Consider the following 144,179-nt stretch of genomic DNA (forward strand, 5'->3'; position numbering starts at 1 on the left):
ATGCAAATATACATATAAAACAAGTTAGCAGTAATAAACCTAAAAGTGTAGGAATAATAATGATCAATAATAAACAAGCTCTATCGATGTCTAAGGGTAAATGAATTGTCATAGAAAAATATAAAGTTCAGTTCATAAATGCTGAAGTAGTTGTGGTTGTTGTGTTGAAATCGTTGGGGAGAGAGAATGAGCGAGATGTGACAGCTACAGCAGCCAAACCTTCCGTTGCTTTCTTAATCTGTTGTATCGTTGTGGCCATTCAGTTATGACCCCTCATTTGGTCTTCAGCTAGACCATTCTTCTGTGGTGGACTCGTCACTCTGGCATGAGTGGACACACACACACAAGTCCCCACTGGCCCTGCTGTAACACTGAGCTTTACTGACCGATCTCCTGGTTCAGTCTTCGAAGCCCCCACCTTTCTGTGGGTTCCCAACACTCAATCAGTGTCCACTGGTGTGTCTGAAGGGTGTCTCTCCAGACCTGTCTTTTTATCCCCACTCATGGGGTCTCGGCTATCCATCAACTCTGAATGACCGTGTCCATCAAATCAGGCCACTCCTGCTATCTCCTGAGGAATGTTAATGAGCCAAGTACAGTCCTTGTCGTAGAAAGTAAATAATCCAGGAAGAGTCATAATACAGTTAATCAACAATCTCTCTCCCCCTCTTCTCTGTAGCAAATGTTCTTGCCTGGGCTTTATCTCTCTTTCATGAGCAGCTTAACAACAGCAATAGTTTGTAGTTCTCGGGAGGGGGGTTGGGAATGGTTAACTCTGCACCCCATTGTCCATCAGGTCTGTTCATCACTCATAACAAGTACTAGGGGAAGACGGAAACAACTAAATGATAGACAAGATGTGGTGACTGTGGTGTGTGCGAGGGACCTGATGTCCAAGGTGATTCTGGGGTTCCAGGGGAGTCTTGGAGTTCAGGCAAGGCAGGATCCCGGAGTTCAGGCAAGGTCTAGGAATTCACTGGGTGGGCCGCATAACTCCTAGGCAGGGCCCGGACCTGCCAGGCAGGAACACGGGGGCCTGAGCAGGTTGCGGGGCACCTGGGTAGGTTGCGGGGCACAACCTGTTGGCAGCAAAGGATAGGTAGGGGCAGAGACCTCTGGGTGGGCCGCATAACTCCTAGGCAGGGCCCGGACCTCCCAGGCAGGAACATGGGGGCCTGAGCCGGTCACGGGGCAACTGGGTAGGTTGTGGGGCACAACCCATCAGCAGTGAGGGATGGAAAGGGACAGAGTTCCCCGCTGGACAACGGCAGTCTGGCCAGGCTTGCCTGATGGAGACAAGGGATAGGAAGGAAACTAATCCAGGGTGACTGCCAGACTTGCTCAAAGAACTTGTCTTTACCAAGGGGAACTCCAAGCCAGGGCAACCAGAGGAACAGGATAGGCAGGACGACCAGGGTGACCAGGATAGGCAGGATGACCCCCCCCCCCCCAACTCCATTCAGTTCCAGAGCCCCCTATATACACTGCCAGCCGATGGGCATCAGGTGCACCTCCTTGAGCCCCAACAAGCCACGATGATCCACAGGTGTGACTAATTGGGCTCGAGGGCAAAAGGAGGGATGGCTACAAGACCTGGATCAGAGTGGACAGCTATGTGTGGAGCCAAAAGAGATGGGGGAGATTATGAACAATTTCTTTCCTTCAGTATTCACTAAGGAGAAGGATATTGAATTGTGTAAGGTAAGGGAAACAAGTAGGGTAGTTATGGAAACTATAATGTTTAAAGAAGAGGAAGTACTGGATCTTTTAAAGAATATAAAAGTAGATAAGTCTCTGGGTCCTGACAGGATATTCACTAGGACCTTGAGGGAAGTTAGTGTAGAAATAGCTGGGGCTCTGTCAGAAATATTTAAAATGTCATTAGAAATGGGGATGGCGCCGGAGGATTGCCATATTGCTCATGTGGTTCCATTGTTTAAAAAGGGTTCTAACAGTAAACCTAGCAATTATCGGCCTGCAAGTTTGACGTCAGTTGTGGGTAAATTAATGGAAAGTATTCTTAGAGATGGTGTATGTATGTATATATAATTAATTATCTGGGTAGACAGGGTCTGATTAGGAATAGTCAGCATGGTTTTGTGCATGGAAGGTCATGTTTGACAAATCTTATCAAACTTTTTGAAGAGGTTCCTAGGAAAGTTGACGCGGGTAAAGCAGTGGATGTTGTCTATATGGACTTCAGTAAGGCCTTTGACAAGGTTCCACATGGAAGGTCAGTTAGGAAGGTTCAATTGTTGGGTATTAATATTGAAGTAGTAAAATGGATTCAACAGTGGCTGGATGGGAGATGCCAGAGAGTAGTGGTGGATAACTGTTTGTCAGGTTGGAGGCCGGTGACTAGTGGTGTGCCTCAGGGATTTGTACTGGGTCCAATGCTGTTTGTCATATGCATTAATGATCTGGATGATGGGGTGGTAAATTGGATTAGTAAGTATACAGATGATACTAAGATAGTTGGCGTTGTGGATAATGAAGAAGGCTTTTAAAGCTTGCAGAGAGATTTAGGCCAGTTAGAAGTGTGGGCTGAGCGATGGCAGATGGAGTTTAATGCTGATAAGTGTGAGGTGCTACATTTTGGTAGGACTAATCAAAATAGGACATACAAGGTAAATGGTAGGGCATTGAGGAATGCAGTAGAACAGAGTGATCTGGGAATAATGGTGCATAGTTCCTGAAGGTGGAATATCATGTGGATAGGGTGGTGAAGAAAGCTTTTGGTACGTTGGCCTTTATAAATCAGAGCATTGAGTATAGGAGTTGGGATGTAATGTTAAAATTGTACAAGGCATTGGTAAGGCCAAATTTGGAGTATTGTGTACAGTCCTGGTCACCGAATTATAGGAAAGATGTCAACAAAATAGAGAGAGTACAGAGGAGATTTACTAGAATGTTACCTGGGTTTCAGCACCTAAGTTACAGAGAAGGTTGAACAAGTTAGGTCTTTATTCTTTGGAGCATAGAAGATTGAGGGGGGACTTGATAGAGGTATTTAAAATTATGAGGGGGATAGATAGAGTTGACGTGGATAGTCTTTTTTCCATTGAGAGTAGGGGAGATTCAAACAAGAGGACATGAGTTGAGAGTAAAGGGGCAAAAGTTTAGGGGTAACACGAGGGGGAACTTCTTTACTCAGAGAGTGGTAGCTGTGTGGAACGAGCTTCCAGTAGAAGTGGTAGAGGCAGGTTCGATTTTGTGTTTTTTTTAAAAAAAAAAATTGGATAGTTATATAGACAGGAAAGGAATGGAGGGTTATGGGCCGAGTGCAGGTCGATGGGACGAGGTGAAAGTAAGCGTTTGGCACAGACTAGAAGGGTCGAGATGGCCTGTTTCCGTGGTGTAATTGTTATATGGTTATAAGGACATTGCTACTCTGCTACTCTGAGTGGAGGCCTGTGGCTAGTGGTGTGCCACAGGGATCAGTGCTGGGTCCATTGTTATTTGTCATCTATATCAATGATCTGGATGATAATGTGGCAAATTTGCTGATGATACAAAGATTGGAGGTGTAGTGGACAGTGAGGAAGGTTTTCAAAGCTTCCAGAGGGATTTGGACCAGTTGGAGGAATGGGCTGAAAAATGGCAGATGGAGTTTAATGCGGACAAGTGTGAGGTATTGCACTTCAGAAGGTCAAACCAAGGTAGAACATACAAGGTAAATGGTAGGACACTGAGGAGTGCAGTAGAACAGAGGGTTCTGGGAGTACAGATACATAATTCCTTAAAAGTGGCATCACAAGTAGATAGGGTCATAAAGAGAGCTTTTGGTACATTGGCCTTTATAAATCAAAGCATTGAGTATGAGTTGGAATGTAATGGTGAGGTTGTACAAGACACTGGTGAGACTGAATTTGGAGTATTGTGCGCAGTTTTGGTCACCTAATTACAGGAAGGATATTAATAAGGTTGAAAGAGTGCAGAGAAGGTTTACAAGGATGTTGCCGGGACTTGAGAAACTGAGTTACAGAGAAAGGTTGAATAGGTTAGCACTTTATTCCCTGGAGCACAGAAGAATGAGGGGAGATTTGATAGAGGTGTATAAAATTATGATGGGTATAGATAGAGTGAATGCAAGCAGGTTTTTTCCACTGAGGCTCAGGGAGAAAAAAAAGAGGTAATGGGTTAAGGGTGAAGGGAGAAAAGTTTAAAGGGAACATGGGGGGGGGGGGGCTTCTTCACGCAGAGAGTGGTGGAAGTGTGGAATGAGCTGCCAGATGAAGTGGTGAATGCCGGCACACTTTTGACATTTAAAAAATACTTGGACAGGTATATGGATGAGAGGGGTATGGAGGGATATTGCCCAGGTGCAGGTCAGTGGGACTAGGCAGAAAAATGGTTCGGCACAGCCAAGAAGGGCCAAAAGGCCTGTTTCTGTGCTGTAATGTTCTATGGTTCTATGGATTCAACACCTTCCAATCCTATGTCACACCTTTCTACTGATTGATGCCATTCTCTACCAGCAGAGCCACGCCAGCCCTCTGCCTACCTTCCTATCCCTCCAATACAAATTGCAATCTTGGATATTCAGCTCCCAACTACAACCATCCTTCAGCTACAATTCAGTGATGGCCACAACATCATACCTGACAGTCCATAATAGTGCAACAAGATCAACCACCTTCTTTCTTATATTCTATGCGCTGACAGATAACACTTTGAGTATGTACTGTATTTGCTCCCTTTTTGATTCTGCATCCCTAATGCACTGAAACTCATCGTACTGGCTGCAATTACATCCCATCACCTGCCTTCCCTTCCTGATTGTCTGACTACACATTATCTTTACTTTTTTATCATCCGTCCGGTCCAGAGGTCCTTCACTCTGGTTCCCATCCCCCCCCTGCCAAATTAGTTTAAATCCTCCCCAGCAGCTCTAACCAACCTGCCCATGAGAATATTTGTCCCCTTCAGGTTCAGGTGCAACCTGTCCCTTTTGTACAGGTCAGAACCTGAAGCCCTGCCCCCTACACCAGCTTCTCAGCCACGCATTTATCTGCCAAATCATTTTGTTTCTATCTTCACTGGCACATGACACAGGCAGCAATCCAGAAATTACTACCCCAGAGGTCCTGCTTCTCAGCTTTCTGCCAAGCTCTCTAACTTCTCTTTTCAGGACCACTTTGCTTTTCCTTCCTGTGTCATTGGTACCAATATGTACCAAGACATCTTTCTGCTCTCCCTTACCCTCCAAAATGCTGTGGATGCAATCTGAGACATCCTTGACCCTGGCACCTGGAAGGCAGCATACCATTCAGGTGTCTTGTTCACATCCACAGAATCTCCTGTCTGAATTCTTATGAAACATCCACTTCTGACTCTTTGATATCTGGTGCTTTTTCCAGTTTCTAAGTTGAATGTTCTCATAGGCGAGAATAATGGACCATGGAAGAAAGGGAAGAAATGGGTAGGGGGTGGGGTCCCAGAGGGAGGTGATGGCAGATGAGGACAAGAGAAAGGGTGAGAGGGGAACAAGAATGGGATATGGAAAAAGAGAACAAGGGAAGAGAGAAAATAGCTGGTTAGAGAAATCGATGTTCATGCCATCAGACTGGAGGCTGTCCAGATGGAATATGAGATGTTGCTTTTTCAACCTGAGTTTGGCCTCATCATGGCCATAGAGGAGGCCAGAGACAGACATGTAAGAATGAAAATGTTAGTCAAATTGTAAAAGGTCACCACCAGGATATTCTGCCTTTTCCATTGGATGTCCTAAGCTGGATGTGCAGGAACCAACATGTCCTAGAGCCACAAAGTGTTAATTAAGAAGTAGGCCCCTCTGTCTATAACTTTGCCTGAGGACATTGCACAGTCTATCCAGTGAATTAAGAAACCCTCAGGTTGGATGGCATAGTCAAGGGAAGCAGGTGTAAGCCACATGTCAGTGAGGCAAAGCACACAGCAGTCCCTCAGTTCCCTCTGGTAGGTCAGTGTTGCTCTTGGTTCATCAGCTTTGTTTTCAATGGCCTGAATGTCAGTTAATAGTATGCTGAGCAAGGGTTCTTGCATCCAAACTAATTCAGCCCCTACCTGCAGTTAGTCCAACCATCCTGCCACACCGAGGTAAGAGGCTGTGTCTCAAAACTCAAGAGATTCTGCAGATGCTAGAAAATCTTGAGCAACAAACAAATGCTGGAGGAACTCAGCAGGACAGGCAGCATCTGAGTCAGATAGGACTCATGATGAAAGGTTTCAGCCAGAAACATCAACTGTTCATTTCCCTCCACAGACCTGCTTGACATGCTGAGCTCCTTCAGCATTTTGCATGTGTTTCTCAAGTGGTTGCACCTGGAGGATAGGTGACTGCTTAGGGACAAACCTGGAGAAACAGCTCTCCTGCCCCCAAGTGCACTCAGCTGGGGACTCAATACAGTTTAATCTCCCTCAACACCTTATGATCACTTTCCATATCCTTAATGTCTTTGGCATCTAGAAATTATAACTCCTTCTTAAATATATTTACCAATTTAGCACTGGCAGCTTTCTGTAATAACAGTTACTGTTGTTCACCCATCAGAGTGAAGGAATTTCTCTTAACTTCAGTCCAGTATCTCTTGCCCTGTTATCTGATCCATCATTTCTGACACATCATCCTTCCTATTTGTCAGTATAACCTTCTCAGAAATTTGTAAGTTTCAATGAGATCACATCTTGTTCTTCTAAACTTGAATGAATACTAACCAAGTCAATGTAATTGTCTGAAAGTGTCCAGTCCAACATTTCTAGCTGATATCACCTAATAAGTAATGACAATCACAAGAAAGAAAGCAATCAGCTTTGAAAGAATATTTCTTTTATTAGTTGTTTTCTCAAGAACTAAGTAGTACTAAATATGTGCTATTGGCTTCATTTAAATCTTCTCTAAAGTAGGAACACACACAAATAGCTGGAGGAACTCAATAGGCCAGGCAAAAAGTACAGTGGATGTTTTGGGTCTACTGTAGGAAGACTGGTTGTTGTTCCACTCGATGTCAGAAACAGTTTTAATGCTGCCGACTAACTACTGAACAATGTAAAAAGAGAAAATAAAACTCCATGAAGCATATAGCTAGAAGAGTTAGTTGTAGTGACTATTCCCCGTTCATATTTGAAGTAAGGCTGGTTGTGCAGCCAAAAAACGGGCACATCCAGACTCTCGTTCTGATGGAAACATTTTCCATTCATCAGCTGGTAGTGGTAGCTTCCCACAAGGTAAAAATCCCAATGTTATTTTTATTTGGTAATCAGTAACTATCCTCTTGATGTTATATAATACAGCAAACCCAAACATGATAATTGGTAAGGACTGTGCTTAACATAAAGAAACCTTCAGTTGGCAAATAGGATTATCCTTCTCTGCCTTTTATCTCGTTTCATTTCCTGTTCCTTCCAGAATATTCACATAATGATAATAAACCAATTACAAATTAGCCTGAAAAGATCTGTTTATTTGAAATCTGTCTTTTATGCAGTAACAATTGTTAATCCATGATCAGACTACCTCACTAGTTCCATGAGGTTTTACCTTGTACACAGACCTTTCATGACACCTCATCAAATACCTTCTGAAGATCTACATCAGCATATTCCCCTTTGTTGAAACTGATTGTTGCTGTAGCAAATATGTCAAATATAATTAACCATTCATAAACCATGTTGACTTGCTTTAAGATTTCCAAATGACAGCTGTTTCACCCTTGATTCGAGATCAAAACATCTTAGACCATAAGACTTAAGCTGTTAGGAACAGGATTAGGCCATTTGACTCCCCGAGCCTGCTCGCCCATTCCATCGTGGCTGATTAATTATCCCTCTCAAAACCATTCTCCTGATTTCTCCCAGTACCCTTTGACACCCACACTGGCAACCAGTGAGTGAGTGGGCCAGTGAAGGAGTGGAGCTTTGAGGCTTTGGCTCGACAGGTTTTGTCAGTTTTGGCAGTTGGCTTGTGCAATCAAGTCAATCAAGATTTGAATAGCTCAGACTCAGCAGAAAGCAGTTGATTGGGCAATTGAAAATTGAAAAGCTCAAACAAATAAAAGGAGGGGTAGCTCAAGCTGAGCAGCCAGTGAGTGAGTGGGCCAGTGAAGGAGTGGAGCTTTGAGGCTTTGGGTCAAGAGGCTTTGGCAAGAAGAGGCAGAGGATGAGCTTGCTCCCAGTGAGGTAAGGCCGGGTAAGTTTCTTTAATTAATTTAATTAACTTAGGAGATGGTAATGGAGGCAGTAGATAGGGCAGTCCAGTGCTCTGATTATAGGATGTGTGAAGTCAGGGACAGCACAATTGTCTCTGATGACTACACCTGCAAAAGGTGCATCCAGCTGCAGCTCCTGTCAAACCGAGTTAGGGAACTGGAGCTGGATGAACTTCGGATCATTCAAGAGGCAAAGGCAGTACTAGATCAGAGATTCAGGGAGACAGTCACACCTAAAAGTCAGGAGCCAGGTAACCGGGTGACAATTAGGAGAGGGAAGGAGAATAGACAGAAAGAGCAGAGCACCCCTGTGGCCATTCCCATCAACAATAAGTATACTGTTTTGGATACTGCTGGTGGGGATGACCTACCAGGGACAAGTTGTAGTGGTCACATCTCTGGCACCGAGACTGGACCCTCAGCTCAGAAAGGAAGGAGAGAAAAGAGGAAAGCAGTAGTGATAGGGGATTCGATAGTTAGGGGGACAGATAAAAGGTTCTGTGAGAGAGATCGAGAATCCTGGATGGTCTGTTGCCTCCCTGGTGCCAGGGTCTGCGGTATCTCGGATCGAGTTTTCGGTATTGTCAGGAGAGAGGGTGAGCAGGCAGATGTTGTGGTCCACGTGGAGACCAATGACATAGATAGGAGCAGGGATGAAGTCCTGAAGAAGGAATATAGGGAGTTAGGAAAGAAGTTCAAAAGCAGGACCTCAAGGGTGGTAATCTTGGGATTGCTGCCTGTGCCACGAGACAGAGAGGGTAGGAATAGGAAATCATGGCAGATGAATGCATGGCTGAAGAGTTGGTGCAGGGGGCAGGGGTTCAGATTTCTGGATTATTGGGATCTCTTCTGGGGAAGGATGAGAGGGGACTTGATAGAGGTCTACAAGATTATGAGAGGCATAGATAGGGTGGATAGCCAGTACCTGTTTCCCAGAGCATGAATAGCAAACACCAGAGGACATATGTACAAAGTTAAGGGAGGGAAGTTTAGGGGAGACATCAGGGGTAAGTTTTTTACACAGAGGGTTGTAAGTGCATGGAATGACTTGGCAGGGATGGTGGTGGAGGCTAAAACATTAGGGGTATTTAACAGCCTCTTGGACAGGCACATGGATGAAAGAAAAATAGAGGGTTACAGAGTAGTGTGGTTTTAGTACTTTTTGTAAGGAATATATGGGTTGGCACAACATTGAGGGCTGAAGGACCTGTACTGTGCTGTAGTGTTCTAGTGTTAATCAAGAACCTATCAATCTCTGCTTTAAATATACCCAATGACTTGGCCTCTACAGCTATCTGTTGCAATATATTCCACAGATTCACCACCCTTTGGCTAAAGAAATTCTTCCTCATCTCTGTTCTAAATGGATGTCCTTCTGAAGCTGTGCTTTCTGGTCCTGGACTCACCCACGATAAGAAACATCCCCCAACAGAAAATAGTCTTTGTTAGTGACTCAGATCACAAGAATAATTATTAATGAAAATAAGCTTAGCTTGATGTTGCATAATTGGGCAATTGTACAAGTCAAAACATTGGTAATAAGCATAATTATGATATGCAAGTTCTCCATTTCTTGATGAATTTTCCCAGAGTATCGTTTAAAAGTATAATCATTGAAATTCCAACATTATCATCATGTTATAATGTTCAGTGTGATTTTATGCATTTTTAACCATCATTGAGTTTTATTTTTCTGTACCTTCATAAGTTTCCAGGTTCTGCAGCAGTACAAACAACATTTTGTGAGGAGGAATATGAAAGCTGCTAAACAGGTAGCAAGCAATGCTACCACATCCAGGCAATGATATTGATACCATGACAGAGAATGTGCTGCAGGCCGCAAATGTTTCGCTCCTCCATGTCGCATTACAAACTCAATCCAGTACACAGATCTTTCCAATGGAGTTAATTGTTGGTCATGATGAATTCTAGATAACTTCATTGCATTTTCTTTGTATCTAAGGGAATAAAAGTAATTAATTTTTCTGTTTTCTCTTTATTTTGAAGCTTAATTTGGATTTTAGTGCGCAGTTGAATTTTTTACACTAAAGACATCAAGAAGATTGAAAGAGTGCAGAAGAAATTTTGTTTGTAAAGGAGTAAAAGTCCTTTGGATAGTTTAATTGAATATATGTGTATAAGTTAACAAATTACTCTGACCACACTCAATGCAAACTACATCTCAGATACAAACAAGTTCAATATTTTAACTCAAATTTCAGAAGAGCTCCCTGCTGCAATATCAAGTTCTTTCTTTCTTTCTAATATCTTTTCAAAAAGCTAAATCATGCCTCATTACAGCCCAAAAGTGTGATGCAATTGCCTGTATTTCTCCAGTCAACTTAATGCAATACTAGTCAGTTATTAAATGAAGTTGGTGATGTCGCAGTAAAGGACGATCTTTGCCAAATCTTCATCATGATTATACCTTAACTGCATAAATGAAAGGTTAACTTTCATTTGAGTTCAAAAGTCAGGAAATTATGTTGTGGCTTTATGAAACTCTAATTAGGCAGCATCTGGCATTAGATAATTCTTCCAAAAATGGTTGTCACAGTATACGAAGGATGTCAAGATTTGGAGAGGGTGCAGAAGAGGTTTACCAGGATGCTGCCTGGATTAGTGGGCATGTGCTATAATGAGAGATTGGACAAACTTGGTATTTTCTTTTGGACTGGCAGACTCGGGGAAATTTGATAGAGGTTTATAAATTATGAGAGACGTAGACTGTATCTTCTACCCCAGGGTCAAAATGTTTAATACCAGAGGACAACATTTAAGGTGAGTGGTGGTAGTTTCAAATGAGATGCAAGGGGCACTATTTTTTTTTTACACATAGAATGGTGAGTACCTGTAATCAACTGCCTGGGGTGGGAGTTGAGACAGATAGATTAGAGCATTTAGGAGACATTTAGATAGGCACATGAATGTGAGGAAAATGAGAGGATACCTGCGTGTATATATATTGGAGGCACAGAAGCATGAAGGCACACACTCAACAATTCAGGAACAGCTTCTTCCCTTCTGCCACCTGATTCCTAAATAGATCATGAACCCATGAACACTACTTCACCTTTTTTAATATTATTTCTGTTTTTACACTACTTGTAATTTAACTATTTAATATACATATATACACTTACTGCAATTGATTTTCTTATATTTTTCTGTTCTACATGCTTATGAAGTGCAATGTATTACTGCCGATAAGTTAACAAATTTCACAACATATGCCAGTGATATTAAACCTGATACTGAATTACAATCAGGTTTAATATTACTGGCATATGTCATGAAATATGTTGTTATCTGGCAGCAGTACATTGCAATAAATAATGATAAAACTTATAAATTTCAACAAGGTGATCTAAATTAATGACAAACATAAAACACAAAATAATTGATTGCATAACATAGAAAATAGGTGCAGGAGTAGGCCATTTGGCACTTTGAGCCTGCACCGCCATTCAGTATGATCATGGCTGATCATCCAACTCAGAACCCTGTACCTGCTTTCTCTCCATACCCCCGATCCCTTTAGCCACAAGGGCCATATCTAACTTCTTCTTAAATATAGCCAATGAACTGGCCTCAACTGTTTCCTGTGGCAGAGAATTCCACAGATTCACCACTCTCTGTGTGAAGAAGTTTTTCCTCATCTCTATCCTAAAAGGCTTCCCCTTTATCCTTAAACTGTGACCCCTCGTTCTGGACTTCCCCAACATTGGAAACAATCTTCCTGCATCTAGCCTGTCCAATCCCTTTAGAATTTTATACATTTCAATAAGATCCCCCCTCAATCTTCTAAATTCCAGTGAGTATAAGCCTAGTCGATCAGTCTTTCTTCATATGAAAGTCCTGCCATCCCAGGAATCAATCTGGTGAACCTTCTCAGTACTCCCTCTATAGCAAGAATGTCTTTCCTCAGATTAGGGGACCAAAACAGCACACAATACTCTAGGTGCAGTCTCACCAAGGCCTTGTATAACTGCAGTAGAACCTCCCTGCTCCTGTACTCAAATCCTTTTGCTATGAATGCCAACATACCATTTGCCTTTTTCACCACCTGCTGTACCTGCATGCCCACCTTCAATGACTGGTGTACAATGACACCCAGGTCTCGTTGCACCTCCCCTTTTCCTAATCGGCCACCATTCAGATAATAATCAGTTTTCCTGTTCTTGCACCCAAAGTGGATAACCTCACATTTATCCACATTAAATTGCATCTGCCATGAATCTGCCCACTCACCTAACCTATCCAAGTCACCCTGCATCCTCTTAGCATCCTCCTCACAGCTAACACCGCCACCCAGCTTCATGTCATCCACAAACTTGGAGATGCTGCATTTAATTCCCTCGTCTAAATCATTAATATATATTGTAAACAACTGGGCTCCCAGCACTGAGCGTTGCAGTACCTCACTAGTCACAGAATTCACCCTCTTTAATATGATGCACCAAATCTTCACTGGTGCTGCCAATTGGTTTTAGAAATCACATAATTAGTTAAATGGAGAACACCTGTGTACAGTCACGGTGTTTCAATTGATTGTAGTAAAAATACATCAGTGTCTGGAAGGTTCAATTGCTTCAACTGTGGATATAGACTTCCACTTGGCAAAACAGAAGCCAAGGGGTTGGTGGGGATAAGAATTAGGAGATTATGGGCTTAAGAGGAGACCATAGGACCACAAGACATAGGAGCAGAATGAGGCCATCTGGTCCATCAAGTCTGCTCCACCATTCAATCATGGCTGATCCTTTCTTTAAATCTCCTCCTCAACCCCATTTCCTGGCCTTCTCCTTGTAATCTTTGATGCCATGTCCTTTCAATCTCTGCCTTAAATACACCCAATGACCTGGCCTCCACAACTGCATGTGGCAACAAATTTCACAAATTCACCACTCTTTGGCTAAAGAAATTTCTCTGCATCTCTGTTTTGAAAGGTTGCCCCTGAATTCTGAGGCTGTGCCCTCTTTCCTAGACTGTCCCACCATGGGAGACATCCTTTCCACATCTACTCTATCTAAGTCTTTCAACATTTGAAAGTTTTCAATGAGATCTCCCCCTCATCCTTCTGAATTCCAGCCAGTAGAGACCTAGAACCATCAAATGTTCCTCGTATGATAAATCTTTCATTCCTGGTATCATCCTTGTGAACCTTATCTGGACCCTCTCCAAATCCAGCAAATCTTTTCTAAGATGAGGGGCCCAAAACTATTCACACTACTCAAGGTGAGGTGTCACCAGTGCCTTATAGAGCCTCAGCATCACATCCTTGCTCTTGTATTCTAGACCTCTTGAAATGAATGCTAACATTGCATTTGCGTTCCTCACCACCAACTCAACCTGCAAGCTAACCTTCAGGATGTTCTACACAAGGGCTCCCAAGTCCCTCTGCATCTCGGATTCCGAGATTTTCTCCCCGTTTAGAAAATAGTCCGCACATTTATCTCTATTAACAAAGCGCATGACCATGCATTTTCCAACATTGTATTTCATTTGCCACTTTCTGGCCCATTCTCCTAATCTGTCTAAATCCTTCTGCATCCTACCTGTTTACTCAAAACTATCTGCCCTTCCACTAATCCTGGTATCCTCTGAAAACTTAGCAACAAAGCCATCTATTCCATCATCTAAATCATTTATACAGAGCATAAAAGGAAGTGGTTCCAGTACCGACCCCATGGGAACACCACTAGTCACTGGCAGCTAACCAGAAAAGCATCTTTCTATTCCCACTCGCTGCCTCCTACCAATCAGCTAATGCTCAAACCATGTTTGCCTCCCAGGTGCCGGGATCCGGGATGTTTCTGATTGCGTCCATGATATCCTGAAGTTTTGAAGCTGAACAGCCAGAGGTGATGGTACATATTGGTACCAAAGGCATAGGTGGGAAATGGGAGGAGGTCCTGAAAACGGACTGCAGGGAGTTAGGAAAGAAACTGAGAAGCAGGAATACAAGGGTAGTAATATCATATCGGGATTACTGCCTGTGCCAATGCGACAGTGCGTATAGGAATAGAGTGAGGTGGAGGATAAATATGTGGCTGAGGGATTGGATCGGGAACAGGGGTTCAGATTTCTGGATCATTGGGACCCCTTTTGGGGCAGGGGTGACCTGTACGAAAAGGACGTGTTGCACTTGAATCCGAAGGGGACCAATATTCTGGCAGAGAAGTTTGCTGAGACTTTTGGGGAGAATTTAAACTAGAATTGCTGGGGGATGGGAACCGAACTGAAGAGACGGTGGAAGAGGTGGTTAGCTCACAAATAAAGAAAGCTTGTAGACAGTGTGAGAGGGAGGACAGGTAATAGAGAAGGGATTCTCTCAGACTGATGGTTTGAGATGTGTCTATTTTAATGCAAGGAGTGTTGTGAACAAAGTGGATGAGCTTAGAGCATGGATCAGTACTTGGAGCTATGGTGTTGTGGTCATTACGGAGACTTGGATGGCTCAGGGGCAGGAACGATGACTTTGAGTGCCAGGCTTTAGATGTTTCAGAAAGGACGGGGAAGGGGAGCAAAAGAGGTGGGGGTGTGGCACTGCTGATCAGAGATAGTGTCATTGATACAGAAAAGGAGGAAGTCATGGAGGGATTGTCTACGGCATATTTGTCAAACTCAAGGCCTGCGGGCCGGATTGGAATTATCTTTGGCCCGCGAGATAATATCTAATTACTATTAAAGCTGGCCCCAGTAATCGAAGCGCCTATGGCGTATGATATGGCTAATGCTGAGTTTATTCAGGTACCAGGTTTTCAGGGTTTTTAGTGTTTATTCGGCAGTCTTGCTCGGCAGTCTTCTTCATAAGAAACGGAATTTGTAAAGTGAAACACTTTGTAGTTATAGCAGAGACTGAGACACATGAGAGCAGGCTGAAAAAACGGAGGCAACGAAAGCTGCGTTTGCACGCGTCCGACTGATCTGGCCCGCATGAAGCTGCATTTTGCTCAATCCGGCCCGTGACCTAAAATGAGTTTGACACCCCTGGTCTACGGAGTCTCTGTGGGTGTTAGAAACAGGAAGTGGTCAATAACTCTACTGGGTGATTTTTATAGACTACTCTTTAGTAACAGGGACATCAAGGAGCAGATAGGGAGACAGATTCTGGAACAATCCAATAATAACAGGGTTGTCATGATGGGAGATTAGAATTTCCACAATATAAATTGGCATCTCCTGAGTGCAAGGGGTTTTAGATGGGGTGGAATGTGTTAGGTGTGTTCAGGAAGATTTTCTGACACAATATGTAGATAAGCCTACAAGAGGAGAGACTGTACATGATCTGGTATTGTGAAATAAACCTGGTTAGGTGTCAGGTCTCTCAGTGGGAAAGTATTTTGGACATTTCTATGTCCTTTACCATAGCATTGAAGAGGGATAGGAACAGACAAGTTAGGGAAATATTCAATTGGAGGAAGGGGAAATATGAAGCTATCAGGCAGGAACTTGGAAATGTAAATTGGGACAGATGTTCTCAGGGAAATGTACGGCAGAAATGTGGCAAATATTCAGAGGATATTTGCGTGGAGTTCTGCATAGGTATGTTCCAATGAGACAGGACAGGATGGTAGGGTACAGGAACCATAGTGTACAAAGGCTGTTGAAAATCTAGTCAATAAGAAAAGAAAAACTTAGGAAAGGTTCAAAAAACTAGGTAATGATAGAGATCTAGAAAATTATAAATCCCTTCTCTTCATGATTTTTATAAATGACCTGGATGAAGGAGTGGAGGGATGGGTTAGTAAATTTGCTGGTGACGTAGAAGTTGGAGCTGTTGTGGATAGTGTGGAGGGCTGTCAGAGGTTACAGTGGGACATTGATAGGATGCAAAACTGAGCTGAGAAGTGGCAGATGGAATTCAACCCAGGTAAGTGCGATGTGGTTCATTTTGGTAGGTCAAATATGATGGCAAAATATTGTATTAGTGGTAAGACTCTTGGCAGTGTGGAGGATCAGAGGGATCTTGGGGTCCGAGTCCAGAGGACACTCAAAGCTGCTTCGTTAAGAAGGTGTATGGTGCCCTTCATCAATCATGGGATTCAGTTCAAGAGCTGAGAGGTAATGTTGCAGCTCTATAGGACCCTGGTCAGACCCCACTTGGAGTACTGTGCTCAGTCTGGTTACCTCACTACAGGAAGGATGTGGAAACTATAGAAAGGGTGTAGAGGAGATTTACAAGAATGTTGCCTGGATCGGGGAGCATGCCTTATGAGAATAGGTTGAGTGAACTCGGCCTTTTCTCCTTGGAGTGAAGGAAGATGAGAGGTGACCTGATAGAGGTGTACAAGATGATGAGAGGTATTGATTGTGTGGACAATCAGATCCCCAATGCCATTAGGCTTTACAATTCAACCGCCAGGACTTAAGAACTTTTTAAAAGCTATTATTAATGCTTTTTGAGATAGTGATTTAGATGCATATCATATTTTTTTACTGAGTTAAGTATTGTATGTAATTAGTTTTGCTACAACAAGTATATGGGACATTGGAAAAAAAAGTTGAATTTCCCCATGGGGATGAATAAAGTATCTATCTATCTATCTATCTATCTATCTATCTTTTTCCCAGGGCTGAAATGGTTGCCACAAGAGGACACAGGTTTAAGGTGCTGGGGAGTAGGTACAGAGGAGATGTCAGGGGTAAGTTTTTTTTATGCAGAGAGTGGTGAGTGCATGGAATGGGCTGCTGGCGACAGTGGTGGAGGTGGATACAATTGGGTCTTTTAAGAGACTCTTGGATAGGTACACGGAGTTAGAAAAATAGAGGGCTAAGGGTAACTTTCTCGGTAATTTCTAAAGGAAGCACATGTTCGTCACAGCATTGTGGGCTGACGGGCCTGTATTGTGCTGTAGGTTTTCTATGCTTTTATATTAGTAACTTCCCTGTAATACCATGGGTTCTTAACCTGGTAAGCAGCTTTATGTGTGGCACCGTATCAAAGATCTTCTGTAAGTCCAAATATACAGTACAACGTCCACTGCATCACCTTTTTCTATCCTACTTATAATTTCCTCAAAGAATTCCAACAGGTTCATCAGGCAGGATTTTCCCTGAAGGAAACCATGTTGACTTTGTGCTGTCTTGTCCTGTGTCACCAAGTACTCCATCACCTTGCAGTTAACAATTGACTCTGACATCTTCCTAACCAGTGAGGTCAGGCTAACTGGTCTATAATTTCCTTCCTGCTGCCTTCTTCTTTTCTAAAAGAGTGGAGTAACATTTGCAATTTTCCAGTCCTCTGGCATCATGCCAGAGTCCAATGATTTTTGAAAGATCATTTTTAATGCCACCACAATCTCTATCATTACCTCTTTCAGAACCCTAGGGTGCAGTTCCTGTGGTTCGGGTGACTTATGTACCTTTAGGTCTTTCAGCTTTTTGAGCACCTTCTCTCTTGTAACAGTAACTGTAACCACTTCTCTTCCTTTACATACTACAACATCAGGCATACTGCTTGTGTCTTCCACTGTGGAAGACATGAAAATACTTATCTAGTTCATCGGCCATCTCCTTGTCCCCCGTTATTATTTCTCCTGCCTCATTTTCTAGCAGTCCTATATCCACTCTCATTTCTCTTTTGTTTTTAACACACTGGGAAAAACTTTTACTATCCACTTTGATATTATTTGCTAGTTTGCTTTCATATTTCATCTTTTCCCTTCTAATGATTTTTTAGTTGCTTTCTGTAGTATTTCTTCATTTTTATAATACACATGTCCTTCACCTTCCTCATTTTTCCAAGAAACGCATGCCATCCCTGCCAACAGCTCCTTCCAATTTACTTTGGCCAACTTGTCTCTCATACCAGTGTAATTTGCCTTACTCCAATGAAATACTGGTAAATCAGACTTTACTTTCTCCCTAACAAATTTCAATTTGATCAGTGGTTCCTAAGGGTTCTTTTACCTTAAGCTCCTGAATCACCTCCGGTTCATTGCATAATACCCAATCCAGTATAGCTGATCCCCAAGTAGGCTCAATGACAAACTGCTCTAAAAAACTCTTAGGCATTCAACAAACTCACTCTCTTGAAATCCATTACCAACCTGATTTTCCCAATCGACCTGCTTATTAAAATCTCCCTTGTCTACCATAACATTGCCCTTTTGACTCGTTATTTCCTGTTATAACCTGTGGTCAACCTCCCACCTACCATTGAGAGGCCTGCATATGACTGCCATCAATGTCCTTTTACACTTATAGTTCCTTAACTCAACCCACAAGAATTCAACATCTTCCGATCCTATGTCACATCTTTCTATGATTTAGATAGATAGATAGATAGATAGATACTTTATTCATCCCCATGGGGAAATTCAACTTTTTTTTCCAATGTCCCATACACTTGTTGTAGCAAAACTAATTACATACAATACTTAACTCAGTAAAAAAAAAATATGATATGCATCTAAATCACTATCTCAAAAAGCATTAATAATAGCTTTTAAAAAGTTCTTAAGTCCTGGCGGTAGAATTGTAAAGCCTAATGGCATTGGGGAGTATTGACCTCTTCATCCTGTCTGAGGAGCATCGCATCGATAGTAACCTGTCGCTGAAACTGCTTCTCTGTCTCTGGATGGTGCTATGTAGAGGATGTTCAGAGTTATCCATAATTGACCGTAGCCTACTCAGCGCCCTTCGCTCAGCTACCGATGTTAAACCATCCAGTACTTTGCCCACGACAGAGCCCGCCTTCCTTACCAGCTTATTAAGACGTGAGGCGTCCCTCTTCTTAATGCTTCCTCCCCAACACGCCACCACAAAGAAGAGGGCGCTCTCCACAACTGACCTATAGAACATCTTCAGCATCTCACTACAGACATTGAATGACGCCAACCTTCTTAGGAAGTACAGTCGACTCTGTGCCTTCCTGCACAAGGCATCTGTGTTGGCAGTCCAGTCTAGCTTCTCGTCTAACTGTACTCCCAGATACTTGTAGGTCTTAACCTGCTCCACACATTCTCCATTAATGATCACTGGCTCCATATGAGGTCTAGATCTCCTAAAGTCCACCACCATCTCCTTGGTCTTGGTGATATTGAGACGCAGGTAGTTTGAGTTGCACCATATCACAAAGTCCTGTATCAGTTTCCTATACTCCTCCTCCTGTCCATTCCTGACACACCCCACTATAGCCGTGTCATCAGCGAACTTCTGCACATGGCAGGACTCCGAGTTATATTGGAAGTCTGATGTGTACAGGGTGAACAGGACCGGAGAGAGTACGGTTCCCTGCGGCACCCCTGTGCTGCTGACCACCGTGTCAGACCTACAGTCTCCCAACCGCACATACTGAGGTCTATCTGTCAAGTAGTCCACTATCCAATCCAATTTGATGCAATTCGTTAGCAGTAGAGCCACACCACCCCCTCTGCCTACCTTCCTATCCTTCTGAGATAACGTGAAACCTTGGACATTCAGTTCCCAACCACCACTATTCTTCAGCTACGATACAGTGACAGCCACAACATCATACCCGGCAATCTGTAATATTGCAACAAGATCATCCACCTTATTTCTTATACTATGTGCATTTAGATGCAACACTTTGAGTACTGTATTTGCTATCCTTTCTGATTCTGCATCCCTAATGATTTGATACTCAGCCTTTTGACTGCAACTGAGTCCCATCACCTGCCCATCCTTTCTGATAGTCTGACTGCACCCTATCTTTACTTTTTTACCATCTGTCCTGTCCTGAGTCCCTTCACTCCGGTTCCCACTTCCTTGCCAAGTTAGTTTAAACCTTCCTCAAAAGCTCTAACAAACCTGCCCACAAGAATATTGGTCCGTCTCAGGTCCAGGTGCAATATGTCACTTTTGACCAGGTCACACCTCCCCCAGAAGAGATCCCAATTATCCAAGAACCTGAAGCCCTGCCGCTTGCACCAGCTTCTCAGCCTTGCATTAATCTGCCAAATCATCCTGTTTCTACCCTCACTGGTGAGTGGCACAGGCAGCAGTCCAGAAATTACTACCCTAGAGAGCTTTCTACCTAGCTTTCTAAATTCTCTTTTTGGGACCTCATTGCTTTTCCTTCCTGTGTCATTGGTACCAATATGTACCAAGATATCTGACTGCTCCCCTACCCTCTCAAAATGTTGTGTACACAGTCTGAGACATCCCTGACCCTGGCACCTGGGAGGCAACATACAATCCTGGTGTCCCGTTCACGTCCACAGAATCTCTTGTCTGTTCCCTTCACTATCGAGTCCCCAATCACTACTGCTCCCTTCTCTCTCTTTCCCTTCTGCACCACGGACCCATGGTTAGTGCCAGTAACCCGGTTGCCATGGTATTCTCTCGGGAGTTCATTCCTCACAAAAGTATCCAAAGCACTATACTTGTTTTTGAGAGGAATGGCCACAGGGGTGCTCTGCTCTAACTGCCTATTTCCATTTCTCCTGACAGTCACCCAGCTACTCGCCTCCTGCAACTTGGGGGTGACTACTTCCCTGTAACTGTGATTGATTATATCCTCGCTCTCTCATACAAGCTGAAGGTCATCCAGTTGCTGCTCCAGATCCCTAATGTGATCTTCGAGGAGCTGCAGCCAGACGCACTTCACAAGATGTAGTTCCCCAGGAGACTCTGGGTCTCCCAGTTCTCCAACATCTGGCACAAAGAGCATACCACAGCCATTTAAATGGCACAGTAAGCGAGGGGAAAAACACAAACGCTTTACACAGAACCGACACCTCTTCTGAGCTGAAGCCTCCTTTGAGCCAAAGCCTGGCGTTTCTACTCTCACCACTTGCCTCCTCCCAACAATGGCTGCTCAGCTTATCCCTTTTGTACTTTTATTTAGTTCGTAGAACTCTGTTGATGCTGCTGATAGGCCATGTTCAATGGACAAACACCCTCGAATGTCCCTTTTTAAACAACTGCCGCCAACCTGTGAGAAATACCTCTTGGTAGAGCTCTGTTGATGCTGCTGATAGGCCATGTTCAATGGACAAACACCCTCGAATGTCCCTTTTTAAACAACTGCCGCCAACCTGTGAGAAATACCTCTTGGTAGAGCTCTGTTGACACTGCTGATAGGTCATGTACACCTTTATAGAATACATAAAACTGTAGGATTGATGACAGAAAGGGGTAAAACAAGATGGGAAGGAATTATATTGACTTGACTTAGAACTGGGCATACTATGCTTAATTATAGACCACAAGACATAGGAGCAGAATTAGGTCATTTGGCCCATCAAGTCTGCTCTACCATTCAGTCATAGTTGTTCTTTTTTCCTCTCCTCAACCCTGTTCCCTAGCTTTCTCCCCATAACCTTTTATGCTGTGTCCAATCAAGAACCAATCAAGCTCTGCCTTAAATACACTCAATAACCTGGCCTCCACAGCTGCCTGTGGTAACAAATTCCACAAATCCACCAGCCTCTGACTAAAGAAATTCCTCTACATCTTTTTTAAATGGATGCCCCTCTATCTTGAGACTGTGTCCTCTTGTCCGAGACTCCCTCACCACAGGAAACATCCTTTCCACATCTACGCAGTCTAGGCCTTTCAACGTTCAAAAGATTTCAATGAGATACCCCCTTATCCTTCTAAATTCAAGCAAGTACAGACCCTGATGTTCCTCATATGATAACCCTTTCATTCCTGGAATCCCAACTGGACCACCTCCAATGCCAGCACAACTTTTCTTAACTGAGGAGTCCAAAACTGTTCACAATACTAAAGGTGAGACCTCACCAGTGCCAGATAAAACTTCAGCATCACATCCTTGCTCTTGTATTCAATCAGTTTTGAAATGAATGCTAATATTGCATTTGCCATCCTCAACCAGCTAGTTAACCTTCAGGGTGTTCTACATATGGACTCCCAAGTCCCATTGCATCTCAGATTTTTGGATTTTCTCCCCATTTAGAAAATAGTCTGCACATTAATTTCTATTACCAAAGTGCATGACCATGCATTTTCCAACATTGTATTTCATTTGCCACTTTCTTGCCCATTCTCCTAATCCGTTTTAAGTCCTTCTGCATCCTACCTGTTTCCTTAACACTACTTGCCCCTCCACCAATCTTCATATCATCTGCAAATATGGCAACAAAGCCACCTATTCCATCATCATTGATATACAGTATAAAAAGAAGTGGTTCCAACACTAACCCCTGTGGAACACCACTAGTCACTGGCAGCCAATCAGAAAAGCATCTTTTTATTCCCACTTGCTGCCTCCTAAAAATCGGCCAATGTTCTATCTTAGTAACTTTTCTGTAGTACCAAGGGTTCTTAAACTTAATCATTCCATGTTTCTTGGTGCAAAACATCATTCTGGGGTGAGTCAGTTTTGTCATCGTTATAAAAGAGTTGAACGCATTCTTCTACAATGTGAAGCATACAGGTTGAAAGAAAGCAAATGCTAGCTTTGGGATTGATAGTTTTCACTTAAAAACTTTACGAATTAAAATTTAATTTAATTCACAATATTGTCTTTCATTATTGACAATCTATAAGGCTTTTGGGGGTAATTTAGTTTTCATTTGATAAAGAACCAGTGAGGGTTTTATTTCCCAGCTCTCTACACCACACTCCAGTCCAGTTGGTGGAGAGAAGAAGGGGGGAGAGGAAGGCGGGGGGGGGGAATAGAGGAAGGGGGAGGAATAAAGGAAAGGGGTAGAGGAAAGGGTGTAGTGGAAGGAGAGGTGGAGAGGTGAGAGTGGGGAGCAGGGTGTTGGGGAGTTGGGGAGTGGGGCGTGGGGAGAGTGGATGGGGAGTGGGGGAGAGGAAGGATTCAACTACTGGTGAGTCAGTATCCTGGCAAAAACTACACCACGAAGACAAAAGAACACTCCAAGCAACTCTGCGAAAAGGTTATTGAAAAACACAAGTGAGGAGATCAATACAAGAAAATTTCCAAGTCACTGAATATCCCTTGGAGTACAGTTAAGTCAATCATCAAGAAATGGAAAGAATACAGCACAGCTGTAAATCTGCCTAGAGCAGGCCATCTTCAAAAACTGAGTGACCGTGCAAGAAGGGAACTAGTGAGGGAGGCCACCAAGAGACCTATGACAACTCTGGAGGAGTTACAAGCTTCTGTGGCTGAGATGGAAGAGACTGTGCATACAACAACTGTTGCCCGGGTGCTTCACCAGTCACAGCTTTATTGGAGAGTGGCAAAGAGAAAGCCACTGTTGAAAAAACTTGCATGAAATCTTGGCTAGAGTTTTCCAGATGGCATGTGGGAGACTCTGAAGTCAGCTGGAAGAACATTCTATGGCCTGATGTAACCAAAATTGAGCCTTTTAGCCGTCAGACTAAATGTTATGTTTGTCGTAAGCCAAACACATCATCAAAATCATACTATCCCTACCATGAAGCATGGTGGTGGCTGCATCATGCTGCAGGGATGCTTCACTGCAGCAGGCCATGGAAGGCTTGTGAAGGTTGAGGGCAAAATGAATGCAGCAAAACACAGGGAAATCCTGGAGGAAAACCTGATGCAGTCTGCAGGAGAACTGCAATTTGGGAGAAGATTTGTTTTCCAGCAAGACAATGACCCCAAAGATAAAGCCAAAGCTACACAGGAATGTCTTAAAAACAACAAAGTCAATGTCCTGGAGCGGCCAAGTCAGAGCCCAGACTTCAATCCAATTGAGAATTTGTGTCTAGACTAGAAATTGCAGAATCCAGATGTGCAAAAGTGATAGAGACCTATCCACACAGACTCAAGGCTGTAATTGCTACCACAGGTGCATCTAATGAATACTGACTTGAAAGGGGTGAGTAATTATGCAATTAATTATTTTGTTTTTAATAATTGTAATAAATTTAGAGCAATTTGTAGAAATTTGTTTTCTCTTTGACACGAGTCTGTTCTATTGATCAGTGTAAAAAAAAACAAATTAAATCCACTGTGATTCAATGTTGTAGAACAATAAAACATGAAAAATAAGTAGTGCAGAAAGAGGGAGAAAATTACCAAGGTAGTGTTCATGGGTTCACTGTCTGTTCATCAGTCTGATGGTAGAGGGGAAGAAGCACTTTCAGAAGTGTTGAGTGTGTGTCTCAGGCCCTTGCACAGTTTTCTGTCAGGTATGCCAATGCACCATATTCTACAGTAATGTTTAATGTGCTTCCTCGCAGTGTTTTATTCTTACCTTGTTCCATTGATCACAGTGTTAAGAGCATCAACCAAATCCTGTGCACGTAATGTGGCAAAATTAAGGACCACAGCAACCCCCTTTACTTTCATGTGAGCCAAGTTATCAGGCTGATCGGCAAACAGAGGAATACCAACCAGGGGTACGCCATGATAGATAGCTTCATATATCCCGTTGGTACCACCATGAGTGATGAAAGCTCTGGTCTTGGGATGCCCTGGAAAAGCATAGAAAATAAAGACCACAAATTGAACCCCATAACTTCCGATCTGATGGGCTACTGATTGGATGGTGTTCATTATTATAAAAAAGCCCTTGTAGTATTTATTTGTTCATGTGTGTAGACGTTACCAGCATTGCCAGGAGTTACTGTCCATCTCTAATCAATCCTGAACTTCAATGAGAGTTAACGTTTGTGATGTTGAATCTGATGTAACATACAGACCTGTCTGAGGAAGAAGGCAAATCCCCCTCCCTACATGGACCTGATGAAACTTTACAACAATTATAGTGCTGGGAATAATTATAACTTAGACTGTATATTTTCAAATTCTGGATTTTAAAAATTTAATCACTCAGAGTAAATTTGAATTCCCCAGCTATCGTGGTGTGATCAATCTGTTCATTCTGGATCAATGGTTCTGAGCTATACTTGGTGGTCCAGTAACAAAACTACAAGACCACATACTCATTATGGTATTGTCATGTACCCTGTGACCGGGTTACCAAACCAGCAGAAATGGAATGATACGTTGGAGTCTGGTGGTACTGTAACTAAAGGTGTTTATTAGTAAACTAAGTAATACAGTATCAAAAATGCAAATATACATATAAAACAGGTTAGCAATGATAAATACAGAAGGGTAGAACTAAGAATCAAAACCAAGCTCTATCAAAGTCTAGGGGTAAATGAATAGTCTTAAGATAATGCAGAGTTTAGTTCAGTTCAGTTTAAGTCGAGGTAGTTGCTGTTGTGACGTTAGAGAGAGAGAGAGAGAGAGAGAGAGAGAGAGAGAGAGAGAGAGAGAGAGAGAGCGAGATGTGAGCAGCTGCAGCAGGCAAACCTTCCGTTGTCTTCTTGTTCCGTTGTACTGATGTGGTCATTCGGTTATGACCCCTCCGTTCTCGGCTAGACCGTTCTTCCGTTTGTGACCGTTCATCACTCTGGCGTGATTGGACACACATACAAGCCCCCACCTGTCCTGCCATCACACTGTGAGCTTTGTGACCGATCTCCTGACTCGGTCCTCCAAGCCCCCACCTTCCTGTGGGTGCACAACACTCTTGCAGTGTCTCGTGGCATGTCTGCTGCTGTCTCAGCAGACCCGTCTTTTATCTCCCCAGCCGGGGTACCAGCCATCCATCAACTCCATGTCCATCAAACTGGCCACTCCCTCCTGTCTCAGCAGGCACCTGGTATCACTCTGCTGTGTCAGCAGAGATCCACACAGACAGGCCAAATGTCCTTGGCGTTAAAGTCAACAATTAGTGAAGAAGCCATAATACTAAATCATCCATTTTAATCCTTGTCTCTCTCTCTCCCATCTGCAACAGGATGCCTCCCCCCTTTTCATCTCTCTCTCTCGTTAGCAGCATAGTTCACAGGGGGGTCAACTCTGGACCCCATCTCCAGCTGGTTTTCTCATCACACATAACAGTATGTCATTGTATACCTTGCAAGGTTTTGAGTTCATTCGCTAATGAGACATTTATTACACTATAGTAAAAGGGACTGTTTGAGTCATTGAATCATGAAGCCCACTACATCCAGCCTGACCCTTGGAGACCCATCTGTTCATAGCCCACCACATCCGATCTGACCCATGGACACCCATCTGTATTAATCCCATTTTCCAGCACTTGGCAAATAACTCATCCAGACATGTCTTAAGCACTGAGAATAACTCTGCTTCTAATACCCACCCCTGACAGAGCGTTCCAGATATCCTGTCTCTACTGCTGGCCCACATAAATAAATAAATATATATGTACACAATACCCCGGCCTATATATATATATATATACACACACACACAATACTCAGGCTCTTACCAAGTAAGTCATTCTGAGGAAGCCAATCATACAACTTTGTATTAGATGCCAGTGCCCTTGGTTTTTTTCCAGCGTATCTCCAGATAACCTAAAAGAATGGATAGACATATCATGAAGCTTGAAGGATAGACATAACCCTAATGTGAGGCCATGGATAGACATATCAGAATGGAAATGGGACGCAGAATTAAAATGTGTGGCCACTGGGAGATCCTCCTTTCTCTGGCAGACAGAGTGTAGGTGTTCAGCGAAACGGTCTCCCAGTCTGCGTCGGGTCTCACCAATATATAAAAGGCCACACCGGGAGCACCGGACGCAGTATACCACACCAGCCGACTCACAGGTGAAGTGTCGCCTCACCTGGAAGGACTGTCTGGGGCCCTGAATGGTGGTGAGGGAGGAAGTGTAAGTGCAGGTGTAGCACTTGTTCCGTTTGCAAGGATAAGTGCCAGGAGGGAGATCGGTGGAAATGGATGAGGGGGAAATGAATGGACAAGGGGGTCTGCGGAATGCAGAAAGGGGGGGAGGGAAAGTTGTGCTTGGTAATGGGATTCCATTGCAGGTGGCGGAAGTTACGTAGAATTATACGTTGGATCCGGAGGCTGGTGGGTTGATAGGTGAGGATAAGGGGGATCCTATCCCGAGTGGGGTGGTGGGCGGATGGGGTGAGGGCAGATGTGCGGGAAATGGGAGAGATGCATTTGAGAGCAGAGTTGATGCTGGAAGAAGGGAAGCCCCTTTGTTTAAAAAAAGAGGACATCTCCTTCATCCTGGAATGAAAAGCCTCATCCTGAGAGCAGATGCCCATCACTCTGCCTGTTCTCCATCTCCCTCTGGTGCTCCCCTCCCACTTTCTTTCTCCCTAGGCCTCCCGTCCCATGATCCTTTCCCTTCTCTAGCTCTGTATCCGTTTTGCCAATCACCTTTCTGGCTCTCAGCTTCACCCCATCCCCCCGGTCTTCTCCTATCATTTTGCATTTCCCCTCCCGCTCCTACTTTCAAATCTCTTACTATCTTTCCTTTCAGTTAGTCCTGACGAAGGGTCTCGGCCCGAAACGTCGACATTGCTTCTCCCTATAGATGCTGCCTGGCCTGCTGCATTCCACCAGCATTTTGAGTGCTTTGCTTGAATTTCCAGCATCTACAGATTTCCTCGTGATTACTAATTGTATTGGGTCCTATTCCTGTTCTGGACTGTTCTATGTTCTACATTCTATTCATCAACCTAAATCTCTACTTTCACGATTAAATGTATAAATATTACACTTAATGAGATTTGGACATGTTTTCTTTGAAAATGGAGATATACTCCTCAAATGATGTGAAAGATCTGGGTACGTTTGCAATTCAATGTTAATTTGAAATTACGCTGAGGCCTGAGAAGCAGAATTTTAGAAAAGGTTGCAGTGTACAGAAATTATTACTACAGAATATTTATTGTTTAATATTGTGCTGAGGTTCCTTGGGAAACAAACAGAAAACCTCTTTCCCAGACATTGCTTCACTTTGCTTCCTCAGATAATGGAGCAGAGGCTATTGTTTCCTCATTCTCCCTAGTCACCTTGTTTGACCCATGAACATGAATCAAGGTAGCCACATCTAAGTTCAGTATGTTGTACTTCTCAAGTGGGTTGTGTGATGCCAATGCTATTAAAGCTCCTGTGTACAATGCTGCTTCGGTCAACATCTTCTGGATAGATCATGAAACCATATATTTCACTTCTTTTATGTTTTTAATGTTTGTTTTTCTTCTTGAATGTGATCCTGGGACTGTGATTTGCAGTTTGGAGATCATTTGGGTGTTTTAGTGAGAATCTAAGAGGATTCCAGGAGGCAGAATGATTAAAGCTTCCATTGTTCACTGATTAAAGCAACAAGGTGAATACAGAAACTGAGTGCCAGCTGCCTGCCTTTTGATCACTGGTGAGATTGCTCTGCTACCAGAGAGGGGAGACTGCCTTTTGATTGCTGGTGGATCACTCTGCTGCAGCAGAGGGAAAGTCCTGCTACTGTGCCCAGAGAATATTACCAAGGTTTTCTGCATTTTGGATATGGACTTGGACTATAGACACTTTTTTTAGTCTGACAGTTTTTATATTCTGTGTTTCCCCCACCCCCCGATCTTACTTTTTTTTGTGTACAGGAGAGGGGGGTTTGCAGATTGGTGTGCCTGTTCCATTTTTGTTTGTTTTTTTGTGCAGGGAGGAGGGATTTGAGGTTGATGATTGTGCTACCACATTTTTCTTTCTTGGCTTCACGGCTATCTGGAGAAGAAGAATTTCAGAGTTGTATACTTAGATAATAAATGAACTTTGAAGCTGTGAACCAGCTTCCTGCAGAAGAGGCTGCTTCAGCTTCTGACTCTGCCCAACAATTCAATGCTTTGCTGTGCACTGCCTCTCAGTTCATGAGACTCCATCCAGTCAAAGCCCATGATCAGGTCCACAGCTCTATCCTATTATTGGTAATTGGACACTTCTGTCTTTAATCACAATCTAACAATCTGCCTCCTGTAACATGGGAAGCCTTCCGTCAGACCAGCTTACCCTCACTCACACTCACAGGGCAGCAGTGTCAATGTGAGTTGACAAGCAGACTGCTAATATATTAGTGATAACACCTTCTACAAATTCCATTAACATACTCAGCTCTAGCCCTAAGATCCCGATTTCCTGTCAAGTGATTAGTTGACCTTTACCTCTTTGCAAGCAAGGTGAACAAAGACATTTGTCCTTTCTGACTATTGCTTCCTTCAGGGACCAACATACTGATGCAATATTCATCTCTGGGATGTCAGTTAAAACATCAGGCTACCTTGAGTGGGCATTCTGATACCAGACAATTTCTAGGGCAGCCACTCAAAGCTCCTGGTCCATACGCCCATGCACCTTCCTACCATGGTATTCATACAGCCTGTAATTTTCCCTCTGAATGGACTTGCAACATCTGAAGAACAGCCTGCCAATGCCATGCATGAAACCATTTTGTATATTATTGTTATTAATGATCCCTCCATGCTGCTGGCCTTTCTATGTGCTCTCTTGAGCATGTCAAACACATAAATCCATCTCACAACACCGAATTTAAAAGGTTGCAAATTTTACTTAGTGCTTTCAACTTGGTAACATCTTCAACCAATCTTCCTTTCTGTCCCTAGCTGCACATCATACTACAGTTCATTAAAATCTGAATTAAATAACCCCACTGAAATTCTTGCAATACCCAGTCATTCTCTCTTCTTCCTCTTCCATTGGACAGAAGGTACAAATGCCTGAAAGATTTGCCAGGGGAAGTGGTTGAGGCCGGTACAGGGGCAGCATTTCAGAAACACGTGGATGGGTAATTGGAGGTGGGGCTTAGAGGACCAAACACAAGAATCTGGGGTTATCTCAGTGGGCATCATGGTCAGCATGGACTGGAAGGGCCAAAGGGATAATAATTGGAATCGGTTTATTATTGTCACGATTACTGAAATTCTACAGGTGTACCGTGGAGAGCACTCTAACTGGTTGCATCCCCTCTGGCATGGAGGGGTCATTGCACAGGGTTGGAAGAAGCTGCACAAAGTTGAAAACTCAGCCAGCTCTATCATGGGCACTAGCCTGCCTAGCATCCAGAACATCCACATAAGGCGTTGCTCTCTTTTTGCAATAATTATTTAGTTTCACTTTTAGAAATGTATTTCTTACTGTAATTCATAGATGTTTTAAAAAAATATGCATTGCAACTTAGCACGGTGGGTTGGACAAACATCTCTACCAAAGGAGGTGTAAGGCGCTCCTTTCCTCTGCTATCCTGCAGGTCACCCTTGGACAAGGTGTAGCACCTGCTTAGCAGCCACCCCCCCCCCCCCCCCCAATCAGAGTCACCTGAAACCACGGGAGCAGGTGGTGGATGGTCGTATGAGCTGATGCCTATCAGAAGTCCTGGTTATGCAACCACTAACACCAGGCAGACAGTCTCTGAAGAGTACTGATAATGGCTGGGGTCACCTGACTGTAAAGACACTGACCAGAAGGAGGAAATGGCAAACCACTTCTGTAGAAAAATTTACCAAGAACGATCATTGTCAAAGACCACGATCACCCACATCATACGGCACGGCACATGATGATGATGATGATGATGATACAAAAGAGAGACCCCCTGAAGAAAGAGGGGAAATACAGCTGAAAATTGAACAAAGCTAGTTCAGTAAGGGTGGGCACAGAACCCATCTAATTCTCTATAATGATGATGATGCAATGTTCTGCTGCAAAACCACAAATTTCTTGAATTTGCCAGTGATACTAAACCTGATTCTAATTCTGAGGTAGAGTGAAAAGCCTTTCTTGCATACCATTCATACAAATCAGATCTGTATTGGGAAGAACAAGGTAAAACAAGAACAATGCATAATGAAATGTAACAGCCACAGTACAGGTAAACAATAAGGTGCAAGATCATAACAAGGTAGGTCGTGAGGTCAAAATCATACTGGGAAACTATTACTACACTTCTAACAGTGGTGTAGAAGGTGTCCATGAGACCTTCAAGCTTTTGTGTCTCCTTCTGGATGGAAGAGTGGATATCTGGGATGGATGGGTGAGTGGATATCTGGGATGGATGGGAGAGTGGATATCTGGGATGGATGGGTGAGTAGATATCTGGGATGGATGGAGTCTTTGATGATGCTGGCTGCTTTACTGAAGCAATAAGTAACGCAGAGAGTCCATGGAGGAGAGGTTGATTTCTGTGTTGAGTTGTGTCTACAACTCTCTGCGGTCTCTTGAGGTCACATGCAGAGCAGTTGCTACACCAAACCATTATGAATCCAGACAGAATGCTCTGCAAGTTTTGATAGCCTTCCTCACTGTCCACTACACTCACAATCTTGGTGTCATCTGCAAACTTGCTGATCCAGTTAACCACACTATCATCCAGATCAAACAACAAACAACAATGGACCCAGCACTGATCCCTGCAGCACTCCACTAGTCACATCCCTGCAGTCAGAGACAACCATCTACTATCACTCTCTGGCTTCTCCTGCAAAGCCAATGTCAAATCCAATTTACTACCTTATCTGGAATGCCAAGTGACCTGACTCTCCTTGACCAACTTCCCATGCAGGCTTTGTCAAAGGCCATGCTGAAGTCCATGTAGACAAATTCCATAGCCTTGCTTTGATCAACTTTCCTAGTAACTTCCTCGAAAAACACTTTACTTTTGGTTAGACATGACCTACCACACATGAAGCCTTGTTGGTTATAGTTAGTTAGGCCATGTCTATCGAAATATTTCTATAATAGGTCAGTGAGCCTGACTTTGATTGTTGGAAGGTATTCTGAGGGCTATATCCTGTCCCTTCGAATACCTTCCAATAACCAAAGTCAGGCTCATTGGCCTATAATTTCCTTCCTTAGAGTCTTTCTTAAATCATATAACAATATTAGCTATCCTTCTGTCCTCAACCCCTCTCCTGTGGTTAAGGACATTTTAAATATCTCTGCTAGGGTCTTGTAATGTCTGTATTAACCTCCCACAGGGCCCTGGGATTTATCCACTTTAATTTTCCTCAAGCCAGTAAACATCATCTCCACTGATATCTGGATAGTGATGACCTCACAACCACTTTGTCTCACAGCTATATATTCTGTGCCACAAAATACTCTGCAGGTGCTAGGGGTCAAAGCAAAATGCACAACACACTGGAGGAACTCAGTTTGGGCAGCATCCGTGGAAACGAACAGTCAGCTTTTAGGGCCAAGACCCCCAAAACGTTCGTTTCTACGGATGCCGCCTGACCTGCTGAGTTCCTCCAGCGTGTTGTGAGTGTATTCTGTGCCATCTCCTCAGTAAATGCAGTTTCAAAAATTCAATTTAAGATCTCCCCCACCTCTTTTAGCTCCATGCATAGATGACCACTCTGATTTTACAGAAAACTAATTTTGTCCCTTGCTGTTCCAATGCTCTGAACATATCTGTAGAAGCCTTTAGGATTCTCCTTAACCTTGTCCGTTAGAACAAACTCATGTCTTCTTTTAGCCCACCCAATTTCATTCTTAAGCGTTCTCTTGCATTTCTTATAATCCATAAGTACCACATTTGTTCCCTCCTGCCTATACCTGCTATATACCTCCTTTTTCTTAACCAGGGCCTTGGTATCTCTTGACCAACTCAAGTCTACACATCAAGAGCACATAACCCTATAAATGTGATAGAATGAGCATCCCATAAAATGACCCTCTTGTTCGACATCAACTTCCTCCAGCTTAATACCTTCCAGAGAAGAAAGCAGCAACCAAGGAGAAATTCAGAGAGGTGAATATTCACACATTGGCCGCATCAGTCTCTCCACAACCCAATGAACCAGGTTTGAAGTAAATCTTCCTCAATCTCAAGGGACTGCCCCAAAAGAAGTAAAAATAACATTTTAATTCAGGTTTCCAGCATCCATAATATTTAACTTTTATATTCTTAGTCAGAAAGGAAACTCACAAAAATTGATTTTTTTTTACAAATTGAGATTTAGACTATAGATAAATCAAGGTACCAGAGTTAGTGACACCAGCATCAAACAACTCTAGGTTTTAACCTCATTTTCCCAGTTTTAATCTCACTTTGACAAAAACTGGATGCAGAATTTAAAAGTAAACAAACCTTTTGTGGAATTTGCCCAAGTGCTTCAGCAAGTAAATTGGCCTTTTCATCAGTAAGGTTCTTTACAAAGGAGCCCAGGGAAAATATCACAATCCCATGCTCCCCTGAGCTCTGAACAAATTCTTCCATCTCCTGTAAAACAATGAATTATCAAGTCACACAGAGGTATCACACACCGAGGACTTTCAAATGACATGGGACCCTTTCACAAATGGGCTTTTGGCCCAAAACCTTCCAGAGAAGAAAGCAGCAGCCAAGGAGAATTTCAGAGAAGTAAACATTCAGCTGACTATGGTCTTTGCAAATCAGCATCTCACCACTGACATCATGGTACTAATTCCATCATTAAACTAATTCCCCCCACTCTTTAGATTACTGTACTTAATGATTTGAGGTTTTGCTACTATTCTTTCCTGAGGGTGGTTCACCAGAATCAAAATGAGCTGTAAAGAATGTGGAAACTAAAGTTCAAAAGTACATTTATTATCGAAGTATGTAGACTATATACAACCTGAGATTCACCTCCTTACAGGCAGCAACAAAACAAGGATACCCAATAGATCCCATTAAAAAACAAGACTGTTAAACACCTAATGTTTTGTATTTGAATTTATTTAAATCTTACATGCATCCCACAATGAGGAAGTAAAATCTCTGTGTTATGACTCCATCACAACGTACAGACATGTGAACTTACAAGTCTAATGGCTTGTAGAAAGAAGCTGTCCTGAAGCTTGTTGGTTCTGGCTTTAATGCTGCGGTACCATTTGCCAGATGGAAGCACCTTAAGAAGTTTATAGTTGGGGTGATTGGTGTCCGCGATGATCTTCTAGGCCTTCTTTCTGCAACTGCTGCTGTAAATGTCCTCACTGGAAGGAAGTTCCCATCCATAGAAGCACTGGGCTGTCCGTACCACTCTCTGCAGTGCCCAATGATCAAGGTTGGTGCAGATCCCGTACCAGACGGTGATACAGTCAGTCAGGATGGTCTCAATGGTGCCCCTATAGAAGGTCTTGTGGATCTGGGGATTCATGCCAAACCACTTCAGTCGTCTGGGGTGGAAGAGACGCCGTTGTGCTTTTTTTTGCCATAAAGCCAGTGTGTACAGTCCAGGTGAGATCTTCGGTGATGTGTATACCGAGGAACTTGAAACTACTCACCCTCTCAACTGCAGACACATTGATGTTGATCGGGGCAAGCCTGTCTACATTCCTTCTGTAATCCCCAATCAGCTCTTTTGTTTTTTGGACACTGAGAGAGAGTTTTTTATCCTGGCACTACTGAATGAGGGTGTAAACCTCTCTTCTGTAAGCTGTCTCATCACCACTAGAAGTAAGGCTGATCAAAGTCACGTCGTCTGTGAAATTAATCAGCAGATTGGAGCTGCGTGTGGCAGCACAGTCATGAATGTAAAGGGAGTAGCGGAGGGGCCTCAGGACACAACCGTGGGGGGCAGAGTCAGAGGGGCAGAGGTGCCTCTGAGAGCCCATCATTACCACCTGTCGGTGATCCGATAGGAAGTCCAGGATCCAGCTGCACAAGGTGGAGTGCAGGCCGAGGTTTCTGAGCTTCCTGTTAAATCTGGAGGGAATTATGGTGTTGAATGCTGAACTGTAGTCCAGGAACAGCATTCTAACATAGGCATCCCTCTTCTGCAGCTGAGTGAGGGCGGTGTGTATTGCTGTGGCTATTGCGTCACTGGTAGATCGGTTCCATTGGTAGGCAAATTGTAGGGGGTCCAGTGTGGGTGGTAGCATGCTGCAGATGTAGTCTTTAACCAGCCTCTCAAAGCATTTGCTTATAATTGAGGTGAGTGTGACAGGGCGCCAGTCGTTCAGACGTGTTACCTTGGTCTTTTTAGGTACAGGGACAATGCTGGACGATTTGAAACAGGAGGGCACTCCACACTGGGAGAGGGAGAGATTAAAAATATCTGTAAGTACATCGGCCAGCTGTTCTGCATATACTTTGAGGATGCACCCTTGGATGCCGTCCTGCCCTGCTACCTTGTGGCTGTTGACACATTGGAATAATCGATGTACTTCAGCCTAATTAATAATCAAGGTGCAGGGCTCATCAGCAGCTCTCCTTGGGAGCCTATGTTCTATGGACTTCAGTCCTACCAATCTTGAATCGAGCGTAAAAAACATTTAGCTTGTCCAGGAATGAGGCAGCAATGTTGGCTATACCACTGCGTTTTCTCTTGAAGTCTGCAACAATGAAGACTCGTTTAGCTCTCCCCATGCTCACTGAGTATGACAAACGTCTGGACAACAGGCTGAGTCAGTGGTGAGAAAGGCAAATGCAGTGTGAGCATTCATTTCAATAAGTCTGGAATACAAGAGCAGGGATGGGATGGTGAGGCTTTATAAGGCACTGGTGAGGTCTCACGTTGAGTATAGTTTTGGGCTCCTCATCTAATAAAAGATGTGCTGGCATTGGAGAAGGTTCAGAGGAGTTCACAAGGATGATTCTAGGATTAAAAAGGTTATCATACAAGGAACGTTTGATAGCTCTAAGTTGGTACACATTGAATTTAGAAGGACGGGGGGATATCATTGAAACCTAGACAGAGGTTTGATGACCAATGGTGTGCCTCAGGGATCTGTTCTGGGACCCCTTCTCTTTGTGATTTTTATAAAAGACCTGGATGAGGAAGTGGAGGGATGAGTTAGTAAATTTGCTGATGACACAAAGTTTGGGGGTATTGTGGATAGTGTGGAGGGCTGTCAGAGGTTACAGCGGAACATCGATAGCATACAAAACTGGGCTGAGAAGTGGCAGATGAAGTTCAACCCAGGTATGTGTCAGGTAGTTAATTTTGGTAGGTCAAATATAATGGTAGAATATATTATTGGCAGTGTGGAGATTCAGAGGGATCTTGGGGTCTAAGTCTATAGGACACTCAAAGCTGCTGCACAAGTTGACTGTGTGGTTAAGAAGGCATACAGTGCATTGCCTTCATCAACCATGGACTGAGTTCAAGAGCCGAGATGTAATGTTACAGCTGTATGGAATCCTGGTCAGACCCCACATGGAGTACTGTGCTCATTTCTGGTTCCCTCACTACAGGAAGGATGTGGAAACTGTAGAAAGGGTGCAGAGGAGATTTACAAGAACGTTGCCTGGATTGGGGAGCATGCCTTATGAGAATAGGTTGAGTGAACTCAGCCTTTTCTCCTTGGAGCGACAGAGTATGAGAAATGACCTGATAGAGGTGTATAAGGTGATGAGAGGCATTGATCGTGTGGATAGTCAGAGGCTTTTTCCCAGGGCTGAAATGGCTAACATGAGAGGACAAAGTTTTAAGGTGTTTGGAAGTAGGTACAGAGGAGATGTCTGGGATAAGTTTTTTACGCAGAGAGTGGTGAGTAAATAGAATGGGCTGCCGGCAAAGGTGGTGGAGGCAGATACGATAGGGTCTTTTAAGAGACTCCTAGATGGGTACATGGAGCTTAGAGAAATAGTGGGCTATGGGTAACCATAGTAATTTCTCAGTTAAGGACATGTTTGGCACAGCATTGCGGGCTGAAGGGCCTGTATTGCGCTGTAGATTTCCATGTTTCTATCTATATAATGGCCAACCTGGCAGTGAAGGCTAATTGCTTAACAATGCAATGATGTGTAATCAATGACTGCTATGTACCTACAATTAAGCAACGAGATCTCGTAATTAGAAATAAAATAACAATCCAAGTCACTCCGCCTGGTATCTGTAAAAGATGCCACCAACTGAACCCAGGTCTTTCCCAAAAAAATACATGAAATCTATTAGTGTCAACGGTCCTGAGCAATGGAGCAGCGTTGTCAAATATTAAAGAATAATAAGGCCATCAACTGGATTTGCAATGCAGAAGTAAATTCTGTCTTTCACAAGGGATCACTAACCCAATCTTTGAAATACGCAACACACACAAAATGCTGGGGGAACCCAGAAGGCCAGGCAGCATCTATGGAAAAGTGTGCACACAGTTGATGTTTTGGGCTGAGACCCTTCGGCAGGACTGGAGAAAAAAAGCTGAGGGGTAGATTTAAACGGTGGGGGTGGAGAGAGAGAAACACAAGGTGATAGGTGAAACTTGAAGGGGGAGGGATGAAGTAAAGAGCTGAGATGTTCATTGGTGAAAGAGATACAGGGCTGGAGAAGCAGAAGTCCAATAGGAGAGAACAGAAGCCCATGGAAGAAAGAAAAAGGGGGAGGAGCACTAGAGGGAGGCAATGGGTAGACAAGGAGATAAGGCAAGAGAGGGAAAAGGGGATGGGGAATGGTGAAGTTGAGGGGTGGGGCATTACTACAAGTTCGATTGATGTTCATGCCATCTGGTTGGAGGCTACACAGATGCAATATAAGATGCTGTTCCTCCAACCTAAGTGTGACCTTATCACAACAGTGGAGGAGGCCATGGATTGACATATCGGAATAAGAACGGGAATTGGAATTAAAATGACTTTGAAATAAGCCAACTATATCATATCAAATATACAACAGAGCTCAAAACAAGTTTAGAATCTGTACAAACAAAATATTGTCTTAGCTTTTATAGATCTGTAACCAGAGTTCATATTTCAATAATTTTCCAATAGTTCAGTTTTCCATTTATACTGTTCGTTTTCTTCCTAAGTACTTTCAGGATGTTGCTTGAGCAGGACAGCTGCTCCTTGCTTGCTCATGGTTGCTTGGGAGGCATTGTTGAGGATGAGGGAAATGTAGTGATGTCATTCAGCTGTTTGAGCTGTCTTGATGGAATCCATTATCCACCACCCTCAGGTAAGTAAGGTCATCCATTGAAGTAGTTGTTTTGTACTCATCCTTTGTATGGACAAAGACAGATTCACCCACGCTTGCTGTATTGCTTGTCAAACTTCTGTTGCTAGTCAAGGTGGGAGAGATGGGAGGCTGATGGGACTGACTGAGGTCTTCTTGACATGGATACTGCTAAGGCAAAAAGTCTTGAGGCTGGTGTGCCCTTTTTCTAGAATGCTAGTTCTGAAAACATTCAAAAGTGAGGGATTACGTGCACTCCCCAGGCAGAAGTCTCCTACTAGAACCCACCCAAGTGCTAACTGCTCTACAAAGGAAGTATCTGGAGCCCCATTACATTGCTTGAATACTTTGTGTACCTGTATGATGTCCCTTCCCAGTAGGAGTAGGATCTCAGCCTGTGAGTGATGGGCTTGAGGTGAGGTTGATGAGCCACTGCTTCTGGAGTGGAGATTTCCATAAGACATAGGAGCAGAATTAGCCCATTTGGCCCATCGAGTCTGCTCCGTCATTCAATCATGGTTGATCCTTTTTTCCCCTCTTCAGCTCCACTCCCTGGCCTTCTCCCCATAACCTTTGATGCCGTGTCCATCAAGAACCTATCCAGCTCTGTATTAAAGACACCCAATGACCTGGCCTCCACAGCTGCCTGCGGTAAATATGCCACAAATTCACCACCCTTTGATGTAAGAAATTTTTCTGAATCTCTGTTTTAAATGGATGTCCCTTGATCCTGAGGCTGTGCCCTCTTGTGCGAGACTCTCCCATCATGGGAAACATCCTGTCCCTTGATGCCAGGGACCATTATTGGACAGATATTCCTAAATGCCATTAGGCTTTACAATTCTACCTCCAGGACTTAAGAACTTTTTAAAAGCTATTAATGCTTTTTGAGACGGTGATTTAGATGCATATCATATTTTTTTTTTACTGAGTTAAGTATTGTATGTAATTAGTTTTGCTACAGCAAGTGTATGGGACATTGGAAAAAAAAAAGTTGAATTTCCCCATGGGGATGAATAAAGTATCTATCTATCTATCTATCTATCTATCTAAATGTTTTGTGCATATGTGGCCTTTTCTCTCTTGATGACTACAATGAGGTTTCTCCTGACTTCTCTGAGAGCTGTTCTGTCCTAAAAGCATTGTCCTGGGCTCTTAGTCAGTAGCACACCTCTGCATTCAGTCAGAACTTCTGGTTGGGCTGTGAGATGACTGTTCTTGAATACCAACATTATCTGCTGTAGCTGGTGACAGATGAGGCATTTTCCTCAAGGTCTGTATCTTCTCCGTATTGTGGTGGCCTCCTTGAACATCTGCCATTTAGTTAGTTCAAAATAGTCCTGAGCATAGAAGGTGCTTCATTAAACTGTACAGTGATGGTCTTCCTGACTGATTATTCCATTTTCAACATTTTCAGCTGGAATTAACATGATGGAGATGAGGGCATGGGATGGCTCTGTAAATACTGTGTCTGCTTGTATAAACATAGTCTGTTTGTTTCCCTCATGGCCCTGGTGATGTGTTGATGGAATTTGGGGAAAATGTTCTGCAGGTGAACATGATTGAAACTCCTGCATTTGTGAAGAGACTGTCTGGATGCTTGTTTTGTAGAGAGCTGATGGTACTGTAAAGTTCTCCCAGTGCATCCTTGGTGTTTGCACTTGGGGGAATGTAGGCAGTGGTGATGAACACAACAGTGAACTCCCTGAGCAGGTAATGTAGCTGACATATAATTGTAAGATGTTCAATTGCCCAGAACAGTAACTGCTAAATACAGATGAGTTTGTGCACCAACCTATGTTTATACACAGATTCCACCTGGCTGTGCGGTGAAAGGCCTTGATAGAGAGGATGTTTCCTATGGTGGGAGAGTCTAAGACCAGAGGACACAACCTCAGAATAAAAGGGTGTCCTTTTAGAATGGAGGCAAATAAGAATTTTTTAGCCAGAGGTGGCAAATCTATGGAATTATTTGCCTCAGGCAGCTATGGGGGCCATCTTTACGTATATTTTAGGCAGAGGTCGATAGATTCTTGATTGGTCAGGGCATGAAAAGGTAGAGGAGAAGGCAGAAGATTGAGTTTGAGAGGAAAATTCGATCAGCTATGATAAAATGGAGGAGCAGACTCGATGAGCCGAATAGCCTAATTCTACTCCTATACCTATGGTCTTATGGTTTGGACTTCCCTGACAGGGAGTTCCTGTCTGCATGAACAGAGTCATCCATTCGAGTTGAAACATCAAAGTCAAGCATATTGTTGTTCAATCACATTTCAGTGCAACCAGAATGCAGCAGTTTTCCACATATTTCTGTGCATTCATTTTAAGACTAAATGAGTCCATTTTATTTTATAGTGAGTAAACGTTGGCCAACTAAAATGATGGTAGCACCAGTATGGTCAGCTCAGCTCTCAGCCTAGCTAGTGCCCCCGCTCTCTTACTGAGTTTATGCTTCCTCTCACACAGCCTGCATCTGGCACTTCCTCAGATGAGTTGCCTAGGCCAGGCTGCTGTCTCTGAGTCTGGTGTCTGTAGAGTCCCAGTCTGCTGAGCACCGCTGTTCACTCTGCTGGCAGTGGCTTTAAAGTAATTTTGTCTAAGAGTTCAGCAGTGCTGTATTTGCAAAGCTTTGGTTGACTGAAATCTCTGAAAAGAATTTTGAAATCCACTCTAAGAATTTAAAACTAGCACCATTCCTGGGAGGCAGATAAACTGCTGTGTCTCTAAGTGCCATCATTTCAATAAGAAATCTTCACCCATAGCATCGTGATCCAGAGGAGTTAGGTTTAGGATAGGGTTAAGATGTATCTGTAAATAATCACATAAGCAGAAGTGACCACAACACAATTCTGTTTTACACTGAACTCCATGTTGTATAGCACATTTAGGGGACACAGTGATCATGTAATCTAGTGAACAGTCCAGAGTTCGAACTCCATCTTGACAACTTTGAGAATTTGATTCAATTAACAAACTGGAATTTAAGAAGAAACAAATGTTCTTCATTAAAATCATTTAAGAAGAAACAAATGATCTTCATTAAAATCGTTTTGGAAATCTTTATTTTCTACAATCTCTAAAGCTTTGAAAATTAATTTACAACCTGATAGATTGACTGTTCTATTTGGAATAGTTCCGCATCTTATTCAGGGTATCTCATCTTCAGATCAACATGTAATTGCATTTGTTACACTACTGGCAAGAAGGGCTATTTTATTAAAATGGAAAGATATTTCTTCCCCTACATTAATTGAATGGTTTTCTCAAGTGATGTTATGTCTTAGTTTGGAAAAAATTAGAAGTAGAACTTTTGGCTAGGATCTTTATGTCCTTGTTGTCCACGGGAATGGTACCGGATGATTGGAGGGAGGCAAATGTTGTCCCCTTGTTCAAAAAAGGTAGTAGGGATAGTCCAGGTAATTATAGACCAGTGAGCCTTACGTCTGTGGTGGGAAAGCTATTGGAAAATATTCTTACAGATAGGATCTATGGGCATTTAGAGAATCATGGTCAGATCAGGGACAGTCAACATGGCTTTGTGAAGGGCAGATCATGCCTAACAAGCCTGATAGAGTTCTTTGAGGAGGTGACCAGGCATATAGATGAGGGTAGTGCAGTGGATGTGATCTACATGGATTTTAGTAAGGCATTTGACAAGATTCCTCATGGTAGGCTTATTCAGAAAGTCAGAAGGCATGGGATCCAGGGAAGTTTGGCCAGGTGGATTCAGAATTGGCTTGCCTGCAGAAGGCAGAGGGTCATGGTGGAGGGAGTACATTCAGATTGGAGGGTTGTGACTAGTGGTGTCCCACAAGGATCTGTTCTGGGACCTCTACTTTTTGTGATTTTTATTAATGACCTGGATGTAGGGGTAGAAGGGTGGGTTGGCAAGTTTGCAGATGACAGAAAGGTTGGTGGTGTTGTAGATAGTGTAGAGGATTGTCGAAAATTGCAGCGAGACATTGATAGGATGCAGAAGTGGGCTGAGAAGTGGCAGATGGAGTTCAACCCGGAGAAGTGTGAGATGGTACACTTTGGAAGGACAAACTCCAAGGCAGAGTACAAAGTAAATGGCAGGATACGTGGTACTGTGGAAGAGCAGAGGGATCTGGGGGTACATGTCCACAGATCCCTGAAAGTTGCTTCACAGGTAGATAGGGTAGTTAAGAAAGCTTATGGGGTGTTAGCTTTCATAAGTCGAGGGATAGAGTTTAACAGACGCAATGTAATGATGCAGCTCTATAAAGCTCTAGTTAGGCCACACTTGGAGTACTGTGTCCAGTTCTGGTCGCCTCACTATAGGAAGGATGTGGAAACATTGGAAAGGGTACAGAGGAGATTTACCAGGATGCTGCCTGGTTTAGAGAGTATGGATTATGATCAGAGATTAAGAGAGCTAGGGCTTTACTCTTTGGAGAGAAGGAGAATGAGAGGAGACTTGATAGAGGTGTACAAGATATTAAGAGGAATAGACAGAGTGGACAGCTAGTGCCTCTTCCCCAGGGCACCACTGCTCAGTACAAGAGGACATGGCTTTAAGGTAAGGGGAGGGAAGTTCAAGGGGGATATTAGAGGAAGGTTTTTCACTCAGAGAGTGGTTGGTGCGTGGAATTCACTGCCTGAGTCAGTGGTGCAGGCAGATACACTAGTGAAGTTTAAGAGACTACTAGACAGGTATATGGAGGAATTTAAGGTGGGGGGTTATATGGGAGGCAGGGTTTGAGGGTCGGCACAACATTGTGGGCCGAAGGGCCTGTAATGTGTTGTACTATTCTATGTTCTATGTTAAACATCGACCACATGTCCATAGTACATTTCCCTGCAAAAACATCATCCCAATTCACACCCACAAATTCTAGCCTTATAGCCTCATAATTTGCCCTTCCCCAATTAAAAATTTTCCTGTCCTCTCTGATTCTGTCCTTTTCCATGATAATGCTAAAGGTCAGGGAGCAGAGATCACTGTCCCCCAGATGCTCACCCACTGACAGATCTGTGACCTGACCCCGTTCGTTACCTAATATTAGATCTAGTATGGCATTCCCCCAGTCAGCCTGTCAACATACTGTGACAGGAATCCATCCTGGACACACTTAACAAACTCTGCCCCATCTAAACCCTTGGAACTAATCAAGTACCAATCAATATTAGGGAAGTTAAAGTCACCCATGATAACAACCCTGTTATTTTTGCACCTTTCCAAAATCTGCCTCCCAATCTGCTCCTCGGTATCTCTGCTGCTACCAGGGGGCCTATAGAATACCCCCAGTAGAGTAACTGCTTCCTTCCTGTTCCTGACTTCCACCCATACTGACTGAAAAGAGGATCCTGCTACATTACCCACCCTTTCTGTAGCCATAATAGTATCCCTGACCAGTAATGCCACCCCTCCTCCCCTTTTTCCCCTTCTCTATCCCTCTTAAAACACTGAGATCCAGGAATATTGAGAATCCATTCCTGCCCTGGTGCCAGCCAAGTCTCCGTAATGGCCACTACATCATAATTCCATGTATGTATCCAAGCTCTCAGTTCATCACCTTTGTTCCTGATGCTTCTTGCATTGAAGTACACACACTTTAGCCCTTCTACCTTACTACCTTTATACCCTTTATTCTGCTGCTCTTTCCTCAAAGCCTCTCTATATGTTAGATCTGGCTTTACTCCATGCACTTCTTCCACTGCTCTATCGCTCCGGGTCCCACCCCCCTTGCAAATTAGTTTAAACCCACCAGAACCATGCTAGCAAACCTACCAGCAAGGATATTGCTCCCCCTCGAGTTCAGGTGCAACCCTTCCAATCTGTACAGGTCCCACCTTCCACAGAAGAGATCCTAATGGTCCAAAAATCTAAAACCCTGCCCCCTGCACCAACTCCTCAGCCACGCATTCAACTGCCATCTCCTCCAATTCTTACCATCAAGCCAAAGCTGATCACAAAGTTTAGAAGAGCATGTGGGGAGGGTAATCAAACGTACTTAGAAATGAGGCATGAAGCTGAGACACAGAACTAACAAAATCTTAGGCAATGGGTACATCTCAGCAATCTTCCTGCCAATGGATTCAATAAAAGTGTTTTACAACTGGCAACTCTTTTCCAGTTGTGTAGATTGATGAACAATTTCACTGGAAGGGACAACTGATAAATGTCAACACAAAGTACACTGCAGATGCTGTGGTCAAATAAACACATACAAACAAGCTGGATGAATTCAGCAGGTTGGGCAGCATCCGTTGAGAGGAGCAGTCAAAGTTTTGGGCCGAGACCCTTCGTCAGGACTAAAGAAGGAGGGGGCAGGGGCCCTATGAAGAAGGTGGGGGGAGGGTGGAATGTGCCAGGTGAAAAAACAATCAGAGGAAAGATCAAGGGGTGGGGGAGGTGATACTGCCTATCCCCTCCCTGCTTCCCTTCCCCCACCCCTTGATCTTTCCTCTGATTGGTTTTTCACCTGGCACATTCCACTCTCCCCCCACCTTCTTCATAGGGCCCCTGCCCACTCCTTCTTTAGTCTTGATGAAGGGTCTCGGCCCGAAACTTTGACTGCTCCTCTCAACGGATGCTGCCCGACCTGCTGAATTCATCCAATTTGTTTGTACGTGTTTAACTGATAAATGTCACCAGCCTCAAAAATAAAAGCACAACTTGGAAATACTCAATTGTACAGCCAGCTGATCTCTGGAGAAGGAAAGAAAGCTAACAGCATCCATGCTCGGTTGGGAAATAGTCCTCCCATCAGTGCTGCCCCCCAGTGTTCAATCTACGCAATGGTAAGCTGGATTGCGTGCATGTGTATGTTCATATGAGGACTGCTGAAAACGGCTTGTTCTTACCAGCAACACCCATGCACCATCAACTTACAGGGCATGTCACTCAAGGACTTAGGCTTTATCTATATTGTGTGAAAGTATGTTTACTGCTATCCTATATGTGCTATATGCTGTGATGGCTGTTGGTACTGTGTTTTGCACCTTGGCTCCAGAGGAACACTGTTTCATTTGGTTGTATTCATAGCTGTTCATGTATGGTTGAACGTTAATTAAAAACTTGAACTTGAAATTGAACTAATGTTTCAAGTTGATAGGTTTTCATGTGAATCTGATTCATTAAAAGGTATTCAACTTGGAACTTCCCTGCTTTCCTCCAAGATGTAACTGAAATGTTTGCAGTATTTCTATGTTAATTTCACAATCTGTGGAAGATTTTGGTCCCACATCATTTAATAAAATCTTTCCCCAAATGCTTTATCAATGAAAGCAGAATCCCTGTGAGAGAGAGATATAAATGAATAGTGTCAAATGCCTGCCTGGGTGAGACAGAGGGATTGGCTATGAAATCTGTCGCAGAGGCTCTGTACTACCTTTTGATAGATAGATAGATACTTTATTCATCCCCATGGGGAAATTCAACATTTTTTCCAATGTCCCATACACTTATTGTAGCAAAACTAATTACATACAATACTTAACTCAGTATAAATATGATATGCATCTAAAATCACCCTCTCAAAAAGCATTAATAAATAGCTTTTAAAAAGTTCTTAAATAGTTTACTAAAATACATTGAATGGTAACTTAAGCTCAGTCCTAACCCCGGCACTTTAACATATCTTACCCCTGGCGGTTGAATTGTAAAGCCGAATGGCATTGGGGAGTAATGATCTCTTCATCCTGTCTGAGGAGCATTGCATCGATAGCAACCTGTCGCTGAAACTGCTTCTCTGTCTCTGGATGGTGCTATGTAGAGGATGTTCAGGGTTTTCCATGATTGACCGTAGCCTACTCAGCGCCCTTCGCTCTGCTACCGATGTCATACTCTCCAGTTCTGTGCCCACGACAGAGCCCGCCTTCCTTACCAGCTTATTATTTGTTACATTTGTTTCATATGGCAAAGATTTTACTGCTTTTTTTCTGGCATACCTGAGGCAGGGGATTTGCTGGCCGACAGTGAAGCCCTCCTACAAACACAAAATTGGGCAGCAGTGGACGAGGAAATTCAAAATCCCAATATGTTCGAATCAGCCAAATCTCTGCCTTGCCCATTATCTCACACAAAGTTGTTGATTCACCTAATGTAAACAGCAAAAGAACAAACAGGAGATTTTTAGAATTAATTCCATACACTGTGAATCATTTCTGAGAATCTCTGTATTGGTAGCATTATCTACAATAAAAAAAACAGAAATCAGTTTCTCACTCGGGATAGGATTCCCCTTGTCCTCACCTACCACCCCACCAGCCTTCAGGTCCAACGTATAATTCTCCGTAACTTCTGCCACCTCCAATGGGATCCCACTACCAAGCACATCTTTCCCTCCCCCCTTTCTGCTTTCCACAAGGATTGCTCCCTACGCAACTCCCTTGTCCACTTGTCCCCCCCATCCCTTCCCACCAATCTCCCTCTGGGCACTTATCCTTGTAAACGGAACAAGTGCTACACCTGCCCTTACACTTCCTCCCTCACCACCATTCAGGGCGGTGCTTTGGCAGGATAGATTAGAGTGGTTGTCTAGGGAGACTATGTGGGTGGAATTGAGGAATGGGAAAGGTGTAGTATCACTTATAGGGGTGTATTATAGACCACCTAATGGGGAGCGAGAATCGGAGGAGGGAATTTGTAAGGAGATAGCAGATACTTGTAGTAAGCACGAGGTTGTGATTGTGGGAGATTTTAATTTTCCACACATAGACTGGGAAGCCCATTCTTTAAAAGGGCTGGATGGTTTGGAGTTTGTAAAATGTGTCCAGGATAGTTTTTTGCAGCAATACATTGAGGTACCAACTAGAGAAGAGGCAGTGTTGGATCTCCTGTTAGGGAATGAGATAGGTCAGTTGACAGAGGTATGTGTTGGGGAGCACTTTGGGTCCAGTGATCACAATGCAATTAGTTTCAATATAATTATGGAGAAGGATAGGCTTGGACTAGGGGTTCAGATTTTTGATTGGAGAAAGGCTAACTTTGAGGAGACGTGAAAGGATTTAGAAGGAGTGTATTGGGACAATTTGTTTTATGGGAAGGATGTAACAGAGAAATGGAGGTCATTTAAAGGTGAAATTCTGAGGGTACAGAATCTTTATGTTCCTGTTAGGTTGAAAGGAAAGGTTAAAAGTTTGAGAGAGCCATGGTTTTCAAGGGATATTGGAAACTTGGTTCGGAAAAAGAGACAGATCTACAAAAAATATAGGCAGCATGGAGTAAATGAGGTGCTCGAGGAATATAAAGAATGTAAAAAGAATCTTAAGAAAGAAATTAGAAAAGCTAAAAGAAGATAGGAGGTTGCTTTGGCAAGTAAGGTGAAAATAAATCCAAAGGGTTTCTACGGTTATATTTATAGCAAAAGGATAGTGAGGGATAAAAATTGGTCCCTTAGAGAATCAGATTGGACAGCTATGTGTGGAGCTAAAAGAGACGGGGGAGATTTTGAACAATTTCTTTTCTTCGGTATTCACTAAGGAGAAGGATATTGAATTGTGTAAGGCAATGGAAACAAGTAGGGTAGTTATGAAAACTATGATGATTAAAGAAGAGGAAGTACTGGCACTTTTAAAGAATATGAAAGTGGGTAAGTCTCTGGGTCCTGACAGGATGTTCCCTAGGACCTTGAGGGAAGTTAGTGTAGAAATAGCATGGGCTCTGACAGAAATATTTCAAATGTCATTAGAAACGGGGATGGTGCCAGAGGATTGGCGTATTGCTCATGTGGTTCCATTGTTTAAAAAGGGTTCTAAGCGTAAACCTAGCAATTATCGGTCTGTAAGTTTGACGTCAGTGGTGGGAAAATTAATGGAAAGTATTCTTAGAGATAGTACATATAATTATCTGGATAGACAGGGTCTGATTAGGAACAGTCAACATGGATTTGTGCATGGAAGGTCATGTTTGACAAATCTTGTTGAATTTTTTGAAGAGGTTCCTAGGAAAGTTAACGAGGGTAAAGCAATGGATATTGTTTATATGGACTTCAGTAAGGCCTTTGACAAGGTTCCACATGGAAGTTTAGTTAGGAAGGTTCAATCGTTAGGTATTAATATTGAAGCAGTAAAATGGATTCAACAGTGGCTGGATGGGAGATGCCAGAGAGTAGTGGTGGATAACTGTTTGTCAGGTTGGAAGCCGGTGACTAGTGGTGTGCCTCAGGGATCTGTACTGGGTCCAATGTTGTTTGTCATATACATTAATGTCTGGATGATGGGGTGGTAAATTGGATTAGTAAGTATGCTGATGATACTAAGATAGGTGGCGTTGTGGATAATGAAGTAGGTTTTCAGAGCTTGCAGAGAGCTTTAGGCCAGTTAGAAGAGTGGGCTGAAAGATGGCAGATAGAGTTTAATGCTGATAAGTGTGAGGTTTTTGGTAGGACTAATCAAAATAGGACATACATGATAAATGGTAGGGCATTTAGGAATGCAGTAGAACAGAGTGATCTAGGAATAATGGTGCATAGTTCTCTGAAGGTGGAATCTCATGTGGATAGGGTGGTGAAGAAAGCTTTTGGTATGTTGGCCTTTATAAATCAGAGCATTGAGTATAGCAGTTGGGATGTAATGTTAAAATTATACAAGGCATTGGTGAGGCCAGATTTGGAGTATTGTTTACGGTTCTGGTCAGCGAATTATAGGAAAGATGTCAACAAAATAGAGAGAGTACAGAGGAGATTTACTAGAATGTTACCTGGGTTTCAGCACCTAAATTACAGAGAATGGTTGAACAAGTTAGGTCATTATTCTTTGGAGTGTAGAAGGATGAGGGGGGACTTCATAGAGGTATTTAAAATTCTGAGGGGGATAGATAGAGTTGACGGGGATTTGCTGGCCGACAGTGAAGTCCTCCTACAATCACAACATTGGGCAGCAGTGGACGAGGAAATTCAAGTTCCCTATATGTTCAAATCAGCCAAATCTCTGCCTTGCCCATTATCTCACACAAAGTTGTTGATTCACCTAATGTAAACAGCAAAAGAACAAACAGGAGATTTTTAGAATTAATTCCATACACTGTGGATCATTTCTGAGAATCTCTGTATTGGTAGCATTATTTACAATAAAAAAAAACAGAAATCAGTTCACTTTGTTTGCTTAGGGATACATTCTCCTGTTGAATACCATTCTAGGAACACTCATCTACAGCCACCAATCAATTCATGGCCTCTTGCCTGTTCCTAAGATGAGTGCTGGCAACCAGCTCTCCACTGTTTCTACATTCCAACTTAATGTTTACTATTGCATTGCTACAAATAACTAAATATTCCTGGATTTTGTTGCTTCAGGTGTGATAGAATCGGAGGGACAAGAGGGGCAGAAAATATTACAGCGGTGCTTTGGCAGGATAGATTAGAGGGCTCGTCTAGGGAGACTATGTGGGTGGAATTGAGGAATGAGAAAGGTGTAGTAACACTTATAGGGGTGTATTATAGACCACCTAATGGGGAGCGAGAATCGGAGGAGGAAATTTGTAATGAGATAGCAGATACTTGTAATAAGCACAAGGTTGTGATTGTGGGAGATTTTAATTTTCCACACATAGACTGGGAAGCCCATTCTGTAAAAAGGCTGGATGGTTTGGAGTTCGTAAAATGTGTCCAGGATAGTTTTTTGCAGCAATACATAGAGGTACCAACTAGAGAAGGGGCAGTGTTGGATCTCCTGTTAGGGAATGAGATAGGTCAGGTGACAGAGGTATGTGTTGGGGAGCACTTCGGGTCCAGTGATCACAATGCCATTAGTTTCAATATAATTATGGAGAAGGATAGGTCTGGACCCGGGGTTGAGATTTTTGATAGATAGATAGATAGATAGATAGATAGATACTTTATTCATCCCCATGGGGAAATTCAACTTTTTTCCAATGTCCCATACACTTGTTGTAGCAAAACTAATTACATACAATACTTAACTCAGTAAAAAAAAAATATGATATGCATCTAAATCACTATCTCAAAAAGCATTAATAATAGCTTTTAAAAAGTTCTTAAGTCCTGGCGGTAGAATTGTAAAGCCTAATGGCATTGGGGAGTATTGACCTCTTCATCCTGTCTGAGGAGCATTGCATCGATAGTAACCTGTCGCTGAAACTGCTTCTCTGTCTCTGGATGGTGCTATGTAGAGGATGTTCAGAGTTATCCATAATTGACCGTAGCCTACTCAGCGCCCTTCGCTCAGCTACCGATGTTAAACTCTCCAGTACTTTGCCCACGACAGAGCCCGCCTTCCTTACCAGCTTATTAAGACGTGAGGCGTCCCTCTTCTTAATGCTTCCTCCCCAACACGCCACCACAAAGAAGAGGGCGCTCTCCACAACTGACCTATAGAACATCTTCAGCATCTCACTACAGACATTGAATGACGCCAACCTTCTTAGGAAGTACAGTCGACTCTGTGCCTTCCTGCACAAGGCATCTGTGTTGGCAGTCCAGTCTAGCTTCTCGTCTAACTGTGCTCCCAGATACTTGTAGGTCTTAACCTGCTCCACACATTCTCCATTAATGATCACTGGCTCCATATGAGGCCTAGATCTCCTAAAGTCCACCACCATCTCCTTGGTCTTGGTGATATTGAGACGCAGGTAGTTTGAGTTGCACCATATCACAAAGTCCTGTATCAGTTTCCTATACTCCTCCTCCTGTCCATTTCTGACACACCCCACTATGGCCGTATCATCAGCGAACTTCTGCACATGGCAGGACTCCGAGTTATATTGGAAGTTATATTGGAGAAAGGCTAACTTTGAGGAGACGCGAAAGGATTTAGAAGGAGTGTATTGGGACAATTTGTTTTATGGGAAGGATGTAATAGAGAAATGGAGGTCATTTAAAGGTGAAATTTTGAGGGTACGGAATCTTTATGTTCCTGTTAGGTTGAAAAGAAAGGTTAAAAGTTTCAGAGAGCCATGGTTTTCAAAGGATATTGGAAACTTGGTTTGGAAAAAGAGAGAGATCTACAATAAATATAGGCAGCAGGGAGTAAATGAGGTGCTCAAGGAATATAAAGAATGTAAAAAGAATCTTAAGAAAGAAATTAGAAAAACTAAAAGAAGATATGACGTTGCTTGGACAAGTAAGGTGAAAATAAATCCAGTTGGTTTCTACAGTTATATTAATAGCAAAAGGATAGTGAGGGATAAAATTGGTCCCTGAGAGAATCACAGCGGACAGCTATGTGTGGAGCCAAAAGAGATGGGGGAGATTTTGATCAATTTATTTTCTTTGGTATCCACTAAGGAGAAGGATATTGAATTGTGTAAGGCAAGGGAAAGTGTGAGGTGCTACATTTTGGTAGGACTGATCAAAATAGGACATACATGGTAAACGGTAGGGCACTGAGGAATGCAGTAGAACAGAGTGATCTAGGAATAATGGTGCATAGTTCCCTCTAGGTAGAATCTCATGTGGATAGGGTGGTGAAGAAAACTTTTAGTATGCTGGCCTTTATAAATCAGAGCATTGAGTATAGCAGTTGGAATGTAATGTTAAAATTATACAAGGCATTGGTAAGGCCGAATTTGGAGTATTGTGTACAGTTCTGGTCACCGGATTATAGGAAAGATGTCAACAAAATAGAGAGAGTACAGAGGAGATTTACTAGAATGTATCATGGGTTTCAGCACCTAAGTTGCAGAGGAAGGTTGAACAAGTTAGGTCTTTATTCTTTGGAGTGTAGAAGGTTGAGAGGGGAACTTGATAGAGGTATTTAAAATTATGAGGGGGATAGAGTTTTTTTTTTAAACATCTCTTTATTGTTTTTATGGAATAAAAAGAAAAAATATATATCTATCATTCATAAATTGAAAATATGACAAAGTTGAAGAAAAAATACAAAAGAAAAAAATATATATATATCAAAAAAAAAAGACAAAACCATCCCACAGTGAAAAAAAAAGTCAATTCAGTTCATTACTTTCAACATCTTGAACATTATTCTCCAGGAACTTGTAAAAAATGTTCCATATTTCTTGAAATTTGTCAAGTTTGTTTTTTGTAATGTAGCTTATCTTTCCCAGAGCAAGATAAGAAGTCATTCCTTTCAACCACTGTGAGAATCCATTGGTTGATGATTTCTTCCATGAATAGGCTATGCAGCATTTAGCTTCCAAAAAAACAAATGTTAAGCAGAGACCTTACATTTTTGGAGGTTACAAAGTCATTTGGATAAATATTCAGAATACATAATTTAGAATTGAGGGGCACCTTTTTCCCAATAATCTGACTAATCAAATCCAGCACCTTCTTCCAGAAACAAATAATCCGGGGGCACTCCCACATACAATGAAACAGAGATCCCTTTTGATGGTTACATTTAATGCAAGTGTCTGGAATCTTGGAGTTAAAATGATGCAATCTGACTGGAGTAATGTACTGTCTGGTTATCCATTTATATTGTAATAATTTAGAGTGAGTGTTCACTGATTGGGTTTGAGCTAAGGAACGAGCTTCTGACCATTCTTTTTGAGATAGATTCTCATTCAAATCAATTCTCCATGTTCGAAGTATGTTGTTTGATGACTCTTTGCATCTGCTTGCAAATAAATTGTATAGTACAGAAACATGTCCCCTAGCTTCAGATAAGTTTAGAGTGATGTCTTCTATGGTAGAAAAAGGAGGGAGTTTCAAACTGTTGCTTTGCCTGGACATAATAAAACTTCGCAACTGAAGGTATTTAAAAGTGTTTTGTTGGAATTCCATATGTGGCCTTGAGTTCTTCAAATGACATAAATGTATCGCCCCTATAAAGATCAGACACCTTTACTATGCCTCGGGTCGCCCAATTTTTAAAACCAGGGTCTGCTCTGCTGGGCCTAAAGCCATCATTACCAAAGATGGGGGTAAACTGGGATAACTGTGATGTCTCTCCCAAATATAGATAGATAGATAGATACTTTATTCATCCCCATGGGGAAATTCAACATTTTTTTCCAATGTCCCATACACTTGTTGTAGCAAAAACTCATTACATACAATACTTAACTCAGTAATAATATGATATGCATCTAAATCACTAACTCAAAAAGCATTAATAATAGCTTTAAAAAAAAAAGTTCTTAAGTCCTGGCAGTTGAATTGTAAAGCCTAATGGCATTGGGGAGTATTGACCTCTTCATCCTGTCTGAGGAGCATTGCATCGACAGTAACCTGTCGCTGAAACTGCTTCTCTGTCTCTGGATGGTGCTATGTAGAGGATGTTCAGGGTTTTCCATAATTGACCGTAGCCTACTCAGCGCCCTTCGCTCAGCTACCGATGTTAAACTCTCCAGTACTTTGCCCACGACAGAGCCCGCCTTCCTTACCAGCTTATTAAGACGTGAGGCGTCCTTCTTCTTAATGCTTCCTCCCCAACACGCCACCACAAAGAAGAGGGCGCTCTCAACAACTGACCTATAGAACATCTTCAGCATCTCACTGCAGACATTGAATGACGCCAACCTTCTAAGGAAGTACAGTCGACTCTGTGCCTTCCTGCACAAGGCATCTGTGTTGGCAGTCCAGTCTAGCTTCTCGTCTAACTGTACTCCCAGATACTTGTAGGTCTTAACCTGCTCCACACATTCTCCATTAATGATCACTGGCTCCATATGAGGCCTAGATCTCCTAAAGTCCACCACCATCTCCTTGGTCTTGGTGATATTGAGACGCAGGTAGTTTGAGTTGCACCATATCACAAAGTCCTGTATCAGTTTCCTATACTCCTCCTCCTGTCCATTCCTGACACACCCCACTATGGCCGTGTCATCAGTGAACTTCTGCACATGGCAGGACTCCGAGTTATATTGGAAGTCTGATGTGTACAGGGTGAACAGGACCGGAGAGAGTACGGTTCCCTGTGGCGCTCCTGTGCTGCTGACCACCGTGTCAGACCTACAGTCTCCCAACCGCACATACTGAGGTCTATCTGTCAAGTAGTCCACTATCCAATCCACCATGTGAGAGTCTACTCCCATCTCCGTTAGTTTGTGCTTTAAGATCTTGGGCTGGATGGTGTTAAAGGCACTAGAGAAGTCAAGGAATGTAATCCTCACAGCACAACTGACCCCATCTAGGTGAGAGAGTGATTTGTGCAGCAAATACGTGATAGCATCCTCCACTCCCACCTTCTCCTTATACGCAAACTGAAGCGGATCCCGGGCGTGCCTGGTTTGTGGCCTCAGATTCTGTATTATCAGCCGCTCCATGGTCTTCATCACGTGCGACGTCAAGGCAACAGGTCTGAAGTCATTCAACTCCTTTGGTTGTGGTTTCTTCGATACCGGGACAATACAGGATGTTTTCCACTGTCTGGGTACTCTTCTCTGATCTAGACTCATGTTGAAGATGCGCTGTAGTGGTTCTCCCAGTTCAGTCGCACAGGCCCTCAGTAATCGTGGGGAAACTCCATCCGGTCCAGCCGCCTTGCTGGTACAGATCTTCCTCAGTTGACCTTCCACCTGTGCAGCCGTAAACCTGGGCGTGGGCCAGGTCTCCTGTGAGTGGCTATTTTCCTGTGAGGGAAGTAAGCCTGGTGTGGAGTTCTGCGGTGAGGGTGAGATTGTGCTGTCGAACCTATTGAAGAAGTTGTTCAGCTGGTTCGCTTTCTCCACATCTCCACTTATGTTTGCCCCCCGCTTTGCACCACATCCGGTGATGATCTTCATCCCATCCCACACCTCCTTCATGCTTTTTTTCTGCATCTTTTGTTCTAACTTTCTCCTATACTGCTCCTTTGCCCCCCTTATCTGTACTCTGAGTTCCTTCTGAACTCTTTTAAGCTCCAACCGATCACCATCTTTAAAGGCCCTCTTCTTCTGGTTTAGGAGGCCTTTGATGTGACTAGTGATCCAGGGCTTATTATTGGGATAGCAGCGAACAGTTCTAACAGGAACAACGGCATCCACACAAAAATTAATATAGTCCGTTGTGCATTCAGTGACCTCCTCAACGCCCCCACAGAGCCCCCCTTGCAGTACATCCCAGTTAGTAGTACCGAAGCAGTCTCTCAGGGCCTGTTCAGCTTCAGGAGTCCACTTTCTAAAAGAGCGTGTGGTAGTGGGATGCCTCATCACAATTGATTTATATCTGGGCTGTAACAAAACCAGGTTGTGATCAGCTTTCCCCAGTGGAGGCAGCGGGGATGCACTATATGCATCCTGTACGTTTGCATACAGCAGGTCAATAGTCCTGTTACCCCTGGTGTAACAATCCACGTACTGGGAGAAAGCAGGTAGTGTCTTGTCCAAAGTCACATGGTTGAAGTCCCCTGTAATTAACACCAGTGCCGTTGCGTCGGCACGCGGCGGGACGTACACAATCACCACAATGACGCTGGCGAATTCTCGAGGCAGGTAATATGGCCTCATACTCACGGCGATCAGCTCAATATCCTTTTCACAAACGGAGATCTTTGTACTCACATGCCCGGGGTTACACCATCTTACGTTAATGTAGAGAGCGAGTCCCCCTCCTTTCTTCTTCCCACACTTTTTGGCATCTCTGTCAAATCTTACCGTAGTAAAACCAGGTAATTCTACATTTACATCCGGGATGTTAGCCGTCAGCCATGTTTCGGAAAAGCACATTAAACTGCATTCCTTGTATTCTTTAACATTCCTTACTAGTGAGGCTAGCTCATCCACTTTATTTGGCAGCGAGTTCACGTTCCCCATAATGACCGAAGGAACAGCGGGTTTATAACGCTTCTTCCTCTCCGTCCACTTATACCTGCGCAGTTTTCCAGCCCTGGAGCCACGGAACCTCCGTTTAATTTCGTTCGGGATCTGGATCTGTTGCGCAACACTGACTTGCGCATTTCTCAGCGCAAGTAGCTGGTCTCTCGAGTACACCTTTCTCTCCATCTCAATATTAAATAAATACTAAACATAACACTATGACTAAAAAGAAAACAACCTAAAAAAGAATGATCAATTTTATCGAATCTCGGGAGCAGCTGGAAAAGGCTGCCGCTCAGGTCGGCGCCGGAAGTGGAATGACAACTCATTCAACAGCATCATGCCAAATCATTATTGTATTTTTTAAAAAACGTATTTTTAGTTTGTTTCATCAGTTTTTTTCTTATCTGCTGAATACAAATAAAGATCTAGAGGGATATTGATTGACTGGGATTCCATCGAGACCCAAGTAGGAGAGTGATCCTTAACAAAGTAGAACATTCCTGCTCTAACTTGGGCCGCCCAAAAGTACCATATAAGATTTGTAGCTGTAGGCCGCCTCTATCATACGGCAAATATAATAGGGAAAGCCTGAGTCTTGGACGCCTATTATTCCAGATAAAGTTAGAAAAAACTTTCTTTAATAAATAAAAGAAAGATGATGGAGGAGAAAGTGGGATAGATTGAAAAAGGTACAGGAACCTCGGTAAAATTGACATGTTTAGAATGTTTATGTGTCCAATCAGAGATATAGGCGATTTCGACCATGTGTTTATAAGTTGAATAACTGAGTCTGTGAGAGGATTATAATTAGTTGGGATAATTTCATCAATAGTAGGAGTGATTTTAACACCCAAATAAGTAAAACTCTGTACTGACACCTTGAATGGAGTTTGAAATGAGGGATTGAGTCTCTCATCTTCATTTTTAGAATAATATTACAGATTTATAGTTGTTTATTTTATAGCCTGCAAAAGTACCAAAAGTACTTATCAGGTCAGTTAAGGCAGGTAATGTTTGTTTCAAGTTAGAACAAAACAAAATTATGTCATCCGCGTACAGGGCAATGCGAAGTTCTATATCGTCTATAGTTATTCCTGCTATGGTAGCCTCTTTTTGAATTGCCATAGCAAGCGGCTCAATGGCCAGGATAAACAGGAGGGGAGATAGGGGACAGCCCTGTCTTGTTCCCCTTTGGAGTTTGAAAGGTGCCAAAAAAAGCCCATTAGTTAAAATTTCAGCCTGTGGGTTAGAATAAAGAAGCTGTATCCATCGTAAAAATTTCCCCCCATACCGAATCTTTCTAAAACTTTAAACAAATACTGTCATTCCACTCTGTCAAAAGCTTTCTCGGCATCCAGTGACAGAATAGCACTATCAGAGCTTCCAGACTTCTCGCAGAGTATATTAAGCACTCTTCAGATGGTGTGGAAGCCCTGTCTTCCCTTAACAAAACCATTTTGGCCAGGGTGGACCATCTTTGGCAAGAGTAGCTTTAGCCTCCTAGCTAATACCTTACAAAGAATTTTGAGATCATTATTCAGAAGTGAAATTGGTCTATAAGATCCACATAGGGACGCTAATTTTCCAGGTTTTAGTAGTAGTGTAATTACTGCCATATTAAGAGAGGGGGGAAGGGATCCAGTATCAAATGACTCCTGATACATATCAAGCAGAGGTGGTATTAATTTAGTTTTAAAGATTTTATATATTTCAATCGGAATGCCATCAGGCTCAGGACTTTTCCCTCCCTTCATATTAGTTATGGCTTCAGACAATTCTTTATCCTCTAAGTTATACTCCAGCGAGGTCAAGGACGTTTCATCCAGGGGTGTAAATTCTAGCAAATCCAGAAATTCCTTTTGTATTTGTGGAGTTGAATTCAAATATTCTGATGTATACAAATTTTGGTAAAATCGCAAAAAGATATTATTTATTTCTTTTGGGTCTGCAATTATCACCCCCTCATCTGATTGTAGGGAGTTTATTGTCCTTTCTGTTTGTATCTGTTTGATACGCCAGGCCAAGAGTTTACTAGCCTTTTCACCCTGTTCATAATAGGATTGCTTCAATCTCATCAAACTTTTTGTTGCCTTATCAATGGACAATACATTATATCTAGCTCTCAGTTGTTAAGTTCTGCAAATAGCTGCTGAGAGGGATTTTGAAAAATTTCAGATTCAGTCTCTTTTATTCTTTTCTCGAGCTGTTCTATTTCAAATCTAAAACATTTCTGCTTAAAGCTGGTGAAGCTAATCATCTGACCTCTTAGAAAAGCTTTAAAAGCTTCCCATCTTATAGCCGCAGAAGTCTGGTCCGTATTAATTCCAAAATAGTAGTCTATCTGTCCTCCAATAAACTTTATAAATTCTGGATCCCTAAGCCAAATATTTTGAAGCCGCCACCTTGGGGAGTAATGTAAAGCGTTAGGCTGGTTCTGACTAAATGAAACTGGAGCATGATCAGAAATTAACATGCTGTTATACCAGCAGCTTGAAATTGTAGATATTAAGGTAGCTGAAAATAAGTATTAATCAATTCTAGAAAAGGGCTGGCAAGTGCTAGAATAGCAAGAAAAAGCTAGTTTATCTGGGTACCTTCTTCTCCACACATCAACTAAATTAAAGTCTTTAACACATTGCAATAACTCTTTTCTTGTTTGATTGTGAGAGGTTATCTTTCCCCTTAGATCTGTCTAGTTCAGGTTGAAGTGCACAATTAAAATCACCACCTATAATAAGGTAGCCCAGCAGAGCAGCTAATGATAAAAACAGATGTCTGAAAAAAGCTGGATTGTCATCATTTGTCCCAAACACATTGACCAAATTGAACCTGGTTGAGAAAATTTCACATTGAATAATAAGGTACCTGCCAGATTGATCTACAGATCGATCAGTAACATTAACAAGGTGAACAGGCACCAACTTATGTATCAGGGTAATTACCACCCTTAATTGTGAGTTAAAAGACGCTGAAAAAACCTGTCCCGGCCATCTCTTCCTTACTCTAACTACATCTTCAGGGGTTAAGTTAGGTCTTAGTTCTTTGGAGCGTAGAAGGTTGAGGAGGGACTTGATAGAGGTATTTAAAATTATGAGGGGGATAGATAGAGTTGACGTGGATAGGCTTTTTCCATTGAAAGCAGGGGAGATTCAAACAAGAGGACATGAATTGAGAGTTGGGGGCAAAAGTTTAGGGGTAACATGAAGGAGAATTTCTTTACTCAGAGAGTGGTTGCTGTGTGGAACAAGCTTCCAGTAGAAGTGGGAGAGGCAGGTTTGATTTTGTCATTTAAAAAACAATTGGATAGGTATATGGACAGGAAAGGAATGGAGGGTTATGGTCTGAGTGCTGGTAGGTGGGACTAGGTGAGAGTGAGTGTTCGGCATGGACTAGAAGGGCCGAGATGGCCTGTTTCTGTGCTGTAATTGTTATATGGTTATATGGTAACCCTTACATTCCTTGAATCATTCTTGTGAACCTTCTCTGAACCCTGAACCCTCTCCAATATCAGTATATCCTTTCTCAAATAAGGAGCCCAAAACCACACAAAATACTCCAAGTCTAGTCACTTCTCATTCTTCTGAATTCTGGTGAATACTGGCCAGAGCCATCAGACACTCATCATATAACAAGTCAATCAATCCTGGAATTATTTTCATGAGCTTCCTTTGAACCTCTCAAGTTTCAGCACATCTTTTAAGATAAGGCACCCAAACCTACTCACAATACTCCAACTGAGAATTCCCCAGTGCTTTAAAAAGCAACATTACATGTTTGTTTTTATATTATAGTTGGCTTGAAATGAATGCTAATATTGCATTTGCCCTCCTCACCTCAGATTCTACCTGTAAATTGCCCAAGAGCAGATCATTTTACCCATCACCAGGCCTTCCCCCAATACCCTGGTATAATCAACCCTCCCGGTTGTCCCAGAAGGCCCAGAGGAATTCTGATGTCAGCTGGTCCAGGGGACTTGCCTCTCTACAGCTGTTTAACAGCCGTGTTCAGCTTCTCCAAGGATAGCCATCTATCCACTCAGCACCTTCAGAGTTAACCTTCCTAAGTCATGCGTGCACCTTCAATACCTGAGTCTGGCGAGAATTAAGCCTTATTAAAGGAATGGACCTCTTCAATAACTCTAGTTGGACCTGTATCAGAGGAGTCATCCTCTGCTGGCAGCTCCGCAAGCTGCCTACAGGCACCCCTCCCCTTCGAGAGAATAAAAGGGTGAGGAGTAGTCCAGTTCCTGTAGCATCCTTGTAAAAGCCCCTTGGGACTTCTTGAGCTGTAGCTACCTCAGTGGTTCCTTCTTCCTCTGGTGCTCATCCAAGTGGAACAATCCCTATTGGTCACCCTCTGTGACAACCACAGATTCAGCAACGCAGCAGATACGGCAACTGCACTCGTGTCAACTAATTATTATTTCATTGTGATAGTATTTAACTCCATTCATTCCACCGTAGTGCTCGTTGAGACTTAAACCCAGTGCAGCAGATACAACAATTGCACTCGTAAATATGCATGTGTCAGCTAATTATTATTTCATTGTGATAATTCTGAAGACTAGCTGTATTTGTTTTATATTTAATTATTTCTTTCAGGCGCAGTGTCAGCTTCGTTTTCCATTTGAGAGTTTTAGTTAATAGCCCTATTTGGCCTAGCGTTTATTATTTTCTTTCCCTCTAACTCTGCTCACATTGAAGTCTGTGCACTATCAGTGTCTCTTGCTCCACACTTGGGCCATATCCGAACTCGGTGACAGCAAGTCTCGAACCACACAAAGATGGACCCAGCAGAGACAGAGCAGATGACCATGGCCCTGATATTCAGTGGTTAGGTAGGAGACAAGCTACAGGCAACGGAATCTGTTCTGAGCGAAGTTATGGGGGCAATGAGGCAGATAATCTCATGCCAACAAGCCCAGTCTCATCTGGAGGAACAGGTATCATCCTTAGCCGCAATGGTTGAACAGCTCACCGCAGACAATCGGACTCGGGTGTCTGCAATTTCCGCTCTCATGGCCACCTTCCACGAACTCACTGAGGACAGACAGCATCAGCTGACAGTCACTGGCGTTCTTGCCGATGAAATTCCTCAGCCTCTGGCTGCCTTACACCCACTCCCAGCATTTTGTAGTTCCTTCTTTTCTGCTGACCCAACAACCTCTGCCACGACTGCTCCCACTCTCGCGCCAGGTCCAGGACGGACTCACTTTCAGATCATCACAGACTCCCGCATCCATACAAGAACCAACTATTCCACCATCCGGCAGATATTCTGGTGATCCCGATGACTGCAGAAGTTTTATTATCTATTGTGAGCTGACATTCGAAGCCCAGTCTGGTTGTTTTGGTGATGATGTGCAAAAAATGGCTTCATGGTCAATTTCCTAGATGGACCTCCAGTCAGCCTGTTCAATGCTTTGCGGGAGCAAGGATACCCCATATTCCACCAGCCAGATCCATCTTTCCACCCAACCCCTCCAACTGGTGCTCAAAGGTAACCATCGTGAAGAAATATCTTTCTACCTGTTTGTTTCACCTGAACTGTCATTGGTACTTCGTCTCCCCCGGTTATCCCGACATAACCCACAGATCGATTGGTTTCTGAAAGTACTCCAACTGTGGGGACCAGCATGTCTGTCTAGGTCCAGCTCAAGCTCCATTCCATGAATCCCTTCCTGTGTCTGGGGTTCCGGCTGAATATGCAGATCTCCTTGAGGTTTTCAGTGAAACCCTAATGCCTGCCCACATACTGGTCATATGAATGTCCATAGACTTCCTGTCCGGCACTGTTTGTCCTGGGGCTGCAATGGAGGAATACATCAAGGAGGCATTGGCCATGGGGTTTATTCATCCATCAACCTCGCTGGCAGGAGCGGGCTTCTTTTTTGTGAGCAAGGAAGGTGGCAAGCTCCATTCCTGCATCGATTATCGGCCCCAGAACAACATCAATAAAGAGTCGCTACGCACTTCCCCCTGCTGGCGTCTGCGTTTGAGCATCTCCAGGGAGCAACCATATTTTCCAAAACTGATCTGTGCAATGCTTACAATCTGTTTCGCATAAGAAAAGGGGATGAGTGGAAAATGGCTTTCAACACCTCTAATGACTACTAAGAATATTTGGTGACACCTTTTGGTCTGGCCAGAGCCCCCGTTGTATTCCTGGCCTTGGTTAACAATATGCTCAAGGATATGTTGAACTAGTTTGTGTATTTGTGTTGTGATGGGCAAACTGAGTTTGAGATGGGGTCCAGAATTGACCCTATGAACTGTGCTGCTATTGGTGGGGGTGGGGGGGGGGGGAGGCATCCAGTGCAAATGAAAGAGAGAGAGAGATAAGATTTAATGTTATGGTTCCTTTGCTGATTGTTTACCTTTTCTCCAAGGACACTTTTGCCTGCTTGTTAAGATTCCTGCAGAGACAGCAGGAAGGAGCCAGTTGATGGACAGCTGGTATCCAGCATGTGGAGATAAAAACAGGTCTGCTAAGACACAGGCAGACACAGTATGGGACACTGAACGAGCTTTGTGCACCCACGTGAAGGTGGGGGTTTTGGAGGTCTGATTCGGGGAATCGATCAGTGGCTCACAGTGTGAAAAGGTGCGACCGGTGGGGAACTATTTGTGTGTCCTCCCTTGCCTGGGTGATAGTTTCGCCACTGAAGAATGGTTGTACGTGGTATGGTCATAGTCGGTGACCACAACAGGAAGACAACGGGAAGATCGACAGCAATGGCATCAACTCTCATCATCTCTCTCTCTCCAACGATACTCAAACAACTACCTCGAACTGAACTGAACTCTGCATCATATCATAAGACTGTATCCATCTACCCCTAGCTCTGAAAAAGCCTGGTTTTGGTTCCTGTTTCCACACTTCTGCATATATCATTGCTAACCTGGTTTATATATTTGCATTTTATAGTACTGTATTGCTTAGTTTACTAATAAACACTATTAGTTTACGGTAATACCAAACTCCAAGGTGTTTTCCATTTCTACTGGTTCTTAACCCGGTCACGGGGTACGTGACAGTGTATTGTGTATTTGTGTACCCTTTTCTATTCCTGCTCTCATCAGGAACACAACCTGCCTGTCCAGAGTGTTCTCAAACAGCTTCTTGAAAATGACCTGTGCACCAAACCAGAATAATGTGAATTCCATAAAGACCAGGTGTCGTTTTGGGCTATATATACAGTGCCGGATTAACCTAGCAGCAAAAGTAGCATATGCTATGGGCAAACACGAGGAAATCTGCAGATGCTGGAAATTCAAACAACACACACAAAATGCTGGTAGAACACAGCAGGCCAGGCAGCATCTATAGGGAGAAGCACTGTCGATGTTTCGGGCCGAGACCCTTGGTCAGGACTAACCGAAAGGAAAGATAGTAAGAGATTTGAAAGTAGTGGGGGGAGGGGGAAATGCGAAATGATAGGAGAAGACCGGAGGGGGTGGGATGAAGCTAAGAGCTGGAAAGGTGATTGGAGAAAGTGATACAGAGCTGGAGAAGGGAAAGGATCATGGGACGGGAGGCCTCAGGAGAAAGAAAGGGGGGGTGGGGGAGCACCAGAGAGAGATGAAGAACAGGCAAACAACTAAATATGTCAGGGATGGGGTAAGAAGGGGAGGAGGGGCATTAACGGAAGTTAGAGAAGTCAATGTTCAAGCCATCAGGTTGGAGGCTACTCAGCCGGTATATAAGGTGTTGTTCCTCCAACCTGAGTTTGGATTCATTTTGGCAATAGAGGAGGCCATGGATAGACATATCAGAATGGGAATGGGACGTGGAATTAAAATGTGTGGCCACTGGGAGATCCTGCTTTTTCTGGCGGACCGAGCGTAGGTGTTCAGCGAAACGGTCTCCCAGTCTGCGTCGGGTCTCACCAATATATAAAAGGCCACACCGGGAGCACCGGACACAGTATACCACACCAACCGACTCACAGGTGAAGTGTCGCCTCACCTGGAAGGACTGTCTGGGGCCCTGAATGGTGGTGAGGGAGGAAGTGTAAGGGCAGGTGTAGCACTTGTTCCATTTACAAGGATAAGTGCCAGGAGGGAGATCAGTGGGAAGGGATGTGGGGGACGAGTGGACAAGGGAGTCGCGTAGGGAGCGATCCCTGCGAAAACCAGAAAGAGGGGGGGAGGGAAAAATGTGTTTGGTAATAAAATCCCATTGGAGGTGGCGGAAGTTACGGAGAATTATATGTTGGACCTGGAGGCTAGTGGGGTGGTAGGTAAGGACAAGGGGAACCCTATCCCAAGTGGGGTGGTGGGTGGATGGGGTGAGGGCAGATGTGCGGGAAATGGGAGAGATGCGTTTGAGAGCAGAGTTGATGGTGGACGAAGGGAAGCCCCTTTGTTTAAAAAAGGAAGACATCTCCTTCATCCTGGAATGAAAAGCCTCATCCTGTGAGCAGATGCAACGGAGACAGAGGAATTGTGAGAAGGGGATAGCCTTTTTGCAAGAGACAGGGTGGGAAGGGGAATAGTCCAGGTAGCTGTGAGAGTCTGTAGGCTTATAGTAGATATCAGTAGATAAGCCATCTCCAGAGATGGAGACAGAAAGATCAAGAAAGGGGAGGGAGGTGTCGGAAATAGACCAGGTAAATTTGAGGGCAGGGTGAAAGTTGGAGGCAAAGTTAATGAAGTCGACGAGCTCAGCAAGCGTGCAAGAGGCAGCGCCAATGCAGTCGTCGATGTAGTGAAGGAAAAGAGGGGGATGGATACCGGTATAGCCTTGGAACATGGACTGTTCCACAAAGCCAACAAAAAGGCAGGCATAACTGGGACCCATACGGGTGCCCATGGCTACACCCTTGGTTTGGAGGAAGTGGGAGGAGCCAAAGGAGAAATTATTGAGAGTAAGAACTAAGTCCGCTAGATGGAGGAGAGTGGTGGTAGAGGGGATTTGGTTAGGTCTGGAATCCAAAAAAAACCGAAGAGCTTCGAGACCATCTCGGTGGGGGATGGAGGTATATAGTGACTGGATTTCCATGGTGAAAATAAGACGGTGGGGGCCAGGGAACTTAAAATCGTTGAAAAAATTCTAAGCATGAGAAGTGTCTTGCATATGCTAAGGGCCTTGCATTTTCGAGGGCCCAGCACTACATGCTTGCAAGCTGCAGTCTGGTGAAATCGGCAGCTCACCGTATTCTCACGACGATCTGGCAGCGCTGTTGTTTTCATGTCAGGGGAGCTGCATGGTATGTGTGTGCAGGTGTGTTAGCTCCTTGCTGTGTTGTGGTGACCCCTGTGCTATCTCTCACACTCCCAAGCCGCTGCTGCGTGCGCTGTTATGCCGCTGGAGGGTGTGCCACAGTGGTGAGCCTGCAACTAGGATGTGCGACTCAACAGTTTTATGTGACCCAGTTCATGATAACTGACAATTCTTTGGACTCATGTTTTCCAAATGTAGAAAATGCCTTGCGCATCTATTTGTCACTCATGGTACCAACTGCAGTGGAGAACACTCATTTTCAAAACTGATAAGGATTGAAAAAGAACTAAGAAGCACCATGGGTCAAACAAATTGAACAATCTCACTCTAATGAGCATGGAACATGAACTTCTGTGTGAAATAGACATTTCCAGTATCATCAACAAATTTGCTCATGCTAAATCTAGAAAATGTAACTTTTAAATTGTAGTTTTGTTACTTTTGACATTTGAAATTGATACCTACATGTAAGTAATACTATTATTGAAGTGTCAGACATTTGTCATATTTTCTGGCTGTATAGCAATTGAAAAAATTGAATTACTTTACAAGTAAATAATTTATGTTTTAATACATGTGCATTTTTAAAAATTTAGGGCCCCTTTATAACATATGCTACAGGCCCCACACTAGCTTAATCCAGCCCTGTATATACTTACCCCATCCAGTTTTCAAATGGACCCTACTAAAGTTCAGGCAGTTGCAGAGTGGCCCAAACCGTCTACAGTCAAACAGGTACAGCGCTTCATGGGGTTTGCGAACTTTTATAGCCACTTCACCCGGAATTTCGGCTCTATCGCAGCTCCTACACTCCGAATTCGGAGCAGACAGCCCACTAACCCTCCTGGAGTTTGGACGGAGTCCAGGCCATGCCCAGCTCCACACCCTTGTCACCCTCCCCAGAAGTAGCACTAGGGAGAGTCCCCTCCCTCCTCACCTGTTGGGCCTCCCTCCCCCGGAATAACCATGCGGGGTGGTGCTCCAGTTCCCCTCGTGCACCGGAGCCAGGCGCTCCTCAACATGGCACTTGGTCTTGACTGAGGCAACAGCTGGTGACCCTCCACTCACAGTCGACGCCCCCCCCCCCGGATCTTTCCCCCTTTCCTGGGAATAGACGCCCTGGGTTCACAGCCTCCCAGAAGGCAAGTCTGCCTCTTCACATGACTGCTCTCCTATAGCACCGCTCACCAGTCCTGAGGACCCATGCTCAGGAGATGCCATCCCAGGGTCCCTGTATGGTGGGGCTATCTTCTAGCTCTGGGGAATCATACTCCGATCATGGGGTCTTAACCAGAGGTAAATCCTCCTCCTCGTGTGGCCCCGGTCTTCAGACTCAGAGTACACATCTCTCCTTTTTACACCACAGATATGCTGAGGGTAGCTGCCCTCCACTTCAGAGGCGAAATCTGTGCCCAGTCCCTCTCTCCACTTCCCCGAGTTCTTACAAGTATCTTGGATGCCACGGGGCTCTTCGCGTCAGGTTTAGCAGTAACTACCGATTCTTCTCCGGGGGAGAGGCCGCAAAATGTTTCTTTTTTTTTGCCTTCCTATCTGTTACCTGAATCCACCCCTCACCGTCATCCGCCCATCCCAACCACGCTGACACTGGCACGGTGGGGGAAGGGGTGGCGAAAGGAGATGGAACACCGGGGAGGGGGGTTGGTCAACAAGGCCTAGCGGTATCACCCTGTGCCTCCGAGGCAGAGTTAGCGCACTGGCGGTTCGGGCAATTCTTCCGAATATACCCAAAATCTTTGCGGGCGGCCCAGAGCCCACAGGATGATGTAATGATGCCTGTTATGATATACTTGATCATGCAGACGATTAAAGTTGGTACGCATGTGCCATTGTTTTTAATCTGAAATATCTGTCTCAAAACAATGCCCCTCAAAATGTAACTGAAATCGTCCCTCGGTATCTTCACCCCGCTCCAGATGCATAAGCGGGTGACACTGAAAGGGGAAAAGGTGTTTACAATCCCACTGGTGTGCCCTGTACCGCATTGGGGTTATTTTTGACCATAGCTCACCCAGAGAGCACAGGTGGGCAGGAGGGCCGCATCCGGCACATGGGAGTGGACGCTAGAAAGTCCAATCACCCAGCACAAAACAACACCGGCTCCACTTGCTCAGGGCCAGAAACATCTCTCTCGCAGACCGCAGATAGAAAATGGTATTCCCTTTAAATGTCGCAGACTCAGTAATATACTCATAGCCCCAACAATCGTGGCTTTTAAAGCGCCATTCCTACCGACTCAAGTTGGTATGGTACATTGCACAGCGTTTTTCAAAGTTATCGGTGATGTACCGCAAGAGTCGGTGTTGTTCACAGGGGTCGGTGCTGATAGCTTTGATATCTACAATATTACATTTTGCTTTTTCTTCTAATACATCCTCACAAAATCATTTTTGATAATTCATAACCATTTATGCATCTGCAACCGCATTAAAAATTATAAAGGCATAACTGCGGCTAAATTTCATTAGGAGTTTGAGGAGAATTAGTATGTCACCAAAGGCACTCTCAAATTTCTACAGATGTACCGTGGAGAGCATTCTAACTTGTTGCATCACTGTCTGGTATGGAGGGGTCACTGCACAGGATTGGAAAAAGCTGCAGAAAGTTGTAAACTCAGCCAGCTTCATCGTGGGCACTGGCCTCCCCAGCATCGAGGCATCTTCAAAAGGCGATGCCTGAAGAAGACGGCAGCCATTATTAAGGACACTTACCATCCAGGACATTCCCTCTTCTCATTGCTGCCATCAGGGAGGAGCTACAGGGACCTGAAGGCACACACTCAACAATTCGGGAACAGCTTCTTCACTTCCACCATCGGAATGGGAGGAAGAGGGTACATTAAGATCACATTCACGACATGGTTTTATCGCGGATAAGAGGTTTGAACATCTACGCCCAAAATGGAAAACTTGTATTTAATAAACATTAGAAAGTCTGCAGATGCTGGAAATCTAGAGCAACATGCACAGAACGCTGGAGGAACTCAGCAGGTCAGGCAGCATCTACGGAAATGAATAAACAGTCGACATTTCAGGAATGAAAAGGAAGGGGGGGGGCGCCGGAATTTCTTAAAAAATACTCTAAATGTCTGCAAATATAAAAAGTGGGTACTTAAGCCATTAACAGAAGGAAACTTCCAACTTCACCCAAAACTTCACTGTAATACGAATCCAAATCCTGCCGCAGTTGTTTAACTATCCACTGGTAAATAAATGTGTAACGTACATTCTGAACTCTCTCCGGAAAAGACATCTTATCTGAAAACTCTGACAGAGAAGTCGGTACGTAGGAAGGAGGAGCAGGCAGCTGCCCGCAGAGACTCTCCATCACAAACGCCGGGGAAAATGTCAGACTGAAGATGAAGGGAATGCCGAGCTTCACGGCCAGAAGATCCCCACAGCGACGCACCGGATCAGACAACAGCACTTTGAACTCTGACTCCCGTAACTTCTGCATCAGTGCTTCATTCTTTAACACCCCATCGCAGATCCCTCTGCCAAATTCTGACCCAATTTCCACCAATGCTGAGAATCTTTTGTATTCATTCCAACGGGATAAATGTGGCCTTTCATGCACCAGGAAGTCCAAAAAGGTCTTTAGGAAGTTTCTCAATTTGTCGCTAGTTATCGGCACCTGAAATACTTCAAACCGTACGGGTGAGGGCTCGGAGTAGTTGACGAAAAGTGCAGCTGAATGTACAACCACCGTGACATTGTGACCCCGGGCGATCAGTTCATTGATAATAAATTTTACATTGATCCAGTGGCTTCCCTCCGCCGGCCAAATCAGTACGTTTTCGGGAGCTGCCCGTTGGTAAAAAAAATCAAGAGCACAAACAGGAGCCTGAGTTGCATCGTGTCCAAGCAACGGCTCCCAGCTGAAGTTCTGGTCACCTGATCGGACTTCGCGCCTGACGAGGAAAAGTTCCGAAACGTCGACTGTTTATTCAGCTCCGTAGCCTTCTGACCTGTGGAGTTCCTTCTGCATTTTGTGTGTGTTGCTCTGGATTTCCAGCATCTGCCGAATATCTTGTTTCTTATTTGCCAGAGATAGAAATGTTTTCTTCTCGAGGTTGGCAAACCTCTGCAATTCTCTACGGAAGAGGCTGAAAAGGAGCCTTAAAGGTGGCGACTGCAGGGTTTTTCAATATTTAGCGACTCTCAGGGAGTCCGACTACAACCTTGTTGAATGGCAGACCCAGCATAAAGGACTGAAGGAGAGATTCCTGCTTATATTTCTAATGAAAGACTCAGGAGTACGGATCCAATGTCAATGCCAGAGCAGCAAGTTTATTTCAGACTCTGCGATAAGTGCACAGGTCATTGACAAAAAATAACGGTAACAGTTTGCAGCTAGAAACCACTGGGTTTATGTAATTAAGAGCTGCACTGTTTAAAGTTCAAAGGAAAATTTATTGTTACAGTATGCATGTATTGCCATATATGATCAAAGGGTCTATTTCTGTGCTGTATTTTCTATGATTCTATGACCTTGTCAGGCCCTGGAGATTTATCCACCCTAATTAGCCTCAAGACAGCCCATCCTGAAAAAGTGGGGGGAAAATATGAACCCAGAGCTTCACTGCTGCACTCTAAAGGAAGTTGCTGAAGAAGAATGGCACTCGTAAGAGAAGCCATTTTGATGCTAAAAACCACTCTGAGTGAGCTGCAGAAGTCAGTGGCTGCAACTGGAGATCAAGTTTATGAATCTACAAACCCTAAGGCCTTGCACAAAAATGGTATTTATGGAAGAGTGGCAAGGAAGAAGCCCAAGCTAAAAAAAAAAGGTGTATCCTTTTCCATGAAGTCTTTGCAAAGTGTCACTTAGAAGATACCATAAAGACATGGAAGAAGGTCTTGTGGTTGATGAGACTAAAGTCTTGGCCTCAACACCAAGTGATATGTGTGCTGTAAATCTAATACTGCACTTCAGTCAGGCAACATCATCCCTACTGTAAAGTATGGTGGAGATGGCATCACGTATGGGTATGCTTTTCAGCAACAGGGACTGGAAATATGGTTAGGATTGATGGGAGGATGAATACTACTAAATACAAAGAGATCCTGGATAAAAACCTGCTGGCATCTACAAGAAAGCTTAAACTGGGAAGGAATTTTGTCTTTCAGCAAGACAATAATCCAAAGCACAATTCAGAGCGACCATGGCTTCAAATGAAGAAAATTGGTGCCCTTGAGTGGCCAGAGACCTGACCTTAACCCAATCAAACATCTCTGGCAAGACCTCAACATTGCTGTCCACCACCACTCTGCAATTAACCTATCCCACTTTGAACAATTTTGCAAGGAGCAATGGGAAAATCTTGCTCCATCATGTTGTTGAAAACTAATAGAGACTCATCCAAAAAGACTCTTGGCTGTAATAGCTGCAAGAAGTGGTTCAACTAAGTACTGAATACTTTTGAACATAGAACATAGAAATCTACAGTACTTTACAGGCCATTTGGCTCACAATGTTGTGCCAATCATGTAACACACTCTAGAAACTGCCTAGACCGTCCCTAGCACATAGCTCTCTATTTTTCTAAGCTCCATGTACCTATTTAAGAGTCTCTTAACAAACCCTTTTGTATCCGCCTTTACCACTGTCACTGGCAGTGCATTCCATGCACCCACCACTCTCTGTGTGAAAAAACTTACCTCTGACATCCCCCTTGTACCTACTTCCAAGCACCGTAAAACTATGCCCACTCGGGTTAGCCATTTCAGCCCTGAGAAAAAGCCTCTGGCTATCCACATGATCGATGCCTCTCATCATCTTATACATCTCTATCAGGTCACCTCTCATCGTCTGTCACTCCAAGGAGATAAGGCCAAGTTCACTCAACCTATTCTCATAAAGCATGCTCTCCAGTCTAAGCAACATCCTTGTAAATCTCCTCTGCACTCTCTCTATAGTATCCACATCCTTCCTGTAGTGAGGTGACCAGACCTAATCATATACCAATTACAGCACAGAAACAGGCCATCTCGGCCCTTCTAGTCCATGCCGAACGCTTACTCTCACCTAGTCCCACCTACCTGCACTCAGCCCATAACCCTCCATTCCATATACCTGTAACATTACCTCATGGCTCTTGAACTCAATCCCACTGTTGATGAAGGGCAATACACTGTATGCCTTCTTAACAACACTGTCAACCTGTGCAGCTTTGAGTGTCCTATGGACACAGAGACCAAGATCCCTCTGATCCTCCACACTGCCAAGAGACTTACCATTAATATTATATTCTGTCTTCAAAGTTCACCTACCAAAATGAACCACTTCACACTTATCTGGGTTGCACTCCAGCTGCCACTTCTCAGCAGTGTTCCCTCTAATTTTTAGTAGTCAGTGTGCACAAAAATCTTGTGTTGCACAGATTTTTTTCCTGTGACAGAAGTATGTGCACACTGAATGCACACATGGCGCAGTTTTATGTAGGTTTACTAAATACTTGACATAAAACTGCACAGAATAACAACAAAATAACATACGGTACATATTTAAGTCACTCAGCTATTTTTTCTCTCTCCTGTCTGGCATTTACCCATTCTTTGTAAGCTCTACCTAGACTAATAGAATTTCCATCCAATTGATAGCTTTTGATTCTTATTAACATATCCAAATGACATTCACCTAAACAGTTTCTCAGATTGTTTTTGAGTTGATTCATTAGGCCAAAACCTCACTCACAGCCCGCACGAGATGCAAGAAAGGTTCCCCCAATGTCCATCAACTGTGCAAAAGTTGCAAGGCTGTTCATTTTGAAGTAGAAATGCCACCATTTGAGCAAACTTTGAAATCAGTTTGGATTTAATTTTTTCTTGCATGGAAAATTTGAAATCATTAAACTCCCTAACTATTATAGTATTTTCAGCTAGAAAATGAACTTTCAGTGTAGCAGTTTCTACTATTTTGTTAACACATTCAACTTTAAACAAATTTGCAGTTCTTTTGCACTTCACGCCCTTCGCTTCTTTTGAATTTGACATAGTGAATCAACATTTCTTTCAATAAAAACTTAGTAAGCTATCTTCAGGATTTGAAACATCTTTGTAAACTTTATGATATGAACACTGTCCGCCAAAGATGGCTGCCGCCGTGATGCAGCTGTACAAACCAGAACAGGAAAGATGAGGTGACGTAAATTAGTGACGTGCATTGTGGTATTTGAAAAACCAACTAATTAGTTAACAGAAACATTTAGCTAAAATATTAATTTCAATAAGTATAATTATTAATTACTACATTATTTTAGGCAACTAACCTTTTGTGTGCACATTAATTTCCTTTGTGCGCTGGTTGAAAAACGTGTGCGCACGCACACAACTCAGAGGGAACATAGCTTCTCAGCCCAGTTCTGCATCCTATCGATGTCCTGCTGTAACCTCTGACAACCCTCCAGACTATACACAACACCCCCAACTTTTGTGTCATCGGTAAACTTACTAACTCACCCTTCTACTTCCTCATCCAAGTCATTTATAAAAATCACAAAGAGCAGTGGTCCTAGAATAGATCCCTGCAGAACACCACCGGTTACCATCCTCCATGCAGAATACAAACCATCTGCAACCCTTTGCCTTCTGTGGGCAAGCCAATTCTGGATCCACAAAGCAAGGTCTCCTTGGATCCCATGCCTCCTTACTTTCTGAATGAGCCTTGCATGGGGATCCTTATCAAATGCCGTACTGAAATCCATATGCTCTACATCCACTGCTCTACCTTCATCAATGTGTTTTGCTATATTCTCAAAGAATTCCATCAGGCTTGTAAGGCACGACCTTCCCTTGACAAAGCCAGGCTGACTATCCCAAATCAGATTATGTCTCTCCAAATGCTCATAAATCCTGCCTCTCTAGATCTTCTCCAACAACTTCAACTCCAATGAACAGTCATTTCTTCTTTGGGGCACTTCTCTGTTTACGTGGATGTTTTGTGAAGAAAAAGCATTTCAGGATGTATATTGCATACATTTCTCTGACATTAAACTTGACCTTTGAACCTCTGAACTTGCCCACCACTGAAGTAAGACTCACTGGTTTACAATTTCCTCTGTTATCTCCACTCCCTTTCTTGAACAAGGGAACAATATTTGCAACCTTCCAGTCTTTTGGTACTTCTCCCATCCCTACTGATGATGCGAAGATCATCACTAGAGGCTCAGCAATCTCCTCCCTCGCTTCCCACAGTAGCCTGGGGTATATCTCATCTGGTCCTGGTGACTTATCTAACACAGGAAAGTGGCCAGTGAGTGAGTGAGCCTGTGAAGGAGTGGAGCTTTGAGGCTTTGACTCAAGAGGCTTCGATGAGAAGAGGTGGAGGACGAGCTTGTTCCCAGTTAGTCTTTACAATGCCTCCTGAGACGATGATGTGCCTCTCCTGTGAGATGTGGCAGCCTTGGGGGAACTCCCCTCTCCCGCAGAGTCACATCTGCCAGAAGCGCATGCGGCTGGGCGATCTGGAAGACCATGTAAGAAATCTGGAGCAGCAGCTGGATGACCTTCGACTCATAAGGGAGAATGAGGCAGTCATAGATGAGAGCTACAGGGAGGTAGTCACACCTAGGCTGCCGGAAGCAGGTCGTTGGGTGACAGTCCGAGGGGGGAAAGCGAAGGTGAGTAGAGAGGTAGTGCAGAGCACCCCTGTAGCCATTCCCCTGAATAATAATTTTACCATCCTGGATACTGTTGGCGGGGACGACCGACCAGGTGTGAGCCACTGTGGCAGGGCCTCTGGCACTGAGTCTGACCCTGTGGTGCAGAAGGATGGGACGGAGAAGAGGAGAGCTGTCGTCATTGGAGACTCAATAGTCAGGGGAGCAGACAGGAGATTTTGTGGACGTGAGAAGGAAACCCGCATGGTTTGTTGCCTCCCGGGTGCCAGAGTCCGGGATGTCTCTGACCAGGTGCATGACATTCTGGTACGAGAGGGAAAGCAACCAGAAATCGTGATACATGTTGGGACCAATGACATAAGTAGGAAGAGGGATGAGGTCCTGAAGTGTGAGCTTCAGGAACTAGGCAGAAGGCTGAAGAACAGGACCTCAAGGGTGGTGTTCTCAGGATTGCTGCCAGTGCTACGTGATAGTGATGGTAAGAATTGGAGGAGATGGCAGTTGAATGCGTGGCTGAGGAGTTGGTGCAAGGGGCAGGATTTTAGATTTTTGGATCATTGGAATCTCTTCTGGGGAAGGTGGGACCTGTACTGATTGGATGGGTTGCACCTGAACTCGAGGGGGAGCAACATCCTTGCAGGTAGGTTTGCTAGCATGATTCAGGAGGGTTTAAACTAACTTGCAAGGGGGATGGGACCCGGAACGATAGAGCAGTGAAAGAAGTGCATGGAGTAAAGCCAGATCTAACATATAGAGAGGCTTTGAGGAAAGAGAAGCAGAATAAAGGGTATAAAGGTAGTAAGGTAGAAGGACTAAAGTGTGTGTACTTCAATGCAAGAAGCATCAGGAACAAAGGTGATGAACTGAGAGCTTGGATACATACATGGAATTATGATGTAGTGGCCATTACGGAGACTTGGCTGGCACCAGGGCAGGAATGGATTCTCAATATTCCTGGATCTCAGTGCTTTAAAAGGGATAGAGAAGGGGAAAAAGGGGAGGAGGGGTGGCATTACTGGTCAGGGATACTATTACGGCTACAGAAAAGGTGGGTGATGTAGCAGGATCCTCTTTTCAGTCAGTATGGGTGGAAGTCAGGAACAGGAAGGGAGCAGTTACTCTACTGGGGGTATTCTATAGGCCCCCTGGTAGAAGCAGAGATACCGAGGAGCAGATTGGGAGCCAGATTTTGGAAAGGTGCAAAAATAACAGGGTTGTTATCATGGGTGACTTTAACTTCCCTGATATTGATTGGCACCTGATTAGTTCCAATGCTTTAGATGGGGCAGAGTTTGTTAAGTGTGTCCAGGACGGATTCCTGTCACAGTATGTTGACAGGCCGACTCGGGGGAATGCCATATTAGATCTAGTATTAGGTAACCAACTGGGTCAGGTCACAGATCTGTCAGTGGGTGAGCATCTGGGGGATAGTGATCACTGCTCCCTGGCCTTTAGCATTATCATGGAAAAGGATAGAATCAGAGGACAGGGAAATATTTAATTGGGGAAGGGCAAAGTATGAGGCTATAAGGCTAGAACTTGCAGGTGTGAATTGGGATGATGTTTTTGCAGGGAAATACACTATGGACATGTGGTCGATGTTTAAGGATCTCTTGCAGGATGTTAGGGATAAATTTCTCCCGGTGAGGAAGATAAAGAATGGTAGGGTGAAGGAGCCATGGGTGACAAGTGAGGTGGAAAATCTAGTCAGGTGGAAGAAGGCAGCATACATGAGGTTTAGGAAGCAAGGATAAGATGGGTCTATTGAGGAATATAGGGTAGCAAGAAAGGAGCTTAAGAAGGGGCTGAAAAGGCCTTGGCGAATAGGGTAAGGGAAAACCCCAAGGCATTCTTCAATTATGTGAAGAACAAAAGGATGACAGGAGTGAAGGTAGGACTGATTAGAGATAAAGGTGGGAAGATGTGCCTGGAGGCTGTGGAGGTAAGCAAGGTCCTCAATGAATATTTCTCTTCGGTATTCACCAATGAGAGGTGTTACGTACCCATGACATGTGACAGTGGTGTACTTGTCACGTGACAGGTGTTGAAGCTATACTGGACTTGAGGTAATGGTCTTGTGATGGTGGAGTGACGTCATTTTCCCGCCAGTATAGGTCATATGACAGGTTTTTTTTTTACAGAGTATAAAAGGAGGACTCCTCCCTGTGAGGAGGGGCAGTTCGTGCCTGGATTTGCCATGTTGACTTCATGCCACTGTGTGATTTAATATTATGACGCAGTGTGGTTAAAAGATGGAGTTTTATTTAATGCCTAAAGTTTAAAAGGTCATTGCCAGCAGTTTCTTTATAATACTGCTAGTTGAGAATCAGTGGAGAGTGAAGATCGGAGTTCAGGAGTTAAAAGATCGAGGAAAGTCGATTTCGATGGTGAAACAGGTTCGACCTTGTTTGATCCTCATTCGGAAGGAATTCGTTGACCGTGCTCGTGTTAATCCCTGTGAATAGCAGAAAGGATTGAGTACAGTGTTGTAAAGGAAAGGTCAGTGCCTTTAAGCCGTTTCATTTCATCTTCGTAAATTCTTCGTGGGAAAAGAGTGGTTTGACTGGGAATCGCAACAACACGACGTGAAAGAGAATTTAAATCGTCTTAAAAAGTCTCTCCCTTAAATGGACTGTAAGCATTTTGAACTTTTGCAATACTACTTTGAAGAACTGTTTTTGCAACATCGCTTTAAGAAATGTTTAAGCTTCATTGCTTTAAGAACTGTTTAAGCTGCCGCACAGCAGCTGATTTCCGGTTACGTTAGTGATTTGTTTACTTTTGGGGGTTTGTTTTTCAGTGTTTAATAAATGTTTTTGTTTGTTATCAAAACCCTGCCTCACTCATATATTTATTGTTGCTGAATCCGTAACATAAATATGGGGGCTGCGTCCGAGATGAATCATTTGAGTTTAAATGCTTGTTAAATTTTGAATCGGTGTTTTGGAAGAGGGGAATACTTGATTCTTTTGTTTGATTGGCTTGTGAGTGGTATTCAGCAACAATTAATATTGATGAGTTTCTGGCTTCGCCAGACGCGGAGTCATTAGTGAAGGCGAAAAAAACTGAGGTGTCTGAGATAGCTAGTAGATTGCAACTTAAAGGTATTTTGAAGACTACGTCAAAGGCTCTAATACAGAGAAAAATCGCGTCACACTATGTGGATTCAGGTGATTTTGATGAATCAATTTTAGAGTCGTTTCCAATAAGTAATCTGGAGATGCAGTTGTAAATCGAACAAATGAAGTTGGATCATTGTAGGTTAGAAGCTGATCAGAAAAAAAGGGAATTTGAATGTGCGATGATGGAATTAAGGTCTGGGAATCAGTCTTCTGGTTCTAGAAAACCGTTTGTTGCTAGTCAAGAAATTAAATTGGTCCCTCCATTTAGTGAAACAGAGGTGGAAATATATTTCCAATATTTTGAAACGATTGCTCAGATTTCAGAGTGGCCGAAAGATAAATGGTCAGTGTTGTTACAAAGTGTAATTAAAGGCAAAGCACACCAAGTTTATACAGCTTTAACTGCTGCGCAGGCACTTGATTATGATATTGTGAAAATGCATATTTTAAAAGCATATGAGTTGGTCCCAGAAGCGTATAGAGAAAGATTCAGAAGTTTCAAGAAGTCTGTGGAAAAAACTTATGTGGAATTTGCCTATGATAAAGCTGTGTGTTTTGAGAGATGGGTTTCTTCTAAAAATGTAAATGAGGACTATGATACATTGAAAGAGCTGATTTTAATGGAGGAATTTAAAAGAAGCATCCCTGTTGAAGTAAGGACCTACTTAAATGAGAGGGATACTGATACATTGCAGGACTGTGCTAGATTAGCTGATGAGTATGTTTTAATCCATAAGAATAAATTTCCTCAGGGCAGAATTTTTAAGAGGAAAAATAACATGGAGACTCAAGGTAAATCAGAAATTAAATCAGAAGTTAATGAGAAAGGTAAGGAGGAAGGAAAACCTGTGAAGGAAAGACAGTTTGGTCCTATTTGTAACTATTGTAAGAAACCTGGCCATATAATAGCTAACTGTTTCAGATTGAAAAAGAAAGAGAAGGAAGCAGTTCCAGATGCTTGTGTGCAACATACTGAAGCACCTGTAAAATTACAGGGTTCAATAAAAACAAATGAGGTTTTGTTAGAGTCTGACCAAGTTAAAAAGGGATATGATCATTTTATAACTGAAGGGTTTGTATCCTTGAAAGAAGGATCTACTCTGGTGCCAATAAAAATCCTTAGGGATACTGGAGCTTCTCAATCACTGATGTTAGACAGTGTATTGAAGTTTAATGAAGAGTCTGATTCTGGAGAGGTAAATTATATAAGAGGTGTTGGGAGTGATTTTATGCCTGTACATTTGCATAAAGTAAATTTAAAGTCAGGGTTAGTTACAGGATTTGTTCAAGTAGGATTACAGCATAGCTTACCTGTGAAGGATATTTCTTTATTGTTAGGTAATGACTTGGTGGGTGGACAAGTTTTTCCTGAAGTGCATTTGACAATGGAGTCAGAGGAACCAGAGATGAATTCTAACACAGATTCTTCCTGTGTTGTGACTAGAGCTATGGCTAAAAAGATTGATGCGCAGAATGAGGTTGTTACTCATGACTGTTCAACTCAGGATTCGAGGTTTGAGGATGTGTCAGAGACCTTTTTACCTTTGTTGTTTGGACAGGATTTTTGGAGTAAGTCTGACTATGAAGATTTATCTCTGTTTCGGAAGGAGATGATAGCAGAGCAGAATAGAGACCCTGAGATTATAAAATTAAGAGAACAAGCTCTACTAGATAGTGAAATTGAGAAGGTGCCAGTAGGATATTACTTGGAAAAAGGAGTGTTGATGAGGAAGTGGATTAGTAAGGAAATACACACTAATTTGTTGGACTATGTTTTGAAATTTAAGGACAGGTTACATAAAGCTTGTAGCTCAGCCAAGGAAAATTTAAAATTGGCTCAGGAGAAAATGAAAATTTGGTATGATAAAGAAGCTAGGATGAGGATGTTTAAGCCTGGAGATAAGGTGTTGGTTCTTTTCCCAGTGCAAATGAATCCTTTACAAGCTAGATTTCATGGTCCTTATGAAATTGTGTCTAAAATCAATGATGTGGATTACGTGATAAAAACTCCAGATCGTAGAAGGTCAACACAACTTTGTCATATTAATATGATTAAACCATATTTTGAGAAACAATCTGATATTGTGACTGTTGTGGTTAGTGAGAATGAGTTTGATTTAACTAGGAATATGATAGATGATTCATCTGAATTTCATTCTAAATCCAACATTGTTTCTGTTAGGTTACCAAATTCAACCATTCTGGAAAATATTGATGAGAAATTAACACATTTACAGCTAGAGCAGAAACAACAGATGAAGAAATTAATTTTTAAATATAAGGATTTGTTTCCAGATGTTCCGAGAAGGACTACTATAGCTTCACATGATGTAGATGTTGGAGATGCCAAACCTATTAAACAACACCCATGTAGAATGAACATAGAAAAATGTAAACTTGCTGAGAAAGAAATTAAATATATGTTAGAGAATAATATTATTAGACCTTCTAACTTGAATTGGAGTTCACCCTGTGTTATGGTGCCAAAACCAGATGGTAGTATTAGGTTTTGTACGGACTATAGGAAGGTGAATGCTGTTAAGAAAACAGATGCATATCCAATTCCTAGAGTAGATGATTGTGTAGATCAAGTTGGAAAAGCAAAGTTCCTTACAAAGATTGATTTATTGAAAGGGTATTGGTGTGTTCCATTAACGGACTGAGGTAGAGAGATTTCTGCATTTGTAACTCCATCTGGGCTATATGAATATAATGTTCTTCCATTTGGGATGAAGAATGCCCCAGGTACTTTCCAGAGGATGATTAACTCTGTGATTCAGGGATTGAAAGATACTGATGCTTATATTGATGATTTAGTGACAGGAAATTATACTTGGGAAGCACACATTATTGTGGTGGAAAAATTGTTTGAAAGGCTTTCAAAAGCTAACTTAACTATTAATTTAGCTAAGAGTGAATTTGGACATGCCACTGTGACTTACCTTGGTTATGTTGTGGGTTAAGGTAAGGTAGCTCCTGTTCAGGCAAAAGTTCGGGCAATTTTACAGATTCCCACTCCAACGGGGAAAAAAACTCTCAGAAGATTCTTGGGAATGGTAGGATATTATCAAAAATTTTGTATGAATTTTGCTAATGTTGCCCTTCCATTAAACTAACCTTTTGCAGAAGAATGTGAAGTTTGTGTGGACAGCACCTTGCCAAGAAGCATTTGAAAAGTTGAAAACAATGATATGTCAACAACCTGTGCTCAAGGCACCCGATTTTGAAAAACCTTTTTCATTAGCTGTAGATGCTAGTGATGAGGCTGCAGGAGCAGTATTAATGCAAAGGAATGAGGGTGATGAGATTGATCATCCAGTAGCTTACTTTTCTAAGAAATTTAATAAGCGTCAAAGAAACTATTCGACAATAGAGAAGGAATTGTTATCTCTTGTTTTAGCTTTGGAATATTTTGAGGTATATGTTGGTACAACTCAAAAACCACTTATTGTTTACACTGATCATAATCCGTTAGTTTTTCTGAGTAAGATGAAAAACAAAAACAGAAAGTTATTAAATTGGAGTTTGATGTTACAAGAGTACAATATTGTGATAACTCATATTAAAGGTAAAGATAATGTGGTTGCTGATTGTCTATCTCGATGTTGAATGTACAATGTAAATTTTTTTATGGAGTGTTTTTTTTTACCATTGTAACACTCCTACTGTATTGTGAATTGTAAGATGTTATATGATGATACTGTATTATATATTGTGTATGTTATAAAATTTATACATTTGTTTTGCTTGTAAATAATTGTTAAAATTTTTGTTCTTGACAGACCAAAAAAATTTTCTTTTGGAGGGAGGTGTTAGGTACCCGTGATACGTGACAGTGTTGTACTTGTCACGTGACAGGTGTTAAAGCTATACTGGACTTGAGGTAACGGTCTTGTGATGGTGGAGTGACGTCATTTTCCCGCCAGTAGAGGTCATGTGACAGGTTTTTTTTACAGAGTATAAAAGGAGGACCCCTCCCTGTGAGGAGGGGCAGTTCGTGCCTGGATTTGCCATGTTGACTTCATGCCACTGCGTGATTTAATATTATGACGGTGTGGTTAAAAGATGGAGTTTTATTTAATGCCTAAAGTTTAAAAGGTCATTGCCAGCAGTTTCTTTATAATACTGCTAGTTGAGAATCAGTGGAGAGTGAAGATCGGAGTTCGGGAGTTAAAAGATCGAGGAAAGTCGATTTCGATGGTGAAACAGGTTCGACCTTGTTTGATCATCATTCGGAAGGAATTCGTTGACCGTGCTCATGTTAATCCCTGTGAATAGCAGAAAGGATTGAGTACAGTGTTGTAAAGGAAAGGTCAGTGCCTTTAAGCCGTTTCATTTCATCTTCGTAAATTCTTCATGGGAAAAGTGTGGTTTGACTGGGAATTGCAACAACACGACGTGAAAGAGAATTTAAATCATCTTAAAAAGTCTCTCCCTTAAATGGACTGTAAGCATTTTGAACTTTTGCAATACTACTTTGAAGAACTGTTTTTGCAACATCGCTTTAAGAACTGTTTAAGCTGCCACACAGCAGCTGATTTCCGGTTACGTTAGTGATTTGTTTACTTTTGGGGGTTTGTTTTTCAGTGTTTAATAAATGTTTTTGTTTGTTATCAAAATCCTGCCTCACTCATATATTTATTGTTGCTGAATGAGGTTGATGTTCTGGAGCATGTTGATATTAAGGGAGAGGAGGTGTTGGAGTTGTTAAAATACATTAGGACGGATAAGTCCCCAGGGCCTGACGGAAAATTCCCCAGGCAGCTCTACATGGCGAGGGAAGAGATTGCTGAGCCTCTGGCTAAGATCTTTATGTCCTCGTTGTCCACGGGAATAGTACCGGAGGACTGGAGGGAGGCGAATGTTGTCCCTTTGTTCAAAAAAGGTAGTAGGGATAGTCAGGGTAATTATAGACCAGTGAGCCTTACGTCTGTGGTGGGAAAGCTGTTGGAAAAGATTCTTAGAGATAGGATCTATGGGCATTTAGAGAATTATGGTCTGATCAAGGATAGTCAGCATGGCTTTGTGAAGGGCAGATCCTGTCTAACAAGCCTGATAGAGTTCTTTGAAGGGTGACCAGGCATATAGATGAGGGTAGTGCAGTGGATGTGATCTACATGGATTTTAGTAAGGCATTTGACAAGGTTCCACACGGTAGGCTTATTCAGAAAGTCAGAAGGCATGGGATCCAGGGAAGTTTGGCCAGGTGGATTCAGAATTGGCTTGCCTGCAGAAGGCAGAGGGCCATGGTGGAGGGAGTACATTCAGACTGGAGGGTTGTGACTAGTGGTATCCCACAAGGATCTGTTCTGAGACCTCTACTTTTTGTTATTTTTATTAACAACCTGGATGTGGGGGTAGAAGGGTGGGTTAGCAAGTTTGCAGACAACACAAAGGTTGGTGGTGTTGTAGATAGTGTAGAGGATTGTCAAAGATTGCAGAGAGACATTGATAGGATGCAGAAGTGGGCTGAGAAGTGGCGGATGGAGTTCAACCCGGAGAAGTGTGAGGTGGTACACTTTGGAAGGACAAACTCCAAGGCAGAGTACAAAGTAAATGGCAGGATACTTGGTAGTGTGGAGGAGCAGAGGGATCTGGGGGTACATGTCCACAGATCCCTGAAAGTTGCCTCACAGGTAGGTAGGGTAGTTAATAAAGTTTATGGTGTATTAGCTTTCATAAGTCGAGGGATAGAGTTTAAGAGTCGCGATGTAATGATGCAGCTCTATAAAACTCTGGTTAGGCCACACTTGGAGTACTGTGTCCAGTTCTGGTCGCCTCACTATAGGAAGGATGTGGAAGCATTGTAAAGGGTACAGAGAAGACTTACCAGGATGCTGCCTGGTTTAGAGAGTATGGATTATGATCAGAGATTAAGGGAGCTAGGGCTTTACGCTTTGGAGAGAAGGAGGATGAAAGGAGACATGATAGAGGTGTACAAGATATTAAGAGGAATAGATAGAGTGGATAGCCAGCGCCTCTTCCCCAGGGCACCACTGCTCAGTACAAGAGGACATGGCTTTAAGGTAAGGAGAGGGAAGTTCAAGGGGGATATTAGAGGAAGGTTTTTCACTCAGAGAGTGGTTGGTGTGTGGAATGCACTGCCTGAGTCAGTGGTGGAGGCAGATACACTAGTGAAGTTTAAAAGACTACTAGACAGGTATATGGAGGAATTTAAGGTGGGGGGTTATATGGGAGGCAGGGTTTGAGGGTCGGCACAACATTGTGGGCTGAAGGGCTTGTAATGTGCTGTACTATTCTATGTTCTATGTTTAATACCTTTCAAAAGCTCCAGCTCCAGCAAAAGCTTGATGTCTATATGCTCAAGCATTTCAGTCCACTGTAAGTCATCTCCACAATTGCCAAGGTCCTATTCACTGGTGAATATTGAAGCAAAGTATACATTAAGTACATCCGCTACCTCCTCTGACTCCATGCACATGTTTTCACTTTCACTTCTGAGTGGTCCTATTTTCAAACGGCTAATCCTCTTGCTCTTCACATACTTGTAGAATGCCTTGGGATTTTCTAATCCTGCTTGCCAAGGCCTTCTCATGGCCCCTTCTAGCTTTCCTAGTTTCATTCTTGAGCTTCTTCCTGGCATCCTAGTGTAACGGGGTTTTTTTCTTTTTCTTTGTTACTGTGTATGTAATCAAAATGGCGTCTTTGTTTTGTTAAAAGTAGGAATGCTGGCGCCTGTGTTAATAGTAGGAATGCTAGCGTCTTTGTTATGATAAGTGCTGGAAGCTTGTTTGGGACTGTAAACTGATTGTTGGCGGGATTTTGGGGAGTCGGGGCGATGGAGTGAGAGACAGAGGACGGGATGCTGGAAGCTGGGCGACGGTCCCCGGCCCAAGGTTTTGGTGATGAGAGGAGACGGAGACAGAGGAGTGTGGAGCGTCTGGTCGACCACCGTGGGGGTCCCAGGAGGCGGGTCGAGGAGTCGAGGGGATCGAATGCCAAAATACTTCAGTAATTGAGCTCCAACGATTGTGCACGAAGTGGTTTGGACTTTGATAAGTTTGGCGCCTTTTCTTTTTTTCTCTTATTCATATATACTGTATCGTTAGTAATCGCTTAGTTATAGTAATCTTTATAAATTGTACTCATTTAATCGCATAAGGTGTACTGTCTGTTTTTTGGGCGAGGCGAGGACATCACACAGCATCCACACCAGCTGATTACCCAGTTTGGCGGGGCCGAAGGCTGCTCCCCCTAGACTAGAACGAGTTTGAGCGATGCCTGAGGCGACCCAGGGGTTACACTTGTAATTTTCTAGATCTCTATCATTACCTAGTTTATTGAAAACTTCATAAGCTTTTCTTTTCCTCTTAACTAGATTTTCTATCTCCTTTGTACACCATTGTTCTTTAACTCTACCATCCTTTCCCTGACTCAATGGAATGTAACTATGCAGAATGCCATGCAAATGCTTCTTGACTGCCTGCCTAAGAGCATCATATTTCCCCCTACCCTAATTAAATGTTTACCCAAATTGTCTCTCCTGTCCCTCTCCAGCAATATGGTAAAGCAGATAGAGTTGTGATCACTACTTTCAAAATGCTCACCCATTGAGAGATCTGACACCTGACCAGGCTCATTTCCCAAAACCAGATCAAGTACAACTTCTCCTTGAGTTGGGTTATCTACATATTGCGTGAGGAAACCTTCCTGAACATACCGAACAAACTCCAACCCATCCAATCCCCTTGCTCTAAGGAGATGCCAGTCAATATTAGGAAAGTTAAAATCACCCATCACAACAACCCTATTATTATTGCACCATTCCAAAATCTGCCTCCCGACTTGCTCCTCAATCTCTCTGTTGCTATTTGGTGGTCTATTAAAAATACCCAGTAGATTTATTGCACCAGTCCTGTTTCTGACTTTCATCCACAGAGACTCAGTAGATTATCCCTCCATGATTTCCTCCTTTTCTACAGTTGTGATACTATCTCTGATTAGCAAACCCACTCCCCACCTCTTTTGCTTCCCTCCCTGTCATTTTTGAAACATCTAAAGCCTGGAACATTCAGCAGCCTTTCCTGCCCATGGCATCCAAGTTGCTGTATTGGCTACAATGTCATAGTTGCACATATTGATCCATGCTCTAAGTTCATCCACCTTGTTTATGATACTCTTTGCATTAAGATAGACACATCTCGACCCATCTGGGTGAGTGCATTGTTGCTCTATCATCTGCCTATCCCTCCTCACAAACTCCCTACAAGCTGTCTCTACTTGTGCGCGATCTGCCCCATCCTCTGTTTCTTCACTTCAGTTCCCAACTCCCTGCAAATCTAGTTTAAACCCTCCCCAATAGCAGAAGCAAACCTCCCTCCCAGGATATAGGTTCCCTTCCAGTTCAGGTGCAACCCATCCCACTTGTACAAGTCACCCCTTCCCAAGAAAAGGTTCCAATAACCCAAGAACTTGAAACCCTGCCCCTGCACCATCTCCTCAGCCACTCATACGTCTGCGCCATCTTCCTGTTCTGACCTTCCCTAGCTTGTGGCACTGGGAATAATCTGGAGATTACCACCTTGGAGGTCCTGCTCTTCAGCCTCTTTCCTAACTCCCTAAACTTACTGCACAGGACTTCTATCCTTCTCCTGTCTATGTCATTGGTACCAACATATATCAGGACCTCTAGCTACTTACCCTCCCCTTGCAGAATATCCTGCAACTGCTCAGAGACATCCTGGACCCTAGCACCCAGGAGGCAACAGACTATCCTGGCATCTCTTTTACTCCCGCAGAGTCTCTTATCTGACCCCCAGCTATCAAGTCCCCTATAATCATTGCTCCACCTGATTTCACCACACCCTTCTGAGGCTCAGAGCCGACCAAGATCACAAGACAAAGGAGCAGAAGTATGCCATTCGGCCCATCGAGTCTGCTCCACCACTCCACCATGAGCTAAACTATTCTCCCATCTAGTTCCAATTTCTGGCTTTTTCCCCATATCCCTTAGATACCCCAACTAATTAGGCACCTATCAATCTCCTCCTTAAATACCCCCAATGATCGGGCCTCCACAGCTGTATGTGGCAACAAATTCCATAAATCCAGTACCCTCTGGCTAAAAAAATTTCTCCTCATCTCTATTTTAAATGGGTACCCTCTAATTCTAAGACTGCGGCCTCTTGTCCTGGACTCACCCACCAAGGGAAACAACCTTTCCACATCTACTCTGTCAAACCCTTTCAACATTCGAAATGTTTCGATGAGATCCCCTCTCATTCTTCTACACTCTAATGAATACAGTCCAAGAGTCAACAAATGCTCCTCATACGTATGAATGAATGAATGATCTTTATTGTCATTATACAGAGATACAATGAAACTCTGTTTGGCTTCCTCTCAGGCAATTAAATAAAGCAGTAGATAAAAACAAGACAGTAATAGAAAAACAGTATTAAATAGATAAGTAGCAGAAAATAAGTTGCAGCAGCACCAGAATGTCACAGTAATGCACAAAGTGCCGTTAGTGCGAGTTAGCCCCTGCATTCCAGCGATCATTCTCGTAAATCTTCTCTGAACTCTCACCAACATCATTACATCCCTTCTAAGATAGGGGGCCCAAAACTGCACACAGTATTCCAAATGAGGTCTCAGCAGTGCCCCATAGAGCCTCATCAACACCTCCTTACTCTTATACACTATTCCTCTTGAAATGAATGCCAACATAGCATTCACTTTCCTTACTGCCAATCCAACCTGGTGGTTAACCTTTAGGGTATCTTGCACGAGGACCCCCAAGTCCCTTTGCACTTCCGATTTTTGAATTTTCTCCCCATCTAAATAATAATCTGCCCAATTATTTCTTCTGCCAAAATGTACAACTGTACATTTCTCAACATTGTATCTCATCTGCCATTTCTTTGCCCACTCTCCTAAACTGACCAAGTCTCTTTGCAACCTTTCCGTTTCTTCAACACTTCCTGCTCCTCCACCTATCTTAGTGCCATCCGCAAATTTAGCCACAAAACCATTTAATCCATAATCTAAATCATCGATATACAGTGTAAAAAGAAGTGGCACCAACACTGACCCTTGTGGAAAACCACTAGTAACCGGCAACCAACCAGAACAGGATCCCTTTATTCCCACCCTTTGCTTTCTGCCTATCAACCAATGTTCCACCCATTCCAATGTCCTTCCTGTAATTCCATGGGCTCTCATCTTATTAAGCAGTCTCTTATGCGGCACCTTATCGAAGGCCTTTTGAAAATCCAAATACACAACATCCACAGCCTCTCACTTGTCAATCTTATTTGAGATTACCTCAAAAAATTCCAACAGGTTGCTAAGGCAGGATCTTCCCTTCATGAAACCATGCTGGCTTGGGCCTACTTTGTCATGCACCTCGAGGTATTTCATAATCTCGTCCTTGCAGATCGACTCCAATAAATTTCCAACTACCGATGTCAGACTGATAAGTCTGTAATTTTCTTTTTGCTGCTTCCCTCCTTTCTTAAACAGCGGAACTACATTTGCGACCTTCCAGTCCTCCGGAACCATGCCAGAGTCTATTGATTCCTGGAAGATCATTTCCAATGCCTCCACAATCTCCAAAGCCACCTCCTTCAGAACCCGTGGGTGCACCTCATCCAGTCCGGAAGACTTATCTATCCTTAGTCCATTTAACTTCCCAAGCACTAGTAATCTTGACTGTACCTAATTCTATTCCCTGAGAACTCTGGCTATCAGGTATGTTGCTAATGTCTTCCACTGTGAAGACTGATGCAAAATACTAATTTAGTTCCTCTGCCATCTCTTTGTTACCAATTAAAATTTCTCCAGCATCATTTTCAATCAGTCCTATATCTACCCATGTCACTCTTTTACTCTTCATATATTTTAAAAAAACTCTTAGTATCCTTATGTTAATTGTCAACTTCTTGCATAGTTTATCTTTTCTTTCCTAATGACTTTCTTAGTTTCCTTCTGTAAGTTTTTAAAAGTCGCCCAGTCCTCAGTTTTCCCACTAATTTTTGCTTCCTTGTACGCCATCTCATTTGCTTTTATTTTAGCCTTAACCTCTCTCATTAGCCACATTTGTGCCATTTTTCCATTCATGATTTTATTTTTTCTTGGAATATATTTTTCCTGCACTTTCCTTATTTCTTGTAGGAATTTCATCCAATTCTGGTCTACCGTCCCTCCATCTAACTTACCTTTCCAATCAACTTGGGCCAGTTCCTCTCTCATACCACTGTAATTTCCTTTGTTCCACAGAAATATCGATACGCCTGATACCAGCTTCTCCTTTACAAATTTGAAACTGAACTCAATTATATTATGATCACTACTTCCAAGGGGTTCCATTACCTCTAGCTCCCTAATCGCCTCAGGTTCATTACACAGCACCCAATCCAAAACAGCCGACCCCCTGGTGGGCTTATGGACAAACTGCTCCAAAAAGCCACCCCGTAGGCATTCTACAAACTCCCTCTCCTGAGATCCAGTACCTTCCTGACTTTCCCAATCCACTTTCATATTAAAATCCCCCATAATTATCTTGACGTTTTCCTTCTGACACGCTTTTACTATTTCCAGCTGTAACTTGTAGTCCACATCCCGGCTGCTGTTTGGAGGCCCGTATATAACTGCTATTAGTGTCTTTTTACCCTTGCCATTTCTTAACTCGACCCATAAGAATTCTACCTCATCTGATCCTATGTCCCTTCTTTCTAGTGATTTGATACCGTTGCTCACCATCAGGGCCACGCCACCCCCTATACCTACCTTCCTGTCTTTCCTATACACTGTGTATCCTTGAACATTCAGCTCCCAATCACATCCATCATTTAGCCATGACTCAGTGATGGCCATAATGTCATATCTTTTAACCTGTAGCTGTACAAGGTCATCCACTTTATTTCTAATGCTGTGTGCATTTAAGTACAGTACATTTAGATCAGTGTCTGTTACTGATTTTGCTATATTTCTATCGCACAGCAAATTATCCTGTCTATTCACCTGCCTGTCCTTCTTGCCATCTTTGCTGCACAGTATAGAAACATAGAAAATAGGTGCAGGGGTAGGCCATTCGGCCCTTCGAGCCTGCACTGCCGTTCAGTATGATCATGGCTGATCATCCAACTCAGAACCCTGTACCTGCTTTCTCTCCATAACCCCTGATCCCTTTAGCCACAAGGGCCATATCTAACTTCCTCTTAAATATAGCCAATGAACCGGCCTCAACTGTTTCCTGTGGCAGAGTATTCCACAGATTCACCACTCTCTCTGTGAAGAAGTTTTTCCTCATCTCAGTCCTAAAAGGCTTCCCCTTTATCCTTAAACTGTGACCCCTCATTCTGGACTTCCCCAACATCGGAAACAATCTTCCTGCATCTAGCCTGTCCAATCCCTTTAGAATTTTATACGTTTCAATAAGATCCCCCCTCAATCTTCTAAATTCCAGTGAGTATAAGCCTAGTCGATCCAGGCTTTCTTCATATGAAAGTCCTGCCATCCCAGGAATCAATCTGGTGAACCTTCATTGTACTCCCTCTATGGCAAGAATGTCTTTCCTCAGATTAGGGGACCAAAACTGCACACAATACTCTAGGTGCGGTCTCACCAAGGCCTTGTACAACTGCAGTAGAACCTCCCTGCTCCTGTACTCAAATCCTTTTGCTATGAATGCCAACATACCATTTGCCTTTTTCACTGCCTGCTGTACCTGCATGCCCACCTTCAATGACTGGTGTACAATGACACCCAGTCTCATTGTAACTCCCCTTTTCCTAATCGGCCACCATTCAGATAATAATCTGTTTTCCTGTTCTTGCACCCAAAGTGGATAACCACACATTTATCCACATTAAATTGCATCTGCCATGAATTTGCCCACTCACCTAACCTATCCAAGTCACCCTGCATCCTCTTAGCATCTTCCTCACAGCTAACACCACTGCCCAGCTTCGTGTCATCCGCAAACTTGGAGATGCTGCATTTAATTCCCTCGTCTAAATCATTAATATATATTGTAAACAACTGGGGTCCCAGCACTGAGCCTTGTGGTACCCTACTAGTCACTGCCTGCCATTCTGAAAAAGTCCTGTTTACTCCCACTCTTTGCTTCCTGTCTGCCAACCAATTCTCTATCCACATCAATACCATACCCCCAATATGGTGTGCTTTAAGTTTGCACACTAATCTCCTGTGTGGGACCTTGTCAAAAGCCTTTTGAAAATCTAAATATAACACACTGGCTTTCCCCTATCTACTCTACTAGTTACATCTTCAAAAAATTCTATAAGATTTGTCAGACATGCTTTTCCTTTCACAAATCCATGCTGACTTTGTCCGATGATTTCACCTCTTTCCAAATGTGTTGTTATCTCATCTTTGATAACCGACTCTAGCATTTTCCCCACCACCGATGTCAGACTAACTGGTCTATAATTCCCCGGTTTTTCTTTCCCTCCTTTTTTAAAAAGTGGGGTTACATTTGCCACCCTCCAATCCTCAGGAACTAATCCAGAATCTAAAAAGTTTTGAAAAATTATCACTAATGCATCCACTATTTCTTGGGCTACTTCCTTAAGCACTCTGGGATGCAGACCATGTAGCCCTGGGGATTTATCTGCCTTTAATCCCTTCAATTTACCTAACATCACTTCCCTACTAACATGTATTTCCCTCAGTTCCTCCATCTCACTAGACCCTCAGTCCCCTACTATTTCCGGAAGATTATTTATGTCCTCCTTAGTGAAGATAGAACCAAAGTAGTTATTCCATTGGTCTGCCATGTCTTTGTTCCCCATGATCAATTCACCTGTTTCTGACTGTAAGGGACCTACATTTGTCTTGACCAATCTTTTTCTTTTCACATATCTATAAAAGCTTCTACAGTCAGTTTTTATGTTCCCTGCCAGCTTTCTCTCATAATCTTTTTTCCCTTTCCTAGTTAAGCCTTTTGTCCTCCTCTGCTGGACTCTGAATTTCTCCCAGTCCTCAGGTGTGCCGCTTTTTCTGGCTAATTTATATGTTTCTTCTTTGGACTTGATACTATCCCTAATTTCCCTTGTCAGCCAAGGGTGCACTACCTTCCCTGTTTTATTCTTTTGCCAAACTGGGATGAACAATTGTTGTAGTTCATCCATGCGATCTTTAAATGCTTGCCATTGCATATCCACCGTCAACCCTTTAAGTATCATTTGCCAGTCTATCTTAGCTAATTCACATCTCATACCTTCAAAGTTACCCTTTTTTATGTTCAGAACCTTTGTTTCTGAATTAACTACGTCACTCTCCATCTTAATGAAGAATTCCACCATATTATGGTCACTCTTACCCAAGGGGCCTCACACAACAAGATTGCTAACTAACCCTTCCTCATTGCTCAATATCCAATCTGGAATGGACTGCTCTCTAGTTGGTTCCTCGACATGTTGGTTCAGAAAACCATCCAGCATACATTCCAAGAAATCCTCTTCCTCAGCACCCTTACCAATTTGGTTCACCCAATCTATATGTAGATTGAAGTCACCCATTATAACTACTGTCCCTTTATTGCATGCATTTCTAATTTCCTGTTTGATGCCATCCCCAACCTCACTACTACTGTTAGGTGACCTTTGACATAATAGGTGGTATCTTTGACTTATTTCTATTTTCCTCTTCCTCGACCCTAACACCCTGTTTTCCTTCCCCTTGCCAACTTAGTTTAAACCCTCCCTAACAGCTATACTAAACAATCCCGCCAGGATATTAGTACCCTTTGAGTTCAGGTGTAACCTATCGTTTTTGTATAAGTCATACCTGCCCCAAAATAGATCCCAATGATCCAAGAATTTGAAGCCCTGCCCCCTGCACCAGTTACTTAGCCACAGATTCATGTGCATAATTCTGCTATTCTTACCTTCATTAGCATGTGGCTCAGGCAGTAATCCTGAGATTATTAGTCTGGAGGTCCGGCTTTTCCATTTTCTTCCTAGCTCCCAGTAATCTTCCTTTAGGACCTATTCTCTTTTTCTGTCTATGTCATTGGTACTAACATGTAACAAGAGTTCTGGCTGCTCGCCCTCTCTCCTCAGAATACTCTGGACCCAGTCTGAGACATCTCATACCCTGGCACCAGGGAGGCAGCACACCATTCGGGTATCCTTGTCTGGCTCACAGAATCTCTTGTCTGTTCCCCTCACGATGGAATCCCCTATAACTACTGCATTTCTCCTTGCTGTCTTGATCATGGCACTGAGCAGTGCCAGAGTCCTGTTCGCTGTGGTCTTCTTCTGTCGGATCAACCGCTCTAACAGTATCTAAAACTATATATTGATTTCTGAGGGGACTGTCACAGAGGTGCTGTCCACTATCTATAGGTATTATCAATCACCTCCTCACTTTCCCTAATTAGCTGAAGGTCATCAAGTTACAGCTCCAGATCCCTAACACGGTCCTTAAGGAGCCTCAACTCGATGCATTGGGTGCAGATGTAATCCTTTGGGAGGCTGAGAGTCTCCCAGGGTCCCCACATCTGGCACTCCAAGCACAACACTAATCCTAGATGCATACCTCTAATGCTACTGTTGTCACCAAATAAATAAACCTGTAACTTACCCCTTTATTATAAGACTCAACGGTCTTTGCTTCCCTTTTTAAACCTTCCGCGCTCTGAGGTCATGTGCCTGTGCAGTCGTGCCTCTTTTATCCCAAGTAGTTAAAAAAAAATCTGAATTTTCTCCCGAGAAATGGCGACCTACTCCGCTGCCTGCTTGCTGTGAGTTGTGTTATTGGTCTGGCTACTGCTGCCTTGCCCAGATAGGTTACCCCCCTCAGCAGTATCCAAAGGGGTATACTTGTTGCTGAGGGGAATGGCCACAGGGACACCCTGCACTGACTTCTTTCTCCCTTTACCTCTCTTGATGTTCACCCATCTGCTCCCTATATTCTGCACTCTGGGTGCAAACACCTACTCAAAAGTTGTATCTATCAATTGTTCTGCCTCCCGGATGATCCTTAGTTCATCCAATTCCAGTTCCTTAATGTGGTCTTCCAGGAGCTGGAGGTGACTGCACTTCCGACCTGTGTAGTCATCAGGGAGACCATCAGGCTCCATGAATCCCCTCATCCTGCTAGATGAGCATTCCACTGACATATCTGCTGACATTTCAGTTTTTGAATTTTTAATTTTTCATGCTGTACAATATTCCCTGGTTTTGGGTTCTACTGTCAAAAAAAGGAGCATGTGATTCACAAATAAAAATTCTCAGTATAACATACCAAAATCCCAGGATGTCAAACTTATGCATCTGAACAAAGAGCTGTGGGATTAATACTTTTAAAAGGCATTGTAAATGTACTCAGTGTTGGGAAGGGCTTTGGCTCTGATGGACCAGGCTGCATCCCCAACTTTCTGTAGAATTTTTTCTTCCTGTTATAGAGTTATACTGCTGCACAGGAATTGAGTTTCTCCCTGGCCGACTGTGCTAAGTGGTTAATAACCCTGCGTTTTTGTCCATCCTGCTGTTCAGAGAGCATTCCAATGGTTGGGGTGGACCATGGACGTTGCATCCCAGCTGTCTGCATGGCATGCAAGCCAGTATGCTGGCCAAGGCAGTATAAAGTGGAGAGCAAGCTGTTGCCCATGGAGTTGGCTCTTCCCCTCCGCATCGCTGATGAATCCGAAGGAACAGCACGGACCGATACAGGGTGGCACCAGAGGCATCACAGAAATTGTCAGTCATTGTTGGACTCAATGTAGGGCTCTCTTAGAACTCCAACTCCAGATTTTTCCTCAGTGTTTATGCCTGAAGCCTTTCCCAAGAGTGGGTATAGATGCAAGGCACTGGAGGTTTGACATCAGAATTTTCCTTCACCTACATGTGCTGCCAAGCACAGTTGGTGAGCTCCAGCTGCCCAAAGTGACTGGTTTTAAGGTGCCTTTGCCCCGTCTGCTTTCAGTAGAAATGGTTCCACCATTAGAGGCTAATCACACGTGAAGGCCAGGAACTGCACTTAGTTGTCGGAGGCTATTTCAGATGCACACTTTTGGGAGTATTTAATAGGTAATAAGAGCATATCCCCATTACCACCCTGACTATAACAACCTTACGGAACCTCACAGGATAATTCTGAGGGAGTCGCAGAGACATTGAGTTGTAGTACGTGGAAACAGGACAGTTGGCCAACAGGTCCTCGCCAACCAAGGTGCCTACCAGAGATGTCCCATTTGCCTGAGTTCTACCCAACTTTCCTATCCATGTACCTGCCCAATGAACACCGGGAACATTCTTCATCCTACAGGAGACCTGATCCGAAATTAATATCAGCAGACTGGCACATGGAAGATACCACACAGAATTTTACCACCGCATGAGGAGAGATCAATTTGATAAATAACTGCCATATTCATACCATCCTTTCCTGAAGGGTGTCAGATGGAAATATTAACTGTTGTTCATCTCCATAGATGCCAACTGATCAGTGGAGATCCTACAGCATTTTCTGTTTTTCTACAGATTTATATCATTTGGCTAACACAAGCCTATGAGAGAACACAGTTTTAAGGTGCTTGGAAGGAGGTACAGAAGAAATGTCAGGGATAAGTTTATTTACGCAGAGAGCGATCAGTGCGTGGAATGGACTATCTGCAACGGTGGTGGAGGCGGATACAATAGGGTCTTTAAGAGACTCCTGGATAGGTACATGGAGCTTAGAAAAATAGAGGGCTTTGTGTAACCCTAGATAATTTCTAAAGTAAGTATGTTTGGCACAGCATTGTGAGCCGAAGGGCCTGAATTATGCTGTAGGTTTTCCATGTTTCTATTTGCAGAATCGATATATTTAACATTAATAGGATTTTTTACTGAGAAAAATAAAGCAATTTTATGCCACTTTCCGAGCTTGTGTTCAAGTTACATGCCAGAAAGAACAGAAGCAGCGAAACTCATTTAACATAAACAGTCAAAGACGCACAAAGATTCTAGAAATATTTAGACAACTGTAAATTTGCAAAGGAGCTGCTAAAATTCTCTCAGAAAAAGACATGATGTTGCACAACTATGACAAGGTGATGGGGACATGCTTCTGTGGAACTGTAACAGGGTGACAGGGACATGGTGTTTGACAACTATAACAAGGTGATGCGGGCATGGTGTTGGCTAACTTTAATAGGGTGATGGGGGCATGGTGTTTGACAACTGTAACAGGGTGAAGGAGACATGCTGTTGTACAAACATAACAGGATGATCGGGACATGGGGTTGGACAACTGTAACAGGGTGATGGGGAACATGGTGTTGGACAACTCTAACAGGGTGATGGGGACATGGTGTTGGACAATTGTAACAGGGTGATGGGGACATTTTGTTGGACATCTGTAACAGGGAGACTGGGACATGGTGTTGGACAACTGTAACAGGGTGACAGGGACATGGTGTTGGACAACTGTAACAGGGTGATGGGGACATGGTGTTGGACAACTGTAACAGGTTGATGGGGACATTTTGTTGGACAACTGTAACAGGGAGACTGGGACATGGTGTTGGACAACTGTAACAGGGTGATGGGGACATGGTGTTGGACAACTGTAACAGGGTGATGGGGACATTTTGTTGGACATCTGTAACAGGGAGACTGGGACATGGTGTTGGACAACTGTAACAGGGAGACTGGGACATGGTGTTGGACAACTGTAACAGGGTGAAGGGGACATGGTGTTGGACAACTGTAACAGGGTGATGGGGACATGGATTTCGACAACTGTAACAGGGTGATGGGGACATGGTATTGGACAACTGTAACAGGGTGAAGGGGACATGGTGTTGGACAACTGTAACAGGGTGATGGGGACATGGTTTTCGACAACTGTAACAGGGTGATGGGGACATGGTGTTGGACAACTGTAACAGGAGGATCGGAACATGATTTTCGACAACTGTAATAGGGAGACTGGGACATGGTGTTGGACAACTGTAACAGGGTGATTGGGACATGGTGCTGGACAACTGTAACAGAGTGATGGGGACATGGTTTTGGACAACTGTAACAGGGAGAATGGGACATGGTGTTGGACATCTGTAACAGGGTGACGGGGACATGGTGTTGAACAACTGTAACAGGGAGACTGGGACATGGTGTTGGACAACTGTAACAGGGTGATGGGGACATTTTGTTGGACATCTGTAACAGGGAGACTGGGACATGGTGTTGGACAACTGTAACAGGGAGACTGGGACATGGTGTTGGACAACTGTAACAGGGTGAAGGGGACATGGAGTTGGACAACTGTAACAGGGTGATGGGGACGGTTTTCGACAACTGTAACAGGGTGATGGGGACATGGTATTGGACATCTGTAACAGGATGATCGGAACATGATGTTCGACAACTGTAATAGGGAGACTGGGACATGGTGTTGGACAACTGTAACACGGTGATGGGGACAGTTTGTTGGACAACTGTTAGAGGGTGATGGGGACATGGTTTTGGACAACTGTGACAGGGTGAAGGGGACATGGTGTTGAACAACTGTAACACGGTGATGGGGACATGGTTTTGGACAACGGTAACAGGGTGATGGGGACATGGTTTTGGACAACTGTGACAGGGTGAAGGGGACATGGTGTTGAACAACTGTAACACGGTGATGGGGACATGGTTTTGGACATCTGTGACAGGGTGAAGGGGACATGGTGTTGAACAACTGTAACACGGTGATGGGGACATGGTTTTGGACATCTGTAACAGGGTGATGGGGACATGGTTTTGGACAACTGTGACAGGGTGAAGGGGACATGGTGTTGAACAACTGTAACACGGTGATGGGGACATGGTTTTGGACAACGGTAACAGGGTGACGGGGACATGGTTTTGGACAACTGTAACAGGGAGACTGGGACATGGTGTTGGACAACTGTAACAGGGTGATGGGGACATTTTGTTGGACATCTGTAACAGGGAGACTGGGACATGGTGTTGGACAACTGTAACAGGGAGACTGGGACATGGTGTTGGACAACTGTAACAGGGTGAAGGGGACATGGAGTTGGACAACTGTAACAGGGTGATGGGGACGGTTTTCGACAACTGTAACAGGGTGATGGGGACATGGTATTGGACATCTGTAACAGGATGATCGGAACATGATGTTCGACAACTGTAATAGGGTGACTGGGACATGGTGTTGGACAACTGTAACACGGTGATGGGGACAGTTTGTTGGACAACTGTAACAGGGAGACTGGGACATGGTTTTGGACAACTGTAACAGGGTGATGGGGACATGGTTTTGGACATCTGTAACAGGGTGATGGGGACATGGTTTTGGACAACTGTGACAGGGTGAAGGGGACATGGTTTTGGACAACTGTAACAGGGTGATGAGGATATGGTTTTGGACAACTGTAACAGGGAGACTGGGACATGGGTTGGGCAACTGTAACAGGGTGATGGGGACATAGTATTGGACAAACATAACAGGATGATCGGGACATGATGTTCGACAACTGTAATAGGGAGACTGGGACATAGTGTTGGACAACTGTAACAGGCTGTTGGAGAAGATCCTGAGAGGCAGGATTTATAAACATTTGGAGAGTCATAATATGATTAGGAATAGCCAGCATGACTTTATCAAAGGCAGGTTGTGCCTTACGAGCCTGATTGAAGTTGTTGAGGATGTGACTAAGACATTGATGAAGGAAGAGCAGCAGATGTAGTGTATATGGATTTCAGCAAGGCATTTGACAAGGTACCCCATGCACAGCTTATTGAGAAAGTAAGGAGGCATGGGAACCAAAAAGACATTGCTTTGTGGATTCAGAACTGGCTTGCCCACAGTAGGCAAAGAGTGGTTGTAGATGGGTCATATTCTGCATGGAGGTCAGTCACCGGTGGAGTGCCTCAGAGATCTGTTCTGCGACCCTTGCTCTTCGTGATTTTTATAAATGACTTGGATAAATAAGTGGAGGGATGGTTTTGTAAGTTTGCTGATAACACAAAGGTTGGAGGTGTTGTGGATAATGTGGACAGCTGTCTGAGGTTACAGCGGGACATTGATAGGATGCAAAACTGGGCTGAGAAGTGGCAGATGGAGTTTAACCCAGATAAGTGTGAAGTGGCTCAGTTTGGTAGGTCAAATATGAAGGCAGAATATAGTAATAATGGTAAGACTTTTGGCAGTGTGGAGGATCAGAGGGATCTTGGGGTCCGAGTCCATAGGATGCTCAAAGCAGCTGCACAGGTTGACTCTGTAGTTAAGAAGGCATACGATGTATTGGCCTTCATCAATCGTGGAATTCAATTTAGGAGCCGTGAGGTAATGTTGCATCTTCATAGGACCCTGGTCAGACCCCACTTGGAGTATTGTGCTCATTTCTAGTCGCCTCACTACAGGAAGGATGTGGAAACCATAGAAAGGGTGCAGAGGAGATTTACAAGGATGTTGCCTGGATTGGGGAGCATGCCTTATGAGAAAAGGTTGAGTGAACTCGTCCTTTTCTCCTTGGAGCAACGGAGGATGAGAGGTGACCTGACAGAGGTGTATAAGATGATGAGAGGCATTGATCGTGTGGATAGTCAGAGGCTTTTTTCCAGGGCTGAAATGGTTGCTACAACAGGACACAGGTTTAAGGTGCTGGGGTGTAGGTACAGAGGAGATGCCAGGGGTAAGTTTTTTACTCAGAGAGTGGTGAGTAATGTGGAATGGGCTGCCAGCAATGGTGGTGGAAGTGGATATAATAGGGTCTTTTAAGAGACTTTTGGATAGGTACATGGAGCTTAGAAAAATAGAGGGCTATGGGTAAGCCTACTAATTTCTAAGGTAGGGGCATGTTCAGCACAATTTTGTGGGTCAAAGGGCCTGTGTTGTGTGTAGGTTTTCTATGTTTTATGTTCTATGTTCTATGTACCTATCCAAACCTCTCATAAACATTGAAATTGAGTTTGCATGCACCACTTGTGCAGGCAGTTCATTCCACACTGTCATATCCCTCTAGTCTAAGTGAAGAAGCTTCCCCTCATGATCCCTTAAACTTTTTAACTTTCACCCTTAACCCATGACCTTTGGTTGTGGTTCCACCCAACCTCAGTGGAAAAGCATGCTTGCACATACCCTATCTATACCCCTCATAATTTTGTATACCTCTATCAAATCTCTCAAATCTTCGATGTTCTAAGTTATATTATCCTTTTACTTTACTTTATTGTCACCAAACAATTGATACAAGAACATACAATCATCACAGTGATATTTGTTTCTGCGCTTCACGCTCCCTGAAATACAAATCGAAATAAATACAATAAAAAATTTAAATTATAAATCATAATTAGAAAATAGCAAAGGGGAAGTAAGGTAGTGCAAGTCAGGTCCAGATACTTGGAAGGTACGGCCCAGATCCGGGTCAGGATCTGTTCAGCAGTCTTATCACAGTGGAAAGAAGCTGTTGCCAAATCTGGCCGTACAAATCTTCATGCTCCTGAACCTTCTTCCAGAGGGAAGTGGGACAAAAAGTGTGTTGGCTGGGTGGGTCTTGTCTTTGATTATCCTGGCAGCACTGCTCTGACAGCGTGTGGTATAAAGTGAGTCCGAGGATGGAAGATTGGTTTATGTGATGTGCTGGGCTATGTTCACGATCTTCTGCAGCTTCTTCCAGTCTTGGACAGGACAATTTCCATACCAGGTTGTGATGCACCCTAGAAGAATCCTTTCTACGGTGCACCTATAAAAATTAGTGAGGATTTTAGGGGACAGGCCAAATTTCTTCAGCTTTCTCAGGAAGTAAAGGCGCTGGTGGGCCTTCTTGGCAGTGGACTCTGCTTGGTTAGACCAAGTCAGGTCATTTGTGATATTCACCCCGAGGAAGTTAAAGCTTTTGACCTGTTCCACCTGCGTACCAACGATGTAGATGGGGTTGTGTGGTCCGCTGCTGCTTCTGAAGTCAACAACCAATTCCTTCACCTTATATACCGGCTGGGTAGCCTCCAACCTGATGGCATGAACATTGACTTCTCTAACTTCTGTTAATGCCCTTCCTCCCCTCCTTACCCCATCCCTGACATATTTAGTTGTTTGCCTGTTCTTCATCTCCCTCTGGTGCTCCCCCACCCCCCCTTTCTTTCTCCTGAGGCCTCCCGTCCCATGATCCTTTCCCTTCTCCAGCTCTGTATCACTTTCTCCAATCACCTTTCCAGCTCTTAGCTTCATCCCACCCCCTCCGGTCTTCTCCTATCATTTCGCATTTCCCCCTCCCCCCACTACTTTCATAACTCTTACTATCTTTCCTTTCGGTTAGTCCTGACGAAGGGTCTCGGCCCGAAATGTCGACAGCGCTTCTCCCTATAGATGCTGCCTGGCCTGCTGTGTTCCACCAGCATTTTGTGTGTGTTGTTGTTTGAATTTCCAGCATCTGCAGATTTCCTCGTGATAACCAATTCCTTCGTCTTACTGACGTTGAGGGATAGGTTATTGTCCTCACGCCATGCCACCAGGTTTTTAATTTCCTCTCTGTACAACCTATTCAATCTTTCTTTATAACTCAGGTCCTCCTCACCAGGCAACATCCTTCTAAATTTTATCTATCTTTATTATTTCAAACTTGTTTACATCACCTAGGTAGGTGACCAAAACTACACATAATACTGCAAATTAGGCCTCACCTACATCTTATAAAGCTTCAGCTTAACATTTCATCTCCTGCACTCCATGCATTGATTTATGAAAACCAACATGCCAAAAGATTTCTTTACAACCCTATCTATCTGTGATGCCACTTTCAACCAAGTCTGGGCCTGTATTCCCATATCCCTTTTGTTCTACCACAATCCTTTCTCTGTGTAAGACCTACCATGGTTGGTGTAATCGAAGTACAAAACTCACATTTTTATGAATTAAGTTCCATCTGCCATTTCTCAGTCCATTTTTCCAGCTGAATTAGATCCTTCTGCCAGCCATAATAGCCTTCCTCACTGTTCACTACAGTCCCAATCTTGGTGTCATCTGCAAATTTGCTGATCCAGTTAATTATCATTCAGATCATTGATATAGATGATAAACAACAACAGACCCAGCTCTGATCCCTGCGGCACAGAACTAGTCACAGACCTCTGGTCAGAGAGGCATTCCTCTACCAGCACTCTCTGGTTTCTCCCACAAAGCCAATGTCAAATCCAATTTACTACCTCATCTTGAATGCCGAGTGACTAAACATTTTTGACCAACCTCCCATGCGGGGCCTTGTCAAATGCCTTGCTAAAGTCTATGGAGGCAAGATCCACTGCCTTGCCTTCATCCATTTTCCTGGTAAATTCCTCTAAAATCTCACACAAAATGCTGGTGGAACGCAGCAGGCCAGGCAGCATCTACAGGGAGAAGCGCTATCGATGTTTCGGGCTGAGACCCTTCGTCGGGACTAACTGAAAGGAAAGAAAGTAAGAGATTTGAAAGTAGGAGGGGGAGGGGAAAATGCTAAATGATAGGAGAAGACTGGAGGAGATGGAGTGAAGCTGAGAGTCAGAAAGGTGATTGGCAAAAGGGATACAGAGCTGGAGAAGGTAAAGGATCATGGGACGGGACGCCTAGGGAGAAAGAAAGGGGAAGGGGAGCACCAGAGGGACATGGAGAACAGGCAGAGTGATGGGCAGAGAAAGAAAAAAAAAGCAACAACTCTCTTATTTACTCTTGAACATTCCTGTTATTTACCCCTTGATCATGACCCCACTAAGGAGCACCAGGCCACTGTCTCCTATACCATCACCAACCTTATCAGCTCTGGGGATCTCCCATCCACTGCCACCAACCTCAAAGTTCCCACACCCCCGCATTTATCGTTTCTACCCCCTACCCAAGATCCACAAACCTGCCTGTCCAGGTAGACCCATTCTCTCAGCTTGCTCCTGCCCCACCAAACTCATTTCTGCATACCTTGACTCTGTTTTATCCCCCCTTGTCCAATCCCTTCCCACCTATGTTTGTGACACTTCTCACGCTTTGAATTTTTTTCAATGATTTTAAGTTCCCTGGCCCCCACCACCTTACTTTCACCATAGACGTCCAGTCCCTATATACCTCCATCCCCCACCAGGAAGGTCTCAAAGCTCTCCGCTTTTTGGATTCCAGACCTAACTAATTCCCCTCTACCACCACTCTCCTCCATCTAGCGGAATTGGTTCTTACTTTCAATAATTTTTCCTTTGGCTCCTCCCACTTCCTCCAAACCAAAGGTGTAGCCATGGGCACCCGCATGGCTCCCAGTTATGCCTGCCTTTTTTTCGGCTTTGTGGAACAGTCCATGTTCCAAGTCTATACGGGTATCTGTCCCCCTCTTTTCCTACGCTACATCGACAACTGCATTGGTGCTGCCTCCTGCACGCTTGCTGAGCTCGCTGACTTCATTAACTTTGCCTCCAACTTTCGCCCTGCCTTCAAATTTACCTGGTCTATTTCTGACACCTCCCTCCCCTTTCTTGATCTTTCTGTCTCCATCTCTGGAGACGGCTTATCTACTGATATCTACTATAAGCCTACAGACTCTCACAGCTACCTGGACTATTCCTCTTCCCACCCTGTCTCTTGCAAAAAGCCTATCCCCTTCTCACAATTCCTCTGTCTCCACCGCATCTGCTCTCAGGATGAGGCTTTTCATTCCAGGATGAAGGAGATGTCTTCCTTTTTTAAACGAAGGGGCTTCCCTTCTTCCATCATCAGCTCTGCTCTCTATATTTCTAGAAGGACTTTTATCTCCTTCTTCAGCTGATCCTTCCGAGAGATTTGACTCTCCCTCCGATTCGCTATCACTTTCAGTTGCAGTGGTAGCTGGGCTTTGTAGTTCTTGTTGCTCCCGTTTGCGCATGCTCCATCCTTCGCGTTTGCGCAGCTCACGATGGTCTTTTTCCTGTGGCCAATGTTGCCACAGTCTCCTGTTCCGTATCGCCGGTGATATAATGTACCTGAGACCGCGGTTCCTCGGTAGACGTGGGCCTTGTTCTTGTTCCAACTTGCGTAGTCTTCCCGGTATTAGTTTTCTTCATCTTCCTTCCTTGAGGCATAGCTTGACACAGTCCGGAGTCGTTTATAAGTAACTTTTAGAAAATATTGACTAACTTTTCTTCATTTAAACATTAATTTATTAACTTTTTACGGGAGAGCTGGGTCCCTGCGTCTCGATCCTACGTCATCACGTGATGTCCCCCATCAACTCTGCTCTCAAATGCATCTCTCCCATTTCCCGCACATCTGCCCTCACCCCATCCGCCCTCCACCCCATCGGGATAGGGTCCCCCTTGTCCTCACCTACCACCCCACCAGCCTCCAGGTCCAACATATAATTCTCCGTAAATTCCGCACCTCCAACGGGATCCCACTACCAAGCACATCTTTCCCGCACCCTCCTTTCTGCTTTATGCAGAGATCGCTCCCTACGCGACTCCCTTGTCCATTCATCGTTTCTTTATTTCATATATTTGGTTTTCCCCCCCTTTTTTTTTCTTTCTCTCTCTGCCCATCACTCTGCCTGTTCTCCATCTCCCTCTGGTGCTCCCCTCCCCCTTTCTTTCTCCCTAGGCCTGAAACGTCGACAACGCTTCTCCCTATAGATGATGCCTGGCCTGCTGCCGTCCACCAGCATTTTGTGTGTGTTGTTTGAATTTCCAGCATCTGCAGATTTCCACATGTTTGTCCTCTAAAAACTGCATAAGATTGGTTAGACATGACCCGACATGCACAAAGTCATGCTGGCTATCCCTAATCAGTCCATGTCTATCTGAATATTTGTATAGCCAGTTCCTCGGAATACCTTCCAATAACTTTCCCCCAATGATGTCAGACTCACAGGCCTATAATTTCCTGGTTTATGTTTAGACTTGTGGATAGTTCTAAGGAACAGCAAAGATAAAAAGGCTCTAATGAGAGACATACAGACCTCCAAACAGAAGTGTGATGTGGTCTACAAATTACAATGGGAGATAGAAAATGCATGCAAAAAGAGCAATGTTACAATAGTCCTGGGGGTTTCAATATGCAGGTAGATTGGGGAAGTCGGGTTAGTGCTGGATCCCAAGAAGGGGAGTTTCTAGAATTCCTCTGCGATAGCTTTTTAGAGCAGCTCATGGTTGAACCCACTAAAGGTTCAGGTATTCAGGATTACGTCTTGTGCAATGAACCAGAATTGATTAGAGAGCTTAAGGTGAAGAACCTTTAAGGAAATAAATAGAATATGATTGAATTCACCCTGAAATTTGAGAAGGAAAAGCTAAAGTCAGATGTATCAGTATTACAGTTGAGTAAAGGGAATTACAGAGGCACATGTAAGGAGTTGGCCAGAATTAGAAACATAGAAACATAGAAAACCTACAGCACAATACAGGTCCTTCAGCCCACAATGCTGTGCCGAATATGTACTTACTTTAGAAATTACCAAGCGTTACCCATAGCCCACTATTTTTCTAAGCTCCAAGTACCTATCCAGGAGTCTCTTAAAAGCAACTTATCCAACTTGATGCTTTCCAAAAGCTCCAGCACATCCTCTTTCTTAATGTCTATATGCTCAAGTTTTTCATTCCACTGTAAGTCATCCCTACAATTGCCAAGATCCTTTTCCGTAGTGAATGCTGAAGCAAAGTATTCATTAAGTATTTCTGCTATTTTCCAATGTCACACTTGATTGGTCCTATCCTCTCATGTCTTATTCTCTTGCTCTTCACATATTTGTAGAACGCCTTGGGGTTTTCCTTAATCCTGCTCATCAAGGCCTTCTCATGGCCCATTCTGGCTCTCCTAACTTCATTCTCAAGCTACTTCCTGCGAGATTCATAATCTTCCAGATATCTATCATTTCCTAGTTTTTTGAACCTTTTGTAAGCTTTTCTTGTTGACTAGTTTTTCAACAGCCTTTGTACACCACGGTTCCCGGACCCTAGCATCCTTTCCCTGTCTGACTGGAACATCCCTATGCAGAACGCCACACAAATATCTCCTGCACATTTGCCACATTTCTGCTGTACATTTCCCTGAGAACATCTGTTCCCGATTTATGATAGCTTCATATTTCCCCTTACTCCAATTAAATGCTTTCCTATCCCTCTCCAATGTTATGGAGATAGAATTGTGATCACTATCTCCAAAATGGCCTCCCACTGAGAGATGTGACAACTAACCAGGTTCATTTTCCAATACCAGATCAAGTACAGCCTCTCCTCTTGTAGACTTATATACATATTGTGAACACACTTGAACACACATACTTGAACATATACTTGAACACACCTGACAAATTCAGCCCTATCTATCCCCCTTGCACTCAGGAGGTACCAGTCAACATGAGCCAGAAATGCTGCACAATCAGACTTGGGAGTCCTTGTGCAAGATTCCCTAAAGGTTGATTTGCAGGTTGAGTCTGTGGTGAGGAAGGCAAATAGAATGTTAGCATGTTTTTCAGAAGGACTAGAATATAAAAACAAGGATGTAATGTTGAGGCTTTATAAAGCACTGAAGAGGCCTTACCTAGAGTATTGTGAGCAGTTTTTGGACCCTTTGAAAGAATGTGGTCACACTGGAGAGTTTCTAAGGAGGTTCACAAAAATGATTGCAGAATTGAATGGCTCGTCATTTGAAGAGCATTTGATGGCTCTGGACCTGTATTCACTGGAATTCAGAAAAATGAGGGGTGACTTCACAGAAACCTTACTGTATGGTAAAAGTCCTTGATAGAGTGGATGTGGAGAATATGTTTCCTTTGGTGGGAGAGTCTAAGACCAATTCCAACCGGACCACATTTCTTCAACTATCCACTGGTACATAAATGTGTAAAACACATTCTGAATTCTCTCCGGAAAAGACATCTAATCTGAAAACTCCGACAAAGAAGTCGGTACGTAGGAAGGAGGAGCAGGCATCTGTCCGCAGTGTCTCTCCACAGCAAACCCCGGGGAAAATCTCAGACTGAAGATAAAAGGAATGCCGAGCTTCACGGCCAGAAGATCCCCACAGAAATGGACAGGATCACTCAACAACACTTTAAACGCAGACTCCCACAGTCTCTATCAGTTTGTCATTCTTTAATACCCCGTCACAGACCTCTCGCATCACTTTGGTCTCATTTTCCATGATCTTTGAAAATTTTCTGTAGGCACCCCAGTGGGACAGGAAAGGCTTCTCGTTTGTCCAGAATTCTATCATGTCATTCAAAAATATATCTAACACATGCTTCCTTTTTCCTCTTGACAAGTTGGCTCACATGTTTCGTCAGCCACTGTTGCCTTTTCTTACCACTTTTTCCTTGCCTCAGTGGGACAAACCTATCCTGAACCCAGCTCAAGTGGTCCCTTAACTTCTCCCACATTACTTCTGTGCTTTCCCCTTTGAACATCTGTTTCCAATTTACTCTCGCTAGTTCCTGCCACATTCCTTCAAAGTAGACCTTCCCCAGTTAAGCACTTTACCATTTTGTCTGATTTTATCCCTTTACATAGCTATGCGGAAGCTAAGGGAGTTGTGGTCAGTCTCACCAAAATGCTCCCCCACCAAGAGGCCTGTCCCCTGACCAGGTTCATTACCCAGAACTAGATCCAGTATAGACTCTCCTCTCGTCGGCTGGTCCACATACTGTGTCAGGTATCCTTCTTGAACACACCTGACAAATTCAGCCCCATCTATCCCCCTTGCACTCAGGAGGTACCGGTCAACATGTGCCAGAAATGCTGCACAATCAGACTTGGGAGTCCTTGTGCAAGATTCCCTGAAGGTTGATTTGCAGGTTGAGTCTGTGGTGAGGAAGGCAAATGCAATGTTAGCATTTTTTTCAGAAGGACTAGAATATAAAAGCAAGGATGTAATGTTGAGGCTTTATAAAGCACTGAAGAGGCCTTACCTAGAGTATTGTGAGCAGCTTTTGGACCCTTTCAAAGAATGTGGTCACACTGGAGAGTTTCTAAGGAGGCTCACAAAAATGATTGTAGAATTGAATGGCTCATCATTTGAAGAGCATTTGATGGCTCTGGGCCTGTATTCACTAGAATTCAGAAGAATGAGGGGTGACTTCATAGAAACCTTATTGTATGGTAAAGTCCTTGATAGAGTGGATGTGGAGAATATGTTTCCTCTAGTGGGAGAGTCGAAGACCAGAGGACACAGCCTGAAAATAGAGTGGCATCCTTTTAGAATGGGGATGAGAAACAATGTCTTTAAATAAAGAGATGGAAATCTGAGGAATTCATTGCCACAGGGAGGCCAAGTGTTTACATATAGTTAAGGCAGAGACTGGTGAATTCTTGACTCCTTCACTGTGGAGGACACCAATAGCATGCCATAAATGCAAAATTGTCGGGGGGGGGGGGCGCAGAAGTGAGTGTAGTCACTAATTCTAAGGAGAAAGTGTTCGGAAAGCTAATAAGTTTTTATTGTTTCTTTCTTCTTGTATTTGCACTGTTTTTTATCATTGCATGCTGGCTGAATGCCCAAGTTGGTGCGGTCTTTCATTGATTCTGTTATAGTTATTATTCTATTGTGGATTTATTGAGTATGCCCACAAGAAAATTAATCTCAGGGTTGCGTGTGTACATATATATATATATATATATATACTTAGATAAAAATTAACTTTGAACTTTGAAGGGAGGGAGACAGTAGAAAGAAACTATCGCCCATTTTGCTTGACTTCACTGCTTTGGAAGATGTTGCACTAGATTACTGAGAATGATTCCAAGACACATGATAGACAGAAAGCTGGCTTACAAAACTACTCAAATTCATTGGAGAAATAAGCAGAATTAGGTCACTTGGCCCATTGAGTCTGCTCTGCCATTTCTAAATGGGGAGTGAAGATGTGGTGAGGATATTTCCTCTAGAGGAAGACTCTGGTACCAGAATTCAAGGATGTCCTTTTAGAACAGAGATGGGGAAGGATTTCTTTAGCCAGAGGGAGGTGAATTTATGGAATTCACTGGCGCAGACGGCTGTGGAGACCGAATAATTGCGTATACTTAAAGAAAAAGTTTATAGGTTCTTGATTGGTCAGGGCGTCAAAGGTTACTGGGAGAAAACAAGAAAATTGTGTAGAGATAATAAAACATATAAGCCATTTAACAATTACAACACGGAAACAGGCCATCTCAGCCCTTCTAGTCCGTGCCAAACGCTTACTCACGAAGCCATTACTGAATAGAAGTGCTGACTCAATAGGTGGAATATCTTAATTCAGCTCCTACGCCGTATGATCGTATGGTAACGTAAGGTTGTGTAAAGTTGTACAGTTGTATTTATGCCATTTATCAGGAGAAAACGGAATCCTTACCTAAAATCTCACTGTAATACGAATTCCAACGGGACCACATTCCATCAGCTATCCACTGGTACATAAATGTGTAAAACACATTCTGAATTCTCTCCGGAAAAGACATCTTATCTGAAAACTCCGACAAAAAAGTCGGTACGTAAGAAGGAGGAGCAGGCATCTGTCCGCAGTGTTTCTCCACAGCAAACCCCGGGGAAAATCTCAGACTGAAGATAAAAGGAATGCCGAGCTTCACGGCCAGAAGATCCCCACAGAAATGGATAGGATCACTCAACAACACTTTGAACGCAGACTCCCGCAGTCTCTGCATCAGTTTGTCATTCTTTAATACCCCGTCACAGACCTCTCGAGACAATTTAAACGCATTTTCCATCTGCTTTGAAAATTTTCTGTAGGCAGCCCAGTAGGACAGGGAAGGCTTCTCGTTTATCCAGAAGTCTATCAATTCATTCAAAAAGGCCTCGTAATCCTCTGTGGTAAACGGAACCTGAATTACTTCAAACCGTACGGGTGAGGGCTCGGAGGAGTTGACGACAATTGCAGCTGAATGTTCAGCCACCGTGACATTGTGACCCCGGGCGATCAGTTCATTGATGATAAATTTTACATTGATCCAGTGGCTTCCCTCCGCCGGCCAAATCAGTACGTTTTCGGGAGCTGCCCGCTGGTAAAAAAACAAGAGCAGAAACAGGAGCCCGAGTTGCATCGTGTCCAAGCAACGGCTCCCAGCTGAAGTTCTGGTCACCTGGTTGTGTAAGTGGCCTGTTTACACAACTAATTTATTAACAGAAACGCTGGAGACAGGAACTAAATTTCATGGTTCTTTTCCAGGAAGAGTCCGAACTTTTACACACACATATATAGAGCCATACGCGCCTAATAGCGCATGCAACGACGTTTTACTAAAACATAAAGTAGTTCCTTATTCTAATATCGGTTAGACGGTACACTCCTCCCCTTTTATTTTAATAGAGTATCAACTGTTTTTTAACTGGGGCACTATGCTAAACAAATATGTTTACTCTTAACATACAAACGCCTACCATTTGTTTACAAATTATAACGAAGTAGCTTAATAATATCAAATCATAACAAGCCTTTTTTTAACTTTTTACTTTTGGTCCAAGACCCAGTTATACCTCAAGTCTCTGGGGAGGTCTTCTCTGCCTCTTTGGGTAACGTCTGATCTGAAACGTTTGCTTTGGGGAATGAGTCTCCACAGGTACATCAGGTGGGTCATCAGCACTGATGGCATGCGTATCTGTAGATGAGGCTGATGTAGTCACATCAGGAGTATTTGCTTCTATGTCAGGGGAGTCTGGGCAGGGTATTGTTGTGTTTTCACCCGAGCATCCAGGATTTTGTCTACATGATGTCTCCAAACGTTCTCTCCCACCTTCACTGTATACATCAGTGGCCCATCTATGGCGGAAATTGTACCCGGTTGCCACTTTTCAGTACGGTAATCACGTGCAAGAACTGACTGACTGTCCCACGCTGAAGCTCCGTGTTGACAGCATTCAACTGTCTGTTCTCCACATCATGCCTTACATCTGGTTTGAGAAGATCCATGCGGGACCTCAGGTTCCTGTTCAGAAACAGCATCGCTGGAGTCTGGTTAGTGGTTGCATGTATTGCATTACGATAGGTAAGGAGGAAGTTGTCTATCTTGTGTTGTAGTGGTCGATTTTCGCTGTCCCTTGCCTTGAGGGCTTTCTTGAATGTCTGCACAGATCTTTCTGCCAAGCCATTTGTGGATGGATGGTCAGGGGCCGATGTAAAGTGCTTGATTCCATTGTTCTTCACAAAACTTTGGAATTCTTCAGAGACAAACTGTCATCCATTGGCTGTGCAGAATTGTTCTGGTATGCCATTCCTGGCGAACATGGCCCTCAGAACTGTAATGGTCTTTTCCGATGTGGTTGTCTTCATTTTGATGACCTCTGGCCATTTGGAATGTGCATTGACGGCGATTAAAAAGATAGAGTCCAGCTAAGTAGTTGTGCACTCATTGCCATGGTGATGAGGGCCACTACCATGGATGGAGAGGGGCTTGTGATGGTGTGTTCTGGATCTTTTGACATCCAGAGCAGTTCTTGGTCAAGTCCTCAAACTGTTTATCGATTTCTGGCCACCAGACATAGGCATGGGCAAGACTTTTCATCTTCACGGTACCCAACTGCCCCTCGTGCAGTTCCTCCAACACTCTGGTGCATAGCTTGGGAGGAATCACAACTCGTGAACCACACATTAGTGTTCCCCGGCACACTGACAACTGCTCCTTCCTCGCTGAGAAGCTGGAAACAGTGTGTTACCACGTGCTGGCCATCCCTTTACCGTGATGTCATACACTTTTGACAACATAGGGTCATTGCGTGTTTCTCTTTCAATGAGGCTGTTTGTAACTGGTAATTGTTCAACTATTGTGTGAAAGACCTCTGCTGAATCCATTTGTGTAGTTATCTCTGAAGTCGGCAGTGGTAAACGTGACAAACCATCTGCGTTGCCGTGTTGCTTGGTCCCCTTGTGTTCAATGTCATACATGTGACCTCCTAAGAAAAGGGACCATCGCTGCAGCCTTTGTGCTGTCATCACTGGAACAACATTTTTTTGGGTTAAAGATTGACACGAGAGTCTGATGGTCAGTCAACAGGTAGTGACTGAATTTCTTGACTCCCCACACGAGGCTTAGGGCCCCTCTGTCAATCTGTGCGTATTTGCGTTCAGCTGAAGTTAGCGTTCTTGAGGCAAAGGCTGTTGGTCTTTCTGAGCCATCTGGGACCTTGTGCGATAACACGGCTCCTATCCCATGGGGCAAGGCATCACAAGCTGGTTGGATTGGTAAGGAGGGGTCAAAGTGCGCGAGCACCCCTTCTGAAGTTATGAGTCTTTTAGTTTCTTGAAATGCTTTCTCACAGCTCTCAGTCCACGTCCACTGTGTCCCTGTCCGTAATAATGCATTCAGTGGGTGTAGGACTGTGGATAGGTCAGGCAAGAACTTGTGGTAATAGTTCACTAGTCCAAGATATGCTCTCAGCTGAGACACATTTTCAGATGGTGGTTCCTTAAGCACCACTTCTATCTTGTCTTGAGACATGTGTAAGCCATCCTTGTTGATCACATGCCCACAGTATGAGATATCCTTTTTGAAAAACTCGCATTTCTGTTGATTAGCTCTGAGCCCATATTCTCGTAACCTGGTGAGCACTTGTTCAAGGTTAGAAAGATATTCCTCGTCATCTTTGCTAATGACAATGATGTCATCCAGGTAACACTGAGTCCCTGGAATCCCCTGCAGAACCTGGCCCATCGCCCTTTGCCAGATTGCAGGTGCAGATGCTATCCCAAACATCAACCTGTTGTACTGGTAAAATGAGTCTTTAGGTATTTCTTGGATGCATCATCGATTTCCATTTGGAGATAAGCCTGGGCCAAATCGATTTTTGTGAAATGTTTCCCTCCTGACAGGGAAGCAAAAATGTCCTCAGTACGAAGTAGAGGATACTGTACTGTGCAGAGAACTGGGTTAACAGTCACTTTAAAGTCTGCACATATGCGCACCCTGCTTGGTTTTCCTGGTTTTCTGCTGGAGGTTTTCTTCATCACTGGAATAATGGGCGTGGTCCATTCACTCCAATCCACCTTTGACAGGACCCCAGTCTGCTCCAGATTTTTCAGCTCTGCCGCTACTGTAGGACGGATTGTATATGGCACTGGTCTGGCTTTGTGAAATTTTGGACATGTATTTTCCTCAATCTCAATCCTTGCCTTCATGCCCTGAAGTGTTCCTATTCCTTTCATGAACACTTCCTCAGTCAGCAAGTATTTGTGACAGTCTCTCAGATGTAGCCTTGCTGCCTTCCTTTGCTGACACATCTAGTGGCTTGATGGTGTGCCAATCCAACTGAATTTTCCTGAGCCATTCACATCCCAGCAACGGTGGTCCTCCATTCTCCAGTACATAGAGGTTCAGCTGCTGTGCTTTGTCTCTGTAGGTCACTGTCACTTTAATTTTACCTTTGGGATGCACTCTCTGTCCTGTGTAAGTCTTTAGTAGTAGTTTAATTCGTTTCAGAGGTATGTGAGAAAACAGTCGTTTGTAATCGTGTGCAGAGATCACTGTTAAAGCTGAGCCTGTGTCCAACTCCATTTTCAGTCTCATGCCTGCCACTTGTGGAGTCATCTATATTACTCTTTGATCATCTGTCTCTTTCACGCTGTGAAGTTGCAGACAAGACAATTCATTTTTGTTTGAGTCGTTTTCATCAGAACTGCTTTCTTCCATTTTGTGTACATTGTTGTATTTTCCTTTCTGGGGTTTCTTGTTTCTCTGTATTTTGTCCTTTTTTTGCTGTTTACTAGCTTTGCATACTCTGCCAATGTGGCCCTATTTGCCACAGTTTCTGCATTCTTTGACTTTAAACTGTGACGAGATCTGAAGGATTATTCTAAAGTGGACTGTTCCTTTAAGAGAGAGAGAGAGAGAGAAGGAACAAACAGCTTGTGTGGGAGAGTGAGAGAGTCTGTGAGTTGCCTTGGAAACTGAAAGGCAGAGCTATATGATGGACAGCTGGTGTTCCACACTACTGAGATATATACAAGGTCAGTTGACTTTTTAATCAGACACACAGGAGCCGCATGACACCAGAGGCAAGGAGGGCACTGGTGAGCTTTGTGTACCCACAACAAGGGTGGGTTTTTTTGCTCACAGTGTGGACAAAGGAGTGACTGGTGGAACGCTATCGGTGTGTTTAACCCTGGCCTGGGTTGATAGTGTTACCATGGAAATGGTCCCCGTTTCTGTGGTCACAAGTTGGTGACTTTAAATAAGTTTCAGGAGCAGGAGGATGATGTGCAGGATCAGCATCAGCATCGGAATTGGAAGACAAACCAATAGTCTATCTCTCTCTCCCCAACTCTGCTCAAATCAAATTCCAGAACTGAACTGATTACTTATCATACCTCCGTAAGACTGTATCACCCAATCACCTAAGCTGGGGAAGCTTGGGGACCTTATTTACTCACCTATATATATGCATATACTTCGCTAACCTGTTTACCTTGTTTTATATTACTTTATTCACATAGTTACTAATAATACAGAGTTTATAATGGAAGGCTCAGACTCCAGGTGTGTCCATTTCTGCTGGTTCTTTTTAACCCGTTACGGGGTACATAACAAGACCAACAGTCTTCAGGGTCATATGACATGTTCCCACAAAGGCAGCACATTTTTCCTTCATTTCTGTTCAGTGACATTTTATTTGTAGCATATTCCAGAGATTTTTATTATACTCTGAAGCACTCCATGCTGCTGTTTCCAATGATATTGCAATGTTCAGCGCCTTCTCTAAGGTAAGATCCTTTTCACACAGGAGGTTATTCTGTGTGGTTTCACAGTGCATGCCACACACTAACTTGTCCCTCAATGCGTCCGATAGACCAGCTCCAAATTGACAATGTTATGATAGTTTGCGCAGTTCAGCACAATATTCAGAAATGCTTTCATTTTTGCTCTGATTCCGTTTGTGAAATTTAAATCTTTCAGCGATGACCAGTGGTTTGGGGTTTAAATGCTGTTGGAAAGTGTCTACTATTTGCTTGAACATTTTGTCAGCTGGCTTTTCAGGAATTAACAAGCTCCATAGCAGCCGGTATGTTTTTGCTTCCATAACACTGAGTAAGATGCGAGCTTTCTTTTCATCATTAACACAGTTAGCGTCACAATATAACTTCACTCTTTCAGTGTAAGTTACCCAGTTTTCAATGCCACTATCAAATGCTGTAATAGTTCCACTCATCACCATCTTTGTTATGTTAATTTAGCCCCATTTTTCCTTGTTTTCTTTTTAGCTAGCTCCTTGCAGTCACAGCACGTTTCAGTTGACTTACGTGTCCTTTTTGCAAGCACAACAATCGCACTCCATCTATATGTGTATGTCGCTCCTTTTCATCTCCCTTCTCTCTCTTCTCCTCCGAGTGTCGTTATCAACTAAAACACGGTGTACCGATAAGATGTAGGTTCATAATCCTCATCGCCAATTTGTTGTGTATATGGCCCATTTACACAAGTAAGTTATTAATAAAAATGCTGGAGAAAGGATCTAAATTTCTTTTTTTGTAATTTTTTTATTGAAGTTCATCATCAAACAAACATTTCCATAAGATGTATTTCAGACATTGTACATATATATCATATAATCATATATGTCACAAATCTCCACATAGTATTTATCTGAGGTATACACTTATAGAAAAGAGTGGAAAGAAAAAACAAGCAAAAGGAAAAAACTATGTACAAGTAGGGAGTGATTTTTTTTTACAACATATTCATTGATTTGTGAGAATAAAATCAGGCCTATGAGGCATTATGTAGTTAAACCATTTTTCCCAGTATGAATCAAATTGTTCCAGTTTATGATTAACAAATGCTGCTCGCCATTGCCTTTTACAGTTTAAGATTGTTCAAAGAGCCCATATGTCTAAATCTAAACTATCTCGATTTTACCCTAACATTAGTCCTCTCTGTGATAAATGCAAAAGGGGCGAGGCCTCTCTCATTCATATGTACTGGTTTTGTCCTAGCTTGGAGAAATTTTGGAAAGATGTCTTCATAACGTTATCGCATATTCTGAATCACCACCTAGAACCTAACCCTTTAATTGCTTTGTTCGGTTTTTTGGGTGAGACAGATTTACGTCTGAGTTCGACTAAGTGTCGAATATTATCTTTTGCTTCTCTCCTGGCTAGACGTTTAATCCTCCTTAGATGGAGGGATGTTGCCCCGCCCACGCATGCTCAATGGCTTAATGATATTATGTCCTGCTTAGACCTTGAAGAAATTCATTATTCAGTTCTTAATTCGGATACAAAGTTCCATAAGGTCTGGGGACCTTTTATTGAGTATTTTCATAATCTTCCTCTTAACTAAGGTTTTTTTTTCAGTCCCTTGCTTTCAGCTCCTTTTTTGTTAGGCATTAATATCTTCTGTTGCTAAGTGTATTTACAGTTTTGGGGGTTTGAATGTCCTGATGTATACTCTCTAGATTGTGTTGTGGTTGGTCTGGAGTTCTTTTTTGTTGTGGGGCTTGGGGAGGATACTAATTTTACATATCTTCAATTTGGGTGCTTTCTCAATTATCTTCTTTTGTATTATATTATTATTTTATGTTTATTTTTGCACTGTATTAATGTTCTTCATTCCGATCTGGTTTTTTTTTTTATCTGTAGCGATGTAGAAAATGTATAAAAAAACTAATTAAAAAAACCAGATGCTGTTATCTTCTCCATTTTGTAAATGTCCATTGTAATTTCCATCCATGCGTTTAAAGTTGGGCTGTCCTGTGATAACCATTTCCTAGTAAGAGTCTTCTTACCAACTACCAACAGTATATTTATTAAATATTTATCTCTTTTCAACCATTCTTGAGGTATATACCCAAAATATATGGTCTTACTCTCTAAGGGTATTTCACATTTAAAGATGTCTTGTAGGGCATTGTGTATCCCCCTCCAATAGTTTTTAATAACAGGGCAGTCCCAAAATATATGATAATGATTTGCATTTTGATTTCCACAATTTCTCTAGCAAACGGGGAGGTTACTATCATAATGGAATTTCTGAGAGGGTGTAATAAAATATCTTATCAAGTTTTTCCATCCAAACTCCCTCCATTTCTGTGAACTGGTACACTTCCATTGATATCTCCATATTGTTGTCCATTCTTCCTCATATATAATTATCCCTCCTTCCTTCTCCCATTTTGTTTTAATGTATGAAGTCAAATGTGTTTTAAGATTTGACAAACCCTTATATATGCTTGAAATGATTCTACTACCATTATCTGAATTATGTGCTTTTCTAAGTAGCTCTATCAAGCATGTACTTGCCTTGGTTACATTTTTAAGCGTCCTATTAACATATTGTCGCATCTGTAAATACCGACAAAAATCTTGTTTTTCTAGTAAGTGTTTCTCATTAAGCATTTCAAAACTGAACAGTGTTCCTTCTTTCATTATGTTGCAAAGAACTGTTATTCCTTTAGCTGTCCAGACCTTAAATCTAGCATCCAATTTATTTGGTGTAAAATCCGAGTCAGATGCACACCATTTAAGAATTGCAATATCTCCCTCTAGATTATATTCTTTTATAGTAGTTTTCCATATTTTAAGAGTCAATTTCACCCATGGGTTATCAATAGCATTTATGTACCTTTGCAGGTTGTTATCAGCCAAAATTGCTTGTATGGGGATGGGAAGTACCCGCTCCTCAATGTTTTTCCATTGAGCGTCATATGATAGGTTGCACCAACATATCACAGCTCTCAACTGTGCTGCAAAATCATAATCTCTAAGAGACGGTAGGCCCCATCCCCTCTTTTCCTTTGCTAATTGCAAAGTTTTGAGATGAGCTCTAGGCCTTTTACCCTGCCAAATGTGATAATATCTTGTTCCATTCATTGAATTGATTTTGATTAATCTCTATTGGTAGGGTCTGAAAGAGATATAACAGTCTGGGCAGGATATTCATTTTAATAGACTCAATCCTTGAAATGAGACTAAAAAAAGGAATCAGGTTCCATCTTGCCATATCTTCCTTAATTTTTTATATAAAGGCTGATAATTACATTCTCATAATTTTGCCAAATCTTTTGGCATAATGATGCCCAAATATTTGCAAGACCCTGTTTGCTATGCCCAGGGATATCTACTTTCAATTTCTCTTGGTAGGCTATAGTTATATGAAAGTAATTGGGTTTTATCTATGTTGATCTTGTATCCTGATAATTGACCATATTGTTCAAAGGATTGCATCAATTTAGGTAAAGAGTATGTTGCTTGCCCTAGATAGATCAAAATGTCATCTGCGTAACAAGTCAATTTATGCTCTGTCCCTTTAATAGTAATTCCCCTGATATCTACATTTTGTCTGATGTAGTGAGCTAATGGTTCCAGATATAATCCAAAGAGTAGTGGTGACCATGCACAACCCTGTCTCGTGCCCCTTTCTAGGGTAAGTCTGATAAATATCCATTGATTTTAATCCTAGCAGTAGGATTGTCATATAGTGTCTGTATAGTTTTAATAATTGTGTCTTGGAAACCAAATGTATGTAAAACTCTGTAAAGAAAATTCCCATTAACTGAAACAAATGCCTTTTCAGCGTCCACACTTATCACTATTGCTTCAATTTTATTTTTTTGTATATGATCCATAATGTGAAGTGTCCTTCGTATATAGTCTTGTGTTTGGCATTGTCATATAAAACCTGTCTGATCGTTGTGTATCAGTATGGGTAGAAACTCCTCTAATCATTTGGCCATGATGGAGGTAAATAATCTGTAATCTACATTAAGAATGGATATTGGTCTAAATGACCCGCATTCCATTTTATCCTTACCTTCTTTCGGTATAGCGGAGATTATCGCTTCCTTCCAACTGGGTGGCATTTGTGCCTTTTTTAGAGCCCAGTTTAGTGTGGGGAGTAAAACAGGAATGAACTCATTTTTAAATTCTTTGTACCACTCTGCCGTATACCCATCTGATCCTGGTGACTTGCTTAATTTAAGCCTACTAATTGCAGCTTTTAATTCAACTTCAGTTATGTAAGCAGTCATCATTCTATTTTGTTCTTCACTTAAAGTGGGTAACTCTAGAGAATTCAAGAAGATGTCAATTTGGGTTATGCTTCCCCCTGGAACTTTGGAATATAGAGTTTTGTAAAACACTTCAAAAGCTTCTTGAATTTCACTTAGCTTTTTTTTTAAATCATTTTTGTTCTTGAATCCCTAATTCCATGAATTGTATTTTCTGCTATCTTTTTTTTCAGTTTCCACGCCAGTATTTTCATAGACTTAGATCCACTTTCATCTTGTCTCTGTTTCAGAAACATTAATTTTTTCTTGATTTCTTGCATAGCCAAACTATTAATTTCATTCCTAATATTTTAAATTTCCTCTAATGTAACCTGTGCCAAATTCAATGTGTTTTTTCTCTAGTTCCTTCAGCCTATTTTGTAATTCCTCTAATGTTTTATTCCTTATTTTTTTCTTATATGAAGATATCGCTATAATTTTCCCTCTTAAGACAGCCTTCAGAGTATCCCATAAAATGGGAGGTGAAACCTCTCCATTATCATTGAATTCTAAGTAGAGACCAATTTCATTTTAATTTATTCCGTAAAGTACGGATCATTGAGTAGACTTGAATTTAGTTTCCAAATAGTATTCTTTGGTTGCAGGTCAAAATCAACAGATAAATATATGGGTGCATGGTCACTTACATCTATTGTCCCAATTCCACAGGTGTTTATTTTGTCTTTGACTTTTCCAAATGTTATGAAATAGTCTATTCTTGTATATACAGAATGGGGAGCAGAATAATGAGTGTAATCCCTTCTGTCGGGGAAAGGTCCCTCCATATATCAATTAAACCAACATCCTCAAAAAGTGTATTAACATTCTTATGTAAGGATTTTGTTTCATAGGTTTTTCTATTTGAAGAGTCTAACTTTGGTTGTAATTATAAATTTAAGTCTTCCCCGCATATCAGGAGACCTTCTGTTTCCGCTACCATAATATCAGTAATTTTCTGAAAGAAACCAATATCACTTCCCAGGGGTGCATATATATATTCAATAGAGTAACTGAATTTCCGTCTATATTCCCCCTTACCAGAATATATCTGCTCTCCTTATCTCCCATTTTGAATACTTTTTCAAAATTAAGCTTACTTGAAATAAGAATAGCAACTTATCTCCCATGTCCTGATTTATATGAGGAGAAAAACAAATTAGTGAAGCCCATTCTCTTTAGTTTTCTATGCTCATTATCACCTAAATGAGTTTACTGTAAATATACTACATGGGCTTGTTCTTTTTTCATTTTGGATAAAATTCAATTACGTTTGATTGGATTTAATAGTTCATTGACATTAAAAGAAATTAATTTTACTTTGTCCTTAGCCATCTGTATTTATCTGTCAATGTATCATTGAGATTAGCAGAATAAAACTTAATCGATCTACTCCCTGAACAAATAAGAACCAAGAAATGCAAATAATAACAAAAAAAGGCAATGAAGGGGTGATTCCAAGGCTGAGGTCTCTAGTAGATGACCCTGGTTTGAGCTAGAGGAAATGTCTAGCTGTGGGGGATAACCCCTCCTACTTGTGAGTTGAGGGCCCCCATTGCAATATTCATAAAAGTCAATGAACAAATCCATTACACAGAAAAGATTTCCCTGTGTACTCCTCCTATATATACATTATACATATACACATATGCACGCACGCACACATATATATTTTCATTTTGGTGGGGAAAAAGGAGTAAGTGAGCGAATAAAGAAGAATAACTGAGTAATATAAAATCCACATTATAATAAGTATTTCTCGAGATAGGTATATCACTGTCTACTTTTGCTTCCGTTTAGCTTCTCAACATTTTTAAAGTTAGCCAAACCTTATGGCTCTTCTGGAGGGGGTGAGGGCTGTCTTTGAAGAACTCCCAGTCTCTTACTGATATACTTCTCTCAGCCTTCTCCTGTCTCCTGCCTTCTCGATTCTCACACTATTTCCCAAGCGGAGCGGGATAATTCCTCTGCCAGGCTTTCCCTCGGTTTGATCACGCTGACAGGCAACCCTCTGGCCTTCATGTCTGTAGTCGCCTCTTCCACCGTCTGATACAGTTGGATCCCATCCTGATAAAACACTCAAAGTTTTGCAGGATACGGAGTTTGAAATCTAATCCTTTCTTGCTTTAGTATTCACTTTACTTCAGAGTATTCTTTACGTTTCTGCAGGACTGCAAGAGGGGTAATCTTGATCAAAATATATTAATTTATCATCTAAAAACACCCTCTTCTTACCCCAGGCGCTTTGTAGTATCTCCGCCTTGGTACTGTATCGAAGGAATTTAATTACTATTGATTGTGGCTTATCTTCTCTGCTTCGGATAGGCCTCGGGATGATCGCATGATGCGCCCTCTCAATTTCCAACCCCATAGTCAAGGAAAGCTCCAGCGTGTCCCGCAGCAACTTTCCTACAAACTCCGTCATAGAAAAACCCTCTGCTCCTTTGGGAACGTTTTATATCCTGATATTTTTCCGCCGTGATCTTCCCTCCAGGTCAAGTAGTTTACCCTCTTGTTGATTTAATATTTTTATCATCTTACTTAGTATCCTTTCCACGTTTTGCATGCGATCTTCCACCTTCTCAATTCGAGTCTCTGCCACTGCTATTTTTTGATTGACGTTAGCGAGCTCTGACTTAATATCATGTAGCTGCTGTTTTATATCTTTCTGGAACTCCCATATCTCTTTCAAAATTTCAATCATATTTGCCACTTCGCCTGAATGAGGCCCAGCGTCAGCCTTGCTAGCACGCGGTCGGGCAGGAGAGCCGCTCGCTGCACTCCTCTCGTTTGCAGGCTCCGCAGTGTCGCTTTTTTTATTTCCATTCTTTTTCCCCATTCTTGCCCCTCTTTTCAGTTCAAATATTTTTCGAAAAATACTATATTTGATGGGTTAACGGGGCAAAATATGCGTTTTTCCGGAGGAGCTTTTGACTTAAGCTGCCATTCTCAACGACGACGTCACTGGAACCGGGATCTAAGTTTCATGGTTCTTTTACTGGAAGAACCCGAACTTTTACATACACATATATAGATCCATATGCGCCTAATAGCGCATGCAACGACGTGTTACTAAAACATTAAGTAGTCTCTTATTCTAATGTACACTATACGGTACACACCTGATGGGACTTCCAGCATTGAAAAGGTAAAGTTCCGGAATGTCGACTGTTTATTCAGCTCTGTAGGCTTCTGACTTGTTGAGTTCCTTCTGCATTTTGTGTGTGTTGCTCTGGATTTCCAGCATCTGCAGAATCTCTTGGGTTTATGGTCTTATTTGCCACATGTAATCATCGAGATGTCCTTGTCTCCAGAGTTCTCGATTGCAAAAATGACAGAGATAGAAAAATTATAGATTTTACATTGATCCAGTGGCTTCCCACCGCCGGCCAAATCAGCATGTTTTCGGGAGCTGCCTGCCAGTGAAAAAACAAGAGCACAAACAGGAGCCTGAGTGTCTCCAAACAACGGCTCTCAGCAGATAGGGCTTTGAGTTTTGCTGAGTAAAGTTCGCTTATTGATAGATTTTTATATACAGATACAGCATGGAAGCAAACCATTGCAGCACAACAAGCCCAATTACACCCGTGTAAATTACTAACCTGCATGTCTTTGGAAAGTGGGAGGAAATCGGAGCACCTGGAGGAACCCATGCAGTCATGAGGAGAACATACAAACTCCGCAGCAGGAATTGAACCTGGCCACTGGCACTTCAAAAGTATTACGTTAACCTATGCTACCCATAAAGTTCACTTGTAGGGCCAGTTTCAGCAAATTATCTCCTTCGCTGTACTGGGATTGCTGACAAATGAGTCAGAGCGTACTTCATCTTTGAAGAAAGCAGATTGATGTCAGTTCCTAGGGTTGGCAGGTCCTTGTTTGTCATGTGTATCAGTGAGGGGCCTCAGCAACCACATCATCATCATTATGTGCCTAATGATGGTCCATGACAACGAATGCTCTTGGCAAATATTTGCCATTTCCTCCTTCTGTGCAGTGTCTTTACAAGGCAGGTGACTCCAGCCATTATCAGTACTCTTCAGAGACTGTCATCCCAGTGTCAGTGGTTGCACAGCAGGATTTCAGATCAGCCTGTTCCCATGGTTTCATGTGACCTTGATTGAGGAAGGTGGGGGCCTAAGAAAATGTGACACCTTGCCCAAGGGTGAACTGCAGGCTAGCGGAGGGAAGGAGCACCTTAAACTTCCATTGGTAGAGAAATATCTCCATCCCACCATCCATCCAGTAACCACAGAATTCAATATAAAGAGAACAGAGGAAGAAAAAATATCTTAATCTCAAGGGTGGCAAGTCATTGCAATCTCAAGATGCAGAAATGGAGAAATAAGGACAGAGTATTTTCTGGACCTGGGGCAAATGCAGAAATCAGAGGTGCAAAGGACTTGTGAGTCCTTGTGCAGGATTCCCTAAAGGTTAGTTTGCAGATCGAGTCTGTGGTGAGGAAGGCAAATGCAATGTCAGCATTCATCTCAAGAGGACCAGAATATAAAAGCAAGAATGTAATGTTGAAAATTTATAAAGCACCCATGAGCACTCACTTGGAGTTTTGTGAGCAGTTTTGGGCCCCTTATCTTAGAAAGGACATGTTGACATTGGAGAGGGTCCAAAGGGGGTTCATGAAAAGATTCCAGGATTGAAAGGCTTGTCATATGAGGGGTGTTTGATGGCTCTGGGCCTCTACTCACTAGAATTCAGAAGTATGAGTTGTGGCATCATTGAAAGATATGGAATGGTGAAAGGCCTCAATAGAATGGATGTGCAGAAGATGTTTCCTTTGGTGGGGGAGTCAAGTACCAGAGGACACAGTCTCAGAATAGAGGGGCGTCCTTTTAGAATGGAGATGAGGAGGAGTTTCTTTAGCCACAGAGTGATGAATTTGTGGAATTAGTGCCACAGGTGACTGTGGAGGCCAAGTCATTGTGTCTATTTAAGGCATTGGGTGATAGATTTTTGATTTGTCAGGTCACGAAGGGATACAGAAAGAAAGCAGGAGGTTGGGGCTGAGAGGGAAAATGGATCAGCCATGATGAAATGGCAAAGCTGATTCGAAGGGCTATATAGACTAATTCTGCTCCTCTATCTTATGGTGCTATCTAAGAAAAAATGTGCTGGCATTGGAGAAGGTCCAGAAATGGCTCACAAGAATGATTTTGGTAATAAAAGAGTTAAGGTATGAGGAGTGCCTGGTGGCTCCTTTAGAAGAATGAGGAATGATCTAATTGAAATCCGTTGAATATTGAAAGGGCCAAATAGAGTAAAAATGGTGAGGATGTTTCCTATAGCGGAGGAATCTAGGACCATGGGCACAGATTCAGACCAGAGGGATATCCATTCAGAATAAAGATGAGGAGGAAATTCTTAAGCCAGAGGGTGGTGAAACTGTGGAATTCATTGTGACAGACTGCTGTGGAGGTCAAATCACTGGATATATTTAAAGTGGAGCTTGATAGGTTCTTGATTAGTAAGGATGTGTCATCACTGATTAACTGGATCCGAAAACTCACACTTGTTCCTCAATCACACTATTTACTAGAGAAGAAGAACAGCCTGGTCCCTATCACCACACTGCTGTGAAGATCAAACAAAAAAATGCCATTTTAAAACAGAAATTGACCAGTTGTAAATAAATAATAATCAATTGAAACTTTGTGCAATTCTGAATCCAATTATTTGCAATTGAATCATGCATTAGAGGCCAATAATATTCCAGAATTAGTAATATAGTAAGTGTTGCCTTAGAATCAGGGTTAGAGAAAAGTACAGTTCAAGAAAAGTTCAAGAAACTATTCTTTTTCAATTTTTTTTATTAAGTTTCAAATTAGCAAACAGAAAAATAATGATAATGATACAAAGAGATCGGGATTACATTAATAATGATTAACATATACAAACACAGTTTCCAAGAAACAAATGTATTTTAGCCTCCCAATCTCTTAGTAACTATCCATGAAAAAGATGTTTTATAAGGAGAGAAAAAATACCCTAAACTAGAAAGAACTAAACTAAAAAAGGGTCAACTTACATCATATGAAAATATTGAATAAATGGCCTCCAAGTTTATTCAAATTTAACCGAAGGGTCCATAGTACTTCTCCTAATTTTTTCCAAGTTTAAACGTGCTATCGTTTGGGAAAACCATTGAAATGTGGTAGGGGGATTGGAATCTTTCCATTTAAGTAAAATGGATCTTCTGGTTATTAATGTCACAAATGCAATTAAATGACAAGCTGATGAGGATAAATGACTGGAGTCTATCACTGGTAGTCCGAAAATTGCAGTAATAGGATGAGGTTGTAAATCAACACGCAAAACTACTGAAATAATATCAAAAATATCTTTCCAATATTTTCCTGGGAGAGGACAGACCAGAACATATGTGTCAAGGAAGATACTTCAGAGTTACATCTATCACAAACAGGATTTATATGGCAATAAAAATGAGCTAACTTATCCTTGGACGTATGAGCCCTATGGACCACCTTAATCGTATCAAAGCGTGTCTGGCACACATTGAAGAAGTATTAACTAGTTGAAGAATTTTCTCCCATTTCTCTGTAGATAAGGATATTTGAAGTTCTCTTTCCCACTCATTCTTAATTTTATCAAAAGTACCTAAGTGTATTTTCATAACTAAATCATAAATAAATGCAATCAAACTCTTCTGATATGGATTTAAACTTTAAAATTTTTCTGTAACTTCAATTTGATGCGAAATCAGAAAGGTAACTAAAGTAGCGTTCAGAAAGTTTCTAATCTGTAATTATCTCAAAAAAGTGTGATCTAGGCAAATTATATTTATTAGACAACTGTTCAAAAGACATGAAACAATAATCCACAAATAAATCATGAGAACATGTTATTCCCTTTGTTTTCCATAAAAGAAAAGCTTGATCAATTCTAGATGGTTGAAAGAAAAAATTAGATATAATAGAACTTGACAGGATAAGTTTATTCAATCCAAAAAATTTACAAAATTGAAACCATATTCATATTGTATGTTTAATTATTGGATTTATCATTTGTTTATTCAATTTAGTAAGTGCAAAGGGAAGCACAGCCCTTAATATAGAAGCCAGTGAAAACCCCTGTACAGAATCCCGCTCGAGGTTCATCCATCGTGGACATTGAGTTTCATCCTGCTCTTGTGTACAAAGCATTAAGTATCGAATGTTAATTGCCCAATAATAAAATCTAAGATTTGGCAAAGCCAAACCACCTTCCGATTTTGATTTCTGTAGATATTTCTTACTTAACCTGGGATTTCTATTCTGCCATATATATGAAAAAATTTTAGAATCAATAATATCAAAAAAAGATTTAGGGATGAAAATTGATACTGCCTGAAATAGATACAGAGATTTAGGTAAAATAATCATCTTAGTAGCATTAATTCGACCAATCAAAGATAAGGACATTGGGGACCATTTAGTAAACAGTCGTTTAACATGATCAATTAAGGGTAAAAAAAAAATCAATTTTAAATAGATCCTTATGCTTCTTAGTAATTTTAACACCCAAATAAATAAAATAATCAGTAACCAATCTAAATGGTGATAGTCTATAAATTGGAACTTGCACATTTAATGGGAAAAGCACACTCTTATTAAGATTCAATTTATAACCAGAAAAACTGTTAAACTGAGCAAGTAGTGTTATTACTGCAGGAATGGATTTCTCTGGGTTAGAGATATATAGTAACAGGTCATCTGCATATAGTGATACTTTATGCATCCAATTCCCACAAATAATGCCAAATATATTGGGCGAATCATGAAGAGTGATTGCCAAGGGCTTCGGGGCAATATCAAATAATAAAGGGCTTAAAGAACAGCCCTGTCTCGTACCTTGAAAAAGCCTTAAAAAGGGGGGATCTCTGTTTATTGGTAAATACAGCAGCCAAAGGTGTATGATATATCGATTGAATCCAAGATATAAATTTTGGGCTAAAATTAAATTTCTTAAGTACATTAAATAAATATTCCCATTCAAGTCTATCAAATGCCTTCTCGGCGTCAAGTGAAATAACACATTCTGGAGTATTAGATGGAGTGTATACAATGTTCATTAACCTCCTAACATTAAAATGTGAATAATGATTTTTAATAAATCCTGCCTGATCCTCGGAGACAATTTGTGGCATAACCTTCTCTAATCTAATTGCTAATATTTTGGAAAAGATTTTACAATCCACATTCAACAAAGATATAGGTCTGGATGATGCACATTCAGCGGGATCTTTGTCTTTTTTAGGAATTAAAGAAATAGATGCTTCATAAAAGGATTGTGGTAATTTACCTACAAATAAAGCATCTTTAAAAATTCTACATAATCAGGGAGAAAGTAAATCTGAAAAAGATTTTTAAAAATTCAGCTGTATACCCATCTGGGCCAGGTGCTTTTCCAGAGTTCATCAAAAAAACTGCTTTCTTTATTTCCTCTTCAGTAATGGGTGCATCTAATGCTAAACATTCATCAGCTGGTAATTTCGGAATATTCAGTTTCCTTAAAAATTCATGCATTATGGTAGGATCATCAGGAAATTCTGATTGGTATAAATTGGTATAAAATTCTTGAAAAGATTTATTAATTTCATCATGGTCAACCATAAAAATACCATTCTGTCTACGAACTTTATTAATCTTACGTTTCGCCAAAGCAGCTTTCAATTAGTGAGCCAATAATTTACCCGATTTATCACTATGTACAGAAAATTGACTCTTAGCTTTAAGTAATTGATTTTCAATCGGGGATGTTAATAACAAACTATGTTGCATCTGAAGTTCAACTCTCTCTTTATAAAGCTCCAAATTGGGAGCAATAGAATCTTTTTTATCAATTTATTTAATCTTATCAACCAACGTACATATTTCACTATTAGTTCTTTTTTTTAAATCCAGCACAATATGAAATAATTTGCCCACAGATATATACTTTAAAGGTATCCCATTATATCCCACTAGAAATTTCTTCCATTGAGTTAGTTGAAAAGAAAAATGCAATCAGTTCTTTAATGAAATTAATATAATTTAAATCCTGAAGCAAAATAAAATTGAACCACCATTGTCTAGTACTAAAAGTTACATCACTTAATTTAATTGATAATTTCAAAGGCACATGATCGGAAATGGCAATTGCATCATACTCACAGGCAGTGACAGAGGAAACTAATTGAGAATCAATAAAGAAGTAATCGATTCTAGAGTAATTATGATATACATAAGAAAAGAAAGAGAACTCTTTATCATTAGGATGTAAAAACCTCCAAATTTCTAAATTTCCCGAGTCAACTGAAAAGGAATTAATAAAAGTAGCAGATTTGTTTGGAAGTACCTGATTGGGCACAGACCTATCCATCATAGGATTCAGACAACAATTAAAATCTCCACCCATTATTAACATATATTCATTTAAATTGGGAAGGGATACAAATAAATGCTTAAAGAATTCAGGATAGTCAGTATTTGGTGCATAAACATTAACCAAAACTACTTTTTGGTTATAAAGTAAACCAGTAATTAATAGAAATCTACCATATGGGTATGAGATTCTTTTTTTTAATTAGTTTTTTTATACATTTTCTACATCGCTACAGATAAAAAACCCCCAAATCAAAATGAACATTGATACAGTGCAAAAATAAACATACAATAATAATATAATACAAAGATAATTGAGAAAGCACCCAAATTGAAGACATGTAAAATTAGTATCCTCCCCAAGCCCCGCAACAAAAAAAACTCCAGACCAACCACAACACAATATAGAGAATATAAATCAGGACAATCAAACCCCCAAAACTGTAAACACACTTAGCAACAGAAGATATTAATGCCTACTACCAACAAAAAAAAGAGCTGAAAGCAAGGGACTGAAAAAAAACCCTAGTCAAGAGGAAGGTTATGAAAGTACTCAATAAAAGGTCCCCAGACCTTATGGAACTTTAAATCTGAATTAAGAACTGAATAATGAATTTTTTCAAGGTCTAAGCAGGACATAATATCATTAAGCCATTGAGCATGCGTGGGTGGGGCAACATCTCTCCATCTAAGGAGGATTAAACGTCTAGCCAGGAGAGAGGCAAAAGATAATATTCGACACTTAGTCGAATTCAGACGTAAATCTGTCTCACCCCAGAAACCGAACAAAGCAATTAAAGGGTTAGGTTCTAGGTGGTGATTCAGAATATGCGATAACGTTATGAAGACATCTTTCCAAAATTTCTCCAAGCTAGGACAAAGCCAGTACATATGAATGAGAGAGGCCTCGCCCCTTTTGCATTTATCACAAAGCGGACTGATGTTAGGGTAAAATAGAGATAATTTAGATTTATGGGCTCTATGAACAATCTTAAGCTGTAAAAGGCAATGGCGAGCACAAAGAGAGGTTGAATTAACCGATTTGAGAATCGAGTCCCAAGTCTCATCAGATAAGGAGGTATTTAAATCATGCTCCCATGCCATTTTAATTTTATCCACAGGGGCACATCGTAAGGCTGCTAATTTATCACGAATAAATGATATTAAACCTTTACCTAGTGGATTAATAGAAAGAAATAAGTCCATAACATTTTTCTCAGGCATTTCAGGGAAGCTAGGAATTAAAGAGTAATAAAGTGTCTAATTTGGAGATATCTAAAAAAATGAGCATTGGGCAGATTGAACTTAGCAGAGAGCTGTTGAAAAGAAGCGAAGCGATTATCAACAAAAAGATCTTCAAAATGTCTAATGCCCTTCCTATACCAATCATGGAATGCTGAGTCATACGTAGTAGGTAAAAAAAGGTGATTATGTAAGATAGGGCTAGAAAAGGAAAAACCATGGAAACCATAAAATTTCCTAAACTGAGCCCATATACGCAGAGTGTGTCTAACAAGAGGATTAACTATTAATCTGGACAAACTACTAGGGAGTACAGAGCCAAGAAGTGCAGAGATAGATAATTCTTTAGTGGAGCTCAACTCCATTGCCACCCAATTAGGGCACTCGGGTTGGCCATGAAAAAAAGACCAAAAGGTAGCACAACGTATATTGGCTGCCCAATAATATAAACGAAAGTTAGGTAAAGCCATGCCACCCTCCTTTTTAGATTTTTGGAGATAACCTTTATTAATTCTAGAGCGCTTATTCTTCCACAGATATGACAAAATAATAGAGTCTAAGGAATCAAAAAAAGATTTAGGAATAAAAATTGGGATTGATTGAAATAAATATATAAGTTTAGGGAGAACATACATTTTAACAACATTAATACGACCTACCAAAGACATAGAAAGAGGTGACCATTTTAACAGACTCTGTTTAATAGTATATGAAAGATTGGCAAAATTTTCACGAAAGAGATCTTTAAACTTCCTTGTGACTGTAATCCCAAGATAAGTAAATTGGTTATGAACTACTTTAAAAGGGAGATCACGAAATGTTAATTCTTGTGCTTCTTTATTAATTGGGAAAAGTTCGCTCTTATGTAAATTAAGTTTATATCCAGAGAGCTGGCTAAACTGGTCAAGAAGTGAAAACATTGGAGGTAAGGATGTAGACGGATTTGAAAGAAAAAGTAATAAGTCATCGGCATAAAGAGAAACTTTATGCTCAATACCCCCTCTCCAAATCCCGGTCAGTTCAGGACAATTTCGAAATGCTATCGCCAAGGGTTCTATAGCCAAATCAAAGAGAAAGGGACTTAAAGGGCATCCCTGACGGGTGCCACGTTTGAGGTTTCTGAAAATTAGTTAAAACTGAGGCAGTAGGACACAAATACAGCAATTTGATCCAAGAGATAAAACTTTGACCGAAGTCAAATTTTTCTAAAACTGCAAAAAGGTAGTTCCACTCTATACGATCAAATGCTTTCTCCGCATCGAGGGAAATAACACATTCAGGAATCCCAGTTGGAGGTGAATATAAAATGTTAAATAAGCGTCGCATGTTAAAAAAAGGGAGACGGTTTTTAATAAAACCAGTTTGATCATCGGAAATAATAGAGGGAATAACAGTTTCTAATCTATAAGCCAAGACTTTGGCCAAGATTTTAACATCAACATTAAGCAAAGAAATTGGCCTATACGAGGAACACTCTGTTGGGTCTTTACCCTTTTTTAATAAAAGAATAATAGATGCCTCATTAAAGGAGGGTGGCAATTGGCGACACCTAAACGAGTCAGATAATACTGAGAGTAACTGAGGAGAGAGAAGTGAAGAGAATGATTTATAAAATTCTACAGGGAACCCATCAGGTCCAGGAGATTTCCCTGAAGACAATGCAGAAATTGCAAAAGATATTTCTTCTGATGATATAGGCGCATTAAGTTTGGCTTTAAAATCAGATGAAAGCGAAGGAATATTCAGATTATTTAAAAAATGGTCAACAGAGATATTGTCATTCAAAGATTCAGAGGAATAAAGTCGAGAGTAGAAATTTTTAAATGCGTCATTGATTTCTAGGTGATCCGATGTAAGGTCACCATTCTCCTTCCGGATCTTTGTAATATGTTGTTTGGCTTTGGAACGCCTCAACTGATTGGCTAGAAATTTACCAGATTTGTCGCCATGGATATAAAAGCGACTCTTCCTTTCAAGAAGTTGGTGTTCGACAGGTTGAGTAGACAGGAGGTTAAATTTAGCTTGAAGTTCTACACGCTTCTTGTATAGTTCAGGGTTCTTAGTTTGAGCATACAGTTGATCCAAATCTTTAATCTGATTAATGAGGTCTAATCGATCTGCACAGGACTTTCTATTAAGATTTGCTGTATAGGAGATTATTTGGCCCCTCAAATATGCTTTCATGGCATCCCAGACAATCTGGGATGACACTTCAGGTGATGTATTGGTGTTAAAATAAAAGGTTATCTGATCCTTAATAAATTTTAGAAAATCATCATCCGATAATAAAGTCGAATCAAACCGCCAGTGTTTATTCCTCTGAGGGAGACCAGGAAAATTTAAAGACAGAGTAATTGGGGCATGGTCAGAAATCAGTATATTCTGATAATCACAAGAATAGACAAATGGAATGAGTTGGTTATCGAGTAAGAAGTAGTCAATTCTAGTAAAGGTATGGTGAACATGAGAAAAAAAAGAATAATCTCTCTCAGTAGAATGAAGGAAACGCCATATATCAGAGATACCATAATTAGAGAGAAATGATTGAATAGCTCAGGCAGATTTAGTAGGTGGTCTAGTAACAGAGGACGATCGATCCAAATTAACCAACAATTGAAATCACCACCCAGTATAAGAGAGTATGAGTTTAAGTCTGGTAGTGAGGAGAAAAAACGTTCAAAAAAATTAACATCATCAAAATTGGGGGCATACAGGTTTGCTAGTACAACTTTAGTATTATATAGTTTACCAGAAACAATAATAAAATGGCCATTTGTATCAGATACCTTTTATGGAGTTCAAAAGGAATATTTGAATTAATAAGGATGGAGACCCCCCTAGCTTTGGCGGCAAAGGATGAATGAAAATGCTGACCCGCCCACTTTGACAAAAGCCAGGAGTTATCAAAACAATGAATATGAGTTTCTTGAAGGAAAGCAATGTCAGCTTTGAGTTGTTTAATGTGTGAGAAGACCTTCCTTCTTTTAACAGGGTGATTCAATCCCTTTACATTCCAGCTCACAAATTTAAGTGTATTAACCATTATCAATTGTTAGTGCATAGAAGGCAGCAGGCATATAAAAAGTCAAGCAGTACAATAACAGTCTGGGAGCAAAAATGTAAACATAGATTTGTAGAATCAAAACAGAAACATGTCCTGAGTAACACAGGAAAGCAAAGGAAACAGTGAGTAGTGTTGGAACTGGAGAACCCGCCCCGTCCTCGCAACCCAAAACTAGACGGCTACCAAAAAAAGCAGCTAGCTCTACCAAAAAAATTAACCCAAGTATGACTTCCAGTTCTGTGTCATTAACAACAGTTCCGTATAAATGCTATAGCAAATGGTAGCTAGTTTATGCACTAGAAAACATAATTACAAATAGGAACAACTTCAACAGAAGTATAAGACTTAATACAAAGAAAATCAAAAAAAAACCAAAACTAACCTACCCGCGAAAAATTATAGAAGATTAAAAGAAAAAAAAGGGGGAGGGAAAAAAGGGGGAAATTGTAGATTCGAAGAGAGTACTTATCAACCATTTACAGAAAACAAAGGGAGCAAAACTAAAACTATGAATCAACCAACAGGGAGGCCTTCAATAAAAACTCCAAACCTCCAAAACAAGTTAAAATCGCTTGTAGATCTCTATAGTTAAAGTTATACAAGAATAAAATGGATTACACACATACAATCTAAACGTCCGCAGGGGAATATTAAACTCGGATTATCTATTTAGAAAAAATGCACCAAGTCCAGGGAGAGATTGTCTACAGCCCTTAGAATTTCAATAAATAATGTCTGAATTATTCAAGAAAAGTCTGAGTCCGGAGAAAAATAGCTTTACTACGAGAAGTACTTTTCCACCATTTTAGAAGGTCCGACCGGGTTCCTAATGAGACGGGCTGGCCGGAAGACTTCCAACAAATGCCTCAGCATCCTTCACTGATTTAAACCACTTATATTCTCCAGTAGTAAGCGTAATTCGCAGGTCGGCTGGATTACGAAGAGATGGTCTGAAACCACGATCAAAAAGCACTTTCATTACACCTTTAAACTCAGCACGCATCTTCAGAACCTGGGGGGCAAAATCCTCCACAAAACGAATGACTGTATTTTGAAACGCAAAAGTACCTCTGCGGCGTGCCTCCATAATCAAACGGTTTTTCACCTGGTATTGATGAAAGCACAAAATTACCGGCCATGGGCGGGAACCCAGAGTTGCACGGGGAACGTAGATCCTGTGTGCCCTTTCAAGCTCAGGTGGAGTCGGAAGAAATTCTTTCCCAAAAATCTCACAGTGAAAATCGGAAAAAAATTCCATGGGAGAGCCCTGTTCGGTGGCCTCTGGCAAACCAAGAATTCGTAGATTACAATGTCTGCTACGGTTTTCAAGATCCACCATTTTGGAAAAAAGTTTACAATTCTGCTGCTCTAGGCTGGAGCAGAGGGTTTCCAGATATTGGACACGGCGTTTTAAATCTTCAGAAGTTGAGTCGATGCGAGATAAATGTTCAGCATGTTCGTCCACTCTAGCATTGATCCGATCCAATTTGGCATCCAGCTGGTTGAAATAAGTTCTAAATTCCTTTAAAATATCTTGTCGATGCTGTTCCAACGCAGCGAGAATGTCAACCGGCAAAGTCGTAGAAATTTCTTTTTTCCCAGTTTTAGCATTTTTGTTAGACATTATAAGATAGATGTGTTCACAGGCAAGTAAAAGAAACCCAATAAAATACCTAACTAATGTTTAAGAATGGAGACATGTAGTGCAAAGATAGAAAGAATGACAGAGCAAAAGTTCGAAGCAGCTAAGCAGTCGCCATCTTACCGGAAGTCCCATATGAGATTCTATCATACTGAACAAATGAGATCGAAGGGGCTATAAAAATGGAAATGCCTTTCACTTTGGTCGATGAGTTTGAATGAAACTGTTGATCCTTCCAAAACCTAGAAGAACGTTGATTATCCTCCTTCCTCACATGAGTCTCCTGTGCAAAAATAATCTGAGCATTCAATCTATGAAAAACTTTAAAGATCTCCTTCCATTTAATTAGATGATTCAAACCATTCGTGTTCCATGAAACAAAAGTTAATAATATTATCCATTTTCCTTAAATAATCCATATGGTATGCAAAGGGTTAACCAAGCTGCATAGGAAATTCATGAACCAGGAAAAGAAAAAAAAAGTTTAAAGAGGAACCAGAAGTTATGACAATACAGACATTTTTGTAGTTTCAAGACAGCCCAAATGAAAAATACTGAATTAAAAAAAGAACCCTGCCCCTCCCACAAAGCCACGAAACCTGGCCAATAGGTAGCTAGGAGACTATCTAAGAACCACCCAACTCCCATCTCTCTTGATGGCAAGTCTCCAAATTTTAAAGAAAGAAAACGCCACCCATAGCCAAACCATTATGAAAGAATGCCAAACACAAGCTAAGTGAAAAAACAACCTTTTGTAGACCATTTTAAAAAACAAGGACTTAAAAAATAAAACAGAGTAATAATAATTAATCACCAAGTCAAAGTCTTAATAATTTTCTAAAACGGACAATTAAAAATAAAAAAGTAAAATAATAAAGGAATACCAAGTGAACTTTAATATAAAACAGACAGAAGCCAAAACAAAGTATCTGAAACCTCAGCCCAAGGGCAAGGCTCCACGAACTTAAAATATCCGAATCTATAAGCTGATTATTAACTAATAAACTCGGTATATACAAACGTAAAGAAATAGAAAATTGATTAAACATCCAAGCTCAAGCAATGTTCTTTGAGAAATTGTTTTGCGCCGTGCCCTGAGTTAAACCATTTAAATGATTTATCAGGTAAAGACCACTTTAAGCAGGCGGGGTACAGCAAAGCCAGTCGAAGATTTCTTTGATATAATTCTGACATCACCACTTTAAAATTCAATCTTTCTTGCATTACCTCGAGACCATAATCTTCAATCAAACAAAACTTAAGATTTTGATGTTCAATAATTCCTTTACAATGAGCAATTCCAATTAAGTGCTTCTTAGTACTCACATAATGAAATCAAAGAATTACATGACGGGGTTTTAACTCTAACGATCTATGCACACGATCAAGTACCGGAGCAGAGGTAAAAACCTCTGAACCAAAGACTTCCATTAAGAATTGAGAGAAAAATTCACTAAGGTCCCCGCTCTCAACATCTTTACTGAGTCCTATTATTCGCAAATCCTGTCTGCGACTACGACTCTCCAAATCAATAATCTTGGCTTTATACTGCTCCAATGTACAAGTAGTCAAATTTAATTTCTTTTCAAAAGAATTCATTCTGGAATCTCTCTGTTTCCCAGCTTCAGTAAGCTCGGAACTTTGCCGTTGTTGTTTCTCGTTCTCTTTTTCAAGTGCTTTCAGTTTACCTTTGTTCTCCTTCAACATTACTTCCAATGCAGCAAATCTTTTGTCAAGTTTTTCATCCAATAAATTCGAAATAGCCTGTAAAGTAAGTTGAGGCTGTGTAGGCTGATCTTCTTTCTTCCTGTTTCCATTACCAGTTTCCTTGCCTTCGGCTAATGCCTTTCTTGCTCAGGGAGTCATTTATGTCGATTAAACTTCAGAATTCAAACATATAAAGATGATAAAGACACTTTGATATATATAATAAAAGGGAGATTAGGACATTGAAAAATGACCAAAGCAGAGCCAAATATGTGACCTACTCCATCTAGCGCCACCAACAGAGTCCATCCCAAGGCATTCTACAAGTATGTGAAGAGCAAGAGCATAAGATGCCAGAGAATAGGACCAATCAAGTGTGACAGTGGAAAAGTTTGTACAAACCTGGAGGAGATAGCAGAGGTACTTAATGAATAATTCGCTGTAGAAAAAGATCTTGGCGATCGCAGGGATGACTTACACTGGGTTGAAAAGCTTGGGCATATATATATTAAGAAAGAGGATGTGCTGGAGCTTTTGGAAAACATGAAGTTGAATAAGTCACCGGGACCAGACAAGATGTACCCCAGGCTTCTATGGGAGGTGAGGGAGGAGTTTGCTGAGCCTCTGGTAATGATCTTTGCATCATCAATGAGGACAGGAGAGGTTCTGGAGGATTGGAGGGTTGCAGATGTTTTTCCCTTATTCAAGAAAGGGAGTAGAGATAGCCCAGGGGATTATAGACCAGTGAGTCTTACATCAGTGGTTGGTAAGTTGATGGAAATGATCTTGAGAGGCAAGATTTATGAATATTTGGAGACGTATAATATGCTTAGGAATAGTCAGCATAGCTTTGTCAAAGGCAGGTCGTGCCTTACGAGCCTGATTGAATTTTTTGAGGATGTGACTAAACACTTTGATAAGGTAGAGTAGTAGATATAGTGTATATGGATTTCAGCAAAGCCTTTGATAAGGTACCCCATGCAAGGCTTATTGAGAAAGTAAGGAGGCATGGGATCCAAGGGGACCTTGCTTTGTAGATCCAAAATTGGCTTGTCCACAGAAGGCAAAGAGTGGTTGTAGATGGGTCATATACTGCATGGAGGTTGGTGGCCAGTGGTGTGCCTCAGGGATCTGTTCTGGGACACCTTCTCTTCATGATTTTTATAAATGACCTGGATGAGGAAGTGGAGGGATGCGTTAGTAAATTTGCAGATGACACAAAGGTTGGGGGTGTTGTGGATAGTGTGGAGAGCTGTCAGAGGTTACAGCGGGATGTTGATAGGATGCAAAACTGGACTGAGAAGTGGCAGATGTAGTTCAACACAGGTAAGTCTGAGGTGGTTCATTTTGGTAGGTCAAATAGGATGACAGAGTATAGTATTAATGGTAAGACTCTTGGCAGTGTGGAGGATCAGAGGGATCTTGGGATACGAGTCCATAGGACACTCAAAGCTGCTGCGCAGGTTGTCTCTGTGATTAAAATGCATATCTGTGCATTGGCCTTCATCAACAGTGGAATTGAGTTTAAGAGCTGAGAGGAAATGTTACAGATATATAAGACCCTGGTCAGAACCCACTTGGAGTACTGTGCTCAATTCTGTTTGCCTCACTACAGGAAGGATGTGGAAACCATAGAAAGGGTGCAGAGAAGATTTACAAGGATGTTGCCTGGATTGGAGAGCATGCCTTATGAGAATAGGTTGAGTGAACATGGCCATTTCTCCTTGAAGCGACGGAGGATGAGAGGTGACCTGATAGAGGTGTATAAGATGATGAGAGGCATTGATCATGTGGATAGTCAGTGGCTTTTTCCCAGGGCTGAAATGGCTGCCATGATAGTGCACAGTTTTAAGGTGCTTGGAAGTAGGTACAGAGTAGATGTCAGGGGTAAGTATTTTTACCTAGAGAGTGGTGAGTGTATGGAATGGGCTGCCAGTGACAGTGGTGGAGGTGGATACGATAGGGTCTTTTAAGAGACCCTTGGATAGGTACATGGAGTTTAGAAAAAAATATAGGGCTATGGGTAACCCTGGGTAATTTCTAAAGTAAGTACATGTTCGGCACAGCATTGTGGGCCAAAGGGTCTTTATTGTGCTGTAGTTTTTCTATGTTTCTAAAAGGGAAAAGCTTCGCGGGAACTCGGCTATAACCAGCACACCAGTAGTGAGTTGCAGAGCTGGGAAGGTTCAGGCATAAAAGGGAGACACTGCCTAGTGAAGTGCTCATCGATGGAGTGTTCTGAGGCAGAGTGGTAGGGTTTGGCTCATTTGGGCTTTGACGAGGTAAGTAGGTAGGTGGACTTCATTTTTTTCTCGCATTTTTTTGGAGGAATAGAGAGCATGTCTGTAGGGTTAGTACTTTGCTCTAGGTGTCAGATGTGGGAATCCTAGTAATTTTGCAGTCTTCCAGATGGACACATCTGCACCAAGTACACCGTGATGTAGCTTCTGAGAGACTGCGTTAGGGATCTGGAGCTGTGGCTTGATGACCTACAGCTTATAAGGGAAAGTGAGCAGGAGGTAGATAGGAGCTACAAGGAGTTAGTCACCACGAGGGTGCAGGGGTTAGACAAGTGGGTGATAGTCAGGGAAAGGAAAGGAAGAGCTCAAATAGTAGCAAACACTCCTCTGGCCATCCTGCTCAACAATCGCAATCTCGTTTTGGATGCTGTTGAGCGGGTGACCTGACAGAGGACAACCACGGTGATCGGGTCTCTGGCACTGAGCCCGGTTCCGTGATGCAGAAGGGAAAAAGCGGGATGAGGAATGCAGTAGTCATAGGGGATGCAATAGTGAGGGGAACAGACAGGAGGTTCTTGATAGAGATACCCACATGGTGTGTTGCCTCCCAGGTGCCAGGGTACAGGATGTCTCAGAAAGGTATTCTGAAGGGAGAGGGTGAGGAGCCAGAAGTCTTGGTACACGTTGGTACCAATGACATAGGTAGAAAAAGGGAGGAGGTCCTGAAGAGAGAATTCGGAGAGTTGGGTAGGAAGTTGAAAAGCAGGACCTCCAGGGCAGTAATCTCAGGATTGCTCCCTGTGCCTCGTGCTAACGAGCGTAAGAATAGCATGATCTGGCATATTAATTCGTTGCTGAGAGGCTGGTGTAGGGGACAGGGCTTTAGGTTCTGATGTATGTCAATGACTTGGACTATGCAATTAATGGATATATGGCTAAATTTGCCGATGATACAAAGATAGGTAGAGAAGTAGGTAGTGTTGAGGAAACAGAGATCCTACAGAGAGACTTAGATAGTTTAGGGGAATGGACAATGAAATGGCAAATGAAATACAATGTTGGAAAGTGTATGGCCATGTACTTTGGTGGAAGAAATAAATGGGCAGACTATTATTTAGATGGGGAAAGAATTCAAATCATAGAGATGCATATGATACCAAAAGATTAAGCTCCAGGTTGAGTTGGTGGTGAAGAAGGCGAATGCGATGTTGGCATTCATTTTTAGAGATATAGAATATAAGAGCAGGGATGTGATGTTGAGGGTCTATAGGGCACTCACAAGCATACTTGGAGTACTGTGTGCAGTTTTGGGCTCCTTATTTTAGAAAGGATGTACTGACATTGGAGAGGGTTCAGAGAAGATTCACAAGAATGATTCCAGGAATGAAAGGGTTACCGTATGAGAAACGTCTGGCTGCTCTTGGGCTGTATTCCCTGGAGTTCAGGAGAATGAGGGGGGAATCTCATAGAAACATTCCAAATGTTAAAAGGCCTGAACAAACTGGATATGGAAAAGTTACTTCCCATGGTAAGGGAGTCCAGGACAAGAGAGCATGACTTCAGGATTGAAGGAGGACCAGTTAGAACAGAGATACAGAGAAATTACTTTAGTCAGAGGGTGGTAAATCTGTAGAATTTGTTGCCACAAGCGGCTGTGGAGGCCAAGTCATTGGATGTGTTTAAGGCAGAGATTGATAAGTTCTTGATTAGCCAGGGCATCAAAGGGTATGGGGAGAAAGCAGGGGAGTGGGGATGACTGGAAGAATTGGATCAACCCATGATTGAATGGCAGAATAGACTTGATAGGCCGAATGGCTTACTTCTGTTCCTATATCTTATGGTCTTACTACAATTTACAGTTTTTATTATCTATTTCAATGTACTGCTGCCATATAACAAACAAATTTCATAACATATGCCAGTACCTGATTCTGTTTCTGATACCATTAGGTTCTTGAATCAGAGGGATTAACTTCACTCACCCCATCTCTGAACTGTTCCCACAACCTATGGATTCACTTTTAAGGGCAGAGAGTGGTGAGTGCATGGAATGGGCTGCCATTGGTGGTGGTGGAGGTGGAAAAGATAGGTTCTTTTAAGAGACTCCTGGATAGGTACTTGGTGCTTAGAAAAATAGAGGGCTATGGGTAAGCCTAGGTAGGTCTACAGTAAGGACATGTTCGGCACAGCTTTGTGGGTCAAAGGGCTGGTATTGTGCTGTTGGTTTTCTATTTTCTATATGTAACCCTCAGAGTCGGCCAGCATGTTTTCGTCTGGGGAAAACAACTTCTGGCCCCACCAAACTGAGAAGTCTCATTTGTGTGGATGCTGCGTGACGTGTTGCCCCGTTACCAATCCACACCACAAAATATCAGACAGTACACCATGCGCAATTAAATGATTGAACTTTATAAATCTTAATCTGGATAGAGGGTTAGTAAAGAAAATAAAATAAAAAGGGCCCATTTTAAGAAAACAATCTATTGCATATTGTTGGAGCTCACTATTCATTTTTTCCCATCGACCTCCAAGTTTAGCTGGCCCTCAGATCGTCACTCCTCAGTTCACTCCGTCCGGTGGTCTTCTGACCCTCTCCATTCACATCCTCTCTGTCCATCACTCCCCAATGAAAGACTGCGAAAATCTCTCTTCCAGACTCACAAGAAAGAACAACATTTCTCCCATTGGATAACATGCATTCCAAAGCCCCATTATCTCTAGTCATAATCCAAACATTGCTTCTACAGAGAAACCATTACATTAGCAGTGAAACATTACAGAGAGGCCATTACATTAGCCTTAGCAGTGAAACCTTACAGCGTGTTACACTCTCCCCCCACCGAATTTAGTCATGTCCTCATGACGGTGAGATAATTTGCCAACCTTTCCTGCAAAACACAAAGCCCAGTCCAGGTGCAAAAGCAGTGACATAGCTCCCCAACACAGTAGGGATCACACTCTGTTCCCCTGGGGCCTTTGTAGGCCAGCCTATCTGGGAGTCTCCTAATTCTCTGATACCTCCGCACCCTCTCATCTAGCTCAATAGAAGGGCCAGGAGTCTCTTCCTTAATCAACGGGGAGTTAGCAGAAGGCAGCATGAACCACAGAACCCGAGGAACAAGCACAGAGTGCTCACAGTCTGGGGTCTTGGCCAAGTGGTAACTGCCCCTATCTTCACTGTCAATTTCCCCCCTTTTTCCTATAGTTTCTGACCGGTTTATCTCAAAGGGACACTGGACATTACCGTCACCTGGAACAGATGCACCAGAACCACCCCCCTCGAGGTCTTCCAGAGCTCCACTAAGAGGGCCTCACCCTCAAGCACTCTGGGAAATTTGGGGGTCCCCATTACTCTTGTTACCTCCCCGGGCCAGACCACCAGTGGCTTCGACTGGGTGAACCACATAGCCCCTCATTTAAATTCGGTATCAGGCCCAATGCAGCCACACACTTCCTCAAAAGCAGCTTGAAACACCGGGTGCACAGACAATGCCCCCAGAAAGCTCTCCCCAACTTTCTCCTTGCAGACCCCCATAAGCCTCCTCAGAAACGATAGGACTCTGTCTCTGAATTCTCCGCCCCCCACTACAGGAAACTCAGCTTGTGAGTCAGGCCACTCGGCTATCTTCTCCTCCTCCCTGACAGTATGGCCCCGCCTCACCTGGGGCACCAATAGATGCTGGCAGTCCCACCACCATTACGTCAGTGCTAGTCTGAACTAAAACAAGTTCTGAGCCCGCCATTTTATCCAAACTCCGCACTAAAATTTCAACTTTGCCAACAGCTTTAACCGTACTCAAAAATGGAATTAACAATTCATCTGGGGTACAAACATCCACCCACTCGACACACACGCATTAGTTACCAGTAACCCCACGGAGGCGCACCAGCGTGTTACATATGTTTTATCTCACTGTGCTCAGTGGTGGAGACGACTTTACCCATGATGGACTGAAAAAAGAAGCAGGTTATTTTTTAAATGGTAAAAAACTGCAGCACGCTGCTGTGCAGAGAGACTTGGGAGTGTTTGTGCAAATAATATTAGGCATTCATTAGTCTCGAGAGACCATGGATCAGCACCTTGGAAAGTTTCCAGGGCGCAGGTCTGGGCAAGGTTGTATGGGAGACTGGCAGTTGCCCATGCTGCAAGTCTCCCCTCTCCACGCCACCCATGTTGTCCAAGGGCCGATACAACTTGGCACCGGTGTCATCACAGAGCAATGTGTGGTTAAGTGCCTTGCTCAAGGACACAACACGTTGCCTTAGCTGAGGCTCGAACTAGTGACCTTCAGATCACTAGACCAATGCATTAACCACTTGGCCATGTGTTTGTGCATGAATCACAGAAGGCTGGTTTGCAGGTGCAGCCGGCCAACCAAAAGGCAAATGGAATGTTGGCCTTCATTGCTAGAGGGATCGAATTTAAGAGCAAGGAGGTTATGCTGCAACTGTACAGAGTACTGGTGAGGCCTGTTATGAGTGATGAACAGACCTGATGGACAATGGGGTACAGAGTTAACCATTCCCCCCCCTGAGAAACACGAACTATTACTGTTGCTATGCTGACCATGAGAGAGAGATAAAGCCCAGGCAAGAACATTTGCTACAGATAAGAGGGGGAGAGAGACTGTTGATGTTACTGTATTATGACTTCTGCAAGGGTTATTTATCTTCTACTATTTTGCTCATAAACATTCCTCAGTGGACTGAAGGAGTGGCCTTATTTGATGGACACAGTCATTCAGGAGTGATGGATAGCTGAGTCCCCGTGAGTAGGGATAAAAAGACTGGTCTGGAGAGACACCCTCCAGACACGCCAGTGGACACTGATTGAGTGTTGGGAACCCACAGAAAGGTGGGGGCTTCGGAGACCGAACCAGGAGATCGGTCAGTAAAGCTCACAGTGTTAAAGCAGGGCCGGTGGGGACTTGTGTGTGTGTCCACTCATGCCAGAGTGATGAGTCCACCACAGAAGAACGGTCTAGCAGAAGGACGGAGAGGTCATAACTGAATGACCACACCGATATGACGGATTAAGAAAGCAAAGGAAGGTTTGCCTGACTGTAGCTGTTACATCTCTCTCTCTCTCTCTCTCTCTCTCTCTCTCTCTCTCTCTCTCTCTCTCTCTCTCTCTCTCTCTCTCTCTCTCTCTCTCTCTCTCTCTCTCTCTCTCTCTCTCTCACGATTACAATACAACAACCATAACTACATCAGCCCTCATGAACTGAACTGAACTTTATACTTTTCTATGACAATTTATTTACCCCTAGACATCGATAGATCTTGTTTATTATTGATTATTATTATTCCTACACTTTTAGGTTTATTATTGCTAACTTGTTTTATATGTATATTTGCATTATTAATATGGTTTTGCTTATTTTTATTAATAAACACCTTTAGTTTGGTACCACCAGACTCCAACGGATTCTTCTTTCTCTGCTGGTTAAACACCCAGTTACGGGGTACATAACAAATTATGGCCTCGTCTCGAGATTTGATTACCAAATTAGGGGGCCAGTGAATCGGGATAAAAGTCCCTTATCTGATCTGGTTGTGAGATTAACCAGATGGGAAACCAGCAGAGATGGACATGGTTAAATTTTTAAAAGACCCGGCTGCGGGGGCATTAAAGGTTGCCAGGAAGGCTGAATTGGTGAATGTTGTGAAACGATTAGATCTCCCAGAGGTGAAATCGTCGATGAGAAAGGTGGATATACAGAGAGAAATAGCTATGCATTATGTATCCAAGGGTGTGTTCACACCAGATGTTTTGGACCTGTTCTCTGAGAGGAAACCAGGCGAGGGGGAGGTTCAGTTAGAGATGGAAAAATTAAAGTTGGCTGAGGAAAAGAAGAAGAGGCAGCATGAACTTCGGGTAAGGCAGCTGGAAGCAGAGGAAAGAAGAAAGGAGGACAGAGGAGGAAGAAAGGAAAGCTGAAAGGAGGAAAGAGGAAACTGAAAGGCAGATGGAGGAAAAGGAGAAAGAGAGGCAGCATGCGCTGGAAATAGAGAAGTTAAAGGTACAGCAGGGAAGAGACCGGGCGGCAGACCCAAATGAGGGGTTCAAGATTAGTCGGGAGATCCAGTTGGTACCTCCATTCGAGGAGATGGATGTCGATAAGTTCTTCCTCCATTTTGAGAAAGTGGCTGTGAATCAGAACTGGCCTGGGAGAAAATGGGCTGTTCTGTTACAGAGCGTACTTAGGGGGAAGGCTCAGCAAGCGTATTCGGCATTGTCTATGGATGAGTCTAAGGATTACGAGGAAATAAAAAGGGCAGTACTGAGGAGTTATGAGTTGGTGCCAGAGGCATGCCGGCAGAAGATCCGGAACTTGAGAAAGCCGTGGAACCACACGGCTTTAGAGTTTGCCCGTGAGATGCAAATATATTGTGAGCGTTGGTGCGCCTCAACAGGAGTCTGCTGGGTTAGTAGACGAGGTTGTTTTAACCCGTAGGGTTGAGTTTACTCCGAAGGGGAGTTGCCCAGAGAGTAACTGGGAGATTCAGGGGAACTTAGAATTTGAAAAGGGGACTGGTATTGAAAGCCTGGAAGAGGTAGATGTCCTGTTTGGTTGTGTTCAGGATGTGAAGGGTGTGGATGCACAGCGTACTGAACCTAGTATTGAAACTCAGGAAAAGTCTGAGGTATCTGATTCAGTTGAAAAGGAATGCAGTCCTTTTGGGTCAGATGGACTTGGTTCAGTGAAGAAAGGGTTAACCTTGGTACCAGTGGAAAGTGAGAATTTTCAGTTGTTTGTGTTAGAAGGTGTGTTAAAAGTTAATGATGAAATGAAAGCTGGTGATGTGAATATTATTGAAGGAGAAGGGAAAGGTGTTGTTCCTAAATTGAATAAAGAAAATTTAAAGTCTGAATTGGTTTTAGAAGGATTGAGAAAAGTGAAGGGACCGTTAACTGAACAATGGCTTGTTAACAAGGTGCCTGTGAATCAATTACAGTTTGTTTGGAAATTCAAAGATAAACAACTTGCTGATGTTATTCAAGTACGTGATTTGGAGAGGCAGAACTTGAAATGTTGTTTTGACCAAGTGGGATCATCTGCCGCTGTTAAACTGAAAACAAATAGAATGAAAGATCCTGAATATAAAATTAATGACTTGCTTAAAATTAACGAATTGTGTGGAAGTTCAGCAAATGGGTTTAGTTTGGAAAACATTGGTGATAAGATAGCTCCTGTGAAAGGAGTCTGTGAAGGCCTATGCCACACTGGTGAGCAAGCTAACCACGTGAGAGTTAAGTGGAAAAGGGACAAAGGTTGGCCAAAAGCCACTTTGAATAACAGGATCTGGTTTTGAGGGAATTTGACAAAGCATGTGAAAGATAAAAACACCATGGAAGATTGACTGTTTGAACGTTAAGTTTAAAAGTAAAATAGAGATTAGTATTTGCACAAACTTTTGTAATGTACTACATTATAATCACACATGTGATTATAAAGGTGTCCATGCTTTGTAATAGACACCTAAGCTAAGAACACAAACCTTTTAGTATTTTTTTTTGCTAACAAAAAAAAGTAAGCGGTTATTAAATTGGAGTCTGTTGTTACAGGAATTTGATATTAAAATACAACATGTAAAGGGGAGTGATAATGTAATTGCTGATTGTTTATCTAGATGTTAACTTG

The 144,179-nt window shown here is 42.5% G+C and overlaps 1 protein-coding gene across 4 annotated transcripts; it reads right to left on the minus strand.

Annotated features, from left to right (window-relative positions):
• Positions 1-7,421: 7,421 nt before the first annotated feature.
• On the minus strand, positions 7,422-108,460 carry LOC140738586 (UDP-glucuronosyltransferase 2A2-like). 4 transcript variants are annotated; one of them, XM_073066100.1, is made up of 8 exons: positions 107,642-108,460; positions 72,362-72,375; positions 67,797-68,421; positions 45,693-45,841; positions 33,014-33,145; positions 26,372-26,459; positions 24,317-24,536; positions 7,422-10,144 (listed from the first exon to the last, which is right to left on the minus strand). In XM_073066100.1, the coding sequence occupies exons 1-8, from the start codon at positions 108,333-108,335 to the stop codon at positions 9,862-9,864; spliced, it is 2,205 nt and encodes a 734-aa protein (XP_072922201.1). In that variant the 5' UTR covers positions 108,336-108,460; the 3' UTR covers positions 7,422-9,861. The 4 variants fall into 4 exon arrangements, with proteins under 4 accessions (XP_072922201.1, XP_072922169.1, XP_072922190.1 ...); XM_073066068.1 differs by lacking the exons at positions 67,797-68,421; positions 72,362-72,375 and having other exon boundaries at positions 107,630-108,452; XM_073066089.1 differs by lacking the exons at positions 67,797-68,421; positions 72,362-72,375 and having other exon boundaries at positions 9,982-10,144; positions 24,457-24,536; positions 107,630-108,458.
• Positions 108,461-144,179: the final 35,719 nt, after the last annotated feature.

This window comes from Hemitrygon akajei, chromosome 2 (assembly GCF_048418815.1).
Source record: "Hemitrygon akajei chromosome 2, sHemAka1.3, whole genome shotgun sequence".
Lineage (NCBI taxonomy): Eukaryota > Metazoa > Chordata > Chondrichthyes > Myliobatiformes > Dasyatidae > Hemitrygon > Hemitrygon akajei.

Bases quoted from the DNA above. Each gene is read 5' to 3' on its own strand.
- LOC140738586 (XM_073066100.1), bottom strand. From the start codon at position 108,335: ATGCAACTCGGGCTCCTGTTTCTGCTCTTGTTTTTTTACCAGCGGGCA. The intron at 26,460-33,013 runs GTTTGTTTACTT...CCATTCTTTTAG, and splicing joins TTGGGCAAATTCCACAAAAG to GTTATCTGGAGATACGCTGG. The intron at 24,537-26,371 runs GTAAGAGCCTGA...ATGCTTTTCCAG, and splicing joins TCCTCAGAATGACTTACTTG to GGCATCCCAAGACCAGAGCT.